Source organism: Cyprinodon tularosa, unplaced genomic scaffold (genome assembly GCF_016077235.1).
Source record: "Cyprinodon tularosa strain WSP-4 unplaced genomic scaffold, ASM1607723v1 ctg172, whole genome shotgun sequence".
NCBI classification, from domain to species: Eukaryota; Metazoa; Chordata; class Actinopteri; order Cyprinodontiformes; family Cyprinodontidae; genus Cyprinodon; species Cyprinodon tularosa.
Window position 1 is genome coordinate 495836 of NW_024038551.1, and position 142238 is coordinate 638073.

The following is a 142238-nucleotide window of genomic DNA, read 5'->3' on the forward strand; positions in this document are numbered from 1 at the left end:
AGAAGCGGAAACACGACGAGAATAAACGCAAGCGTGACAAGAAACGACAAAAAACACGGATCAACATTGGCACGGCATTTACACGATGGAAGTCACTGATGGAGGAAAAAGGTTTTCAAAGTGATGCTCAAGTTGCCAGTTTTCTCTTGGACAGGTAGTGAATCCTACACACACAATTGTCTAATATCACTGCAGTTTTTGGAGTACAGGATGCTCAGACCTGTCTAAAACAATAACATGCTGCGTGATGATGCTGTTACTCCCCAGTATACTTATTCAGCAACGTCCCCGACGTTTCACAGGTAATGATTCAGTAATTTTCTGTAAAATAATTTTCTGGATATATACCTGGTTACTTCTCTCCGGCTCCTTTGGAGATCTTCAAGCCTTTCCTCCTCTGCTCTATTCACCCCACTGGCCCTAGCTGCACGCTCACCCCGGCCTCTCTGCCCTCTTCCTCTCCCTCTTCCTCGCCTTGTAACCCCCGTGCCACAAACAAGACTTGGACTCTGTAAACGGGGAATATATATTCTTCCAGCGAACACAATCTCGCTGTTAAACTAATGACTACAATTACTTCGTCTGTTTATATCACCATGCAAAGCAGCTCACCAAAACGTCACAACGACGTTTTGGTGAGCTGCTTATAACGGGTATATTTATTATCTAAAGTCTACATGAAATCTATACCCTACACAGACTAATGAAATACTATCTGTAAAATTATCTATGTAAACAAACCTCATCACTTGAGAAGGTAGGTGATGCGGACGTCGTGGAAGACATTTTGTCCCGTAACGCTCGCCGTACTGTTGGGGGGGAGAAGCGGTGGGGGGAGACGTTCATGTTGCTGCAGTCTGCAGTCTGGACGTTAGATGTCGCTGAAAATTACACACTGTAGCTTTAAATAAATGAACAGTTGACTGGTTCTGGTCTGGGACTGGTTCACCGGAGTCTGTGAGAGAGACAGTTCTGTTAGCGAAGGCTTGGTTGGGATTGATCTTGGTTGAGTTCAGGTTTGTACATTGAAGTGCGTAGAAGAGGCTTTGGGAGCGGAACTGTTGGGTCCGGAGATGATTTGGTTCTGCAGAGTCCGTAAGCTGTTTCAGCGTCTTACTTCTAGAGACGAGTTTGACCTTGGCTTGAGTTTCCAGCTCAGTATTCAGAGCTGCTTGGAAATCCAGAGAGTAAGTCTTCAGGTTTGGCTCGGAGGGCAGGCTCGGCTGGTTAAGCTCTTCCAGAGCTTCACAGGAGAAAAGCAGGTAACCTGGAAGCAGAGACAAAAAGGGTTAGAACCCAAACAGGACTCAGGAGTAACAAGGTTCTCAGAGGATCTATGGCTTAGGTGCTAACCAACTGATTAAGACACTGCGGCGTCGAGGCAAGGTCTGAAGACAGCTTATGTAGTCTGGTCCTCCAGATGAGATGATCAGAAGCAGGTGCGTCGACAGCTCAGCTGAGAGGAACCAGGGCGGACTATGCTGGAGAAAGTAGGCATTTCTCTAGCTCCCAACACTCCCAGCTTGATGGTGGGCTGCATATTTAGCAGCCTTCCCTGGAAATGCCTTTCATAATCACTCTTTTTATTATTTATCATTTCAAAGCAAACATGCAGGCAATCCTTCCTCATTGGTAATGAAAGCAAATGATTTCCTCCATTCTTTGAATCCTCTGTTCTCATCAGCTACATTCCTTTTTTTCCTATGTTACCCATGCCCTGAGAAACATCCGCTGCTTTGATTGCCTGGCACCATGCAGGCTATAACCACTGATTTCTATGACTATGACACACATTTTCATTGAAAGAAATTTCTACATTTATTGTTTAAATTTATTAATTATACACATGTATACAGCACTGGAAAACATAATGAATGTTTGCTTGACCTCCTGCACGCCATATTCAAATAAACAAAAACAAAAAAAAAAAATGTTCATAAATTTGCCGCATGGGGCTCCGGAGCCACATGCAACCAAGTTGTGGGTACGTTTTGTAAACTTATCATCACGCTCATAAATATTAGTGCTGAAGCACACTGGCACACATCAACATATGCCTGTGTATGCTTATACGTGGGCCATAAGTTATTTGATCGTTGACATACGTTAATTGTAAGTTACTCATAAAACCAATTTTCACAAAATATGGCACTTAAAATGATACAAACTAGACATCAACCCTGCATCCATAATCGCCAGCGCCTGCTGGAGCTACGGTCATAAGAATGTTTTAAATTCAGACATTTTTGACCGTTTAAAAAGCTGCGGAGTGCTACAGATGGATGTAAACAAACAACAGCGGAACTTAACTGCCGAAAGAAGAGATGCGCAAGACGGAGAAAGCGAGGATGCAGAAGGGGGCTTACTGCGAAGCTAAAGAGAGATCCCCACAGACCTCCGCTTCCATCCATCCTGCTCTCAAACGTCCACTCGCTGGAAAACATAATGGATCATCTTCGCCTGGAACTCTCATCAAAGAAGGAGATTGGTTACTGCTGCACCATCATTCTGATGGAGTCATAGCTGCATATAGCAATACCGGACAATGCTGTTAGCCTGGGGGAGTTAACTGTCATACTCCTAGGCTTGGGCGCAGGCCGGTTTTTTTCTTTCTCTCTCCTCAGCAGGGCTAGACGGGCAGGTGCTCTTCATCTAGCTGATTACCACCCTTCTTAAGGAGCTGGAACCAGGAGGATTGGGTCAGTTTGTTAATGCTTCTGCGTGGTACTAACTGATCCTTAACCAAGCGTTGTTCTAAAATTTAACCAGATTCTAACCCCTCTCTCTGTTTGCTCTAGAGACTGACTTTTTTTGGGAATCCCACGGGTCACGGGATTCCCGTGGGATTCCTGTGGGATGGGAGTCAGTATTAGTAACGATCACGTGATTGGGATGGTACAGGATTAAACATTAACGGGAGCAGACGGGAGCAGGAGCAAACCAATAGTAACTAAAAAAAACTAGGATCGATGCCATAAAATAAAATAAAATAGAAAGAAAAAAAATCCAGTACTGGCGCCGCCATTTTGTAGTTTTTTTCCTTGAAACCTACACTATAATGTGAGTCAAAAAAACTACACGACCCAAAAACCAACAGTGCTTCCGCTCTGAGTTTTTCACCTGCACTCAAAAAAAAAAAAACAAGAATGGGAGTGGTGCAGGAGCGGGTGTCATTCTGAATAGGAGTGGGAGTAATTTCACCAGGAGTGGGACGGGACAGGATTTAGATTTCTACTCTGGCCTGGGATCGGGACGGGACACAATTTTTTTCTGTGGGAGTGGGACGAGACAGGAGTGAAAATCCACTCCTGTGTCAGTCTCTAGTTTGCTCCTTCTCAGAACCCTGGATCCCAAGCCCGAAACCACTCCAGAAAAACCTCTTCACTTTGGACTCCTGCCAGAAACATTTCCAGTCAGCCACCAGGAACCAGTGAGGCTACGGGCCTCTGAACTGCTTAAAGCCCTCCTGCCTGAGCTGACCTGCCTCTCCACCCTCTGACACCACCAGCGGATCTCACCAACCAGATGTGGCACCCGAGAGGTGCGATCGTCTTAAAAAAAAACCCATAAAACCAAACAGACTGCGGCAATTGTGAGCAGAGCTTTAAAAAGTTTAATCGATTAAAGTCCAATAAAAAAGATAAAAAGATAAGTTAAAATCGATTAAAGTCCAATAAAAAAGATAAAAAGATAAGTTAAAAGGAAAAAGATTAAAAAGAAAGATAAAAATACAGACGATGAAGAGCAGCAGAGTCAATGGGCCAGTCTGTTAAAAGATGCGCACTTGGCGAGTACAATGGAGGGCACCGTCCACCCCAGCGCTGGATCCTAGTTCCGGCACGCTGCGCGTGTGGGCCTCTCCAGCATAGCTGGCCTGCGAGGTCACCTCCAACACGCGCCTCCCGCCAGCGTGCCCCTGCGCCTCGCTCCATGACGGGCCTCTTCACCTCGCTCCGGCGTGCGTCTCTGCACCTCGCTCCGGCGCGCGTCTCTGCACCTCGCTCCGGCGCGCGTCTCTGCACCTCGCTCCGGCGTGCGTCTCTGCACCTCTCTCCAGCGGGCCTCCGGCCGTCAGTCCCCAAACCTCTCCCGCTGCTTCTCTCTCACCCGCTCTGTCCGACTCCCTCCGTGATCGGCTTTCCCATGTCTGGTGTGTCTCTCCAACCAAACAGCTGCCTTTTTAATCAGCGTCCCAGTCGGCACGCTGTTTGGGTGATGGGGAACACCTGTGCCGTTGCTGTGGGCGTGTCCAGGTGCGAGTGGTAATGTGGCCTCCAAACAAAATCAGAAAAAACATGCAACACACAAAATTGAAAACAAGCAAACAAGTTCAAAAATAAAGAAAATCCAAAATTAGAATACATGCAATAAACTTAACAAAAAGGCCACATTACCACACAGACCTGCACCATCCGCCTGGACCACTGGTCACCATTCTCCCCAAACTGACACCAAGCCTCCCTCTCTGTGAGTTACAATCACCCCTCATCTTTCAAACCAGCACCAACCGGTTGCTCACCTGTCACCTCACCTCTTCCAGCAGAACCCAGAAAACCCTGCCAGCCAGACTCCTCTCTGTACAGACCTCAACCTCCAATAAAAACTCTTAAATGATCATTGTCTCTCATTCAGAGTCTGTCAATTTAAATCATGACACTAACGCTATACCGCGTCGATAGGAACAAAGAACTAAGCGGTAAGACTCAGGTGGTGGGCTCTGTGTTTACATCAGCAACAGCTGGTGCAAAAATGCTAAATCGGTCACCAGCTTCTGCTCTCCAGACATCAAGTTTCTGACTCCATACGTTCACACCCACAATTGAAAAACTTCCTAGCAGACATGATGTTGAATCTGCTGCTACTGCAAACCTTTTTTCTTTCTTTTTTTTTTCTTTTTATATATTCTTTTTTTTTTTTTTTTTTTGGCGGGCGGTAAACAGCAGCTAGGTTAATACGGTGATCAAAGAATCTTTTTATGCGGGCTGGGTGCCTCCGGGCACATCGCTGTCCCCGAAGGACACCGGCTTTTGCATCATATCATGGGCATTACGCTGCGGTGGGTTATGCATAAGTAAAGCTGTCATCGGACATGTTCAGAGTGGCTGTGCTTTGCAACATGCATACATCCTATCAGAATATTCTATTACTCTCAACCCCACTAAAAATATTTAAACACACTGAACCGTTTAGTTTTTGTTTTTTCAGTTAAAAAAATAACTATATAATATAGATATATAATATTAGAATATTAGTTCAACATTCAGCAAGTTCAATGTAATTAAAATTGATTCTTTTGCCTGCCCAACCCATTACACTGGACGGAGCTGTCGACCAAAGATGGCGCCAACAAATCACGTCATAGCCCATAGAAGGCCATCGATGCTGGGTCTACTGTTGTATCATGTCAGTTATATCAGTCGCCTGTGTGCAGGAAGAACACCTGTGAAATATCCGCCACTCAACCAACCATAGATACAGGTGGCCTCTGGTGGAGAGAAACAGGTAGTGCAGACAAAAACCTCAAAACCCAATAATGATCCATTAATGATCATATTATGCAAAACTGAAGAGACATGCTTTTTATATGATTTGTATTTACATAAAAAGAACACGATTTATTCAACATATTTCTGAGACCTGATGTATTCAGTGGTCCAATCATTTATTGTCTCATATAAGCATTAATGAGCATTTCCACTGGCTTGATTGCAGCAAGCATTTACTTTTAGGATGAAGTGTGTTCATTTGATTTTATCTTTTACATAAAAAGTTTGGCTCAGGTTGTCACACACCTGCAATATCACAACATGGGAACTTTTAGTCATCTATCTGTTGTCTTTAACTTGTTTGATTAAAACCTTCACAGCTCTTTGCACAACTTTCAGATAGAAAACTTTGCCTAAAGCAGAACAGGTCAGATCATTGGAGCTGTGATGATTATCTTGTTCCCCACTTTGCAAAGACAAATAAAGAGCCGACTGAGTGACGACCACTGACCTTCCTTTATTAACTTTGGTTGCATGGTTGAATAATGTTTTTCTATAACAGATTCCTGGTTCACTCTCGGTCCTTCAGCTCTACTTCTTTGTTGTGCTTCAGATGCTCTGCAGCCTTAGCCTCGTGAGAACATTCTGATCTCGCGAGCTTTCAAGGTTTCACTCGCAGATCACTCTGGAGACTCTCCGTTAAAGAACATTTGGAGCCGTTCACCAAACGAACGTCCAATCAGCGTTGGCTTTGAGGCGGGTTGAGGTGTGACGCAACGAGAAGCGCGACAGTTCAGTCTAAAGAACATGGCGGCTTCAGCCGATGAAACTAGCGTTAGCGTGGCTATCGAGCAAGTTTTATCGGAATTACAGAGTATTTCTTCACTGAAAGAAAAGCAAAACACTGCTCTGGAGGCTTTTCTCAGAGGAAAAGATGTTTTTGCTCTTCTCCCGACTGGTTTCGGCAAGAGTAGCCTGGCTTGTGGTTGTGTTTTCGTCGTCGCTCTGTTGGTACGTCATATGCTTCGTTGATCTGATTGGTTTATTTGGCCCGTCTATCACCAACATAGGCCAATCAGCTAACCAGTATTTTCACCCCTTCCCAAAATTACTTCAACGGAAGGTTTCCAGATGTATATGCGGAGCAAATCCATCTGGCGGAGTCAGGTTACTGCAGCCTGTCTTACTATACAGGCTTCTGTCACTGTGGCATTACCGATCATAATGTCTTCTGGATTTTTAGTAAAACAAACTAATGATTTGCAAAGATAATCTGGAAAAAGCACCAAAATGTGTTTTGTAGGGGCATGTGGATGTCATCGACCGATGTACCCAAAATAGACATGATCTGCACTTCCATCAGACGTCTGCTGTATCCGATGTTTTCAGTGATGTGTTACAGGTTTTTTCTTTTTTTTTTTTACTTGAATATTTCAGATCATCAAGAAGGTTTTGGTATCAGACAAAGAAAACGTCTTTATTTATGTAAGGAAAAATGTTCTCCAAACCAACTTCCTGTTCAATAGCAAAAAATAATGTCCTGAAATAGAACCTGTCTGACACCAGGAAGTAGACTTAAAGCTTGCATATAATACCCTAAAGTCGTTAATCACTAGGGGTATAAATAATAATCGTTTTGTATCGATGCATCGATCCAAAAGCCGACGATCCGATGCATCGACACGTCCGCAAGATAATCGATTCATGTTTCTTTTTTTCCTCGGGTCTATTTTTATCCATTTGCTCCTGGCCGTAATTCTCCCTCCCGTGCTGCGGTGCCGCTAAACCTATTTTGCCCTGGTTATACTCTTACAGCAGTGTGTTGCAGTAAGCTTGACACAGACATTTTTAAATTATGCTCAGTATTGTAGCGTGGTCTGAGCTACACGCTGTGGGTCTAGATACGGCCGAGGCGATGAGGAAGTGGGGGCGAGTTTAGTCCAACGACGGAGGGACATGAGGGCCAAAAAGAGCGGAGATCCAGCTGGAAAAAGGGTCCCAGCGTTCTCGCCCACCTCGCTCTTCTAGCGGGTCAAACTTCACGAGTTGTTTTCCGCAATTTCGGTCATAAAAACAATACAAGCCGGCCTCCTGTCTGCAGCACTGTTTGCGGTCAGCTACAATCTGGGAGAGGTGCAGCGGAGCGTCTCTCAAGGGGGCGGTGACGCAACACTCTGGAGCCTTCTTCTTCTTCTTCCATACTCCTTCCAGAATGGAGTATGGACCAGACAAACTATTATATTCTCCCTAAAATACCTGTTCTTCTTAGAAAATTAAAAATACTCCCAAAAACTACATCCCCAGATGACCTTTGAAACAATTCCCTTATATCTAGTTTATTTTTATTCCTGTCTAACTCTCTACACAACATCTCTCTTTCCTGAGTATATTTATTACATTCTAAAAAAATATGTTGGACAGTATCTTTGGAGCCGAGGTATTGCATTGAACTCATTACACTGATATTGTGCAGTATTTTTGCAGTATTTTTTGATGCAACTTTTCTACTTCTGTTATTTGCAATTATCTTATTTCTCCTTATTCTTATTTCTTCATGAAAAATTGTCTTGATCTTTAAAAGTTGTCTGAAAGGGGTAACCCTAACCCTAACCTTAGGGGGTGGCAGCCTAGTGGATAGGGCATAGAGCTTGAAATCCTGAGGTTGTGAGTTCAAAACCCACAGACTGCCACTCTGGCTCCCTAAGCAAGACCCCTAATCCCCTATTGATCCTGGGTGCCACATGATGGCAGTCCACTGCACCCCAAGGGGATGGGTTCAATGCAGAGGGAAATTTCTCCAAAGTGAGGTTTAATAACATTAGATTTTATTTTCCCAAAAAACAGCTACAAGCCAATTTCTAAGATTTTGGAAATTAATTGCATGTCAAATTTATCTAACTAGAAAGATAGATTGGTGCAAAGATAAACATTGTTCAAGCAGAAATCAAATCTATAAAAATATTGACATAGCTGAAATAACATGTAGTGAAGCTTTTCCACAAAAAAGGCCAACAAGCAGAATCCACTTATGGAGTTTAAATGGTAAACAGCCAGAACTAATCCGAGCATGTGAGCGGAGCGTGGAGGGAGCGGTGGAGCGTTGTTACGTTCACAGCTGGGAAACACTGCGATAATTAAACAGCCAGTTAAATTATCGCTAAATCATTACATCATTAAATCAAACGGCGTGTGTCTCTTCATGTAATGATTACTGGCATCATTACATGAAGGAAAAATATCAGAAAATGCCTTCTGCTCTACATTTGAGCGAGCGTGGAGCAGAAACATTAAGGCGGGCGCAGAGCGGATTTTGAGCGGAGCATCCTAGCGTTACTTTGAGCGGTGGAGCGAATGAACAAACATCCTTCTAAGCGGGGTGTGCTCCGCTCCCTTCACATGCTCTGGTTCTTACATAGAACCTTTTTCACTCAGTGGACTCCACGTTCCACTGCATTCAGTCGCTCACACACTCTTGGGGGGCAAGCTACAACGTAGCCATAGCTACTATGGGGCTCACTATCAGAAGTGAGGCTGTCTCTGCCCACATTATTAGGCAATGCATGTGAGGTATTCTATCCAGGGACTTAACAGAGACAGACAGAGCTGGGTTTCAAACCAGCAACCCTCTGGTTGCAGGCAAGTCATGTGTCTTCGTTACCACATCTGTTAACAAGGATACATTGTTCCTTTTACTGCACTCTGTGTGACACATGCAAATATAGGCTTCTTTATATGTTTTATAATGGAGAGTGTAAGGCATGTTTTTCCTCAGCCTAATTGTGAGATGAAACATTTTAAGTGTGCCTTTATTCCGCCTAAATAGGAGCGATTGTAGAGAAGTCTTGTCCCAGTCTCTGTGCTGGAATGTTTAAGGTGACAGAAAGCAGTGGCCTCCTCACTCTAGACAAGGGTGAAGGGAGGGTCATGAGAGATAAAGAATGAGTTCACACGGCCTCCCTCATGCCGTGAACAGAAGACAACTGTTCTGAAATGTTTATCTGGCCATTGAAAGATATATTAACCTGACAGGGAATGTCCTTGATGAGCTGAAGTTGTTTTCCTCCAAATGTTTGTGTGTGAGGAAGTTTTCTGTATGTAGGGGTGGGTTAGTTCCCCTGGGAGGGTGTGTGTGTATTGGGTGTTGTTGTAAAAATATATGTACTAAGCTTGCACCAGACAGAGCTTTTTCCTCACCGTCTGCAAACGTAAAATAAATCTGTGTTTTTGCTAAATTTGCCTCTGCCTCAACTTCCAAACTCCACAACAGCTTCAGTTGTTCGCTACATTGTGTTGCTATTGGGTTTTTGTAGCTCTTTTCCTGAAGGTTGTAGTCCTAATCTGATTAGCATCATACATGTGCCTTTGCATCATGTAATGATGTCCATTAGGCTGAGGGCTGCCTGGATTCAACACAGCAACCTGGAGCTCCTTTTCTACCCCAGATAGAGCTCTACTGTGGAGCCTTTGTTTTGTAAATCTCATAAAACTTTAAAGTCTTCATCTTCAACTCCCATGTCCAATCTCAAGCAAATACACTAAAGTCAGAGTTGGGTCTAAAGTCAAGTCATGCAACTCTCAAATAAAGTGCCAAATTTAAATCCATTGAAGTATTTTTTTAACAAAGTTGAATCATATGTTAAATGTAAGCAATTGAAGGCTTGCCAGTTTGTAGGTCTGTTACCTCACATCAGGAAGGTCCTGGGTTTGATTCCCTGCCTAGGTTCTTTCTGCATATATTTCAAAAGTCTCCCTGTGCATCAGCAGATTCTCTCCAGATACTCCAGCTTCCTCCCACAATTTGAAAACAGGATTCTCAGATTAATTGGTGTCTGTAATTTGCCTTTAGTTGCAAGTGTGCATGCATGGTTGTATCTCTTTGTGTTGCCCTGTGATGAACAGGCGACCTGTCCAGGTTATTCCCCACATTTGGGAAATAGAATACTGGAGATAGGAACCAGCCCATGACCCTGAACCCATGACCCTCACAGGTAAACGGCAGGATGTAAATAATCCACCATCTTTGATTTTTGCTTTGCTCAACATGTAATGAAACCACCTAAATGAATATTTTGTTATTACACAAATTTGACAAAAGTCAACTGTCTCCTCACAGTAGGTGAAAAGTCCCTCCTTCTGTTCACTATGCAAATGTTAAACACATTTAAAAGTTGCTTCATCTCTTTGTACCCCAAAAATGTACTCTTTGAAGTGTATTTGTATTATTTTTATTTAATCTTGGCAATTTGATTGGATGTGCTGCAGCTCACACACATAGCAAATCAGAGAGGCAGTGAAATTAATGCTTTGATTGGTTCAAGTCAAATTCAGGTCTCAAATCATTGGTGTAAAAGTCAGAGTCAAGTCAAAAGTCTCTGAGCATTTTTTTAAGTCACATCTAAAGTCATTGCACTAAACCTCTGCTGTGAATTCTACTTTATACTCCTCATTTCTCATTAGACACTGCAAAAGAAAATTCCAAAAAAGTTGGGGGAAAAAAGCAATCCACTGGAAGTTGTCTCCAAGTTTGAAGACGTTTCTTCTTCCACTCAGGAAGCTTTTTCAATTCAAAATGTCAGAAATTACATTAAGTTTGAGGCTTTATAGAGTTTTTGGCTTAGAAAACATGCAAATTGAACCGGACAAACAGGTCTGTCCCTTTGGAATCAGGGATGTTTGGGTTCTTTGTTAGTCAGCAATACCCAATACCTGTCTCTGTCTCTGGTTGTTTTTGCCAAAGAAAATACATTCAGGTGAAACCTCGCTGCTGCTCTGTTTTTTTTCATGCTACCTGTACTCCTTTCAGGCCTCGCCTGCCAGTATTTGGTTTCATTTTGGTTTCTTATTTAATCAACTCCTTTTCTGCTTCTACCTTCCTGTCTGAATATTAGATCCATTTTAGATTATATAAAGAAGGGCCTGATTGATAATGGCTTCTCCAACTGTTGTAAAGAATCAGCTAAGTTTGCTGTTGTTTATTAACCTTTAAGATGTATTTGCTAAGTCCCTCACACGTAGCCGACCAGGTATATAAAGGTACTGCAGCACATTACTGGTTGAGTAATGTGGTTGCTCTGGTTTCTAAAGGCAGGAAATGGGCTGGATGTAGAAGCTCTGGTTCTACCGGTTCTTCTATATGACAGGAATGATCTGTATCCAGAACACATAAGGCTTCACCTGCCTGGTTCTTCTCAGTCAAACACACAATCCACGTGGACCTTACCAAGCAGCATCAATGCAGGATGTGATGCATGTATCTCCAACCCATGTGATCAATCTGCAAATCTGTTGTTAAATAGTGTAGGGAAAAAATACTCTTATTTGTATGTTAAATAATAAAGGTGAACACAGCTGACTGAAGTAATTACTTAAAAGGAAAAAGAAAACTTCCTAAAGTATGAAATTATTACATACTTTTCATTAAATGATGTGTTTTTTGATTAAGAGTAATTTCCATTTGAATGATCTTTACCGGAGACATCCATGTGTGTCAAAGATCACTACTGCCACATACCGGTTTGTGACGTCACGTTGCGGTATCGGCTGTTGAGCAAGTCCCAGTGCTGTATCTGGTGTTTGTCACAACGCACTATTATCCATGATGCCGACGACCAGCGCACTATGTGAAGCAGAGAGTAATGGATAAATTATGTTTTTTCTCTGGCCAGAAGTTTGATGGAAAATCCTCCTTCTTCAAGTTGCCAATCCAATGATGCACCCATAGAGAATCATTAATCGAAAAGGTGAAATAACTTTTTTTTCACTTTTACCCAATGTATTCTAACATCCGACTGCCATGCACGTGGGCATTGTCAGTTTAACTCTAGCTCTGGTGAATTTCAATGGTGAAGTCCTCTGGAAATCTTCAATAATTGTTGTTGATTGCAGATGTGTCTAGTAGTTCCCATTTATTTTGCTTGTAAAGCGGGGAGAATGGGGCTAGGCTTACCACACTGTGATGTCACTGCTGGAAGATGACAGGAAGGAGGTGTTACTGTATTTGGGCAAAATTGATCATAATGAAAAACATTCTTTTTATTTTTTTAACTGATTAATGCTAAATTCATGAAATCACAGCGTACATATTAGTTTTCGGTATAAATAATGATCCATTGGTTTTTCCTTGCTTGAGTCAGATTCAGCAACGGGGGGTGGGCGGGCAGGTGGGTTACATCACTCATTAGTGGTTGATGACATGTTTCCACGTGATGCTTCAGGTGAGACTGAAATGAACTCGGCACATAAATCAAAAGTGAGGGAAAGAAACCTCTTCAGACGAGCTGTGAACAGATGGGAAGGACGAAGCATCTCTCAGCTGCTTGGCTGAAGGAAGAAATGCTGTAACAGCTGAAGGGTTTCAGGAATATGAACAGTTCCTGTTTCTGTGACACTATATTTCTGCACTCAATGTGAAATGTCTGCCGCCTCTCGGTCTAACAGCTCTGCTGCTCTGCAGGATGGTGATATTGTGGAAAGAATGACCATCTTCAGTCTGTGCACAGCATCAGCCGCCGTCTTCCTCTTCATTAATGGAACCCTCATGTTCACTCTGAGGAGCAGATCAGTTTTCAGAGACACCTGTCGTTATATTCTGTTGTATAACCTCCTGCTGGCAGATACTGCACAGTTAGTAGTATGTCAGCTTCTCTTCCTACTGTCTGTTTGCAGAATTACTCTAACGTATCCCGTTTGTGGCACGCTGACTGTTTTTGCCAATCTGACTAATGTGAGCTCTCCTCTCACGCTGGTGGTGATGTCTGTGGAGCGCTGCATCGCCGTGTGCATGCCTCTAAGACACGCTGCAATCGTCACCATCAGAAACACAGGACTGACACTTCTTCTAGTTTGGACCATCAGTTCTTTGCATAACATGTGTCGTGTTTTTTTGCTCTTAGACTTTCCTTTTGAAGACCTGGAGAGTTTACAGATGAGAGATTTGTGCTCCGATCTCACAATGCTGCTGGGATCCAAGTCTAAAGCCTATGATAATGCTTTTAATGGTTTCCTGTTTGTTTCAGCGGCTCTAGTGATCGTTTCTTCCTATATTGGAGTGATAATAGCAGCCAGGTCAGCATCCACAGGGAAGACTTCAGCCCTGAAGGCTCGCAACACACTGATGCTGCATTTGGTGCAGTTATGCCTTAGTCTGTCCTCAACTATTTACAACCCTATGCTCATAGCGCTTTTGAGGATTCTTCAATATGCAGTGTTTATACGATTACATAAATTTCTTTATGTATTGATCATTTTGTTCCCTAGATGCTTGAGTTCTCTAATTTATGGCCTCAGAGATCAGACAATCAGGCCTGTTCTTCTAGGCTATCTATGCTGCCGACTAAATCCTAAAATTGCTGCAGTCAGTGGCTAAAGAGTTTGCTTTTGTTTAAGATTTAATCTGTCTGCTAGAAATTAAGACAGTTTCGAGATTTATGTCTGTAATATAGTTGATTCTAAAATTCTTTTTTTTTTTTTTTTGCATTAACAAAAGGTTTTTCTTTGTAATGATTTGCTGTTATGACAACCTGGAAAACAGGCAGCAGACAGGAGGCAGAACTAGATAAATAAAAAAATGTCAATATGCTTAAAGGGTGGAAAAGTAAGCAGTGAGGATTCTGTGTCAGCAGAGTCTGAGTGAAGCTGGGAGGAAACCAGGAGACGAGCAGGTAGAAATTATCAGGAAATTTATTCAACACATGTCATCTGATCCAAACTTTATAATAATCTTTGCATTGCTTAAAGAAATAGTTATACAATAATGCTTGTATATTTTATATGTATTTTAATAACTTTTTGAAAACGACTCACTTTTAAGAGTAGGCTTACTATATCATACTTGAGAAAAAATATGATGAAATATCAGTACTGTCACTAGCATTGTGAGAAATTTAACTCAGAGGAAAAAACAGCCTGTTTTAAACAGAGACAGACATCTACAGCTTACATTTACGTCAGACTGCTTTTTATTCTCATCCTCACTGATTAAAAGCTACTTTCCATCTACTGATCCTCTTCTTTAAAGCTGCAGTCTGTAACATTGAGGAGAGAGCAGACTTCGATTGAAAATTTGAAGAAAAACAGGTTTCACGCCACTCCCCCACCCTCTCTGCTTCACTCATGCCCCACCTCCAAGCTCCACCCCTCTCACAGCATCTGCGCGGCTACCGCATGCGACCAGAAGGGGGGGGGGGGGGGGGGGGGGGGGGGGGCTGTGATTGACACTCCATCAGACGCTCTTCTGGCTGTGATTGGTTGTTTTGACTCGTCCCGAATTATTCTTTCCAGATTGAAATACAGGCAGTAGGCGGGACCAATTGAAGCAGTTTTTTTCACAGGTTACATATCACATGTACTGCTGTCTGGGCATAGGGACAGTTTTAGCCAATATGACAAATAAGTGATTTTTAAAAACTTACAGACTTCAGCTTTAATTTAAGTCAAGTAAAAACACAGCAACCATTTTACTAAATCTTGTTACTGGAAGTAACTTACCCTACTCTAACTGATATACAAAATTTCTATTGATTTGTCATTTTATAACCACAAATGAACACATTTTGCATGAATGGTTTTACTTCCGCTTGAAATTGTTATTGTGCAATAACTGTTATATATTTGTTCTCTCTTTATTTCATTCTTTGAACACCATGATGTAAATATAACTTTATAAGATGGGTAATTCATCTCATTTCACTTTAAACCAGATGTTATGATCATGTGTAGTAAGTAGGACAGTTTTCTTAGTGCCTCATTTCAATTCCCTATACAGCTCCAATTCACAACATTAATCTCAAGGCACTTTACAGTTCACCAGATCATACAGTCAGATTGGTTCAAAGTTTTCTATCAAAGGACAACCAGTTGATTGCATCGGCACACACTAAGCATGCTTGTAGTAACAGTGGAGAGGAAAACTCCCTTTTAACGTGAAGAAACCTCCAACAGAAACAGGCTCAATGTGAGTGGCTCTCTGCCGACTGGGGTTCAAGGAGACAGAAGCAGAGATAAAAAAGGCAACTGTAAACCAGCTCCACAGGCGTTCCTGTCCAGGAAACACACAGCCAGGCAGACGACCTCCAAGCCAGCTCCTATGTCAGAAGATGAAAGAGAGCACATGCAGTGAAACACAGTCGGAGAAACAGGACTACACTGAAAAACAGGCCAAGCTTCAACATCTCGTTATGATTATTTTTATTGATGATGTGTGAGTCTATTAAACCCTAATATTACTAAACGAATCAACGAGTCTAAACGAATGTCTTCCCAAGCAGTTTATCTCATTAGGACAGTTCTTCTGTCAGTATATGCAGTCATCATGTTCATTATGTACATGACAGAGATTTGAAAATGAAATAGGGGCACATATAGAGTGGATGACGTTTATCTCTTACAGGGCATTCGGAATTGCCTTGATCTAAGAACATGTTGTTATTTTGATATGGTTGGAGCCATGGATGTCACTACATTTAGAAACATGTATGATGCAATGATGTGATGAGGTGGCATACTGGTGTGCATACTGGAGTGCTTCTTGGAGTGGTAAGCGCTGCCTTTTGTAACCTAAGTTATTTCTATGGTCTGAGTAAGATTACAAATTCTGTCAAAATCTGTTGTCATGTCTCATGGTTATTTAATACATATACTTTATGAAGTGTTATTTAAAGAGTTTGTCCCGAGAAGCACTGAGCCATGGCTACCGCCACCGGGTCAGGTTTGGTCACTCTTTCCCAGGCTGGCTCCTCCCCACGGACCCGAACCAGTCCCTGAGCTGATGACTCGATTTGAATGCCCGATCCGGTCCAGTCAGCGGCCCAGCAGCCGTTGTTGTGACTGTAGCCGGTGGCTGCTAACCAATCAATGGAGAGAAGTTGAGCCCTTAAGACACACCCCTCCTCATTTGCATAATGAGGCAGAAATGCATACAGAAATGTTAATACGACAGGCAGAAATAAATAGCATGGAAGAATTAAATAGGGTAAAAAAAAATACAAAGGAAGAATAAACCAGACAAAAATATTATAACATGCACATAAATAAATACTTAAAGAAATAAGTAATAAATAAATAAAGTTGAAGAATATAATGGTCAATAAATAAATAAGTTAATTACTACAAAGGGAAATAAACAAAGAAGCTAATTAAAAGAGATATATATTCCAGTCTCACTGTATAATTTAATTTATTTGTTTATTGTATTTTGGGGGACAAATTAATTGTATGCTTATTTATTTTTGGAGCATTTACTTATTTATGTATTTATTTTGAATTATGGCAAGATTGGTCCTCCATATAAACCTAGTTATTACACTATTATATTTACATGAATGCTAACAACAACAAAAAATATAAAAACACTAAAAACATAATTTCATGTACATGTTTACTGTTTGTTCATGAATTTTGCCCTTCTGAGGATTTGTGAAGATAAATCTGTGTTTTGCATGGTCACAAATCTAAAAAAAATATCTACCAGTTTAATAATGGAGAAGCTATTAGTAAGCTTTATATTTTTTAATATAAAAACAATTTATTTTCCGAGAATGTGTTTATTTAAGAGAAACTATGCTTATTAACATCTAGAAAAAATACACTATATAATATTATTTCCCATGTGAATCCCAGATTGTTCATGCTTCTTCGCCTTTTCTTAAAAGTGCTTTAAATCGGTCCTGCCTGCCTTTATCCATGCTGCCTTAGCCTCGCTGCATGCAGTTAGCCAAGCCCTTTAGCTAAACCAGGTCCTGGAAAAACATTGTACCGTCTCCATCTGTCTTTTGGACTGCTGATTAATTTTGATGTTTGGCTGATCAGGTCCAAGCAGTTTCACCTCCAGCTTCTGGAGGTTTGCAGAGCTTTCTGCTCTGACCTCGCCATGCTGCTCGGCCCCAGGTCTAAAGATTACAATCAAGGTTTTACAATCTTTCTGTTCCTTTCCTCCGGTGTAGTGATCATTTCCTCCTATCTCGGGGTGATAAAAGCTGCCAGGTTGGCCTCCACGGATAAATCTTCAGCTCTGAAAGCTCGTAACACTTTGCTGCTACACTTGGTGCAGTTGTGCCTCAGTCTGTCCTCGACCATCTTTAACCCACTGCTTCTGCCTATTCTAAAAGCTGTATCAAGGGAAGTGTTTGTCCGATTGCATAAGTTTCTTTATGTCTTGATTATTTTATTCCCAACCTGTTTAAGTTCTCTGATCTACGGCCTCAGAGATCAGACTATCAGACCGGTTCTCCTGCACAATCTAGGCTGTCGAATTCATGTCAAAGTTGTTCCATCAAAAAGCTGAGATGTTTCTTTTTATTTTCAGAACATTTTATAGATCTTAAAATTATGATTTATTTTATTAAATTCCTTTCTTTTTCTCATTAATGTCCTCTCTTTACCAGAACTGGAATAAAATAAGACATTTACAGATTTTTGGGGGTTTTTTTAAGTTACATGTTTATATAGCAGGTTGATGATAACATTAGCACAGTGTTGTTCAGCTCTTTTGCAGCTCATCATCTCGAAAAGTCAGATAAGTTTGAAACTCTGCCGTGTCAAGAATCAGAACTGGAATAAGACCAGTTGGTTTATCTAACTCTCCATATTTGTTACATTTATAACTCTATATATAACTTTGCATATTTGTTACATTTATAACTCTATATATAACTTTGCATATTTGTTACATTTATAACTCTATATATAACTCTGCATATTTGTTGATTTTAACAAGGAAAATTAATATTAGACTCCATCATTTTCTTCAGTGTAATCTCCTTTTAATTTTACCTGGAATTTTTATTTATTCATATATTATCTCCATAGTTTGTGCTAAACAGAATTAAATGGCTGATTTAGGGCCTGGTTCTGCTCTGACTGTCCGGTGTTCATCTGAGGGACAGACTGGGGACGATCTGCCTCAGTGGAGCTTATCATGCTGGGAAACTTCATCAGAGAGGTTTGACCTGCTTAATTTGCAGAGAATTAATCAGAAACAGAGAATCTGGGAGTTTTTCTCCAGTCTGGTTCCAGTTCAGGGAGCTGTTTTTCAGTCTCTGATGTCCAGGCCTGCATGCAGCAGCTTAGATTAGAAAGAGAAGCTTCAGAAACCTGAAGCTGGTTTGTGCATAAAGTGTGTCACTATACAGTGGGGCAAAAAAGTATTTAGTCAGCCACCAATAGTGCAAGTTCTCCCACTCAAAAAGATGAGAGAGGCCGGTAATTTTCATCATAGATATACCTCAACTATGAGAAACAAAATGAGAAAAAGAAATCCAGAAAATCACATTGTCTGATTTTTAAAGAATTTATTTGCAAAATATGGTGGAAAATAAGTATTTGGTCAGTTACAAACAAGCAAGATTTCTGGCTCTCACAGACCTGTAACTTCTTCTGTAAGAGGCTCCTCTGTCCTCCACTCGTTACCTTCATTAATGGCACCTGTTTGAACCCGTTATCAGTATAAAAGACACCTGTCCACAACCTCAAACAGTCACACTCTAAACTCCACCATGGCCAAAACTAGAGAGCTGTCAAAGGACACCCGAAACAAAATTATAGACCTGCACCAGGCTGGGAAGTCTGAATCTGCAATAGGTAAACAGCTTGGTGTGAAGAAATCAACTGTGGGATCAATTATTAGAAAATGGAAAACATACAAGACCACTGATAATCTTCCTCGATCTGGGGCTCCACGCAAGATCTCACCCCGTGGGGTCAAAATGATCACAAGAACGGTGAGTAAAAATCCCAGAACCACACGGGGGGACCTAGTGAATGACCTGCAGAGAGCTGGGACCAAAGTAAGAAAGGCTACCATCAGTAACACACTACGCCGCCAGGGACTCAAATCCTGCAGTGCCAGACGTGTCCCCCTGCTTAAGCCAGTACATGTCAAGGCCCGTCTCAAGTTTGCTAGAGAGCATTTGGATGATCCAGACGATGACTGGGAGAATATCATATGGTCAGATGAAACCAAAATAGAACTTTTTGGTAAAAACTCTACTCGTCGTGTTTGGAGGAGAGAGAATGCTGAGTTGCATCCAAAGAACACCATACCTACAGTGAAGCATGGGGGTGGAAACATCATGCTTTGGGGCTGTTTTTCTTCTAAGGGACAAGGACGACTGATCCGTGTGAAGGAAAGAATGAATGGGGCCATGTATCGTCAAATTTTGAGTGAAAACCTCCTTCCATCAGCAAGGGCATTGAAGATGAAACGTGGCTGGGTCTTTCAGCATGACAATGATCCCAAACACACCGCCCGGGTAACGAAGGAGTGGCTTCGTAAGAAGAATTTCAAGGTCCTGGAGTGGCCTAGCCAGTCTCCAGATCTCAACCCCATAGAAAATCTTTGGAGGGAGTTGAAAGTCCGTGTTGCCCAGCGACAGCCCCAGAACATCACTGCTCTAGAGGAGATCTGCATGGAGGAATGGGCCAAAATACCAGCAACAGTGTGTGAAAACCTTGTGAAGACTTACAGAAAACGTTTGATCTCTGTCATTGCCAACAAAGGGTATATAACAAAGTATTGAGATGAACTTTTGTTATTGACCAAATACTTATTTTCCACCATATTTTGCAAATAAATTCTTTAAAAATCAGACAATGTGATTTTCTGGATTTTTTTTTTTTCTCATTTTGTCTCTCATAGTTGAGGTATATCTATGATGAACATTACCGGCCTCTCTCATCTTTTTGAGTGGGAGAACTTGCACTATTGGTGGCTGACTAAATACTTTTTTGCCCCACTGTAAGTTCACCTTGTTAAACGTGTAAAGATGAGAAAATCCTAATGAAAAATAATGCACCTGCTGTGCAGCAAAATGGCCCTGATTTCATTTCCAACCTCCTCTAACTCTTTGTAAGTTGCTTCCTTGCATGGTTGGGCTCCCCACAGATAATCTTGTTGCCTTCTGTAGTCCAAAAACATGGCTGATGGGTCAACTGTTCTTTGTAAATTGACCTTAGACATGAGTGTGTAACTGCTTTTTAGTCCTGTGTGTCTCTGCGATGGATAGTGAGGGAAAGGAGACCTGTCCAAATTTTCAAGGATCTAAAGACCTTAAAGGATTTTAATAAATTAAGAGGATTTATATCCAAAATGATAAAAAAGAGCCTGACATTCAGAGCAGGTAGAAATAAAATGAATGGGGAAAACTGGGAAATCTGTGTGACTGTGAAGCAGATTGTTTGTTATTTACAGCTGGATCTTTGTTTCTGTGGAGAATATTCTCTATAACTGCTGTTTGTTCAGATTAGTTTAATGTGTAAATTATGTTAGGATTGCCTTTCTGCTCCAGTTTAAATGAGAGAAACTAAGCAACAGTTTTTTAATATGTATTCATTTATTAAATGGAAAGAAAATGTCTAAACCAATGTCTTTATGGGAGAAAAAAACAAACCAAAAAACAATTCCTTTCTCTCTCTGTTCTCCTCTTCGTCACACAGGTTCAGCTCTCACCCATGCTCATCATTAAACACATGTTAAACATTTCCCCCGGTTGGATTAGATGAAAAAAAAAAAAAAAAAAACCTAGATGCTGATGCAGTGAGTAATTCAATTCAATAGAATTCTATTTTAAACTCAACTTTTAATAATAATCTTTGTTTATCAAAGATTATAAACTCCTTACTGATCTCCATTAAACCACAAACCCGCTGACTGTTTCACAGTTTTACAGATGAATTTCAGCAGTTTAGTTTTTATAAATAAAGTTTTATAGGTAAAATATTTTGTGGTGAACTCAAAGTAAATAAATAACTCACAGAGCAGATTAAAATTGATATAAATTCAGTTATAAATTAAATGTCTATAGTCTGGTTATAGTCTGATTCTAATCAGACTATGTTTCCCCATACTGTGATTTTTCCTTCACATTAAAACCAAACAGTTAAAAGAATATATAGACATTATAAAGTCTGCAATCACCCCACTAATAACTAAAACTCAATCATATTAACATATTATATAAATGAAGAGTAATTATTTCATGAATGCAACTTAGAATGTTTAGATAGAGTATTTTTTTTATTTTTATAATTCTATTTCAACCCTCAGACCTGGTAATTTAGGAGGGGATAATAATCCAGACATATTCGACTCTGTTTCTGCTCTCAGGTTTTAATCTGAGCTGCTCCATCAGTGTCACCTGGCATGGAAGGAATCTGCCTGTGGTTCTGCTGGAGCGTTCAAGAAGCTTTAACCTGACCTGCAGCCTGTCTGCATTGTTGGTTCCTGACTTCCTCTCACAAACATCCCATAAGGTCTCTGTAAAGTGTTAGTGAAGCCTGTTTGCTGGTGTTACCATTGTGATTAACGCAGATATCAGTACTTTAAGACAGTGATTCCCAACATTGTTTGGCTTATGTATGTATGCCTTTGGACATTTTGTCTTACCACGAGTCCCCCTCTCAGTAAGAAATTTTGATGATTGTTCAAAAGTGGAGCATACAATAACTGATTACAAAAGAAGAAAATATTTTATATATTTAATTTGAGCATTTAATTCATTATGCTTTCCATCTCAAATAAAAAACAACATAAATATGCTGCCAGAAAGTTAGCAAAGAATTTAAATAAATACAAAAAAGAATCATATCATAAACCTGTATTTATAAAACTGGAGCTCCTCTGAGCAACTCTCTTATAATCACATTTAAACTTGATGAATTGGTAACAAAATACAGAACAAAACTTATAGTCAGACTAATTTAATTTAAACACCTGAGCTGCTTTGATAAGCTCTGATAGCTTAGTGTGAAAAACAGCTGATCCCAGGCTGTTCTCTAGTCTGTTCCTCTCCTTGGTTTGGATGTTTGTCAAAGCTGAAGGTGAACTCAAAAAGTAAGAAAAACTTACTTGTTGGTTGCTTGTTTATTTTTTCACAAATCCAGACAGATCACAGTCCTATTTTATTTTACTACCTAAGAAAAAAATATTTTCCTCTACACCTTGCAATGCACTCACGGAACACTAGGGGTACACATACCCCTGGTTGGGCATCGCTGCTTTATGAGTTGGCTCTAAAATGATATTGCAGCTGCAATAATAAAGCATGAGGGGCTCTAAAATCCTCTGGAAAAAGGTTATATTGACTAGACTTAGTAAAAGTCAATAGACAAACACCAGCGACTGTCAGGGAATCCAAACCATGTGACTAACTGGATGTGCTCTCTTTCATCCTCTGACATGGGAGCTGTTTCAAGGTTGTCTGCTTCGCTCTGTGTTTCCTGTGGAGCTGGTTTACAGTTGCTTATTTCTCTGTCTGCTTCTGTGTCTTTGAACCCCAGACGGACTCGGTAGATGTGCCACTCACACTGAGCCTAGTTTTGCTGGAGGTTTCTTACTGTTAAAACTGACTTTTTCCTCTCCACTATCGCTACAAGCATGCTTGCTGTGAGGGATTGCCTTCGAGTCAATGAGTCCATGCAATCAACTGGTTTTCCTTAGATAGAAGACTTTGTATGATCTGGTTGAACTGTAAAGTGCCTCATGAAGAGTGTTGTGAATTGGCCCTATATAAATAAACTGAATTCATAATTCAAAAATTTGAAATATATTTTCATTTGAAAATAATCAACAGTCTCATTTTATTATTATTATTTTTTTAACTGAGATGTCCTTTTCAAAACATTCAGAATCCAAAATACCTATGACTTCACTGAGATGTCCTTTTCCAAACATTCAGAATCCAAAATACCTATGACTTCACTTTTTTCCTTTTACAAAAGTTCCAGAGGTAAATTCATCTCTGCTTCTTTTTTCTACCTAATATTTTCATTCCTTTAAACCTTCCAATAAAATGCTTATTGTTGTTTTCATGCGCAATTATATTCCGGATTTTATTCCAGGTGATGAGCATACAGTTACATAAAATCATGTATAAATAAATCATTTTAAAATGTGATCTAACAAGGTTTTCTAAGTGCGACAGCAGCGCTAAGATGAACTGAGAGATAAGCAGAACCCTGAGGATCACAGACAGGAAAATCAGAAATTATTCCAAACATCAAAAAGGAAATAATGAAGGAAAATTTATTTACTCTTTAACCAAATATCTAAAACTAATATTACAAAGGCGTCCATGTTCGAAATATTTTTGTTTTCATAATAATCTTGTATTTGCTCCGTTACGTCATCGTGTATGTAAGTGCGTAGTGACGCAGGGTTAGCTGTTTTCCCTCCTCTAACGGGGCGAAGCTTTTTGGCTGAGTTCATGTTCAGAAGCACCAAGTTGTGACGGTGAGCTCCACAGGGTCCATATCTTCATCTCTCTAGGTGGAGGTCCGGTTAACGGACCGAACACTCTCTTCGAAACCCGTAAAGGTAAACATTAGCTCAACTTCTCGCTCCTGTTTTCCACATTTAACCTCTCCTGTATTGCTAACGAAGTTAGCTCTGAGCTAGCAGAAGTTAGCATAGCGCCTTCAGTTAAAAAATGCTATGCAGCTTCAATAAAGCCCCCACTGTGACGTTGCTATGGCTAAAGCATTTATTATCTACCGTATTGATAACTGGTTATTTTAACGCTTCTCAACTTAACTCCGCTAGATGTGTATAGCAGTAGCGGAAATAACAAACGTGTTTATTAGCTTTAGCTACATTAGCCTTGGAGGGATCGGTCTCACTCTGTGGAAACTAGCTCACTAATTTGAAAAAGAGTTTGGAGCCATCTGCTGTTAAAATGTGAAGGGTTGTTTCGGCTTCAAGCAGCGGGCTGAAGCTGCTGAGTTGGCCGGGATAGATGCACATGGAGCTGGATCAACAAACGGCCCATTAGGCTAACCTCAGTCAGCCCCGGAGAAACGTCATTAACCCTGATAGACCCCACGGCGCCTCCGGATGAAGTTAGAAAAACGTTATTTTTATATAAATGTCTATATACGTTTTCTGGTATCTGCTTTAAGGCTTCGTTTTAAACATGAACTTCTATATTCTTGCAGTAATTTTGGGATGAAGCGCGACTGTTTACACAGTTGTTTCACTAACATAAAACAAGATTTAAATGAAATCGTATTGCTGTTTGACAAAAATACTGGGTTCCTAACAGGTCTGGTTAAATCTAGAAAGAAGCCAGGATGAAGGCCTGGCCTACAGGAATGTTATTTTTGTCTAACAGGCTGATTTCTGATCAGCTGCTGGTTACAGCATGTCTCCAATATTTTATTAAGGTCATAAGGAAATCATATTTGAATGTCAAATCATTCTGGCTTAAACGTGTATATAAATGTACACTTTATCAGATGATACAAAATTTAGAATATTTCAAAATCCTGCCTTAAATTCTATTTTTTTCTTTTCTATTATCTTGTGCAGGCCAGTTACTTATATGTCAGCCTGTACACCTAAAAGTGGCCAATCATATATCCATGGTCACGGGGATGGACGTCTGTGTCTTCGGCAGGCGTAGAGCTAACAGAACTGGCAGTGTTGCGAGGCGAGGGCTCAAACATGTACGGCTGTAAGCCTTCTACACCAAACCAAGCTTCTGCCGCCCTGCATCCTCTTCCACAACATCTTCATCCCCGCTTTCTTCCTTTAAATAAAAAATGTATGACAGAGGAGACTCATCCACGACCTGCAACACTAAACTCTCATCCTCTAGCATGTTTCCGCTGTCCATAGCGTTCCTTGACAGTGTCGTTGCTAAGTCACCAATTTAGTGTGACTTGGTCCTAATGGAATTTCCCATTGGGGACCTACTAGCAATAAGTTGCTAACTGGTTAGCAAGAGGCTTCCGATTAACCGGCCACAATCAAACTTGCTTTTGAACTTTCCACCACAACAATGCCGCCCCCTTGATAAATGACCAACCACATTCACTTTATTTACTCGTGTAAAGTCGTGCACCACTCTGGAGAATTCGGAAATGCGACGTTTGGAACAGCCATTTCCCTACGACTTTAAGATTAGGAAACTGAACCAACTGAAGTCAGACCTTGGCGAAAAAAGGCTTTGCAAGATTGTCAGTAATGAAAACTCAATGTTCTAGATCTTCTTGACTGGACTTATTATTTCTGAAGACTTCTAGGTTTATTTTATTTCTGTGAGCTCTCTAACATCAGGCTCTTTTTTATGAAGATGTTCTGTGAATAGAAATGTTAGTTGATCATAATTGATGGAGATAACTTTTTGAAGCTGTTTGTCTCTCCACAGGAGATCTATGAGGTTCTGTTGACCCATCAGGATGTTCAACAGTTCATTTAACACTCCCTTCGGCGGGACGACAGGGGGCTTCGGCACCACGTCAACCTTCGGTCAGCAAAGTGAGTTGGTTTTCTCATAGTATGTGTGTCTCTGTGAACATTTAATGAACATTTAGTGAGATTTTTTTTTCCTTTGGCTGCAGATCAGGCTAATTATTAGATTTTCGGTGCTATCGTTACTGTCAGACCAGCAGCTCTAAGACCTACCAGGGGTTGCCAGATCATTAGTGGTACCTGTTTATCTGGCTGTAGTATGGCTACATGGTGCCTGTTTTTAAAGCAAACGTGTCACTTTTGACCCAAATATTAGCACAATCTGAGACATTTTTTAGCTCCATCTTCATCGCCTGCTGCGTGTCGATGTTCCTTCTGTGCTGCTCTGTGACATCAGAGGGTCGATTTGTCTCTGAATGGGTCATGTGACCCAGAGCACCACTTTGCATCAGTCTGAGCTCCCCTTAAACACCAGAGCTAACTAAGCAAACAGCTGTTGGTTCTGACCTTGTGCTGATCAGACATGTTTCTGGTTCTCTGATGGAGGATTTCATCCTGAGGAGAATGTTTCCTCGTTTTTACCTGGAACTCCAGGACTGCTGGTCCAAACTGGTCTGATACCAATTTATTTTACTTCAGTTACAAACAAACACTAATCAAACAGAGCTTGGCTCGAATGAAAAATACAAATAAACTTTAAGGCAAAGAGCACAAAACTAAGGTCGATTTTTTTTTTTTTTTTTTTTTTTTTTTTTTTTTTTTTATATTCAGGTATTAACATTGGACTGCATGTCCACAAAGAACACATCACAATTTGGGAAGGACCCAAAAAACTTCGACCAGTGTATGAAAAGTTTACCCAACAGGAGCAATAAGTTTTATAATTAAACTTTAATTTAATTATAACATCTTTAAAGTACAGAGAAATTTAGAGTGTTCATTTAGAGCCAGTTTCAGTTTACCTGCAAGTTACGGCACCAGCTCCCCCTAGTGGCTAAAAGCTAGTGTTGCATTAAAACTGTAACGAATATAGAAAGGGTGATTTAAAATTCAAATGTCATAATTTGCACTGTTTACTGTGAATAACAAAGTATTTATATTTTCTTTTCATTCTAAAGCTGTGATTGTAACAGAGGAGAAAACACAAATATCAACTTTGAAAAAAATATATTGATATCGATAATGAAACAGGGCCCTAGAGAAATAAAGTGTTGTGAGAAAGTATTGAACTGCAACTTATGATTATTTTGAAAACGTATTAATCTGTCAATTATTTTTCAGTTAATCAATTTATCAGATAGCAAAAGGTTCCTTAAAGAAGAATTTTTACTAAATTAAACCAGGTAAAATTAAAACGATTCAACTCAAGGAGATCTGGATAGAGCATTTTGACAGACAAAAAAGCTTTATCTTAAATGCAAAATTACAATTTTGGTTTGACCGTTTCTTAAGGGTTGGTTGATCTGTTATCTAAAGGCATATTTTACAGTCTTTAAAATCCAGGAAACAAACTATTACTATTATTTAATAATAATTATTATTAATTGTCAATATATTTGACAATTATTACAGTAATCAATTATCACAATTAATCTGATTGTTTCAGCACTAAAAAAGTTTTTGACTAAACTGACAGTAGCTGCATTTAATTATATATCATAATTTAAGGCTGTTTATTTTCTTATGCATTTAAAAAAAAATAGTTTGAGGCTTTTTCAAATTAATCAAGATTTCACGTCAAGCTTCTCATCAGCGTGATTCTATTTACACCATAAATGTCCTTTACAGTTAGTTAAAAGCATTTTAATTGGTAGGAATTAGAGGTGATGCTGAACATTTGGTACGGCCCTGCTGGTTGTCTTCAGAGCTGAACCAAGCCAGCACAGCCCAGATCTATCATCAGGTCTTCATTTCCTTTATTTGTAACCAGACACAGGTTTTGGGACGACGGGAGGTTTTGGAACGTCTGCGTTTGGGGCGACCACCAACACCGGCGGACTGTTTGGCTCCACGCAGAACAAACCCGGTTTGTTAGCCCAACTTCGTCCTGTTTCGGTTCTGATCCGCAGACAAATTTTGAGTTTAAAAAGAAAACTTATGAGCCATTTCATGTTGTTGTTTCTGTTCTGTGGTTCTTCCGACCAGGCGGCTTATTTGGATCCAGCACCTTCAGCCAGCCGGCCACCTCCTCCACCAGCACTGGTTTTGGCTTTGGTGCCGCCAGCGGAACGTCCACCAGCCTGTTTGGAAACACAGCAACCAACACCGGTGGCGGGCTTTTCTCCCAGCAGAACAATGCATTCGGCGCCAACAAACCAAATTCTTTTGGAAGTGAGTCCAGAACCGTCACCTTCCGAGCCTCCAGCGCCATGAGCCAGGAGCTAATGTTGACCCTAAACTCTGCTTCCTGTGCTGTCCTCCAGGCTTTGGGACCAGTACCAGCAGTGGTGGCCTGTTTGGGTCGACCAACACCACCACCAACCCTTTCGGTGGTACCGCCCTGTTTGGAGGCTCTGGCTTTTCAGCCAATCAGCAGCCAGGGACAACAGTGAAATTCGCTGTGAGTGTTTAGGAGGAAGCTGCTCTGAGAGCGGGATGTGTTCTGATCCGACGGCATGTTTAACCAGAATTCTGCTCCCTCCTCAGCCTCCAACAGGAAGTGACACCATGGTCAAAGCTGGTGTGACCACAAGCATAAACACCAAACATCAGTGCATCACAGCCATGAAGGAGTACGAGAACAAGTCTCTGGAGGTGAGTTTGATTGGCCGACTTGAAGGTGGAGGAGCTCAATGGGCCTCGATCAGTCTGAAAGCCTGGGCGCCCAATTTCAGAACCTGACAGACTCTGTGTCCAATGTCTGCCCTAATGACTATATAGTGGTTACGCCATTTTAGATCAGTGTCCCAACATCTAGTGGATGAAAAAGTAATGGACTCGAAATTTCCCACAATACCCCATGAAAAGAAGTGATCATCCATGGTCACTAGACGTGCAGATATATCCCGGAATGCTCTGTGCGGAGAGCTTTCCTCGCAAAGCATTATGGGATTTGCTATCACAGCGGCCTGCTGTCGCCACCCAATAACGTCAACAAATAACAAAGATGGCACAGGCAGAGCGCGTTAGAGGCAGTGTTACGTGACCAACGGGGAGAGAAAAGTAGTTGACTTATTGTTTGGACAGATGATCACTTGAGTTCACTACAAACTCCACTATATAGTCATAACAATAAATTAACTTTATTGATCTCACATTGGAGAAATTTTCCTCTACATTTAACCCATCCCCTTGGGGAGTATTGGGCTGCCATTGTGCGGCGCCTAGGTAGGAGTTTGTTAAGAGTCTTGCTCAGAGACCAGAGTGGCAACAGTGGGAGTGGGAATCAAACTCAGAACCTCAGGATTCCAAGCTCTATGCCCTACCCACTAGGCCTCCACTCCCCAAGGTGGTTCCCGCTCTATATAGAGATCAAAGGATCTTTGAGTTAGGACAGACGTTCAAACACAGTCCTCTGTAGAGGAAGTTCAGGCGCTGGAGGATCTGGGAATAAACTGCTTTCAGCTGAGGTCATCATCAGCATGAGCTTCTAGATATTAAGTGACCTGCTGGATGTGGTTCCCATTGATGACCACCGGGTGGCATCTTCCAGCTGATCAAAGGGTGGTGAGCAGGATTTCATGTTTCTGCTTAGTGATTTTGGGAAAACTTGAGTGACCATCTTTGGTTCCTGAGTAATATTTTATCGACTTGGATTCATCTTAGTCCGTCCAACCAGAACCTGTTGGACAGAAATTTAGAAGTGACCCAGGAGACGTGCCTTATGCTCCTTCCCAGCACAAGGCGGTAAGGTGCGGTGGGTAGATCAGTCTTCATATTATCATATCTCTGCAGGAACTGAGGCTGGAGGACTACCAGGCGGGCAGGAAGGGCCCCACAAACCCGATGGCCCCGGGGACGGGCGGCCTGTTTGGTGGAGCCACACCCACTTCCAGCGCCTCAACGGGACTGTTCGGTGCCTCGGCCTCAAACACCAACTTTAACTTTGGGGCAAACAAGTCCACATTTGGTGCCAGTAAGTTCTCATCCGGGTTAAAGGGGTTCAGAAATCAGGAATGTTTCATGTTGAAGATGTGTGACGGTTCTGGTTCTGTGCTCCGGCAGCTACAGGCTCCTTCGGAACCAACGCAGGGAATCTGTTTGCACAGCCCAACCAGCAGGCGGCCGGCAGTCTCTTCAAGCCCTTTGGAGCAACCACCACCACCCAGAGTGCCGGCTTCAACTTCGCCAACACCAACACAATAGGCCAGCCCAACACCAGCAGCATGGTGAGAGGTTCTATTGGGGCCACACTCCCCTTCAGGTCCAGGGGGAAATGGTCCCTCTTTCCTGTTTTTATTTGGATTTTTATGTCTCCTCAGGGTTTGTTTGGAAGCACGGCGGCTTCTCAACCCGGCGGCCTGTTCGGAAACACCCAGACCAGCACCACCACTGGGTTTGGAACGGGAACCGGGCTTTTTGCACAACCAAACGCTGGCTTTGGAAACGTCGGCACACAGGTAGAAATCAGAGCTTCTATTTTTTACTGTTGCAGCGATTTTCTTCAAACTCTGAACATTTGGGTCAGAGGCTCTGCTGAAGTTACGGTCCCGAATAAGAACCTGAATCCTTTCCTGGCCTATGAGGCCATCAGGGTCCAGAAGCGGTTCCTTTAACTCATCCTGTTGGTTCTGCTGCCCCAGTAAACCCAGCGGTTCTGTCTGTCCTTTTCCAGCCCAGTTTGTTCGGGAACAAAGCCTCTGGCTTTGGAACCACGACAACAAATGCTCAGTCTTTTGGCACCGGTACTCTCTTTGGGAACAAGCCCGCCCTGACTCTGGGAACCGGAACCAACACCTCCAACTTCGGTAAGCCTGGATGGTTCTGCTGGTCCGGTCTCGTCGTGGGCTTGTTTTTTGCATAAATGTTTGTCTCTGGTCTTTAGGGTTTGGTACCAACCAAGCTGGAGGAGGACTCTTTGGGAACAAGACGGCCACTGGTGGACTCGGCGCTGGGCTTGGAACCGGCTTTGGGACAGGTAATGCTGGATTAAGTAGAAAGTGTTCATTTTTCATGGTTAAACATGTTAGAACTTTTATTAGAACCCAAATATTTTAACTAGAACACATTAAAGCTTCTGAATATATTGGTTCGGAACGACCCGTCAGAATGTTCCAGAACTGTAATTAAATCTGGCGGCTGATCAGAACAGCAACCCATTTCTAAGCCTCAAACTGGCCTCTCTGTCATCAGTTGGTACCGGAACCACTCTGTTTGGAAACAACCAGAACAAACTGGGCACCACGCTGGGAACCATGGGAGCGTTTGGAACCACAGGCTTCAACAGCGGAGGAACGGGTCTGGGCTTTGGGGCACCACAGCAGCCCGTTGGTGAGTTGTTGGTACTTGTTCCTTCAGGACCATGAGTCATTCAAACGTCTTCCGACCCGCTGCCGTTAAGTGTTCTGACCAGGCAGCATTTTGCGCTTCCCCTTTTCAGCGCTGACCGACCCGAACGCCAACGCCGCCCAGCAGGCCATGCTGCAGCAACAGCTCAACGTTCTGGCCTACTCTCCGTACGGCGACTCGCCGCTCTTCAGGAACCCGCTGTCTGATCCGAAGAAGAAGGAGGAGGTGAGCTGACCCGCCGTTGGTTCTGGTTACCGTCATCCAAAGAAAAGGATCATAACCTGGAACTGTAGGTCTTCAGGAAGGACCAGAACCTTTGTTCTGAATAGTTTTTCTTTTTTTATTATCATGTTCTGTCAGCGTCTGAAGCCGACCAATCCAACGGCCCAGAAGGCTCTGACCACGCCCACCCACTACAAGCTCACCCCCCGACCTGCCACCAAGGTTCGGCCCAAAGCGCTCACGTCCTCCGGCGCCTCCAAGTCACAGCTGTTTGACGGTCTGGATGACGACGAGCCGTCGCTCACCAACGGAGCTTTCGTCCCCAGGTACTGCCTCATCGCCATGGTAATGGATTTAAACCATGTCTGATGGACTGGATAAGGCAGATTCTGCCACGGTTCTGTTCAGGTGGAACATCTGCTCCTGATCTCCTCTGATCCGTTTGAACCGGTCCAAATGTGTGACCCGTTTTGACCGGTGCCTCATGCCACCTGGTTGTTTTTCTCTACAGGAAGAGCATCAAGAAGCTGGTTCTGAAGAACCTAAACAGCAGTCAGTACAGCAACAGCAGCCTGAACAAGGAGAACGATGACCTGGCCTCGCCATCGGACTACCCCCAGAACGGACACAGGTACCATTTGTGGGCCGAAACCTGCTGAGGCAGAACCAAAACCCACCTGAGCCAGTTTCTCGGTAGAAACTAGCTCAGATCTTTTTTGTGTGTGGAAAAAGATCAGTTTTCTTACAACTTGAATGGTTCTATTTGTTGTTTCAGCCAAGTAGAGGAGGAGGACATTCGGGAGGTTCCAGGTGTGAGCAACCGGACCGACGATGACCCAGAAGTCACCCAGTTCTATGTGAACCCCATCGCCAAACCCATCCCACAGGGCCGGGTCCAGAGCAGCCTGCAGGACACCATCAGTGACCTGAACATGCACAAGCAGCCGAGGAACGGCCTGGAGGTCAGCAGCCCACTTACCAGAACAGGAGATCCAATAGAAACCAGCTTCTCTGGGAGGTTCTAGTTATTGTATCAGATCAAGGACCTCAGAACAGAACCTGTTAATTATCAGACCCACTTCTTCCTCAGAGGTTCTGGCGTCGTTGGTTTCATTCTGCTGCCGATTGGTTAGTTAGGATCTGTGAGCAAACCCAGAACATGGAGGAAAGTTTCCAGATTTGAAAGATAAATCAATTCATTTTATTTTATTATAGCTTCTATGCACAATACATCATCTCAAGGCACTTTACAGAGGCAATTCAACCAGATCCTACAGGCAAATCATTTCAAAGTTTTCTATTTAAGGAAACCAGCTGATTGCATTAGCTCATTGATTCAAAAGCAATCCCTCAATCAAAGCATGCTTGTAGCGACAGTGGAGAGGAAAAAACTCCCTTTTAACTGGAAGAAACCTCCAGCAGAACCAGGCTTAGTGTGAGCGGCCATCTGCCGAGGCCGACTGGGGTTCAAGGAGACAGAAGCAGAGATACAAAAGGCATTAAACCAGCACCATAGGCAGCCCCGACCAGGAAACACACAGACGAGCTCCAAGCCAGCTCCCATGTCTGGATGAAGAGAGCACATCCAGTTAGTGACAGTAGGGGAAACATTCTTTAATTTTTCAGCCATGATCTCCTTTATCTTCAACTACATGGAAGAAAATGTGACGTTTGCTATGAAGATCCAGAGCATCTAGCTGTGCCTTTTTCTAATTCCTTTAGGGAAAAAAAAAATCTTTTCACTGTTCAGCATAGAAATATAGAGGAAGACGAGCAGAACAGATACCGTTTAAAACATTAGGAGCTTTGATGGTAGGAAGTTGGTCCACGAACCTGCTGTAGGTTTGCAAACTGATGGAGCGTTATCCTGTTTAAATGTGAAGAGAATTGGTTCTGTCCGGTGCAAACCAAAGCAGCAAATTGACCCCTTCTTCTTTTTTACTCTCAGCTGAGCAGTGATGATGTGTCAGCGTCCTTCGGGGAGGATTCTCTGCAGGAGGAAGTGGAGGAGGAGCAGCAGCAGGAGCCTAAGCAGTCTCCTCATCCTGCAGGTCAGAACCGTCTGTCTGGTTGAACCCGTGAATCAGTCTGTATTTGGTGTGAGAATGAACAGACTGACACAGCTGCATGGCTGCACAGATGTTCTGATTTCAGCTGAACTAAAAGCGTTGGTTCTGTTTGCAGGCATCGTTCTGAACAAAATGGGTTACTACACCATCCCCTCCCTGGACGATCTGGCCGAGATGGTGGATGAAAATGGAGAGTGTGTGGTGGAGAACTTCACCATCGGCAGGAAAGGTAAGTCTTTGTGTCTGAAAACCTCCCAGCATGAATGTGATTGGATGGCTGTCTGAGAGCTCTCTGCTGATTGGTCCTCACAGGTTATGGCTCGATCTTCTTCCCCGGCGAGGTGAACCTGACTGGACTCAACCTGGATGAGATCGTCCACTTCAGACGCAAAGAGGTCATCGTCTACCCGGACGACAAGAACAAGCCGCCGGAGGGGGAGGGGCTTAACAGGTGAAGTGACCACCCTGTTAAAACTAGCCCGCTGAAACCGATCTATGCCAAGTTTGGACCGAGCTTGCATCAGTTATCCGCGCCGAGTTTGGTTCTTACGACCATTTACTCATCGCGCTAGCATGGTTCCTCACCTCCTATCGGCGGTCCATGATACTACAGCTCTCAAGGCAGGAATTACACAAATAAAAATGGTGGCGCCCATAACATTCAGGAGCCATCATCCCAGGTTGGCCTTTCTTAGCTCTTTTGATTTAATTTATTCTTAATAGGCTGAGAAGAAGTTTGTGTTGTGAACAGGTGAGGAGATCTGTGATTGGCAAAGCCGGACACTCTGGAAAACCCTCAAAATGAGTCAGTTGAATGTAAACCGATGTGGCGATCTGCTCATGTGCTCCTTATCAGAGAACCGAGCCACAAGTGAAGTGTGCCGAGCCCTACTTTTGAACTATTACTAGATTTATCGCGCTTCCATTTTGTCGGCACAGTCCAGTTCAGCTGCATTCTGTTTACACTAAACGGTTATCTTGTTCACCGTATTCTGACTATTTTGGGCATGGTTTCAAAAGGTTAATGTAAATGGGGCATTTGACAATCTGGACATCAGCTAATGAAATGCTAATAAAATAATGTTCTGTTATCTTATGCAGGCCAGTTAGTTATACGTCAGCCTGAACAACTAAATTCGGCCAATCATATATCAACGGTCATCTGTCATTCAAATTTTTTTCAGCTATGGCATCTTTATTCATATGTCGAAGCTAATATACGCAACGGTTGAAATAAGAATCATTTCCTTTCCCATTGAGTTGCGTCCCAGTGTTCACGGGGATGGACGTCTGTGTCTTCAGCAGGCGTAGAGCTAACAGAACTGGCAGCGTTGCGAGGCAAGGGCTCAGACATGTACGGCTGGAAGCCTTCTACACCAAACCAAGCATCTGGCGTCCTCTTGCACAACATCTTTGTCTCCACTTTCCTCCTTTAAATAAAAAATGTATGACAGAAGAGACTCATCCACGACCTCCGACACAAAACTCTCCTCCTCTTGCATGTTTCCTCTGTCCATAGCGTTCCTTGACAGTGTCGTTTCTAAGTCATAAAATTTAGTGCTACTTGAACCCAATGGAATTTCCCATTGGGAACCTACTAGCACCAAGTTGCTAATTGGTTAGCAAGAGGCTTCCGATAATCTAAGCACAACCAAACTTGCTTGCAAACATTCCGCCACAACAATCCTGCCCTCTTATTAAATGACCAATCGCATCCATATTATTCACTCAGGTAAAGTTGGGCACCACTCGGGAGAATTCGGAAATGCAACGGTTGGAACAGCCGCTTCCCTATGACATAAAGCTCCAGAACATCATCTTCTGTCCGGCCAAAATGGTTCCGGGTTAATAAAACTAGTTCTTGTTTAGAGATGTTAAACCTGGCGAAGTTGGACCTAAATGGAGACGAGCGTCTCATCAGGCCCGATGGTTCTGTTCTATATCTGGTTTACCTCTGATTTGTTTTACGGTTCTGAGTGTTCTGGTTCTGTGTGCAGACGGGCCGAGGTGACTCTGGACGGTGTCTGGCCAAACGATAAGACGACCTGTGCTCAGATCCGCAGCCCAGAGCGTCTGACCGACATGAACTACGAAGGGCGGCTGGAGAAGGCCTCCAGGAGGCAGGGAGCCCGCTTCCTGGAGTACCGGCCAGAGACCGGCTCCTGGGTCTTTGAGGTGAGTCCAGGATTGGATCTTGGTTCTGTTGAACAAGAAACCTGAGCTCTGTAGTGTTCTGACTCTGACCCCTCTCTCCTTTTCAGGTCACCCATTTCTCCAAATATGGACTTCAGGACTCCGACGAAGACGACGACGTCCCGCCTAAAACTGACCCCAAGAAGCTGAAGACGATGATGTCACTGCCTGCCTCCAGGCTGAAGCAGCTGCTTCCTCCATCTCAGCAGCAGGTGGCGCCACAGGCTCAGGTAGAGCCTCATCCTCGCTGACAGCCACATCCTTTCCACTGATGAAGAGCAGCGGCTCCAGTTCTGATCCAGACCCAGTCTGGCCCTGCTTTAGCTTCTATTGTTACATTTCTGGTTGTATCCTAGTTACGGGAAACCAGCCTGAACTGGTCTCTGATGGGCTGGAGCATCTCTCTGTTCTGGTTCTGTTTAGTCTCAGATTTAAGGAGGAAAACGTTAAAGTCGGATCAGAGATTCTTCTGTTGCTCCTCTTCCTCCTCCAGATTTAACTTGTTCTTGGGTTTCTAGCCCAGATTTATGAACCCGCTTTCATAGAACTGGTTTATCTGCTGGTTCTGAGCTTTTTGTCTACGTTAGATGATGAAGAACTGCAGGTTCTGATCGGATATAAAGTTCTGTAGTCAGAAGTTCAGTCGATTTTAATCTGGTCCAAACCAGAAGGATGTGGTGGTGGTTCTGACTGACCCATTCTAACTCTGCATCGTTACCCATTAGTAGTGCTGGGTACCGAACTTCGGTACTTTTATGGTACCGACCGAAATGCTTCGGTTCTACAGAGTATCGAAACATGCATTGTCTTTCGGTACCAAGTTTCGGTGATTGGCTGTAACACTTAACATGATTGCGTCATCCAGGAAAAATACACAGGTGGTCACGCCTACAGCCAGGGTTCATGTGTATCTTTTGTGAACTGGTTGCAGCGTCGAGGAACCCCTTTAAAATGCCCCCCAGGTCAAAAGTGCGGCTTCACTTTATTAAGACTGATGCCAATAGTGCGCAATGCAATACATCGTGCACGGAAATAATTTAAGAGCAGAAAGTCGCTCGGTGTTTGACTGCAAGAAGAGCGGACCGCAGCCAGCGCGACCATCCTCCTCTCAGCAGCCCGTGGGCAGAGCAAAGACAGAGCGGAGTGAATAATGCGAGACACTCATGGAGAATGCTGCTTTCAAACTGAACGCAGCAAGAGCAGCAAAATCACGTCTGCTGCTTCTTTTTTGCTGCTTGTACCAGCTTCTGACGCGCAGCTGAATAAGCTTTGCTGCTCTGGCTGCGCGGTAGAAAAGTGGCTCTGACGCGCGTGGGGCGGAGCATCTCTATCCTTTATTTGCCTTGCAGCTATATTTGCTGCGATCAGTGGGAATAAAGTAGTTTTATTATGTTTTTAAGTGGGAAAATCCACCTGAAAACTTAATCAGTGCAGTCAGTTCATCCTGCCTTCCAATATTTCTGTCGGAGCCACTCAGACCCCCACATACCAGCGGAGCGCTGTCAGTAGGATCCCATTCAACGGGCTTGTTTGTCAGACATGGTAATTTTTCTAAAGGAAAACTGCTAAGTAAAAAGGTCCTCACAATGTAACAGTGAATATTAGACACTGAATTTCTTTTTTTATGTAAGAGGAAAAATGTAAATGGAAAAACAGAGCTTAAAATAAAACTCAAGATTTGTACTTTTTTATGTTGTGTAATTTTCTTTTTTTTCGAATTGATATTATAAAACTGGTATCGAAAAAAGTATCGTTCAGGAACCGGTATCGAAGTGAAGGTATCGGTATCGGTACCGGAACCGAAAATTTTTGAACAATACCCAGCCCTACCCATTAGTTTGTTTAAGAAATGATGAGGTTCTGGTTCCTTTACTAGAACGTGATGATGATCCACCAAACACAGCTTTGATGTTTCTGCTCTTTGAACTTCTGGGTTTTTATGCTTTTAATCATGTTTATGCAAAAATGAAATTATCTCTGGGGATCGTAGCAAAAACAGCCGATTGATCCACAGTGGGTGGTGTTCTGTGAGTTCCCATCAGAACCAGAGCTGTTCCACTGTCTATCTGCAGGAAACGCTTCTTGAACTTTAAAGATCTGATTATGGATGAAATGTTTTGACCCATTTGGGTTTTTGCTGATAAAATGTTTGATTTTTTTCTGTTTTAGTAAAATTTGTTTATGAAGATCCTTTTAGTTTGAGACTGATTTTATTTTGGGTTCTGGAAGGAACTGATGGATCTCTGAGCTCACAGCAGAACCAGGATGTTCTGTCTCACCCTCTGGACGCTCTCTCTCTGTCTTCAGTCCACCACTGTGGATCTGGCGAGCGGCATGGCGGAGCTGGACAGCGACATGGCCGACATCACGCAGAGCGTCCCGATGGAGAGCATCCTGGGAGCCGAAGACGGCGAGCTGCCGCTGGACGACACGGAGCTGAGCAAGCTGGGGGGGGAGGTTCTGGCGGACCATGAGCTGACTGGGTCCAGCCACATCCCCTCCTCTCTGGGCATCAACCCGCACACCCTGCAGGTAGAACCGCCGTCCAGAGGAAGAACTTTATCCGACCTCAAGGTTCTGCTTTAACAAAGAGCGGATTCCTTATGACCCCTAGAAACTCTGACCAGCATCATGGTACCAATGATCCAGTCTTGGTTCTGACTAAGCTTTTCACTGAGGTCTGATGCAGGAAGTCTGTATCGTTCTCAGGTGTTTGGTCCAGAAGGACCGGCTTCCTGCTCAGAACTGGTTCTGGTTCCTACATGTCAGACCTGCTTCCTGCAAGTAAACTGGGTCTTACTGAAACTGGGTTTCAGTAAGACCCAGTTTAGTAAGACTACCAGTTTGAGTAGAGAAGAACCCGAATCTCGGACAGTTTTCCTTTATTGCAGCCAATAAATCGGATCAGAACCTAATCGGGTCACTTCCTGTTCAGATCATGAAGGCGTCGCTCTTCACTGAGGAAGAGGAAGATGACATGTTCCAGAACAGAACCAGGGGGTCCACTGACACCTCGTCTCCTCGAGTCGTCCTGTCGGGACCTCTGGGTCGACCTCCAGGTACAGACCCCCAGAACCAGCACCGATGATGATGACGATGTTTGTGTCTAACTGATCTTCCTCCTCCTGCAGTCGGGGGCCTCCTTCAGGCCCGTTTCAGTACCTCTCAGCGTTTGGACTCCCCCCGGCCGTCGGCGCTGGCCGACCCTCCACGGCCCATGCAGTGGAAGAGTCCAGGCCCCGCCTCCTTCCTGCTGCCGCCCAGAGTTCCAGAACCAGCGATTCGAACAGTGGGAGTCCGCAGGCTGGGCGGCCCGGTCCCCCTCACAGAATCAGTCACTCAGGGCAAGGTCGGTTCTGATTATTGTAACATTTAACGACTTGTACCGCTGGAACCAGAACCAACGTGTCCTTCCTTTGCTGTCCTGCAGGGGGCGCTGTTGATGGACACAGGCCTCTTCGCCACCCGCTCATTCAGGGTGGGCTGGGGGCCCGGCTGGACCTTGGCCCACTGCGGTAGCCGGCTCAGCTCTCAGAACCAGCACCAAGAGGTCGGCTCCAAGATGGACTTCAGCTTCATGCCCAAACCGTCCAGGAACAAACCGTAAGCAGAACCTCTGAACCCGCAGCACAGGAAGGTTCTGTTCTGGTCCATCAGAGCCCTGAGGAGCTTTAGGAGAAGTTGGCTGCTAGTTGGAGAGGATCCCGCAGGATGTTAATAACAGAACCTTTACAGAACTTCAGAAGGAAACCCAGTCAGCCTGCGGAGTCAACAAAGAATTTAGTAATAAAACCTCAAAGCAAGCGGTTCCAGAACCGAAGAGAAAACGTGTTTTATTTTGGAATAAGGAAATGAGTCAGAGCCTGACATCTGGAGCTGGTTTGGTTCCTAGTTTAGGGATGAAGACTGAAAAGACGGGTCAGAGTCACAGTGGGCCCAGAGAAACCGGTGCCTCTCAGTGGACCTCAGTTCTGAATGATCCACAGAAAGATTCTTCGATTAAAACATAAAAACAAACAGCAGGTTGAGTTTAAGCGTCTTCATGAAGATAAAGAAGTTTGATGTTCTGATGGAGTTTAAAACCAGATCTTCTTTTCAACCCGATGCTTTAAAGGCTCCTGCAGGGCTCTGCTGGTTCCGCTCCTCCTGTGTAGGTACCAGATCTGCTCAGGCTCTGGGCATATCAGTGGTGTTAAGCTACATGATGTAAAACAATGTGGTTGCCCTGACAACAATAACATCATGCAGTGTCTGTGTGCAGAGTTGGGAGCATCTGTAGCGTTAGCGTGTCTAATGATCGATGAAGTTTTACCTGATCGATAACAAAACTGAAAAAATCTGTCAATGCTGAATAAATTAACTGCAAGACCGTAATATAAAGGGAAGAGCTGTGTAGCTCTGTGGCTAGCTGTGCTCGGTAGCTAATAGGTTAGCTGGTTTTAGCTCGGTCAGTTATTAAGCCACACTATTATCTTTGTGTCAACCGTTAGTTTTCTAATAACTGTTGTTTTGTTTAAAATCTCTATGAAATTCATTCATTAGGATTTTCTATTTTTCCTTCCCTTCCTCAGAGCTTAATAAAAATAATTTAGGATAAGCTGGGACTTTTTTCCTCACCTTGGCAAACGGCAGAGTTCATTCTGTCTTAGAGGGCAGTGCTTTCTTTCAAGACTGACAATGATTGTTTTCTACACTCGGCTACTTTAGATTACATGAAATGTAAAATAATATAGTAGGTAATGATATGTTAAGACTCCAAAAGAGATTTGATCCTTAAGAAACGGGTGCAATACAGTTTGTCCAAGTGGAGTTGCCATATGATGACATCATAAGAAGGGGCGGGCCCACGAGCAGATCTGGTTCCTACAGCGGACCTCGATCTGCTGGGATTCTGCATTGCTCCTCTACTGATTCATGTTCTTCAGAACCGATCTTCTGTCTGAATGTTTGTGTTCAGGCTCGCTGAGAGCCCCTTCAAGGTGGTTCTGGAGCAGCTGGTGGGACTGGAGCCTCTGCAGAGGAAGACCAGTGAGGAAGAGGAGGAGGAGGACAGCAATGCGGTGCTGCAGCGCCCCCTGGAGATCTGCCTGAAGAACAGCACCGTCAGCATCCCAGAGGGAGGCGCCTGTCCTCTGGTGGAGCCTCAGAGCGGCGTGGCGGCGCTGCACGAGTATGCCGAGTGGATCACGGAGCTGAGGGAGCGGCGGGACGACGCAGAGCGTGAGTTTTAGACCCAACCTGGTGAAGGGCGGAGTCTGCTTTGACCTCAGAAATGAACGTCCTCCTCTGTCCCCCACAGCCGTCCTGGCTCACTGGGCCGAGGTCTGGACCCTGTGTGAGGCCCTGTGGGGCCGCCTGGGCCCCTCCCATCAGGACTCGGAACCAGAACCGCTGGGCGAATACGAGCAGCAGCTGCAGAGGCGGCGCGCCTTCTCCGCCTGGCTATCCCACGGCGCCTCCTGCAGGGTGGAGAAGGAGGTGGCGCTGGTTGGGAGGAGTCGTCACACAGAGGCAGTTTTCAGCTATCTGACAGGAAGCCGCATCAGCGAGGCGTGTCGGGTGGCCCAGAAGGAAGGTGAGCGGAACCAGGAGCTGAAAGTGGATGTTCTGAGGTTAGAGGAGATGATGGTGATGAAGACGAGCTGTCTGTCTGCAGGAGACCACCGGCTGGCGCTGCTGCTCTCTCAGGCCGTCGGCTCCCAGTTCTGCCGCGACCTGCTGGGCCTGCAGCTCGCCGACTGGAACCGGATGCAGACGGACCACTACATGACGGAGGACAGACTTCGGATCTTTGTCCTGCTGGCCGGGAAGGCTGTGAGTCTGCCGACTCGGTTTGTTTCTATGGTTCCCTGCTGGGCGACCCGTCCTCAGACTTTTTCCTGTCGCTGCAGGTGTGGCAGTCGTCTGAGTCGGCGGTGAACGTTTGCTCTGAGCTCGACTGGAAGCGCTGCCTGGCGCTGCACCTGTGGTACATGCTGCCTCCCACCGCCTCCGTGGCCGACGCCCTCGCTAAATATGAAGCCGCGTTCCAGGTGAGCCTCAGTCACCCTGCTCGCCGCTGCCGGGTCAGAACTTTCCTCACAAAGTTTGGTTCTTGTCCTGCAGGGCTCCACTGAGGCTGGCCGGTACGCCTGTGCCCCCCTGCCCCCCTACCAGGAGGCGGAGCTACCAGATGAGGAGGAGGAGGAGTCTGAGCGGCCGCTGTACGATCTGTGTTTCCACCTGCTGAAACTCTACAGCGACAGGTAAAAACACCAGAACCAGTTTTTATTCTGTGGTTCTGAAGCATCTAAAGATTCTAATGGGTCCAGTTAGCCGCTGAAGGAGCCAGAAAAGTTCTGAGACCTTAAAATGTTTCAAACAGCAGAGATTGATGAACAAATCGAGTTCTAAGTAGAGACGAACCAAATCCATACTATGATCCGACAATAACTGATTGTCTGGATCAGATATTGGAGAAATAGAAATCAGTTCTATGACAGCAGCTCTGGAGGTTTTATATCTATGTTTGTTAGTTTCTAATGCTAATGTGAAGCGTGATGCCTTCACTGACATGCTGACAGAAACCGCTCATTCTCTCAGCTGTAGCATTGGATATCATATCAGCTCATGGATCCGTAGTTGATTGGATCGCTGGTTCTAACGTTGTTCTGGATTGATCCGGTTCCCCTAATGTCCTGTTCTGATGGGGATCAAACATGTTAATCAGGTTTAATAATCAGAACATTTTTAGCTTGATGATGATCGGCATTAAGGTTTCAGATCTGTTTCCTCATGCAGACACTACAGCCTGCAGCCGCTGCTCGACCCGCTCACCGTCACCTGGCGACGCCTGGATTACCGCCTCAGCTGGCACCTGTGGGGCGTCCTGCAGGCGCTGAACTACAGCCACCTGAGCGTCTGTAGGCAAGGCCTGGTCCACGCCAGCTACGCCGCCCAGCTGGAGAGCGCCGGTCTCTGGCACATGGCCGTCTTCATCCTTCTGCACATCCCAGACCACAGGTAGGCGGGCATCGCCCATCACGGATCACAGCTCGGCTGTCCACATCAGGGTGCTGATCTTCCTGTTTCTCCTCAGCCAGCGAGAGCGAGCCGTCAGGGAGATGCTGACGCTACACTGCCCCCTACTGGAGACGGAGGAATCTGTCTGCAGGGAGCGCTTCCTGACGGAGCGGCTGCTCATCCCCGAGAGCTGGATCCACGAAGCCAAGGCCATCCGGGCCCACAGGGACGGAGACCGGCGCCAGCAGGCGCTGCACCTGTACCGGGCCGGATACTGGAACCAGTGCCACCGGCTGCTGATCCAGCACCTGGCCTCAGGTACCAGAGGGAGGGGGGGGGGGGTCAGGGATGCTTAGTAGGTCCGATCAGGTCAGAGGTTCTGTTCTGTAGGAGTTTGTTGAAATGGGTCTGAAAGGCGGCAGTGTTGCGGCTTAGACCAAGTAAAGGAGCACTGGAGAGAACTGGAGCAGAACCAAATCACAACGGGTCAAATTCGGTTTTATTCAAGATTTTTTTTATGACAAGGTGACGCGACAGGCCTTAATGTTCAATTTCTATTTTTCTGTGATATCTGATTTTTTTTCTATTTTTTGGGTTGCTGTCCACATTTCCAAATATGTGCAACTTGTATGTCATTTTCTGTGTAAACTTTATTCATACAACTCTAGTGTCCCGCATGCACAGTAGAGGACGCAATAACGTCAGCAAGCAAGTGTGCTCTGTGTTACAGAAGTAAACATGGATGTTAGAGCTGAAGCGCATCTAGCGATCTTTCCCAAACATAAAACTCAATCTTTTATAGATGGTTAAAAAAAATCGTTCTCCATGGTTGTTTTACTTCCCACTTCTGCGTAGCAAGATGCTGACTAGTGACCTTTGTTGAGGATTAATGACGTTCAGGTCGAATGAATGCGACCTGGTCGCATATGAAAAGATCATCTCCCTCTGGATTCAGGACCACATACCAAAGCAGTTTGGGTTACATTGGAGGAAATCAGATCTGTGTTTTTCTGACTGTCTTGAGAAGATCGGATACAGGTCGCATATTGGCAAAAAAAAAATCTGATCTTGGTCTCTTCAGGCTGCAGTGTGAATGTAGCCTAAGTTTCCGGCTGAAGCAGATTTTCTGAGTCTGATTTCACTGTGGCCTACTGCAGATTGCATCATCAACGACGACCACGACTACCTGCTGGAGTTCCTGGAAGGCCTGGCAGTACCTGAACACAGCGCCAGCATCCAGGACTGGGACACGGCAGGGAGAGTCTACCTGGACTACATCCGAGTCATCAAGTGTCTGCAGGACATCCAGCAGGTACGTTCACACATGGCTTCTGTTCTGGGTGGGACCTGATCCGGTTAGAGGATGGTTCGACAGAACCAGATTTCTGCTTAGAATGACCCGGATCCACATTTTAACATTAATCTGGTCTGAAGAGGTTTTGACTGCAGATGGTTCAGATGCAAACAGAAAAGATCTGGTTTAAATCCAGAACCATAATGATCCATGTGTGGAAGTGAACCAGGAAAACCAGCTGAGCTCCTGGGAGGTTTGGACCTCTCTCACTGAGGTTCTTTTTTCCCAGATGGAGAACACCGGATACGAGCTGGAGCGTCTCTATGCCGACGTGACGTCGCTCTGCAGCCGGATCGAGCTGCTGCCCTGCAGGACGGCCAAGGACCGCCTCGCCCAATCAGGTGACAGCTTCACACACTGAGAGGAGGGAACCAATCACAGCGCAGCTCTGATTCAATGTTCAATGATGGCAGCTTCTCTTTAGAATTAATCAGTTCTAAAAAAAAATTAAAATAAATGTTTGGATCATTGAAGGTTCTGGACGAAACAGTAAATTCTCTCTGAATTAGATGAAAGCTGCAGTAAGGTTCTGTAGAACTTTTTTTATACACATAATGTTTCATCTGAACTAAGCCCCGCCCCCTCTCCCTTCCCTACAGAAATGGCGAAACGTGTGGCGAACATACTACGGGTGGTGTTAAGCCTGCAGCAGGGTGACGGTGCCGCCGACCCGCTCAGCATCCCACTGGCTCAGTTGGCGCCGCACATCAGCCGCCTGCCGATGCCGGAGGACTACACCCTGGAGGAGCTGCGGGGCCTGACGCAGTCGTACCTGCGGCAGCTGGTCGTCAGCCAATGAGAGCGAAGGACTCTCTGAGAGACGCCAGAAAACAGAGGTTCTGATCGGTGGGTCCAACAGAACTGTCTGAGACTGAAAACCAGCTGTTGATTAATCCCCAGATTTAACGAGTAGACTGACTCCAACCAGAGTTTAACCCAGATGGACAGGTTCTGAGTCTGATCAGAACTTTTCGACTGATACGGGAGTTTTGCAAAGATCCGACGGGTTTCCTTCCTGGTTTTATCTGAAAGTTTCCTCCAAACGGGTCAGAACCAGAAATGTTTCTTTCTCATCATTTGTATGCTGACCTCAGCGACCCTCTCTGTTAGGTATCAAAGGATTATGGGTTTTGATCAGCTGTTGATATGTGAATAAGACGGATCTATAACAGAACCGGAACCGTCTGTTGTTCAGATTGGACTCTTGAAAACTGAACTCAGATGTTCTATTTTTTTAGGTTTTTCTGTTTGTTTTGGATAGAAATGAGAATTTAAACCTTGTTCTGATCCGATGATCCAGGTGAGGATTTTCTGCACAGTGACATCAGAACCATTAAGGGAGCGGCAGAGCTTTCTGTTTTCTTCACGCTTGCAGAACCAAGCTTCTTTAGAGTGTTGTTGTCATTTAACAGACTGGTGTACATGGATGGACCCGGGTCTGTGTGGAGTCCTGAGTGTCTGAGTGTGTGCGCATGTGTTTCTGTTGCTTATATTTTTAATAAAGTTGAATTGGAAATAAAAATCTGTTGGCTTCATTTTGTCTCACTTTGCATATGAGATACTGAATCATAAGTATGATTCAAGTTAATTTTTTCTATCGGAGATGTACCTTTTATACATGCCTACAAATGAGTAGGTATAATAGTCAAAATAACCAGAAGGTTGTATCCCGTATCGAAATCACCATGGCAACAGTTTGACAGAGAGACACCTCAACACTTGTTAGGGGATGAATTAAAAAATGTGCTGCTCCGTTGAGCTCAATTATTGCTTAAAGTTGTAGGAAAGTCGTATTAAAATTTTAAATAATTCTGGTTTAAACATGTATATAAATATACTCTCAGACTAGATTGGCCCAAAAGAGAGAGGGGAGACTCATCCACGACCTCCGACACTAAACTCTCCTCTTTCATGTTTCCTCTGTCCATAGCGTTCCTTGACAGTGTCGTTGCTAAGTCACCAAGTTAGTGCTAGTAGGTTCACAATTTAATTTCCCATTGGGAACCTACTAGCACTAAGTTGCTAACTGGTCGGCGAGATGCTCCCGACAAACCAGCCACAACCAAACTGGCTTTTGAACGTTCTGCCACAATAATCCCGCCCCCTTGATAATCGACCAATCACATTCACTTTATTCACTCCTGTAAAGTTGGGCACCACTCAGGAGAATTCAGAACTGCAACGGTTGGAACAGCCACTTCCCTACGACTTTAATGCTGATAACTAATGTTTAACAATTAAGATGTTAACGTGACCCCCATGTTTCTATTAGTACAGCCGTCACCACACTAACATGGAGTAGGCATCATGTTTAAAACGATTTAGGACTTTGACCAAAAAAAAGAATTATTCCATGTACAAAAATATACATAAAGTCTGGCTAGAGTCTATTATCAATACAACAATTATCATGCAGGCAGGGGCGGAGCTAGATGTAGGCCAGGGGTGAAAATGGCCCAACGTTGGCCACCACCGTCTTTTTACACTCTTTTCATAACAAGAAGGATGTTTAACTCTGGTTAAAAAAGGTGGAACCTGGAAAGCTGCTGGACCAGAATCTGTCTCTCCATCCACCTGGAAGATCTGTGCTGATCAGCTTTCTTCAGGGTTCAGACATTTTTTGAACCTCACTGGCGAAATGTCACGTGCCAACCTGCTTTAAATCACTGCATGAAAAGTGGGATTTTCGTCAATATGCGGCACTGTAGATTGTCGTGGATCTTCAGGTTAGCGGCAGTTTACGGCAGTTTGCAGGCTTCGCCGAAAACTCCCGTAAATTGTCAGAAATTGACGTGGAATTTCTTAGGCAGTGTTCCCCCCATGCCTCGCCCCCATGGAATTCTAGGGAAGGCTTTAACATGTAAATGAACATGCTGTGAGCTATACAAATGCAAATCAGGGTTGCAGGGGGGGTTTTACCCCAAGTGACATTTTTCTAAAAGATAAGAAAATCTCTGATACAAAGAGATCAGGTATAGCCTCTTACATTTTAGCTTGAATTGATTTATTTAATTAAAGTATAGAGACCAAAACAGATCTTTAGCTGACAGAGCAATACATTTAGAGCAGTAATTATTTAAAAAAGAATTGCATTTAAGATAAAAAATAAAATGTTGTCTGTCAATATGCTCAATTCACAATTACTTAAGTGGAAAAGTTTCAAGAAATGAGTCTGAGATGATTCACTTTATAACATGGCGCATTATCCTGTTGGAAGTAGCCATCAGAAGATTGGTACACTGTGGTCATAAGGTCCGGCCAGGTCAAGATCCGCAATTGCAATCGCACCAAACAGGAAAAAGAACATCGACAAATTCCGGTTCGTCAAATTAAGATATAGTAGCAACAGATCGGTGACTAGAAATTATAGCCCGATTCTTATATATATATATTAAAAAAAACCTAACACCGTTTATTTAAATGATTGGATCCAAACTATTGGTTATTCACCAACGAGGAAGCACATTTCTCATCTCCATCAAAATATTAATTTTATACCGAGGGACTTAAACTTTAATCAAATCCATTCAAAAGAAACTTCTTATTACAGGAATGAAAAGAGATGCAGAGTTTGGGAGCATGAGTGTTGTTAGACCTATTTAAGGGTGGCTTCAGTCATCCTTTCTTTGGCATTAGCCACCCTATAATTATTTTGCGATTTAAAAAAAAATATTTTTTTTTCTGTATTTATTTTTTCCTCATATTTTCCCAAAAAACATTTGTATACTGCATATACAAATGCAGTAAAGCACCAAATAAAAGCCATAAAGAAGACAAGTTAATCTGAACGCCTTAGCAGTTGTCTGAGACGCGCAATATCTTCTAGGGGCTGAGCCACCCTTGTCTCTTAAACCTAGAGACGCCCCTGTTTGGGAGTAGTGAACAAGTTCATTGTTTTTATAAGCATTTTTTATTAAACAATTATAAATACTTCGATAAACATATTTAAATAATTTTAGTGCCAATTAAGGCCTTGATTTAAAAAAAAAAAGAATGATTTTTTAATTCTTTTTATTGATCCGCGGAAACCCTGGTTCATCTCGCGCATGCTCTTTACGATCTCCAAGAAACTCCGAGCGGCGCGGTGATTTTTAGAATTATGGTTTGATGAAAAATTAAAATGGCATATACATATACAAAAAGTTGTTGATAAATGTAAGAAAATCTTGAATATTTTGAGATGTTTGGCTGGCAGTGACTGGGGAGCAGATAGGAAATCACTAAAACAGATTTACACAAGTATGATTAGATCCAACATAGACTTTGGTTGTTTAGTGTACGGTTCAGCAGCTAAAACACATCTAACCAAATTAGACATTATCCAACATCAGGCACTAAGATTATGTACTGGAGCATTTAAAACCACACCAACAACAGCATTAGAAATAGAAATGGGAGAAATGCCATTAGATTTAAGAAGAACAAAATTTACAAGGAAATAATGGGGATCACCCAACTTTGGACATTTTAAATCCATGCTGGGAAAAAGAAAAGAAAGAAATGAGGAGTTTTGGATGGACAATTGAAAATAAAATAAAAAAAATTAAAATGAATAGTTTAGAAATGAGTCAAACAACACCAATATCAATTATACCTCCCTGGATTCTACCAGAAGCAACAGTAGATATGGCACTAATGGAAAAGAAACAAGATAAATCGTACACGGTAGATATTAATTTAGTACAGTTACATTTAGACAGTTATTATCAATATATTCAAATTTATACTGATGCATCAAAAATAACTGAGAAACTAGGAATAGCATTTGTAGTACCAGAATTCAATATAAAAATAGGAAAACGAATTACAGATGGATTATCAGTATACACAGGAGAAATGTTGGCAATATTATTAGCGTTACAATGGGTAGAAGACATAAAACCATTAAAAACAATAATATGTTCAGATTCAAGCTCTGCATTGTTAAGTTTAAAAAATAACCAAACAGATAGTAGGATGGACATTTTATTAGAAATAAATCATACACTGTTCAGAATACGAAACATGGGGCTGATAGTTACATTTGTGTGGGTTCCAGCACATATTGGGGTAGAAGGAAACGAGAGGGCAGATAAAATGGCAAAAAGGGCAATTAAACATTCTATTAGTTTTATAGTTAAAATAAGTAAATCAGAAGGAAAGAGTATTATTAAAGAGAAACTTATGGAAATTTGGCAAAAAAGGTGGGATGAAGATAAAACAGGAAGATGGTTTTATAAAATTCAGAAGATGGTAGGAGAAAGAAGAAATGGAAGAAGAAATAGAAAGGAGGAAAGAGTGATAACAAGGTTAAGATTTGGTCATACAGGACTTAATTATACACTTTTTAAAATACAAAAACATAAAACGGGCAAATGTGATTTCTGTGATAAATATGAAACCATAGAACATGTTATATTAGAATGTCATAAATATGAAAGAGAGAAAAGATATATGAGAAGAGAGTTTGAAGACATTAAGGAGAAGGTTAATTTATTAGATATACTGAGGAAAAATTTAGGGAGTAAACACATACAAATAATTATTCGATTTCTAAAGAAAACAAAATTATTCCATAGAATTTAATTATAGTAAGTGTGTTTGTGAGTGAAGGAATGATATACAAAGCTGTGCACAAATATGTATATATTTTTAAGTGTGAATGTGTGAATGTATGTTTAGAAGAAGTTAGGGTAGAATGTATCAGGATCAATATTTAAACCATCACGAACCACACTCCATACCAGTAAGTGGCGGTAATGCTACTAACAGTTTGTTGCCAACCGCCATAAAACTCGACAAGAAGAAGAAGAAGTAGAGCGGTGCGGTGTGCAGCCACAGTGGAGGATGTATGCTTTGCTTTGTGCAGGCGGTCTGGAGCGTCTGGATTTCGGGGTAAAACTCCTCTTGGACGCGATGGCGACTCTGCATCGAACAAGACGAACTCAAAGAAGAGATGCTAGCGGTAAATATATGTTCGATTACTGCCTATGCTACGGCGAAAAGCAGCCTAGCCAGAAGCTACCGCTAATAGTAGCCTTGCAAGAACAAGCTTTATTAAAGTGTATTTTTTGTGATTCACAGGAAGCAGTACGCCGTCTTCACAACTCGGAGACTAATTGCAGGCGCTATGAACCGGAGCAAGGGTAAGATTTAAAGAATATGCTTTCATTCTGCGGTAAAAGGCAATGGATACGGATAGATACCGATCATAGCTTTACATTTTGTTTTCACAGACTACTGTCGCCTCACAATGAGGCGGTGACCTATTTGCTCGGAGCCATACAGTATCAGCAAGTCCAAATTTGCACGATGTTGATAAAGACGACATTGTGTGTAAGTGACTTGTTTTAATGTTTTCTCCTTCCTTGTTACTGTGACTTGCGTTTGATTTTTTATTTATACCACTCTCATTTAATTGTTTTCCAGCTGCCTGTAAGACGTATTTTCAGACGGTACGCAGGAGCTTCAGATATACGCAGCCAGCCAACACGCTGCGTGCGGAGGCTATCTGCTCGGAGTCGGGCCAGAAGAAAGAGGGTAAGACTTTATTTGGTGACTATTTTTCAGGTGCATTGATAGATGTGTTGTGTCCATACGCAGTGCGCTGATTCATTGTTTTTTTTTTTTCAGCTGCTGAAAGCGAGGCAGAGAGTGCTAACAGATGAGGAAGTGGAACTCTGGAAGTCCGCCGTCGTCGGCGGCGTCTCTGGATGGATTGTACGGTCGCCGCCATTTCGTAGGCCGGATCTCACTGAACTATGTGTTAAGCTGCAGTCCCGGTTAGAAGCGATGCCGAAGTACAGAGCCACGCACAGTAGGCGTCTGCACATCGGACCTGCCTCGGAGGGAATGCTGCCAGTTACCTCCAACCCCGAGGAAGCAAACGGACCGTTCACTGACACATGTGTTTGGATACGCGTTGTATATAGTTGTGTGTGTGTTTCAATAAAGATCTTTCTTTGCATAAACAGCTTCCTGGCAAATGTTCATTTCCTGTATAAATTCATTCATGTCCTTGATGTTAGCATAATAATTGTGTAGTAGTGTAGGATAACATAAATACACAGCATATGAATGAATAAATATATGAATGAATAAATATATATATATATATATGAATAAATATATATATGTAAATTTATATGTAAATATATATATATGCCAACCAATCACGAGCGACTTTACTTGTTTAAAAAGAAGTGGTTCCGTCCAATACTCAGTAAGAAAATTAAAGCCTGGCGTGGCCACGTGTGGTTTTGCTGCCAATCACGAGCGATTTCACTTGTTTGAGAATAGTGGTTTCAGCCAATACTGAGAAGTTTATTCAAGCCAGACCTGGCCAGCCGCGCGGGTTTGCTGCATTCATATGCTAATTAGGGCCATTAGTACAGCTGATCGCTCTCCACATACGTCAGAGTCCGTTTTCGACAATTTGTGGCACGACAAACGCGGACCAGCACGTGTTGCAAATTGTCGGAAACTGACGAAAATCAGGCAGATCTGCGGGAGTTTACGGGGGTTTACGGGGACGAAAATCTCACTTTTCATGCAGTGAATCCTCCACTATTATCCCTGTTCCCAACAAGCCAAGGTCCAGAGGACTTAATGACTTTAGACCCGTTGCCCTGACCTCTGTAGTTATGAAGTCCTTTGAGCTTATTGATCTTTCACACCTGAAAGAGATCTCTGACCCCCTACAGTTTGCCTACAGAGCCAATAGGTCTGCAGATGACGCTGTCTATTTGGCCCTTCACTACATCCTCCAGCACCTGGGTTTTGCAGGTAGCTACGCCAGGATCCTGTTTGTTGATTTCAGCTCTTCCTTCAATACAATCATCCCAGCTCTGCTCCAGAAGAAGCTCTCCCAGCTGAGTGCGCCTGACTCCACCTGCAGGAGGATTACAGACTTCCTGTCTGAGAGGAAGCAGCACGTGAAGCTGGGAAAAAATGTCTCCGACTCACAGCTGATCAGCATTTTTTCCCCCCCAGGGCTGTGTTCTTTCTCCTTTGCTCTTCTGCCTGTACACCAACAGCTGCACCTCCAGTCATCCGTCTGTCAAGCTTCTGAAGTACATGGACCACGCCACTCTCATCGTACTCTGATGGTGACGAGTTCGCCTACAGGTGGTTGATGGACCATCTGGGGACCTGGAGCAGGAAGAACAACCTGGAGCTAGATGTTCTGGACTTCAGGAAGAACTCAGCCCCAGTTATCTCCATCACTCTCTGTTACTCCACTACTGACACTGTGGAGTCTTTCTGCTTCCAGGGAACTATCATCTCATAGGACCTAAAGGGGGAGCTGAACATCAACTCCCTCACCACGAAAGCCCAGCAGAGGATGTACGTACTCCCTGCAGCAGCTGAAAAAAAATCAACATCTCAGGTTGGGACGACTCAGAATACAGACAGTGGACCCAGAACGTTGTGGTCTGGTGCCAGCAGAACCACCTCCTGAAACAAAACTACCCTAACATCTGTTGGATAATGTCTCCCACCCCATGCATGAAGCTGTTGCAGAACTGGAGAGCTCCTTCAATGACAGACTGCTGAACCCATGGAGCGTTATCACAGATCCTTCCTCCCAGCAGCTGGAAGACTTTATAACTATAACTGTTTCCAACAACCTCAATAATTGTTACAGTCAGGCTGATTTTTGCACAGTTTCTGTCTTGGTTAAATAACATGATGTTGCCTTTTTGTTTTTTGCACATCTCTGGTGTTGCTGCTATTTTTCTCATTTCCATTACTGTAAAAAATATCCACAGCTGTAATTTTTTTATTCTCCAGATGCAGAGTATTATATTGTAAAAACGCTGTACTGTACAATATTCTATTTGTCTTATTTCCTTATCTGTTATTTTTATACACTTTTCTACAGTGCACATTATGTGATCACTTTCACTATAACCTTTTGCTGCTGTCACGCCACAATTTCCCCATTATGGGACAATAAAGGGATTTTCTATTCTATCTATTCTATTTCTACATTTCTGAAGCTTCTCTACTTTGCTCTCTGGGTCCAGATATTTAAATCAATATCAGATATGCTTGAGACTTCCTGGAACCAGATCCGATTTTGGTGATGCTAGGCGTGTCAGAAAACTTTAATCCACTCCCAGTACCCCCACAAAACTTGCTATCATACATGTACATTCCGGTAAATTTTTTTGTTATTTTGAAAACAGACAAACTCACACCAATGAAAATGTAAACTCATTCGGAGGTAAATATATTATATTTATGTTTATATCAACCTATAAAAATCACAAAAAGAAGGAAGGTGATTAGATAAGTTTTACTGAAACAATAGTTTCAAGTAAGAGTTCGGCACTCCAGCCATGGCAGGTTACATTAACAATGAATGAATTTCACTTGATTACATATATGAGTTGCTGAATGAGAACAGGGATCTCATTCAGCCCCACCCCCAGAGACGGTTAAATAAATGTTGCAATACCAGATGTAGAGATAAGCGGAGGCGGTTCTACTCAAAGGGCAGACAATCTGATGACGGCCTCTAATTGCTTGTGGGTAAGTGATTCATTTGATTCAGTTGAATATCTGCCTAGGTGGGAGTTAGCAAACAGGCTGCAACAAGAGGAGAGGGGAAGGAGGGCATAGTAACCATTTACAGTGCCACTTCTTTATAATTCATCACATATCATCCCAAATCAGCTTAAACATACAGAAATAGAGAAATTATTGACCAGGAATGCCCCATATAAGTCATACAAAAACAGACAAACACAATCCCTGGTTGCAACCGTTCCATGGTTCTCCCCCTGCAGCCTGATACACAAAACCACAGCTTCCTCATTTAAAAGAATAGCTGCTTTGTTCTTTATTAAATGTCTCCTCAGTGTCTTTGTTTTAATAGAAAAAATAATAAATATTGCTGTTTTTATTAATAGTGAGTGAAAATTAACTATATTAGAATTTTTAAAAATGGCACAAACACTCCAACGTTTATAGATACCTAGCCTCATTTTAACAGAACGGTTAAAGCTGTTTAGACTGTAAATAACAATAAACGCATTTCATAGAAAAAAAAATGTATTTATCCATCTCTTCTGTATTCTGATGTTTTATGGCCAACAGTTTGTTTAGTTAAATGACATTCAGTCAATATAATCCAGTTTGAATGATCAATTCTTTTGCTTTTATGCATCTGCAAGATTGCAGTAATATATTAATCCAAGCTGAAATCATAACAAAATCAATCTGTAACTTATTTCAGGACATTGATTTGAAACAAAAAGATTTCTGTGAACTAAGTTTATGTTTAAGCTACTGGGCTCCTGCCTGCAGCACTGAATTGCTCTTCCAGAGAAGTCTGACTTGCAGCAGCTGCTGAGCTCTCATCTCTCTGCCTCATCAGAGATGAGAATACAGAAACTGAGGGAGGACTTGATGAATGAAGAACACTTTAGTAACGTGAAAAAATAACACGTGTGGCTGTCAGAGTTACACATAAAGGCACTCTTCCTCATTGTTTGGAGCTCCTCTGCTTTCTTAAAAGACCTGATAGACATGTCCACTCTGTCCTCCACCTCTTATCGACCCGAGGAGCGCACAGTGCTGACCAGATGTGTCTTATTTACCTTTCTCCTCTTCTCCCCTTTAAAGGCTTTGTTCTGCATGTTTGCCCTGAAGCAAATGTGCCAATTCTAAACAGACTTTGGCAATAAAAGTAAACAGATTTCCAGTAAGTTTGATTCGATTTAAAAATATAATATAAATATACAGTGCTGTGATGATGGATATAACTCAATAATTTAAAATAAAAAATGTTGTCATATTTTGTTTTTCATTGAGGATATTATTAATTTAGAAAACTTTAGGAACAGGAAAGTGAAAAAAGTGATTCACGCATATTTGTTAGAATATTTGTTTGTTGACCTGTAAAATGAATTTTCTGCATGAAATTGATTTTTTCAGTTCTAAGGCATAATATGTAATAAATCTTACAAAACTCACCACCTTCAAAACTGAAATAATTGACAAAATAAACAAAATATTATAAAAAAAAATTATTGCTTTTTTATAACCTTATCCTATCACACATTTGAAAATGTATCTTCATCTATCAAAATATATCTGTCTGTTCAAATAAAAAATGTAAACAGCTTTAAAAATTCAAATTAGGAAAGAAAACTTATTGATCTATTATTATCATCCAATGTAGTCACATTTTGTGTATTTGTCATGATGGGTTCTCTTAGAGTAAAGCCCAAGATGCAGAACACACACAGAGGCACTGGTAAAAAGTCCAAAGAGTTTATTTAAGGCACAAGCACGAGAATAACAGTTCAGGCAGGGGGCTGGTTCACTGGGGTCTGAGCAGGGAAGGGGAGATGGCTGGTAGCTGAGCTTCCAGCTCACTGCAGGGAAACAACAGGGGAAATCCACATGGGAACCTCTTGGGGAAACTCCACAGGGAAGTCGACAGGTATCATCCACGTAGGATTCTTGGGTTGGCTCACCAGGGCAGATTAGCTGGTTAACTCTCCTAGAGCTGCAGGCCAGAGACAGGTTGCCAGAGAGACAATTCTTCCAGAGCTTCACAAGGAGACAGGAGGTTAAGCTCAACCAGAGCTTTCACGAGGAGACAGGTGGTTAAGCTCATCCAGAGCTTTCACGAGGAGACAGGTGGTTAAGCTCAACCAGAGCTTTCACGAGGAGACAGGTGGTTAAGCTCATCCAGAGCTTTCACGAGGAGACAGGTGGTTAAGCTCATCCAGAGCTTTCACGAGGAGACAGGTGGTTAAGCTCATCCAGAGCTTTCACGAGGAGACAGGTGGTTAAGCTCATCCAGAGCTTTCACGAGGAGACAGGTGGTTAAGCTCATCCAGAGCTTTCACGAGGAGACAGGTGGTTAAGCTCATCCAGAGCTTTCACGAGGAGACAGGTGGTTAAGCTCATCCAGAGCTTTCACGAGGAGACAGGAGGTTAAGCTCATCCAGAGCTTTCACGAGGAGACAGGTGGTTAAGCTCATCCAGAGCTTTCATGAGGAGACAGGAGGTTAAGCTCATCCAGAGCTTTCACGAGGAGACAGGTGGTTAAGCTCATCCAGAGCTTTCACGAGGAGACAGGTGGTTAAGCTCATCCAGAGCTTTCACGAGGAGACAGGTGGTTAAGCTCATCCAGAGCTTTCACGAGGAGACAGGTGGTTAAGCTCATCCAGAGCTTTCACGAGGAGACAGGAGGTTAAGCTCATCCAGAGCTTTCACGAAGAGACAGGATTCCTGTGAGGCAGAAACAAGGAAGAATTAGAATCTGATCTCACACGAGAGATAACAAAGATTCATCTGTGACAGAGGCTCAGGAAGCTAACCAACTAAGATCAACACTGCGGCGTGGGATCAAGGTCAGGCAGGAGTTTATAAAGGAGAGGTCTTCTAATGAGAGGATTAGGAACAGGTGTGCAGGAAGGTTCCAGCTCCAGAAGACCCACAGCGCATCCTGCTGGAGACAGAGGGTAATCTCCAGATCCCCACAGTAACTCCAAACCTAAGGGAAAAACAAAGAGAGCAGAAGAGGATCCTCTGCGCCCTCTAGTGGGCAAGCCTGAGGATCCCAACAGAGCCCCCCCCTCAAGGGCGGATTCCAGACGCCCCCTGAAAAAAAAAGTCCAAAAAACAACCCACTCAGGGTGGGCGGAGGGGGCACTAGGGTGAGGAGGGCCAGAAACAACAAAAAACAGAGTCCAGAAAACAAAAACAACCCACCCAGGGCGGGCGGAGGGGGCACTAGGGCGAGGAGGGCCAGAAACAACAAAAAACAGAGTCCAGAAAACAAAAACAACCCACCCAGGGCGGGCGGAGGGGGCACTAGGGTGAGGAGGGCCAGAAACAACAAAAAACAGAGTCCAACAAACAAAAAACAACCCACCCAGGGTGGGCGAAGGTGGATACAGGCCAGGAGGGCAGAAAACAAAACCAGAGTCCAGAACAAAAAACAATCCACTTATAGTGGACGAAAACAAAAGAAAACCCAAAAACCTTCTTGGGCAAAGTCTCTGGTGGCCGGCCAAGGGACCGGCAGCGGGACACAGTTTCAGGTGGCCGGCCGGGGGACCGGCAGCGGGACACAGTCCCAGGTGGGCTGCCGTGGGGCCGGCAGCAGGACACAGTCCCAGGTGGGCTGCCGTGGGGCCGGCAGCAGGACACAGTCCCAGGTGGGCTGCCGTGGGGCCGGCTGCAGGACACAGTCCCAGGTGGGCTGCCGTGGGGCCGGCAGCAGGACACAGTCTCAGGTGGGCTGCCGTGGGGCCGGCAGCAGGACACAGTCCCAGGTGGGCTGCCGTGGGGCCGGCAGCAGGACACAGTCCCAGGTGGGCTGCCGTGGGGCCGGCTGCAGGACACAGTCTCAGGTGACCTGCCATGGGGCCGGCAGCAGGACACAGTCTCAGGTGACCTGCCGTGGGGCCGGCAGCAGGACACAGTCTCAGGTGGCCTGCCGTGGGGCCGGCAGCAGGACACAGTCTCAGGTGACCTGCCGTGGGGCCGACGGCGGAGGCGTAGTTGCTGCTCAGGAGGTCGACCGTTGTGATGAAGGTGGAGCAGCGTCTTAGGGGGACCACCGCCGAGCCGGAGACAAGGTTGAAGTTCAGGAGGCCGGCAGCGGGGTCGAACGCGAAGCTGACACTCTGGGGGTCTGCCACGGGGTCGACGGTGAAGATGATGCTCCGGGGGTCCGCCGCGGGGCCGGAGGCGAAGCTGACGCTCTGGAGAGCTGCCGCGGGGCCGGAGGCGAAGCTGACGCTCTGGAGGTCTGCCGCGGGGCCGGAGGCGAAGCAGCTTATCAGGAGGATGATGCCCAAGCTTCAACAGGTACCCCCACGGGGTACCCCGTCCCCTCCTCGGCAGCTCAGGAACAGTCTCAGAAACAGCCGCCAACTGCGGCTCAGGAGGAGGCTCTGAGGAGACCATCGAGTGCGGCACTGAAGGAGGCTCTGGGGAGGCCGCCAACTGCGGCTCCGGAGGAGGCTCTGAAGAGGCCGCCGACTGCGGCTCCGGAGGAGGCTCTGAAGAGGCCGCCGACTGCGGCTCCGGAGGAGGCTCTGAAGAGGCCGCCGACTGCGGCTCCGGAGGAGGCTCTGAAGAGGCCGCCGACTGCGGCTCCGGAGGAGGCTCTGAAGAGGCCGCCGACTGCGGCTCTGGAGGAGGCTCTGAAGAGGCCGCCGACTGCGGTTCAGGAGCAGGGGAGCCCGCCGATTGCGGCTCCCGATCAGGAAAAGGGGAGCCCGCCGATTGCGGCTCCCGGTTTGGAACAGGGGAGACCAACGACAGTGGCTCCCAATCAGGGACAGGGGAGACCAACGACAGTGGCTCCAACTCAGGAACATGTGAACCCAATGACAGTGGATCCGTCTCAGGAGCAGGTGAAACCACCGACTGTGGTTCACCCTCAGGAGCAGGAGGGACCTCTGATTGCGGTACAGCCTCGGGAGCAGGTGGGACCACCGACTGTGGTTCCACCTCTGGAAACGAAGGGATCACCCATGGAGGCTCAAGTTCAGTCTCTGAGGTGGCTTGGGGCGTCGGTGGAGGGTCCCTGGTGATTAGAGGCCTTCGCTGAGGGACTCTTGGAGGCACACTTTCACCAACACAAAATCCTGAAGTTCTCTTAAATGTATGCTCTAGGGTCTCAGGACGGCACAGGGCTAACTCAGAGGTCTCTGGACGGCACAGGGCTAACTCAGAGGTCTCTGGACGGCACAGGGCTAACTCAGAGGTCTCTGGACGGCACAGGGCTAACTCAGAGGTCTCTGGACGGCACAGGGCTAACTCAGAGGTCACTGGACGGCACAGGGCTAACTTAGGGGTCTCTGGACGGCACAGGGCTAACTCAGGGGTTTCTAGCCGGCTCAGAGCGTGCTTACGGCGACTCCGTCTCTTACATCGGGGGGTCTTAGAAGTTAAACTGACGGGTTCACTGATTGGATCTGGCGATAAATAAACCGGTTGAAACGTGAGGGTACCAGAATGAATAACATGATCAGAAGCTAAGGGATCAGGCACGGGGTCAGGTTTAAAACTATCCGGGTTAATTACTAGTTCAGGATCAGAATCTGGCTGGTGTGGAACTCTGACTGATGGACGTGAAACTGGTGGACTAATTTTGAGGTTTTTAACGGAAGAACTTAAATGGTGGTCAAGAACATGGGAACTAAGGCTAAACCGGCGCGGAGAGGAGTTGAAACTGGTTTGAGATGCTAGATCTAATCCTATGGCTAGTTCAATGAGGTCTTCGAGGCTAGGTGGCTCGACGTAAAAGGAAAGCTCGGTTCTGACAGATTCATTTAAAGCTACGAGGAAAGCTGACTTGAGTGCAGACTCGTTCCACCCGGAAACGGCTGCTCTACTCAGGAACTCGGAAGAAAATTCAGCTATGGACCTATTACCCTGTTTTGAATTCAGAAGGCAACTAGAAACAGAGAAACTAGAGGACTGAGTAAAGGTTTTTTCTAACTCTCGGATGAATCTTTCATATGTGCAGTTTGTTCTGGTTTTAAGCTGAAATTTGGTCTCCGCCCATTCGAGGGCTTCACCAGACAGAAAGGAAATAATAAAGGCTAACCTATCCTTATCAGAACGAAAATTAGAAGCGTGAAAACTAAAAAATAACCGACACTGAAATAAAAATCCCTTGAGCTTACGTGGGTCGCCAGAAAATCTCTCAGGTAGAGGAGGACCGGGTGACGAAAACGATGGGATGAGTTCAGACCAGAAAGGAGGGTTATCATCTTGACTCGGAGGTGACGGACGGAATTCCGGAAGTGATGAATCCGGAACCGGAAGTTGAACTGGCGCCATCTTGTGATTCCCACGAAGCTTGTGGGATCTTGAAACGAGTGTTTTCTTTGAGTCAAACGGGGATTTTAACTCACGGAGGGACAGAGTGTGATCAGGAGTAGGAGCGTCCTGTTTCTCAGAGCTACGACGGAGGTGATCTGCTGGGCTTTGTGTTTGGCCGCAGTGTTCTGTCATGATGGGTTCTCTTAGAGTAAAGCCCAAGATGCAGAACACATACAGAGGCACTGGTAAAAAGTCCAAAGAGTTTATTTAAGGCACAAGCACGAGAATAACAGTTCAGGCAGGGGGCTGGTTCACTGGGGTCTGAGCAGGGAAGGGGAGATGGCTGGTAGCTGAGCTTCCAGCTCACTGCAGGGAAACAACAGGGGAAATCCACATGGGAACCTCTTGGGGAAACTCCACAGGGAAGTTGACAGGTATCATCCACGTAGGATTCTTGGGGTGGCTCACCAGAGTTGAGTAGTAGATTAGCTGGTTAACTCTCCTAGAGCTGCAGGCCAGAGACAGGTTGCCAGAGAGACAATTCTTCCAGAGCTTCACAAGGAGACAGGAGGTTAAGCATATCCAGAGCTTTCACGAGGAGACAGGTGGTTAAGCTCAACCAGAGCTTTCACGAGGAGACAGGTGGTTAAGCTCATCCAGAGCTTTCACGAGGAGACAGGTGGTTAAGCTCAACCAGAGCTTTCACGAGGAGACAGGTGGTTAAGCTCATCCAGAGCTTTCATGAGGAGACAGGTGGTTAAGCTCATCCAGAGCTTTCACGAGGAGACAGGTGGTTAAGCTCAACCAGAGCTTTCACGAGGAGACAGGTGGTTAAGCTCATCCAGAGCTTTCACGAGGAGACAGGTGGTTAAGCTCATCCAGAGCTTTCACGAGGAGACAGGTGGTTAAGCTCATCCAGAGCTTTCACGAGGAGACAGGAGGTTAAGCTCATCCAGAGCTTTCACGAGGAGACAGGTGGTTAAGCTCATCCAGAGCTTTCACGAGGAGACAGGTGGTTAAGCTCATCCAGAGCTTTCACGAGGAGACAGGTGGTTAAGCTCATCCAGAGCTTTCACGAGGAGACAGGAGGTTAAGCTCATCCAGAGCTTTCACGAAGAGACAGGAGGTTAAGCTCATCCAGAGCTTTCACGAAGAGACAGGATTCCTGTGAGGCAGAAACAAGGAAGAATTAGAATCTGATCTCACACGAGAGATAACAAAGATTCATCTGTGACAGAGGCTCAGGAAGCTAACCAACTAAGATCAACACTGCGGCGTGGGATCAAGGTCAGGCAGGAGTTTATAAAGGAGAGGTCTTCTAATGAGAGGATTAGGAACAGGTGTGCAGGAAGGTTCCAGCTCCAGAAGACCCACAGCGCATCCTGCTGGAGACAGAGGGTAATCTCCAGATCCCCACAGTAACTCCAAACCTAAGGGAAAAACAAAGAGAGCAGAAGAGGATCCTCGGCGCCCTCTAGTGGGCAAGCCTGAGGATCCCAACAGTATTATTTAAATGACTGTGAGTTTAATAATATGACATATTATGCCTTAGTTAAAAAAAAAGCAATTTCATTCACAAATTACATTTTACAGGTCAAAAATAAGCATGAATCACTTTTTGGCAAGTAAAATATTCTTTTTGTAGTTGTTTTAAAATTGGGGGGGTCAGCAAGATCTATTTAATATATATCTTAGACTGACTTAAGGAAAGAATTCTAATAATTCATAATCACTCTTTGGCCAGTTAAAGTGTCCTATTTTCTCTATTTAATAAATGTATTTAGTATGGGAAGTTTAAATCACGATTAATAAACTGAATCTTCCTTAAAATCTTACTTACAGTTTTTAAAATCAATCAATAATAATTGACCAGTAACAGAAATTCATCTTTAGACATCTAGAATGTTTATTTCAGATATGAGTAATGTCATTTCAGATATCTGAAAATACACATGAATAGGGAAAAGTGACGTCATTTGTCCTAGTAAGAATAACATTATAGATGTCTGAAATGTTTATTTTAGAGAGGAGGAATACTATTAAAGATATCTAAAATAAAAACAAATATATGTTAAATACGGCCATTTAAAATAAGTAAAGATTTGTAGATATCTGAAACGTAGATCTTAAAAGTACAAATTTGATTCCAGAGTACTTCAAATTTAATTTCTACCGGTAGAAATGAAATTAGTGATATCTAAAAATACATTTCTGACTTGGAGTATTGTAATTGTAACTAGGCAGAATACTTTAGTTCAATCTATAATAGATATGCCATAGTCAGCCTGCCTATTTTATGTTCAAATGGCGCCTCATTTCTTTTTTGAAATGTTAGTCGAAATAATGTTTTTAAGTTTCTAAAACTGCATTTAATATTTAGATATCTGAAAATCCAATATATCTAGTGATATATCAATAGTTGATATCTGTAATTATATTTCTACTAGTAGAAAAATATTTTAGATGTCAAGAATTGTATTTCTGGATATCAAGAATATTATATTCATTTTTCATATCTGAAATGGTAATTATGACAAACAGTAACTCTATTATTCAGGTCTGAAATTAGAATTCATCCTCATCAGAATTCATTTTGGATAGGAAGAATCTTTATCTTAGATAGGAAGAATGGTATTTTAGATATCTGGAATTTAAAACCCAATACACGTGAATGGGATATGTGACATCATTTGTACTTTTAAGAATTACATTTCAGCTATCTGAAATTTTTATTTTAGATTGGAAGAATGTTATTTTAGATATCTGAATTGTTCATTTTGACTAGGAAGTAATACATTTGAGACATCTGAAATATATATTCAGTCAAGCTAACAAATGTCAAAAAGGCCATTTAAAATTTGTAAAGTTTAATCTTACTAGTAAAATTATATTTTTGGCAGCCTGAAATTTTATTTTTGCTGTCAAAATGTAATTTAGGATATCTATATGTACATTTCTGGCTAGTAGGAATGTCGTTTTGACTAGGAAGAATCTTATTTTTAGAGATCAACAAATGGAACAATAGAGAGGACAGAGCTTCGAATAAATGTTCAAACAGCTTGCCATAGCCCTCGTCTGCTCCACCGTAGTGCTAAGGTAGGTATCCCTGCGAAAATGTGTATCCCCTCGTCCAGAGCACGCCCGGAGAAGGAAGAGCTGACCGGGTTCACTCCGCCTCAATTCCAGTGCACTGAAGGTGAAAAACATAAACTGTTGTCAACCATATACTTGCAGGCCACTTGTTTTAATCTGACCCCATTGCAACTTCGCAAAACAAAGGTCTATCATCTTCAAAGTTTCAGGAGTGAGTTGTCATCATAAAAGATGTTTATAAACTGAAAATGAGAACGGTGGGACTCTTTGTGTCTAGTTTAGACAGAGGGGGTGGACAGATTAAAGCAGAGACAGGAAGCCCTATAGAATCTACTGTAAACACTATAGTTGATTAAGTTCAAGCCTAGTGTCAAATCCTAATCTTAAGAATGTGTATATTCCTATGCTGGATGTGTAGAGTTGATGGAGATACCAAATCTGGCAATATGGCAGACATCCCAAGTTCCACCAACTCATTTCAGGGAAATGCTAAAACCCTTGCACCTAATTGAATATAAATTCCCTTCATGCAGCTCTCTTAATATATTTGAATCCCTTGCCCTGTTTTTTATTTCATGCTTTTCTGGGCCCCCATGAAAACAAGCTGGCCCCATCCTGGCCCCCTGGTACATTTGGTCTAGATCCGCCACTGTTCCTCAGCTTCATTAGACTTACTTTAGTATATTCTGCTGTAAAATTAGTCCTATATTTTAGTTTTTACTTCAGGATTCAACCTCTGCCTTTTCACAGGATGCACAGCTTAAACTTATCTGACTGATCCAATCAGCTCTCTGACAACCAGCAGCAGGGGCGCCTCTAGAAATGTTTCATAGGGTAAAAACTGTCTGTGGAAAACTATCATAAAGATCTAAGTAAACACCTACTCATACCTTTTGGCTTATTGTGCGATTATTAATCTACTACTGATCTAATGTGCATACAGACGTAGACCAGTTAACATTTTGAGCTGGTCAATAGTTGGGTTTTATTTATATTTAAAATAAGTTGTACATTTATTCATTTTTTGAAAACAAAAAACTACTGCTGGTCCAGGAACAGGTGGAACACCTGCTTTCACTGAGTTCTGCCGCTTCTGTCATTAAAGGAGCTGACTGTCCCTGGTCTGCTGCTGGTTGATGCTTTTCCTCATCTCTGTTCTGCTGGATCTGTTTCTCTCCTCCATCCTCCTTCTCTCTCTTCTTCTCCTCCTCCATCCTCCTCCTTCTTCTCTTACCATCTATTCTTCTCCTCCTCTTCTCTCTTCTCCTGCTTTCTCTCCTTCTTCTCCTCATCCTCCTCCTCCCTCTTCTTCTCCTTCTCTCTCTCCTCCTCCTTCTCTCTCTTCTCCTCATTCTCCTGCTCCTCCTACTCTCTCTTCTCCTCATTCTCCTGCTCCTCCTACTCTCTCTTCTCCTCATCCTCCTACTCTTCCTCCTTCTCCTCCTCTCTCTTCTCCTCATTCTCCTGCTCCTCCTCCTCTCTCTTCTCCTCATCCTCCTACTCTTCCTCCTTCTTCTCCTCTCTCTTCTCCTCATTCTCCTGCTCCTCCTCCTCTCTCTTCTCCTCATCCTCCTACTCTTCCTCCTTCTCCTCCTCTCTCTTCTCCTCATTCTCCTGCTCCTCCTCCCCTCTCTTCTCCTCATCCTCCTACTCTTCCTCCTTCTCCTCCTCTCTTCTCCTCCTCCTCCTCCTCAATGGTTATCTGTTGCTCCCCTGTCATCTCTGTTTCTGCTGTAATTCTTTTCTAAAAATAAAAACAGATTTCTGTGAACTTTCTCTTCATGTCTGTAAATTGACCAGCCATACACAACCACCAACTCATTCAGTTAGCTACATAACTATGTCAAAAACACACTAAAAGCTGCTTTAACAGTATAATGTTATAGTTCACATATCCCCCTTTTCTTTCACAAACAAATGATTTGACTTATTTACTTACCGTTAGTTTTATACGCTTTCTCACCGTTAAAGTGGGCACGGGCTTGGCCGTAGTTCTCTGAGCTCTCAAGAGCGGTGTACCTGTACCGGCAGCTCATTTGCGCATGCGCAAGCAAACATAGGGTAGGGGAGGGGGAGAGCAGGAGGAGGACAGGGAGAGCGGATGCTTTGCTGGCTGCATAATGGGGTGAAACGCTACACCGATGCTACTACAGTTTACACTGGCCAGTGGAGGGGCCGTGGTGGCGCCCTTGACCAGTAACCTGGATCTCTGGTTGAACAGAGCATCGCTTTAAACAGATACACGAGGTTTCACAGTAACCTCCTCCTCACTACGACGGAGTATTAGGGCCACACATGAAGAGAAAAAATATTTTTGCCATGACGAGATTAAACTCGACATGTCGACTTTAAACTCGCCCTGTCGACTTTAAACTCGCCATTTCGAGAATAAAGTTGAAATGACTGACATGTTCTCAAATTCAGAACTGCGAGCCTGGGTAAGTATAGGGAAAGACGTTACGTTATTATTGGTAGGCCACCGCTTCCTGTGATGATTATACAGTTGCAGCACGTCAAAGACTACCTTCACTCTTAAAACGCAGACTGCAGCTGTGGAGCGCGGTTGCTCTTTTCTCCAAACTTTGGAATGTCGAGATTGAAGTCGCCACGATATATCAACTTTATTCTCGAAATGGCGAGTTTAAAGTCGACAGGGCGAGTTTAAAGTCGACACGTAGAGATTAAACTCAACATGACATTTCAACTTTATTCTCGAAATGTTGAGTTTAATGTCGACATGTCGACTTTAAAGTTGACATGTCGAGTTTAATCTCGTCATGGCAAAAATATTTTTTCTCTTCATGTGTGGCCCTAATACTCCGTCGTATCCTCACACCCCGCACTCTCTTGTATCTGGTGCACAATTTATTGTACTGCCTGCCCGCTCTCACTTGCAGTAAACAAAAACAAAACAAAAAAACAAAAAACACCACCTTACAAAGTCTAAAATCCGGGATAATTTATCCGACTAGCGGGCAGTGGCGGATCTAGTCTTTTATCCTTGGGGTAGCAAGGGGGTGGCCAAGTGTATTTTAGGGGGGCAATTGTTTATACTTTAAAATAACAAAGTTTATGCACTAGCGTTAATGTCGCAGCAGAAAACACCAACCGTCTGTAAGCAATCGAGTGCTGTATACCTGTTCATGTCACGTTTAAATTATTATTCACTATCATTTATTTCTACATGGACTTACAGATGTTGGTCCTGTCTTTTGTTCTTCTTTGACATGTCATGAGTAATGACTTATCATTCTTGTGTTATACTCTATATGTACACACACACACACACACACACACACACACACACACACACACACACACACACACACACACACACACACTTCTTTTAACATCAAACTTCCAGGGGCTAAAGATGAAAGCCAACTAGTCTGTGGTTATCTTTGGTGCATAATTTACAAGTTGATTAAGGCTTATTGACCTTTCTTATATAAACCTTGTAAGCAGCAATTTGCAATCATATTTAAGTAGCCACATACTAAGCAGACGAAAGGTGCAATTTTGAGTAAAATTTGTAGTTTATTTATGCACAAAATGAATATGGTGCGTTCTTCAACTCTCTGATAACAGAAACACAGATCAAAGATCCCACTCACCCAGCATACAAACTGTTTTCCCTACTACAATCAGGGAAGCACATCTTCAGGCTCTGGTTGCTCTGGGTCTGGGTCGTCGTCCTGCTCAGAAGCCTCAGAGCCTTCCTCAGAAGGAACTATATTGTGAAACAATAATAACAATAAAAATAATATAAATAAATAATGTTAAAAGCAACACATACTATAAATTACATATTATAGAACAATCTCACACTGACTGAACTTGGCATGTCTGACTTGCTCTGACCTGATGATGGTGGGCTGTGTTGTGCCTGACACTCCTCGGTAATGGTTCCAGCTTGGGACCTGTCATCGTCTCGGTCCACTCTCACACCTACATAGTAGAAAAATATTTATTTAATAGTATGATCAAAATAAACAACCATTGTCTAAAACTGAACATACAACAATAACCAACATTCAAAATAATGTTTAACATAACTTAAAATGACTGAACTGAACATCTGAAATAATGTTAAATATATTTTGAAATAACTGAACATGTGACTGCTTCTGTATGTTCAAACCTGGCGATGATGACAGGCTGGATCCAGCCGGACTTTCCTGACTAGTCCCAGGATGAGGGCTGCCGGGGCTGCTGATCTGTTCTAAGCCTGATCTGTTTCTCTTAAAGTAGTTATAAATCGTGCCTCCCTGTCTTTTCATTCTCAACCGGAAAACAAACGTTTTGTTACTTATCAAAGCAAAATGCAACATTTCATGTCCAAAATGATGCACAAGGAAATTAATGAATACAGACTACATTATTACAGCCTAGAAATATCAGAACACAACAATAAGAAATGTCTAGTGACTGCAATCTATCCATTCAATTAAGGTTTCAGCCTGCCATAACTTTACTGGCTAACTACAACGGTCGTGAATTATCTACGACTAGTAATGCCTTTCATGACATGGGCAAACGGTTCTGATCAAAGATTTTGCTGGTTTCATAATTCAGAAGGTTCTAGACACGGACATTTAAAAAAATGAAATAGTTTCCGTTCTCGTCAGCAGTATTTTTAGCAGACGTGGGCATGAAATCACAGAAATTGACACTGAAACGCATCAATATCACCCACCTGCACCTGTCTGTTTACAGCCAGGCTAGCTTCTAGCGGCCCTTCGTGAAAAGCAAGGGCTTGTCCTTATCATTCTGATTTATGAAACGGACATCAATTGAACAGAGGATGATCCTCATTGACTGAACACTGAATCTTTATGAAATGTATTTTCGATTCTCAATTCAAAATGTCTGCAGAAGCATTGCTGCAGACATTTCCACTGCTTTTGTTTGAACTTTTTTGTGTGGAATATTTGTAAATTGTTAGACAAACATTTAAACAAAAAATACATTTCATAAAGATCATCAAAGGGGGATCGGATTATATCAGGTGGCTAAAATATATGATTTCCCTTTATAACTCTGGCAAAAAATTATAAAATGTCACCAAATCCACAGAGTTTGTTGTGAATGAAGAGAGGAATAAACACAGTTAAAGACTTGCAGGTGAATTTATTTCTTCCCATGTAATGGAGGGGGAACAGACCATTTCAGGCAGCTGAAATATCAATTCTCTCTCTCATATTTTTGAGCAATAAACAGCAACTGTCCAGATTCTCAAAATGTGTTATGAGTGATAGCATGTAGTATACTAGAAATGTCCTTAATCCAGTAATCTGTCATATTGAACGGGATTTACCAGAAAGTCTACACTCTCATCTTTTCAGGAAGTTTTCATTTTTGTGTCCTATATCAGCCAGTTTCCATGCTCTTGTATCAGTAATGAATAATTATAAATAGACAGTACGAGTTGGAAAACTGTGTTTGGTGACTGACTTTTATTTCTGTCAGTCTGAAGTGACAGAAGTTGGAAAAAGACCGATTCTCTTGGCGTTTAAAAAAACAACACAAACCAGCTTAAAAGGAGCTGGTCTACTTACTTATTTTACAATTTTGTAAACAACAGCCGCTCATTAAACTGGATGTTACAACCAGCTGTTTGAGCTGTTTTTTTAACCGAGAAATCGATCACAAGCGCTGTGAAAACGGTCACATCTGCCAAGATTCGGGGCTCTCTGGCAAACATCCTGGGCTGTAGCCAAAGTAGCCACACCCTAGATCCGCCTCGGATTGTAGCTCAGGTGCGCAGCAGCCAATCGCTGCAGCTGCAGGTGGATGAGTCTGACAATTTGAAAATTGGCTCTGTTAGAAATCCTGGGCTGCATCCTCCAAGGACGCGGCCTACCTAGACTGGATCCTTCGAAGTCCGTGAAAATAAGGAGACCGGGAGAGTTTAGGCTGTGAATTCGAACAGGTACCCATCGGCGGGTTTTATCGCCGTATGTTCTGTTGCTTAGCAACCGTGAAAGTTGACACACAAAGCAGGAAAATAATGAAAACCAAAGTTTTAAAAACTGTTTGTCTATTTATTTATGTCTTATCATAAAGTGCACAAAGACTCACAAGAATTCAGAGTGGAATAAAGATTCCAACCACCGGGAGCAAATGTAATGATAGAAACCTTAGTCAGTTAAATAACCTGCTGCTGTCATTCTGCACATCTCTGATGTTGCTGCTATTTTCGAATTTCCATTACTGTAAAAATAAATGTCCATAGCTGCATATTGGTTATTTATTCTCCAGTTTTATATTGTTAAAACAGTTTTGTATTGTTTGTATTTTAACTCTTCCCTATTATGTTATTCTTAGACATTTTTCTAAGGTCCACATTTGTGTGACAAATTTCAATAATCTTTCTGCTGCTGTAAATCTGCCCATTGTGGGACAATTGAGGGATTTTCTATTCTATAAAAGGGGTAGAAAGATATAAGTAAATCTAAACAATGTATGTATAAAAAATATATCTGCAGAGTCTGCAGATATATTAGAATCTGTCCTTAAATTACAGCCAAAAACCATTTACACAGTAACAGATTAAAACCTTTAGATAAACCAAACATTACCGCCACATATCTGCCTCTATAACCATTAAAACAACTACAGGTGCTGGTCATAAAATTAGAATATCATGAAAAAGTAGATTGATTTCAGTAATTCCATTTAAAAAGTGAAACTTGTATATTATATTCATACATTACATACAAACTCATATATTTCAGATGTTTATTTTGTTTAATTTTGATGATTACAAATGACAACAAATGAAAATCTCAAATTCATCATATCAGAAAATTAGAATATTACTGAAGACCAATAAAAACAAAGGATTTATAGAAATGTTGGCCAACTGAAAAGTATGAACATGAAAAGTATGAGCATGTACAGCACTCAGTATTTAGTTGGGCCTCCTTTGGCCTGTAATACTGCAGCAATGCGGCGTGGCATGGAGTCGATCAGTCTGTGGCACTGCTCAGGTGTTATGATAGCCCAGGTTGCTCTAATAGTGGCTTTTAGCTCTTCTGAATTGTTGGGTCTGGTGTATTGCATCTTCTTCTTCACAATACCCCATAGATTTTCTATGGGGTTAAGGTCAGGAGAGTTTGCTGGCCAATTAAGAACAGGGATACCATGGTCCTTCAACCAGGTACTGGTAGCTTTGGCACTGTGTGCAGGTGCCAAGTCCTGTTGGAAAATGAAATCTGCATCTCCAAAAAGTTGGTCAGCTGCAGGAAGCATGAAGTGCTCTAAAACTTCCTGGTATGTGGCTGCGTTGACCCTGGACCTCAGAAAACACAATGGACCAACACCAGCAGATGACATGGCACCCCAAACCATCACTGACTGTGGAAACTTTACACTGGACTTCAAGCAACGTGGATGAAGTGCCTCTCTTCTTTTCCTCCAGACTCTGGGACCTTGATTTCCAAAGGAAATGCAAAATTTACTTTCATCAGAGAACATGACTTTGGACCACTCACCAGCAGTCCAGTCCTGTTTCTCTTTAGCCCAGGCAAGACGCTTCTGACGCTGTCTGTGGTTCAAGAGTGGCTTGACACAAGGAATGCGACAGCAGAAACCCATGTCTTTCATACGTCTGTGTGTGGTGGTTCTTGAAGCACTCACTCCAGCTGCAGTCCACTCTTTGTGAATCTCCCCCACATTTTTGAATGGGTTTTGTTTCACAATCCTCTCCAGGGTGCGGTTATCTCTCTTGCTTGTACACTTTTTTCGACCACAGCTTTTCCTTCCATTCGCCTCTCTATTAATGTGCTTGGACACTGAGCTCTGTGAACAGCCAGCCTCTTTAGCGATGACCTTTTGTGTCTTGCCCTCCTTGTGCAAGGTGTCGATGGTCGTCTTTTGGACAACTGTCAAGTCAGCAGTCTTCCCCATGATTGTGTAGCCTATAGAACTAGACTGAAAGACCATTTAAAGGCTTTTGCAGGTGGTTTGAGTTAATTAGCTGATTAGAGTGTGGCACCAGGGGCCATCAATTTTGAACCTTTTCACAATATTCTAATTTTCTGATATGATGAATTTGAGATTTTCATTTGTTGTCATTTGTAATCATCAAAATTAAACAAAATAAACATCTGAAATATATGAGTTTGTATGTAATGTATGAATATAATATACAAGTTTCACTTTTTAAATGGAATTACTGAAATCAATCTACTTTTTCATGATATTCTAATTTTATGACCAGCACCTGTATTTTCATTCATTTCAGACGGAACTATTCACAGAGTTGTATTATATTAAACTGAACTTCCAAATTTCACCACTGTTCGGCGCCAAGTAACCTTTCCTCTGATCACGGCTTGCTTGGTCTGGCAATGAATCCTGGGATATCCAAGAACACTGAGGAGACATCAGACCCGTCCTTCAAATCGGGCAAAAAGAAGGACGCATTTTAAGGTCGCATAACGAGGCCTCTTGGAATCCGGCCAGACCTCGGCGCTGCTCTATGACATAATCATCCTTCGAATCTGGCCTTCTAAGGACGCGTCCCAGGTTTTCGAACAGAGCAATTAACTGTAAATCAACAGCTATCGCCTGTATACGGAAGAGGATTAGGGCCACAGAAAAAAAAAAAAAGTTGACTGATTTTTAAATTTTATTTCAGTTTAATATGGGGAAAAAAAGTCAGAATCCTGACTTTAATCTCAGAATTCTGTCTTTTTTCCTATATGAAACTGAAATAAAATTTAAAAATCAGTTAGCTTATTCTTTTTTCAGTGGCCCTAATCCTCTTCCATACCTATCAGTATGAAAAAGGAGAAAGATAAGAAATAGGAGAGGGATTAATGACAAAAGAAAAGCAGAAGGAGGAAGATATGGATGCAGCAGCAAACCTTAAAGAAAAAAAAAAAAACGTTTTTATTTGGGCTACCTCCGTTATGCTCATTAATGTGACATACAGATCATTCATTGGATCTCCTTTTCAAGAACAATTTTCTAAACAGCTTCCCAATATATGATATTTATAGGTGAGGCATACTTTTCAGTGTATCAGGGGAATTAGTTGTGATTTGTCTTGTATTTAAAACCCGATAAAGGATAAAGGACCTTATTCTGAAATTGTATTTCTTTGACATTAATGATTGAAAAAAAAAGTAATTAAATCTATGAAACAAGAACCAGAAATAAGGCAGTTACACTGTAATGCATTTAGTAAGCAATGTGCATACCAAATGTAAAAGTTATAAATCACACAATAACAAAAGAAAAAGGTATTCAATTTTTTAATTGAATTAATACACACTGTAGATTAAAATCAGTTTGTCAATCAAAAATAATTATTTTTAGATTATTTCAATAAATCCTTAAATAGAAGAAAATAATTGTGTATTACACTGTGATCATTAACAAAAGGCCTGAATGATTTAGTTTATGCTCCATATTTGTGGTTAGAATTGTGCCGTTGGTCCAGCTAAACCAAAATAAAAGAAACCTTTCAAGGAACTACAAAGTCCTTTGGTACTGGAAGGTTCTGTTGTTTGAAGAAATCAATAGGAAAAAAAAAAAAGAAATCAATAGGATCGTGATCCGCACACATGGTGGGCTGGTTTCTACATGCTTTTCAGGAGCAGCTCCAGAATCACATATTTGACGGAATCTGTAGGAGTTTGTATAAATGAATCTGATTCAGTAGGAACTATCTCATAAACGTGACATATGGACCCAGTATTCAAGGTGAGACAGCTAGTAGGAAAGTTCAAAACGTTTATTTAAACAAAAACAGGTGGAACAGACACACACTGCTGTGGTACAGCGACTGCAGGTGCCATCTCTGATTTTGTAGAGAGAACGCAGGTAAGTGACCACGATCATCTGAACAGATGATAATTATAGCGAATCACTTACCTGTTTCTACAGTTCAGTCCACCACAGAACGGACAGATCCGGCTTCCAGGAATCCATCAGAGCGAGAAGGCATCCAGCTCAGACTGAAAATGCACAGATGGTCAGAATCCAGCAGGAGTCCAACTGAGGTTCAGGCAGGCAGATCAGGCAGAGGCAAACAGAGCCGGTGGGTGAGAGGGAACAGAATCAGGAAAACCGAATCACTTGGGACACACTGAAACGCTCTCACCACTGGGGAATAACTCGCCTGAGGACACTGGCTAAAGAATAAAGTCCTCACTGGAACAGGGACAAGAAACTTAGAACTAACTAAACTTACTAACAAAACTGACTGAGCGGAGAAACAGAAATCAAACTGGGAACAAACAGAAAGTTAACAGAAATCAAACAATAATCTGGCCCCAAATGCTCCGTCTGAACTGAATATAAAGCAAAGGAAACAGGTGAGAGGGATAAATGATAATTGCAGCAGGGAGGAAAACGACAGGTGAAAGAAATAAAACATTAAGGTGGAGGAATCAGGCCAGATCATGACAAACTATATAAATTAAATAAATTCAAAAGTTTTTCTCAGCTATTGTTTCAAAGTTGAGTTTGAAAATATTAGGGCTTTTGTTTCCCTAAATTCCAGAGAGATTAAATATTCAAGATTGAAAAGTTAATGTCTCAGAACAAACATCTGACTGGTAAAAGTGTGGACCTAAATATACTAAGCACGTATCGCTGTAAGAAAAGAATAACTGAGAATATAAAAAAATTTAAGCAACCTTATGCAGTAAGAATTTTGCGTTCTCTCAACGATTTGCCACCGGATTGTTTGAAGTTGAAATTCATCGCTGTACCAATTGCTTTTAGTTTGTTTGGCTAATTCGCTAAACTCTAAATTCTTCATTTTGCCAACATGAATGGTGTTATTCACAAAAGTACATAAAACTAATTATCTACACCGTAAATGTTAACTTTGGTCAATTACTTTTTATTAGCCAAAGTACGTACATTATTTGATAAATTCATAATACTCGATTCCATGTTTTTCTTACTTTATTGAACTTTTATCAAATTGAAATTTCACAGTTTATAATGGAGAAAAACATTAAATCACACCATAGGTATGGCTAAATACCTACATTATATAATTTAACAGCCTAAAATAAGTTAACAGTGTAGTTCAGAGTATTAACTCAACTTTAACAAAAAACTCTCTCTATATATATATAGTTTGTAAAAAAATTACACATACTGATATTTATAAAAGCTTTTAAACAACGTTTCTATGAGCATCTATCAAGCATTCCAGATTTTGTTTAGCTCACCCTCAATAAAGCCAATAAAACAATGAGAACATGTAGGCTTTCTTATACAAGAACTCTAGCTACAATCGGCAGAACAATATCAAACCAGTTTTAAAAAACTGATCTGCTGTTTAAACTGTTACACAAACTGTAAAAACAGCCATCGTAGCCAAACATATCTAGTTTACTGTTAAGGATATGTCATTTACTCAAGTGCAGATTACCAGAGTTTAGAGCGAGAGCTTGTTCTTCAGAGATCGCACAGGCTGTATGCTATCAGAGCCAATATCCATGAACTTGTTTTGAAATGTGTAGAGTGTACTTAAGAGTCTTTAGGTAGGAAATATTGAGAGCATAGAGAAGGCCAAAAAGATATGCCAATGCAGTTGGATGATCCGGGAGGTCCTCAAGAACTACTATTTCCTCCAAAATAACAGCAATGTTCTGCACCACTGGAGAAGTCACTGCTGCAGCAGAGTCCTCAAAGACCAAGAGTATGCCGACAGCCACTCCCTTAGCAGAGATGGCAAAAGTACTCACTTTCCGTACTTGAGTAAAAGTACAGATATTTGTGTTAAGAAATACTCTGGTAAAAGTGGAAGTACTGATTAAACTTCTTTACTCAAGTAAAAGTAACAAAGTACAGGCTTGTAAATTTACTTAAAGTATAAAAGTAAAAGTAGAAACCACTTTTTTCATGCCGTTGCCTACATTTTAAATGGATGTCTGCCAATAGGACTAGATCTCCGTTGTGTTCATTTTCAATCATCTCGTTGTCCATGCTACTATGCTAACGCCACCGCCACCAAGCTGCAATGATTTGCCGCAAATGAATACCGCCGAATCTGTCGATTCATCTTGTAGTGGTGCGTCAAATGCAACGTAGATTCCCATCCAATTAGATTGAATTTGGTATTGATGACGTGAAAAATAATAACGGTAACTCCATTGAAATGATTCAAAACTAAAGTAACGAGACAATTTTTTAAAATGTAAGGAGTAGAAAGTACAGATATTTGTGTAAAAATGTAAGGAGTAGAAGTAAAAAGTCACCATAAAAATACATAGTAAAATAAAGTAAAAATATCAGAAAAATGTACTTGAGTACAGTAATGAAGTATTTTTACTTCGTTACTTCCCATCTCTGTCCCTTAGTAGCTTCTCTTCAGGATCAATTCTCTTGTAGACCACAGATCAGCGTTAAAAAATGCATTACAAATAATCTACTATACTATGCCTCACAAGCCATAGTTTACCCTTTAGGCCAGGGGTGTCAAAGTGGTTCCAGAAAGGGCCGTATGGCTGCTGGTTTTCTTTCCACCCATGCAGTAGCACATCAGACTCCATTCATCCCATCAAGTCATCATTTTAAGACTAGACTCACCTTGATCAGATGAATGGAGTCCGGTGTGCTACTGCTTGGGTGGAAAGAAAACCAGCAGCCTTTTATGGTTCATGGTTCAATCATATCATCTAGAATATCTCATCAGGGTGTGAACTTTTAGGTCCAGTAGGATAATCCCTCAGATTGTTCTGCTGCAGTCAGAATGGAAAGCAGATTATTTCCTTAGTTGAAGAAATTATCTCAATCTGTTCATTTTATTAAAAGGTTTCTTTTTCCTCAGCAACAGAGATGGCAAACATCTCAGAATCTAAATGGAAAAAAGCCTTGACTGCGATCTTTGAGAAGCTGGAGAGGCCTCAGTACAAGAAGATGGTGGAATTCTATGAGAAAAATCAAGGTCCTGCACAGAAAAGGCTCACTGCCAAGTTTAAGGAGGAGCTTCCTGAGAAGCTCATTCAGATGTTTGGCATGGATGGATCCATCTCTTTGGTCAATTAAGCAATGAAGGAGATACCAAGGAACGACCCTGGTGTCCAGAACCTGCTGCGTCCATTTGTGGACAAACTGGGAAAGAATGAAGAAAACCAGGCAGAGGGTGAGTTCACAGTTATTGGAGCTGTAGGGTGTATCATGGTAAGGGCTGATAATTTACCATGTTGGTGGTGAAGATTCTCAGTCGTCCACGTCATAGTCATTCCAAAAGAATGTTAAAAACAAACCACTGGACTTCGTTTTCCACGTTTGAAGACATTTCGCCTTCCACCCAGAGAGCTTTCTCAATTCAAAACGTCTGGAGTAGTGTAGAGCTCCAGGCTTTAAAGAGTAGCCCAACAACAGCCTTTCTATGGCTTAGAAAACATGTCACCATGTTGGTTGAAATGTTTCTATGAATGCCTGACTTCCTGGTTCTGAGAGGAACAATGAGAAGATCCATGGTTGGTGGAGGTTTCTGGGTCTGTGTCAGAATTTGTTGATGGTGTTTTTTACACCAGCTGAGCTTCATGATCAGGTTAAGATCCTCCATCTTTCATGTTGGTCAGTCGGTGGTTTTTCACTAAAACTATTTGTATTTAGTAGCTTCAGGGTGACGTGTGATCTCAGGTTTAATTCTCCATTATTGTTGAAAGTTCTTGTCCTCAGCGCCACCTTCATGGTAACATGCTACTATTGCTAAAAAAAAAAAAAACGCTTCAGCAGAACCTCACCTGATGCCCCTGCTGGCAGCATGGTGGTGGTGCCCCACGCTGTATTCTTTGGTTAGGGTCACTGGGGAAGGTTCTGTTGATGTTATGAGCTTAGTGAAGAGAACATCTCTGGAACTGCACAGATAGCAGGAAGAGAACCAGAATCCAAATCCAGTTTATTGCTATGTAGGTTTGCACTGGAAGGAATTTGACTTTGTGTTGATGGTGAAGAAAAAAAAAAAAAAAAAAAAATATATATATATATATATATATATATATATATATATATATATATATATATATATATATATATATATATATATATACAGAATCTATAGCCATATACAAGTGTCTGAAATAGTTTGTGGCTGGGGTGCGAAGGATCAGCCACAATCTTCCCTGCACGCCTCAGAGTCCTGGAGGTGTACAGATGTTGGAGAGACGGAAGATTGCAGCCAGTCACTTTCTCTGCAGACCGGATGACATGCTGCAGTCGCAGTTGGCAGTGGCACCAGCATAGCAGATGGTGATGGAGGAGGTGATGGAGGCGTAAAAGTGCACCATCATTCTCCTTGGCAGGTGGAATTTATTCAGCTGCCGCAAGAAGTAGATCCTCTGCTGGGCTTTATTTGCTCCCACTTTAGGTTCTTTGATATGATGGTTCCCTGGAAGCAGGGAGACTCCACTGTGTCAATTGTGGAGTCACAGAGGGTGATGGAGATAGCTGGGGCTGAGTTCTTCCTGAAGTCCACAATCATCTCCACTGTTTTTAGAGCGTTGAGCTCCAGGTTGTTCTCCCTGCACCAGGAAACAGAGAATGCTATTTATCAGCTTCATACATGTTCTAACGGGTCACTGTGGGTCGGGGTTCATCCTGACTGACAGAGACACAGCAGTGCTGAGAGGAACTCTGATAAATGCTGCATTTTTTTTTACCTGAAGATCCATGACATATCTCACCATATTTTATTTCATTTACAGGTCCAAAGACCAGGTGCCGACCTGAGCAGGTGAGAGCTTGTTCTGTTTAGATCAGTTCTAATTAGATCATCATTATTGACTCCTTGAGGATGTTTTTTCTAATTTATGTGGTTTTGGTTGTGGGGAAGACGCTATCTGGATGGAGTCATGGGTGGGTAACAGTAGAGAAGGCGTGTTAAACTATGACTCTGCTTCCTGGTCTGCACCTTTATGTACATATAAACATATATAAATTCACAGGTGCCAACAAACATCTTCATTCATATAATTATTGCCCATTGTCCAAACAATTACCGCCATTGAAAAAAATATGTATGAACCCTTCTATAGTAATTAAGCAAAGCAATGATGTTCACCACGCTTCTTCCATCTCACATATTTTCAAGAAAACTAATTTGAGTTTTTTCCTAAATGTTCTCAGGATTGGACATCGTTTTAATTAATCATTTTTTTTACCAGACGTTCACATCATTTAATGATATGCTTATTCTTGTCACGTTTGTTCATAAATGAAAGGTCTGGAAATGTATATTATATCTCTAATTTCACCCTCACTTTCTCAACAAATGATCTTTGTATGCTGTCTGTCAGCTGTTTATTTCTAGCTTTATACATTCATTTTGAGGTTTGTAACTCTAGCAGCTCAGAAAACTTCAACAGCAGCAATAAATGACTTATGGCTAAGTGTGGCTTGATATCCAACTTTATGAATTATCCTGATGGCTCCTTTCTGCAGTGTGCAAAGCGGTTTCAGTGATGTCTGGTAGGTGTTACCCAGACTTCAAGACAGTAGCCGAAGTATTATAACATCAATGAATGGTAAATAATGTATAATGCTCTGTAGTTCAGACAATGTTTTGCTTCACTAAGAATTATCACATAAATACTCATGCAATGATCACATTTTCTTTACTCGTTCCACCTATACTCCATCTATTTTCCTATTCACATCCATATTTCTAAATTGTTCACAGAACTTAGTGTTTTCCAGGTTCAAGGACAACATGTAGACCTTATTGTTGTTTTTTGTCAAACCAGTTTTTTAGTTCTCCCTTGTTAAGAACATATTTGTGCCTGTGCAAACAAAACAAACTTGAATACTTGTGAAACTAGAATGTAATTTAATTATAGAATAAAACGCATCAGTCCCAATACTGAACCCTAGGGGAAACCACAAGCTATGTTCCAGCATGACAACTGATAATCACCTATATTCGCAGATTTTGATTGCTACTTTAAAATACCTAAATTGAAGTTGATAAAACCTGCAGAAACCCAGATAAGGTGGCTTGAGATGAAAACCTGTTGTAAACTGAAGTTAAATGAATAAAGTTGGATGGATGTAGAGTGTGTACGGAAAGAATTCAGACCCCTTTAAGTTTTCCCCTCTTTGTTTCATTGCAGCCATGTGCTAAAATCAATAAAGTTCATTTTATTTCTAATGAATGCTCACTCAGCACCCCATCTCGACAGAACAAACAAACCAAAAATGAATGAGAATGAGGTTTTCTTCCATGATACCTCTGTATTTAGCCACATTCATCTTTCCTTAAATTGTAACCAGTCGTCCTGTCCCTGCAGCTGAAAACCACCCCCATAGCATGTTGCTGCCACCATCTGTTTCACTGTTGGAATTGTATTGGGGAGGGAATGAGCAGTGCCTGGTTTTCTCCACATGTTAACCTTAGAATTAATGCTGAATAGTTCAATCTTGGGCTGCTCAGTGGTGCAGTGGGTGGCCAACCCAGTCTCATGGGAAAATGTACCCCCACTACGTTGGTCCACACTGCAAAACGTAGTGGAGGTACATTAATGGCCATTTTTTTGTGGTACTGTTACGTTTCTTCTGCCTATACGCTTTCTATTGTTTTACGTCCTAGTCACGTGACTTTCAAGATTCCAGCTGGGAGAAGAAAAAAAACATATATATGGCCGACATTCGCTCATTTTTTTGTGGAAAGATTAATGACTTGAGTTTGTTTTTGCATTAAAATGAGTTTTGATTACATTTCTAGTGAGAAATGTATAGTTTGTTGCCAGAATATTTACTCAGGGAATGTACATATTCACTTGCTTGTTCGTTTCTTGCAAAGATTTTTCAAGATAATGTGAAACTGTAACATTTTAGTATAAACATGGCTGAGATTTCTCTAACTTTTAGTGGGAAAATCAATAATTTCAATCAGTTTCTGCATTTAAATGGGTTTTGATTACATTTATAGCGAGAAGTGTAGGGTTTATTTACATAATATTTACTTAGTGAACATACATAATCACCCGCTTGCTAGTTTTTGCTACGGTTTTTCGGATCTCGTCAGGATTATGTGAAATTGCAACGTTTTGGCTGCTACCTATAGCCTAGCATTTAGCTGCCGCCCCGATTCAACATTGAATTATTTTTGATTTAACTCCATCTGACGGATCAAACCCTCGCCACTGCGTGCGTTGCGTCTGAGGTTGATTTTCAGATCAATGCATTACGTCGTGGCATACGGGAGAAACTAATTAAACTAGTTAAAAAAAGGATCATGGGTTAAGATCGGATGTGTTTTATTTGGAAATCTACTGGATCCTTTGTGCATTTCACTTCCTGTTTGGTGCGATCTCATTGATGGGGTTTGACCAGATTTTGACCAAAGAGGAACTAAAAAAAACAAAAAACAATTTGAATACACAACCAGCATATCTGGAATCAGTGACAGAGAGCGACTGGGACCAGAAGTTTATTAATTTCTCCCCACTGATTTCCATTCAAAATGTTTTCGATCCCACCGGGCTCTAGGGAAGGGGCGGGCATACCGCCACCTACTGTTCATGAGTGTGTAGCAACATTGTTTTACATCTATTAAATTCTATTTTTTAATTTTGTATTCTGAACATAAATAAATAATGCTTTCCTTAATCTATAAATATCTTTTATATTTCCTTTATTTTCCAATAATCCTTTAAGACTCCATTCTTGGCCTGTCCTTTCAACTCTTTTCAATTTCTTCCTTTCAGGTCCAGATGTTTTACAGTTCATCAATACGTGTTATACATTTTCTATCTCTCCACATCCTTCACATTTATCATTATTTTTCCTCCCTATTAAGTATAAATTGTCATTTAAATAAGTATGACCTACTCTTAATCTGATCATTATTATTTCTTCCCTTCGGTTTCTCTCATTAATATTTCTATTTAATACTGACTTTTGTACTTTATATAACCTTCTTCCTTTTTTATCTTCATTCCACCTTTTTTGCCATTTTTCAATTTCTTTCCTCTTAATAAATGATTTTCCTTCCCCTTTCCCTAAAGGAATTGTAATTGTTATTGCCTCCTCTAATTGCTAATTTGTCTACTACTACTACATTTTCCCACTTTGACCTTTTAAGGTTAGCATATTGACCAAAAGCTGACACCAAAAATAAAGCAATCGATTATGTAAAACAATATGCTACGTTTAATGAAGACTAATACAGATTTTACTCTCTTATAAGAATTAGTTTAGGTTTTATAGGGGAGAGTTTGCATCGGCAGTCATCTGGGAATCTTTTATGTATTTACTGGTAAAGAACAACCTCTCAACCCATTTAATGTAAATGTTGCGTCGAACCAGAAAGTTATTTGAAGAGCATAGATGCATAAATATATGCATAGCTTTAACAAGGGCCTCATGAAGGTCTGTTCTGTTATTCTCTTTTGGAGAATATAGACATTGTGGGCATTCATTTCCCTGATAAGCTGGTGAAGATTCTTAGACATCCAGGTCATAATCATTCCAAAAAAAAAAAAAAAAAAACTTTGGACTTTGTTTTTCAAGTTTGAAGACTTCCCATTCAGGACGTTTTTCAATTCAAAATTACAATAGCCCAACAAATCCTTGTTTTGGCTAAGAAAATATGCAAATTGAACCTGATGCCTGATACCAATAGCTTGACTCTGAACCGAATTTGATCCCTATTACTTTTTGGCCACATGCACATTATTGTGCTGCCTGGTCAACCCTATGAAAATGTTCTGGAACTGCCACTGAACTGACACCCAATGCATGGAGGGTAACCCAAAAAGGGCCATTGTTAGAGAAACTGGGTGCCTACAAAGTGCTGTTTTCAAGCTAATTAATGGAAAGTTAGGTGGAATGAAAAGTAGACAAATAACAATTACAATTCCTTTAGGGAAAGGGGAAGGAAAATCATTTATTAAGAGGAAAGAAATTGAAAAATGGCACACAAAAAAAGGTGGAATGAAGATAAAAAGGAAGAAGGTTATATAAAGTACAAAAGTCAGTATTAAATAGAAATATTAATGAGAGAACCCGAAGGGAAGAAATAATAATGATCAGATTAAGAGTAGGTCATACTTATTTAAATGACAATTTATACTTAATAGGGAGGAAAAATAATGATAAATGTGAAGGATGTGGAGAGATGGAAAATGTATAACACGTATTGATGAACTGTAAAACATCTGGACCTGAAAGGAAGAAATTGAAAAGAGTTGAAAGGACAGGCCAAGAATGGAGTCTTAAAGGATTATTGGGAAATAAAGGAAATATAAAAGATATTTATAGATTAAGGAAAGCATTATTTATTTATCTTCAGAATACAAAATTAAAAAATAGAATTTAATAGATGTAAAACAATGTTGCTACACACTCATGAACAGTAGGTGGCGGTATGCCCGCCACTTCCCTAGAGCCCGGTGGGATCGAAAACATTTTGAATGGAAATCAGTGGGGAGAAATTAATAAACTTCTGGTCCCAGTCGCTCTCTGTCACTGATTCCAGATATGCTGGTTGTGTATTCAAATTGTTTTTTTTAGTTCCTCTTTGGTCAAAATCTGGTCAAAACCCATCAATGAGATCGCACCAAACAGGAAGTGAAATGCACAAAGGATCCAGTAGATTTCCAAATAAAACACATCCGATCTTAACCCATGATCCTTTTTTTAACTAGTTTAATTAGTTTCTCCCGTATGCCACGACGTAATGCATTGATCTGAAAATCAACCTCAGACGCAACGCACGCAGTGGCGAGGGTTTGATCCGTCAGATGGAGTTAAATCACAAAGAATTCAATGTTGAATCGGGGCGGCAGCTAAATGCTAGGCGATGGGTAGCAGCCAAAACGTTGCAATTTCACATAATCCTGACGAGATCCGAAAAACGTAGCAAAAACTAGCAAGCGGGTGATTATGTATGTTCACGAAGTAAATATTATGTAAATAAACCCTACACTTCTCGCTATAAATGTAATCAAAACCCATTTAAATGCAGAAACTGATTGAAATTATTGATTTTCCCACTAAAAGTTAGAGAAATCTCAGCCATGTTTATACCAAAATGTTAGAGTTTCACATTATCTTGAAAAATCTTTGCAAGAAACGAACAAGCAAGTGAATATGTACATTCCCTGAGTAAATATTCTGGCAACAAACTATACATTTCTCACTAGAAATGTAATCAAAACTCATTTTAATGCAAAAACAAACTCAAGTCATTAATCTTTCCACAAAAAAATGAGCGAATGTCGGCCATATATATGTTTTTTTTCTTCTCCCAGCTGGAATCTTGAAAGTCACGTGACTAGGACGTAAAACAATAGAAAGCGTATAGGCAGAAGAAACGTAACAGTACCACAAAAAAATGGCCATTAATGTACCTCCACTACGTTTTGCAGTGTGGACCAACGTAGTGGGGGTACATTTTCCCATGAGACTGGGTTGGGGTAGCACTGCTGTTTCGCAGCAAGAAGGTTTTGGATTTGATTCCTGGGTCTTTCTTCATGGAGTTTGCATGTTCTCCCTGAGCATGCATCGGTTCTCTCTGGGTACTCCGGCTTCCTCCCACTGATCAAAAACATGACTGTTAGGTTAATTGGCTTCTCTAAATTCTCCTTAGGTGTGAGCGTGAATGGTTGTTTGTCTCTGTGTTACCCTGTGATTGACTGGCGACCTGTCCAGGGTGGACCCCGCCTCTCGCCCATTGACTGCTGGAAATAGGCACCAGCACCCCTCATACCCCCACTTGGGATTAAGCGTGTTAGAAGATAGATGGATGAATAGTTCAATCTTGGTCTCATCAGACCAGAGAATCTTCTTTCTCATAATCTGGGAGTCCTTCAGTTGTTTTTTGGCAAACTCTATGCGGGCTTTCATATGTATTGCACTGAGGAGAGGCTTCCGTCGGGACACTCTGCCATAAAGCCCTGACCGCTGTAGGGCTGCAGTGATAGTTGACTTGCTCCCATAACCGTACTAAATCTCTGGAGCTCAGTCACAGTGATCTTTGGGTTCTTCTTTACCTCTCTCATCAAGGCTCTTCACCCACCATTGCTCAGTTTTTCTGGACAGCCAGGTGTAGGGAGAGTTCTGGTCATCCCAAACTTCTTCCATTTAAGGAAAATGGAGGCCACCGTGCTCTTAGGAACCTTGAGTGCTGCAGAAATTCTTTTGTAAGCGTGGCAAGACTTATGACAATTTGATATTTCAGTTTTTCTTTTTTAATGACATGCAAAAAAATCTACATTTATTTTTTTTTCTGTCAATATGGGCTGCTGATTGTACATTAATGAGAAATAAAATTTCCTTTTTTTTATTTTAGCTAATGGCTGCAATGAAACAAGGAGTGAAAAATTGAAAGGGTTCTGGATATTTTCCGTACACACTGTATTTTGTGGTGATTCCATAATTTCCCTCTTAATCTCGTTTTTTGTGACTTTTATGTCCAACAAAAAAATCATTCAGCTGGTTCTGCTGTAGTGAGGCAAATCATTTCCTAGTTGATGAATTTATTTGAATCTGTTCCTTTTTGTGACATTTTTATTCTTCACCACAGATGTCAAACATCTCAGAAGATGTGTGGAAACACAACATGACCACGATCTTCAGAAAGCTGGAGAGATCTCAGTACAAGAAGATGGTGGAATTCTATGAGAAAAATCCAGGTCCCTCACAGAAAAGGCTCACTGCCAAGTTTAAGGAGGAGCTTCCTGAGAAACTCATTCAGACATTTGGCATTGATGGATCCATGTCTTTGGTCAATGAAGCAATGAAGGAGATACCAAGGAACGACCCTGGTGTCCAGAACCTGCTGCGTCCATTTGTGGACAAACTGGGAAAGAACCAAGAAAACCAGGCAGAGGGTGAGTTCACACTTATTGGAGCTGTAGGATGTATCATAGTCAGGGGTGATAATTTACCAAGTTAGTTAAATGTTTCATTCGCGACTTCCTGGTTCTAAGAACAATGAGAAGATCCATGGATGATGGAGGTCCATATCAGAAACTGTTGATGGTGTTTTTTACACCAGCTGAGCTTCATGATCAGGTTTAGATCCTCCATCCTTCATGTTGGTCAGTCAGTGTTTTTTTTTCTAAAACTGTATTTAGTAGCTTCAGTGTGACGAGTGATCTCAGGTTTTATTCTCTATCATGGTTGAACATTCTAGTCCTCAGCAACACCTTCATGGTCACACACTACTATTGCTCAAAGAAACCGCTTCAGCAGAACCTCACCTGATGCCCCTGCTGGCAGCATGGTGGTGGTGCCCCACGCTGTATTGTTTTGTTAGGGTCACTGGGGAAGAGAAGCTTATTTATCAGCTTCACACGTTTTATTGGGTCACTGTGGGTCTTATTCATCCTGACTGATGGAGACACAGCAGTGCTGACATGAACTATGATGAAAGTTGTATGTTTTTACCTGAAGATCCATGACAGAAATATTTTCCTTTATTCACAGGTCCAAAGATCAGGGGCCGACCTGAGCAGGTGAGAGCTGGTTCTGTTTAGATCAGTTCTATTCTGATACAATTTCATTACATTAACGTAAATGTAGCTGCTGTAAGTCTAACCTACTCTGAATGTCTGCTCCTCGTGTTAATGTCTGTCAAATTTATCAGGAAAAAAAATATTGAATTTGACTGAAGTTTACTTTAAGTAGCTGAAAAATAACTGAAATATTTAATTCAGTGGTTTCCAAACTTTCTCTACTGTTAGTAAATACTGTGTTATGAAAGAAGGGGTCAAAATGAGGAGGAACTCCATTTGATGATGCAAAGGTCCTACCTGTTACCCTACAGCCATCCTAGATTTATTATTAGTCTATGTCTTCAGGACGATAATCTCTATTAGTTTTAGTCACATTTTTGTCATTACTATATGTGATAGTTTTAGAAGGTTTTAGTTGACTAAAACTCAAAAAGGTTTTGGTCGAGTTTTAGTCAGTTTAATATTGCACTTAAAAAATCCGTTAACCTTTAAAATTTCGAATAACAACCATATTCTTTACCAGACTGACAGCTTTTGCCTAAATACTACAATAGTTGGAGATACAATGCTGCAGTGCGGTTCCTCATTGCTGTTTTGCAGAAAACTTTGATTTATAAAAAAAAAGCATGAATTAAAGCTCTACTTTATACAGAAGTGTCTCACAAAAGGTGTGAAAAAAGCAGGTCTAGTTCAAGACATCATATTGGTTAATATAGCACACAAGTTAACAAAATTATAATAAAGGAATGGTTTAAGGCAAACAAGCTTTCCATCCAAAAGCAAACACTTCCTGATCTATGCCTTACACATAGATCAGTCAATCATCACTCCAAAAATTAATATATGTCTTTGTCAAAAACCCAGTATGCAATGAAATATTTGAATATGATTTAGGGATTCCTTTTTTGTACAAATTAAAGAAGATTATCACCTCTTGTGAGCTGGAAGAAATAAAATATTAATAGTTAGCCAAAAGGATTTTATTGTGCTTGACAGAGGATGATCAGCCAAATATATTGTAGCGAGGGCAGGAAGAGCCATACGGCTGTGAGCAAACCATAAATGTGAGGCATAAAGTGCAGACTCTTAGCTAAGCTGCACAGACGCATTTCTGCACAGGTACAGCTGAAGTAGCAGTTTGTCAAAGTTGAGCACACAGTACCGGACCATTCCAGTCTACTTTTAACCCCTCCACTGCTGCCATCGTCCATCTGTGGTCATGCAGAATCTGCACCGCTGCATGGCAGGTGGGGGGCGTGGCTGAAAAGGACACAGCAGCACCACCGATACTGCTTAGCTTGACAGAGCCTGAAAGAACCATCACAACCATGAGTCGTTATGCTTTTGTCATCAAAGATCCATGTTTAGCTCATCACTTTTCGTTTGTCATTGTCATTCTATCACTGAAAGAACAATGTTTTTATCCTTCATTTTCACCTGCTGACAGGTGGGTGGGCCTAAATTGAATACATTGATCCACTACCAATTAACCAGTAAACTAGTTTTACCCTGGAATTTTATCGTGATTACAGAACCTATGGCAGGCTGTTTTGACATTGATTAGCTTGACTGAATATGTGTTTCTGATATCTGAAATATATTTCTTCCTAGTCAAAATGAATATTTATGTCAGGGCTCAGACAACTGGATGCAGAATTCAGGCAGAACAGATTAGTTCAAAGGAATGCTGCTTTGTTAAAAAGCTCTGGATTTGCAAGGTATCAGCTGGGACCGGCTTGCTGGATTCTCTGCAGAAACAGACACTTCGGGTTAGTGATCACTAGGCTCAGATGGGGAACTATAAAAAGCATGTGAATAACTAACCGATAAATACTCGATTTAGTGTATTTTATTTTAGTACACATAGTGTCTGCCTCGTGACCATCTGCCGAGGCCGACTGGGGTTCAAGGAAACAGATGCAGAGATACAAAAAGCAGCTGTAAAAGGCGTCCCGGTCCAGGAAACACACAGCCAGGCAGACGAGCTCCGAGCCAGCTCCCATATCAGAGGATGAAGAGAGCACATCCAGCCAGTCACAGTCAGAGAAACAGGACTACACTGAAAAATAAATAAAAGTGTTGATGGCAGCAGCACAGCTGATATTTCTCTCCAGGATGGAGTCACAGCCAAACAGGAACAGACGAGGCGAGGCTACTATGAGAAAAAGCAGAGAGAGCAGAATGATAGAGATTGAACTAATAGATTCTGCAGAGTGGGAGAATAGAGATAGAATGAAGCAGAATGATGAAAAGGGGTCCCTATGTCCTCCAGAGGTCTAAGCCTATAGCAGCATAACTATAGAGATAGCTCAGGATAACCTGAGCCACTCTAACTAGAAGCTTTATCAAAAAGGAAAGTTTTAAGCCTAGCCTTAAAAGTAGACAGGGTGTCTGCCTCACGGACTAAAACTGGTAGTTGGTTCCACAGGAGAGGAGCCTGATAACTAAAAGATCTGCCTCCCATTCTACTTTTAGAAATTCTAGGAACCACTAGTAAACCTGCAGATTGAGAGCGAAGTGCTCTGTTTGGAACATAAGGAACAATCAGATCTCTGATATCAGATGGAGCTTGGCCATTTAAGGATTTATAGGTGAGAAGGAGGATTTTAAATTCTATTCTGGATTTAACAGGAAGCCAATGAAGAGATTTAAATTTACTAGTCTGCTGCCGCGAGCAGGATACCTTGCTCTCGCTTGCTTGACGTTGCCATGACAATGTAACTTCCAATAACTTTTTTTGATTATGCTTCAAAATAATTACATTAAAAATCCAAATACACGTAATAGTAAACGGAATAAGAGGCAAAATCATTTTCCAAAATATTCATAAGAAATGTATAAATTGTGCAAAGTAATTTTAATCCATTTAAAAAAAATCTCCCTCTCACCACTAGGGGTTGCTGCAGCACCGCCAGGACCCCTTCTTCACCTGGCCAGGGATGATTTCCTTATTTGATGAATTTATCTTAATCTGTCCATTTTAGTGGCATTTTCTGCTTTCTCCACAGATGTCAAACATCTCAGAAGATGTGTGGAAACACAACATGACCACGATCTTCAGAAAGCTGGAGAGATCTCAGTACAAGAAGATGGTGGAATTCTATGAGAAAAATCAAGGTCCCTCACAGAAAAGAATAACTGCTAAGTTTAAGAGGGAACTTCCTGAGGAACTCTTTCAGAGATTTGGCGTAGAGGGATCCATTTCCTTGGTCAATGAAGCAATGAAGGAGATACCAAGGAACGACCCTGGTGTCCAGAACCTGCTGCGTCCATTTGTGGACAAACTGGAAAAGAACCAAGAAAACCAGGCAGAGGGTGAGTTAACAGTTTTCAGAGCTATACGGTGTATAACTATCAGGGACGATTCTTTATCATGTTGGTTAAAATGTTTCTATTAACTCCTGACTTCCTTGATCTCAGGAGAACAATGTGAAGATCCATGGTTGGTGGAGGTTTCTGGGTCTGTATCAGAAACTGTTAAGGGTGTTTTTTACATCAGCTGAGCTTCATGATCAGGTTAAGATCCTCAATCCTTCATATTGGTCTGTTGGTGGTTTTGTATACACGAGTGTATAAAAAAAGAAATTCCGCTTAAAACAGCTCTAGACAATTTCATTTTTTAAAGTGCAGCTTGAAAACAGTAATAAATACATGAAAAAATAATAATATACACATATGGCTGTATATTTACAGTTTTAAAATTCATTTCTTTTTTTTTATAAAGAAAATAACCCATTTTACACAACATTAAGCAGTCTAATGGCAGTGGGGAAGAAACTGTTGTGGAATCTGCTGGACCTGCCTCGGATGCTTTGAAGCATCCGAGGCAGGTCCAGCAGGTCCCAGAGTGCAGCAGGGAGAACAGTCCATGGTGGGGGTGTGAGGGGTCATTGATGATGTTACGGGCTTTGGACACGCAGCGCAGGGATGAAATGTCATTAATGGATGGAAGAGGAGCCCCGATGATCCTCTCTGCTGTTCTCACCACTTTTCTCACTTTCTTCCAGTCTGAGGCGCTGCAGCCTCCACACCACACAGTAAGACAGCTGGTCAGAAAGCTCTCTATGGTGCTTCTGTAGAAGGTGGTGAGGATGGGTGGGGGCAGGTGGCTTTCCTCATCCTCCGCAAGAAGTACATGCCCTTCCTGAAGTCCAAGATGATCTCCTTCATCTTCTTCAGGATCAGGCTGTTATCTTTGCACCAGTCCACCAGCTGCTCCACCTCCTCTCTGTAGTCCAGGTTGTTGTCATCACTGATGAGGCCCACTACCGTGGTGTCGTCTGCAAACTTCACCATGTGATTAGTGGTGAACCTGGGGACGCAGTCATGTGTCATCAGGGTGAACAGAAGGGGGGTCAGGACGCAGCCCTGAGGGGAGCCTGTGCTTAGGGTGATGACATCAGAGGTGTTCTCTGTATTGAATCCCTGCTGTTTCAGTTTGCCCATCAGATGCTGTTGGTTGATGGTGTTGAAAGCTGAACTGAAGTCCAGGAACAGCATCGGCACGTGAGTGTTCTTCTCCTCCAGGTGTGCCAGGCTCAGGTGGAGAGCAGCAGAGATGGCGTCCTCAGTGGAGCGGTTTCGTCGGTAGGCGAACTGGAACGGCTCGAATGTTGGTGGCAGACTGGAGACGATGTGTTCTTTAACCAGCCTTTTAAAGCACTTAATCATGATTGGAGTCAGTGCTACAGGCTGGTAATCATTGAGTAAGACGACCTGTGGCTTCTTTGGGACTGGAATAATGGTGACAGACTTGAAGCATGCTGGCACTATGGATTGGTCCAGCGAGGTGTTAAATATGTCTGTGAGGACACCAGCCAGCTGATCTACACACTCCTTATACACCTGCCCAGGTATATTATCAGGCCCTGGGGCCTTCCTTGGATTGACTCTCCTCAGAGTTTTCCTTACTTCAGCTACGTCCAGGTTTAGTGCCTCCTCCCCCTGGTGTAGAATAGCTTTCACTGCTGGAGTGCTGTTTAGAGCCTCAAACCTTCCAAAGAAGTTGTTCAGTTCATTTAGAAAGTCAGTGTTTGCTGCATCTACTGGGGGGTGTTGTAGTCCGTGATCATCCGAATGCCTTTCCACATTCTTCTGGTGTAACTGTTGTTGTGGAAAAGATCCTGGATCTTCTGGCTGTGGTTCTGCTTCGCTGATCTGACGGCACGGTTTAAGTTAGCACGCGCTGTTCTCAGTGCCCCCTTATCACCAGACTTGAAAGCTGAGATGTGTGCTTTTAGTGATTTCTGAACCTCTCCATTTATCCAGGGTTGGGTGGTTGGCCCGGGTGCTGATGTTCTTTTTGATGCTGACGTCCTCAATGCATTTGTTGATGTAGGCTGACACATTCATGGCATACTCATCAATATGCTGCAGCCATGAAGATGTTCCAGTCAGAGCATTCAAAACAGTCTTGGAGTTTCTCCTGGTGCCCTTAGACCACACTCTGACCTCTTTATCTGTCGTTTTAGCCCTGATCAGCTAGGGCTTATACATAGGGATAAGCATGAGAGATGATCTGATGACCCGAGGTGGGGGCGGGGGGCTGCTCTGAATGCATCTTTGATGTTAGAGTAAACCAGGTCTAAAATGTTTTCACCCTGAGTTGCAAAGTCCACGTTAGTAAAAAGGAGGGAGAATCCCCAGTAATTATGAAAACACCCTTCTTGTGTGCAGGTCGGAGAGCTCAGAGATAGGCTGGTAAAGAACATTCACGGCCTCTTTAGTGTTAGCACTGGGGGTCAATAAACAGCAGTGATGCTAACCACACTGAAATCTCTGGGCATATAGAACGGTCTGCAGTTAACAGTCAGAAACTCGATGTCTGAGAGCAGAAGCTGGCGACTGGTCTAGCGTTCTCGCAACAGCTGTCGTTGATGCAAACACAGAGCCCACCACATTGAGTCTTACCTCAGAGTTCTTTGTTCCTATCGGCGCGGTATAGCGTTAGCCCCTCCAGGCTAATAGCATTGTCCGGTATTGCTGGATGCAGCCTCGCTTCCTGCGTCTCTCTTTCTGCGTCTCCTGCAACTCTTCCTTCGGCAGTTGCGTTCCACTGTTTCATCCGTAGAAGTCTGTAGCTTATTTTCCTCGAAATATTGAGACTTCCACCTTAAGTTAACACCACTAATCACAGGTTTGAAAAGAAATCATGGATTTGGATCATGACTAAAATGTTAGAATTTCTTGCCTTTCACAATACGTACCTTCTTTGAAGATTTCAGATAAATCCGTCTATAGCTTTTTTGTTATTTTAAAAAAAGATCAACAGACCAACCAACACAGATGAAAACAAAACCCCTTCAGCAGAACCTCCTCTGATGCCCCTGCTGGTAGCATGGTGATGGTGCCCCAGACTGTGGGGTGTGGATAGGGTTACTGTAAGAAGGTTCTGCATATGTTATGAGCTTATAATCTCTGGAACTCCACATATATCAGGAAGACAAGCTATTTATCACCTTCACACATGTTCTAAAGGGTCACTGTGAGTCGGGTTCATCCTGACTGATGGAGACAGAGCGTCGCTGACATGAGCTATGATGAAAGCTGCATGTTTTTACCTGAAGATCCATGAAATATCTCAACATATTTTTCTTCTCTTACAGGTCGGCAAACCAGGATCCAACCCGAGCAGGTAAGAGTTGGTTTTGAGTAGATCAGTTGTTTTGATAGCATTTCATTCTGGCATGTCCCAATATAATATTGGAATTTGGCACAAAATCAGCTAAATCACAAATATGTTAATGATGTCGGCTTGCATCTAACTTTCCCCATATACGCAACCTGATATAAACACCTTGTTTCTACCGGCCTTTGTTTCAAGTTTATGTGAGCCACTGGTTAATAAATAATGGTTCAGTCGTTTTCTACCAATTGTTGTTTACATTGTTGTTAGTTCAAATAAGATTACTTGATCAAGGTGTTTCTAAAATTCCACAATACAAGAAAAGTAATAAAACTATGTATAATTTTTATCGGGTCAATATAGGTATCAATAATTACAAAAGTGAATCAGGACATCCCTAATTTCTGTACATAAACTTCAGATTCTGGTACTTATACTTGATGCCTTTCACTTTCCTGGAACTGTGTTGAGGGCGCCGCAGTCTAAGCAGAGACTCCCAGGCTTCCTCTTCCCAGAAACGTCCTCCTACTTCCAGTATGTCCATGTAAAAAATAACATTAATGTATACCAAGTGAATATAGGATAGGAGTGAAGTAAAGAGTCGCCCATTGACTGCACCAGCACCCCTCGCGACCCCACTCGGGACAAGCGTGTAAGAAAATGGATGGCATTGATCAATAATAGGGAAGCCAATTGTCAGTCATTGTTTTCTTAATGGTTTGTTGATAGAAGGTGCTTCATGAGATTAAAGTTGCTTGTAACAGACATAGTTAAATCTTTGTTCCCAGATTCACACAGAACATCGCAGGAACATTTAGCCTCTGATTTTAGAGAAGCATTAAGTCTGAGTGGTCCTTGCTCTCTGCCTACATTGTCGATGCAGCCGCCCATAGCTTTGTCTGTAAGGTCAGCAGTGCCTGTTGTCGCGGCGATCCCTAAACCTGTTGGTGGACACCGACACTAAAGGATGCCGTCAAGCTGAAAAGGGAGTCTTATCTAGCCTTGCCTGGATCCCTTAAAACAGCTAGCAGTTGTTATGAGGTCAAGCATGTTACTGCCTGGGTGGCTGCCTTGGCTTAAACTCCTTAGACAAATGGTTTGGTGTCTCTGGAGGGGGAAGCACTGCTGTGCTAACACTGTTTTTAGTGGGAGTCAAGAGCTACTGATCTTGAAAGAGGATATTTTTGGATGAGGGAAGGGATACTTTAAGGATCTCTTCAATCTGGCTGACGTGCTCAGGCCTGGATTCGTTCATCAACAAGGCTGTGTTTGCAAAACTCCATGGTGGCAGAGCATTGGGGGTGAATGAGATCTGACTTAAGTCCTGGGACAGTACCCCTGGATATGCAGACAGGGGTGGTGGGTCCCCTGCATAAGACGGGGAACCAGAGGGTGCGTTCCAACTATAGGTGGATAACACCTTTCAGCCTCCCTGGGAAGACCTATGCCAGGGTCCCGAAAAGAGGGGAGTCCGGCTGATTGTCGAACCTCTGCTTCAGGAGGAGCAGAGCGTTTTTTCTCCTGGCCATGAAACAGTGGACCAGCTATATACTCTGTGCAGGATGCTCGAAGGTGCTTGGGAGTTTGCCCAACTAGCTCAAATGTGTTTTGTGGAAACTGAAAATGCTTTTGACTGTGTCCCTAATGATGCCTTGTGGGGGATGCGTCAGGAGTACGGAGTCGGGGGCCCTTTACTAGGGGCTATCAGGTCTCTGTATAAGCAGAGCAGGGGTTTAATCTGATTGGCATTAAGTATGATTCTTTCCCTGTTCATGTTGGACGCTGACAGGGCTACCCTCTGTCACTGATCCTGTTGATAACCTTTATGGCCGGGTTTTGAGGCACAGCCAAGGGCTGGAGGGGGTCTGGTTAGGGCACCAGCAGATCTCATCCCTCCTTTTTGCAGAAGACATGGTTCTGCTAGCTCCCTTCTGGCAAGACCTACAGCATGCACTGGGGCGGTTTGCAGGTGCCTGTGAAGCAACCGGGATGAGTCAGTTACTTCAATTTCAAAGCCATGGTTCTCCACCGGAAAAAGCTGGTTTTCCCCTTCTGGTGGGAGAAGTGTGACTGCTGAAGTGGAGGAGCTCAAGTATCTTGGGGTCCTTTTCCTTGTGAGGGAAGAATGGAGCAGATCGTTTGATGGGTCTTTGCAGGTATTGTTATAATGCAGACCCTGCACCTGTCTGTCAAGGTGAAGAGAGAGCTGAGTGAAAAGGCAGAGCTCTTGATTTACTGGTTGGTCTGTTTTCCTACCCTCACTTATGGTCATGAATTCTGGATTATGACCTGAAAGAACAAGATCAGGGATACAAGAGGCAGAAATTAGCTTTCTTCACAGGGGGGGCTGGGCTCTCCCTTAGAGATGGGGTGAGGAGCTTGATCATTTGGCATAAACTCAGAGTAGTACCTCTTCTGCTCCACACTGTAAAAAGTCAGCTGACATGGCACAGATATCTTTTGAGGATGCCCTCTGGAAGCCTCCCACTGTCATGTTGGGGTCTAAGCGTCTAACCCACACGCAGAAACACTCTTCAGACTCGTCAGACTGGTCACGGGAGGTAAACCACTAGAGGAGGACAGATCAGTTAGAGTGGATCCAGGAAAATTGCAGTAAAACGGCAGCTTGGATTAATACCTGCTCAGAGGGAATTCAGATCAGCAGGGGGGGAACCTTGTGGGTCCAGAGGCTGGTCGGCAGGCTGAGGGCAGAGGCAGAGACGGAGGCTGAGGCGGAGGGCAGACAGGCAGGTTCCAGGCAGCGATTGTTTTTCTCCAGGATTATACAGATATCCAGATAAGTCAGGATCTGAGAGGCAGAAGAACACAGGGTCAGACTAGTTCACAAAATATCAGAGAAACTGATCTGAAAGGCTGGCTCAGGTTTTGCTGGTACCATTACTGGCAAACACTCTGGCAGGGAAGTGTCAGCCTCTTCCTCCTTAAGAAGGCTTCCTGATCAGCAGATGGGAAACAGGTGTGTAGAAGTCAGCTCATGACCTCAGAAGGAAGATCTCAGGTGCCCTCTGGTGGAGAAAGTTAGACAAGCCTCCAGATCCCAACACAACGGGCTGTGTTCCAGGTACATTCCAGTGGGAGTAGGCCCAGGGGACAACCCGAGACAACCCAACACAAGGAGAGATGATGTCTCTCCACTGGCTTGGCAGGTATCTGGGGAGAGGTTAGTCTGGGAGTCTGTACTGAGAGTGTTTTCCCCGTCACCCGGTCCCAGATAAAGAGAAAGAAGCGGAGTATGAGTACAAGTAAATCAATTTACAAACTATTTTCTACAAACATGGATGTTAAACAACCTCGAACCTAAAGGAGTTTGGCTCCCTTTTCAAAGCATTTCACACTCAATAGCAAACAGCTTCTCTTCTCTACCATTGGTAAGATAAGCCTCATGCATAGCCTATTCCACCAGCTGTGCAGCATTAGTAAATACTTTTGTGTAATAAAGAAAAATAAATGAGCTCACATTTTTAAATGGACGAAAAGAGGAACAGTTGGGAAAATATTTTCTCAAACATGTATTACATGCTGAAACAACATGCTTCTTTGCATAACACCTGCCCACATTATGTCCCCTCAGCCAAACAGCATTATATGTCTCATTTCTTCCCCCGCTTCGCTGCACTAAAACCCTTATCTACTAGCAGCAAAAGTGTGCTTATAAAAAGTTGTTTTGAACGATCGAGTGGTAGTAGATTGAACGTAATATAAGGGCATTAGCAGTATGTGAAAATGTGTTAGTTGAACTACTTTGTTGTCAAAAGGTTATACTTTTATTGATGCTGTTATTACATAATGCTGGTACTCTCAACATCATGCAAGTCTGTACACCAATATTTTAGTAACAAGTAAGCATTTGAAACAATGAGATGTTTTGTGCTTTTTCTTGTGAATCTGTAGGCCACAACATCACATGAGAGGCTTTTGAGTGTGATAGAGGATCTGAATCAAAAGGAAGTTAGAACTTTCAAATGGCACCTGAAGAGCCTACATAGGAGTCCAGGCCCCCTGAGTATCCCAGCAAGTCGAGTGGAAATGGCAGAATCTACAGACCTGGTGGATCTGATTTTACAAGTCTACACCACATCTGCTTTGGAAATTGCCAAGGAAATTCTTAAGAAAATGAAGAGGAATGATTTGGTGCAGACGATTTCATGCGCCTGCTCATGACCAGATTGGGTTGTATTTTTTTTAAAGGGGCTGATATGGCAAAATGCCTTTCCTCTAGGTCCTATCAGAAAATTTAGATTTCTCTAATTTTATATATTCATTTATCCTATTTACTCACTATAAAGTTTTCAACCAGTCTGTTTCACCTGCAAGGCCACGCCATTCTCTGTGGGATGGTGTTTCTAGACTAGACATAGCTTCTTCCAATAACAAACCAGATTCTTTCTCAAGGTTTATTCATAACATGTTACTGTTAACCAAAGTGTCTGTAATTTGTTTTGACTCTGACTACCTTTCCATTGTTGTAAGTAAAGGGGAACGGACGCTGCTCGGGTTGAACAGGGCTGAATGCTGTGCCATAAGGGCTGTATGATGAACTGTTCTCTCTTTGCAAAGATATGAATAAATGCTGACTGAGTGAAATCCATCGATCTCTGTTTATTTAACCTGGGTGAAGAGTTTAATACTTTTTCCCCACTACAATTTAGCGTTGTCATGGCAGGATTCTCCTTGACTGATTTTTTTTCTGAGGACAGCGATTGTCAAAAGTGTCAGGTACCACCTGGAGGAAGCAGCCTTCCAGCCTCAATACCCCGGTTAGAAGGTTAAGGGAGTGAGGACTTCTGGCATTGATGTCCCTGGAAGTCAGCAAGAGGATAGAAATGAACCATTCTTTTTGAGACGGTGAGATGAATATTTTGTCTGTTTAACGTAAATTTCAAAAACTAAATTACAAAAAACAGGTTGTTAACAGATTTAATCATTATTAGAAATCAAATAAAATAATAAAAATAATCAAATAAATATAATCTATTTAGCCTTGGGCAAGATACTTCACCTGCATTGCCTACTGATGGTGGTCAGAGGGCCCGGTGGCGCCAGTGTACGGCAGCCCTGCTTCTGTCAGTGAGCCCCAGGGCAGCTGTGGCTACAATGTAACTTGCCACCATCAGTGTGTGAGTGGGTGAATGACTGAATGTAGTGTAAAGCCCTTTGGTCAAGTCTCCTGACTTGAAAAAAAGTATTTATACATTTACTGTAAATAAATATAATTGCATTTGATATAAATAATGTATTTATCCATCTCTTCTGTATTCTGATGTTTTATGGCCAATGTTTGTTTATTTAAATGACATTAAGTCCATGTAATCCAGTTTGATCAATTCTTTTGCTTTTATGCATCTGCAAGATTGCAGTAATATATTAATCCGCCTCAATTCCAGCTTACTGAAGGTGAAATTTGAAAGGTTTTATGTTCATGAAAGATGAGTTTCTCTATTCTATTCTTCCCTTCACATGTTTTAGCAAAATATCGCCAGTTATACTGTTTTAAAAATAAATAAAACACAAGCGTTTGCTTGAAAGCATGTCGCTGACAGCAGTGTCTACTCCTTTCTCTGAAAGCAAACAGCTCCTTGCTCGTTTCAACACGTTCAAAGTCATAGGTTTGATTTCAGATTTGGTAGGGACACAGTTTGTCTTCAGTTTCATTGGTCTGATGTCATTGGTCCTTTGCAAAAATGTGCATGCTGTTTTTACGCTTAATGTGAGCATCAGGACACATTTTGTTTAAAGAGAACAACAGCATTTCTTGCTACATTAATACAAATCTAATAAGCACTACATGCACTAGATGCTGTTTATCAATGCTTAAAGCTTCACTGGCCAATGTGGACTTAGGACTTTTTTCCACTTTGAAAAGGTTTGCATTTAAACCTACCAGCGACTAAGACAGTAGGTAAATACGTGCCTAATTAACCAAATAAAGTCTAAATATGTCTGTTATATGTGGATTGTTTTCTTTTGAAGATATAGAATTGTGCAGAGGAAAACCCCAATCTTATTTTTTTTTTATCTAATATGCTCTCTCTGTATCAAGAGAAATAATACATTCAAGGGATGAAAAATAAATGTATTGTATTTACATTTGCACTGGAAGTATAAGAGAAACTGACACTGAGCATTTAAAATATTAACTTCACCCTAAAAGTTGTACATATGGGCTGTAGTTGCTCTGTGTTGCCCATTACATGTATTTTATCTAGGGCTGAAACAATCCTATTAATCAATTATTGAAATAATCAACTACTTCAGTAATTGATTAATCAGTAACTGGAGTATAGGGCCACTAAAATGTGCCTTTAGCCGACAGAGCGACCCACTTAGAGCAGGAATTATAACAAGATTGTAAAAAATATGTAAAGATTTTGCATTTAAGATCAGAAAAAGTTTTTGTCAATATTCTCCATCCAAAACTCCTCAAGAGGAAACGTTTTTGTTTCACCTGGTTTAATACCTGAACCGCCTTCAAACATGAAAACAATAGCAAAGCAATATTGGTAAAAGGGAATCAGAAATCTTTATAGCTTAAAGTCTTTGCTTTTTCATTTTAACAGCAGTTTTCTGAACTCCAGTCTGACTCAGAATATTTAGTTTTATAAAAGAAATCCTAACGTTGGTTACTTTCATTTCTCAAGTTCCACAAATCCAAACTCTCTCCTGCTTGTTTACAGAACTGCAATCAGAAGCTTTCGCCTGTTTTCGCCTAGAAAATATTTAGTTTTTTAATTGGGACTAGTTTCGTAGCCTAATATTAATTTTAGTAAACGCCTTGTTCTAGTGTCATTTTTTTTTTTCGTGCTCCAAGCATGCACGCGCACACAGACTAGAAAACAAGGAATCAGAAAGAGATTGCTGCTATGTGAAAGGTAGAGGAAAGACTAGACAGCTGTGTTGCGCCCTCTGCTCCGATATCTTGGGAGAGGTACATGGTTGCTTTTGAGTTAAAATGAATAATGGAGATGCTGCCGACGTCTTTACTCACTTTATCTTTATTCAAAGAACACCAAAACCTTTCTGCGCAAGCCCAAAACACAGTTCTCTGCTGGACAGAAGCAATCAATCTACAAACCATGGAACTCTTAAGAAATTGTAAATAGTGTACATAGTATGAATACTCTTAGTACTGTATTACCACTACTTTTTAACAATCATAACAAAATGATAATTATGAAATATGAATTATTTTTAACTCTTGTTTTTAACTGAGATATCAGTCTTTTAAATCTGTCTATTTTAATTTGTGTATGGTTAACTTTAAAAATATTTTAATAATTTTAACCTGTCACAGCTGCGGCTACCAGGCATGGAGGACTGATCCTCCCATAATTAAAAATACGTACAGAAATAAATGAAGCACTTAATAATATAAAATTGCTTGAAAAAGAAGCTAATAATATGAATTTGTGTTCCATAAAATGTGACAAAATAATAAAAAGAAGATATTTCTTCAACAATTGATCAATTATTTATCAAAAAATATATATTTTAACTTACACTTTTATTTTTACTTTTCTTCTAGCTTTTATGCTGACTTATTTTTAACTCACTTCTTTTCTGTTATACATTTTTATTGAAGTCTATTTTGTCTCTGTGTATTTATTGCAAGTAGGTTTTTTGTTCCGTATTTCCACTGCAACCTTTTTTATTGTTTCATATTTATTCACGCCAACATTTTTAAAAGTTGTTTCTATTTTTGTCTCATAATGATTTACACCTCAACATTTTTTAACCATGTTTTTTACTTCACTGTAAATATTCCTTTTCATTTTGTTTTAACATCCCTGTGTTTCTGAAACGATGATTTATTTCTGCCTCTAACTTTTCTGTTTTTTTTTGTTAGTTTTTTTTTACCCAAAGGATTTACACCTGCCCTTTTATTTCCTTCTCTTTTTCCACTTCATTTTTTACTTCGTGTTTTTTTACTTGCTGTATTTCCACTTGGTCGTCAGCAGCCCTTAATGTTTAAACAATGCCGGGAAGGGAGGGGAGGGGAGCGACGTCACCGGCAAAGCTTCACAACTATTGGCCAAGGCCTGGCTCCCCGGAAATGGTTACTGGGCTGGAGTGCGCGTGCCTGGATTCTAACTCATCCAATCTGTTGGCAGCTTATGGCAAGCCTTTCTAACATAAATTCGGTTTCGTCTGACCATCCACAATTACGTTCCAGATATCTTAAAATACATTTTGACTATCTGGAATGGTAATTTAAGATAGGCCTATCTGTATTTACATTCTGATTAGGAAGAATAATATTTCAAGATATCTTAAATTACATTTTACCAAGTCAAAATTAATTTTAAGATATACGTCACTGGATTTGCCATACACACGCTGATTTAACTCCTTTGAATTAAACTGACAGTAAGGAATTTTTTTTAGGATTAAGCCTCCTGGAAGCCCATTAAAAAGATCATTACATTCATAAAAAAGCTGAATAATTCAAGATATCTTTAATTAATTTAGAGGTATCTTAAAAGGAATTTCGAATAGTCGAAGTTACAATTCAAGATATCTTTAAATTTGTTTTGTATTGCAAGCCGTAAAACATAAATTCAGTTGTACCGCCTTTACATTCAAGATATCTCAAATTCAGAGATGGGAAGTAACGAAGTACAAATACTTCGTTACTGTACTCAAGTACATTTTTCTGATATTTTTACTTTACTTTACTACTTATTTTTATGGCGACTTTTTACTTCTACTCCTTACATTTTTACACAAATATCTGTACTTTCTACTCCTTACATTTTAAAAAATTGGCTCGTTAGTTTAGTTTTGAATCATTTCAATGGAGTTACCGTTATTATTTTTCACGTCATCAATACCAAATTCAATCTAATTGGATGGGAATCTACGTTGCATTTGACGCACCACTACAAGATGATTCGACAGATTTGGTGGTATTCATTGGCGGCAAATCATTGCAGCTTGGTGGCGGTGGCGTTAGCATAGTAGCATGGACGACGAGATGATTGAAAATGAACACAACGGAGATCTAGTCCTATTGGCAGACATCCAGTAAATTTACAAGCCTGTACTTTGTTACTTTTACTTGAGTAAAGAAGTTTAATCAGTACTTCCACTTTTACCAGAGTATTTTTTAACACAAGTATCTGTACTTTTACTCAAGTACGGAAAGTTAGTACTTTTGCCATCTCTGCTCAAATTGTTTTATGACTAGACATTTTAGCGATTTAAGATATCTCTAATTACATTCTGACTAGTCAAAATGACGTCAGATTTACCATTAAGTTGTATGGAGACAACAATTTAAGATATCTAGAATGAATTACTGACTATCTGAAATACACATTTCAGATATGTATGATTAAATTACGACTAGTCATAAAATAATTTTAAGATATCTCGATTTTAGTTTTTGTCTAGTCATAATTCTGTTTGGATCTGGAGGCTTTGTCCACTTTCTCCACCAGAGGGCGCACGAGATCTCCTGGGGACATGAACTGACTGCAACACCTGTCTTCCATCTGCTCATCAGGAAGCCCTATTTAAGGAGGAGGAGGCTAACGCTTCCCTGCCAGAGTGTTTGCCAGTAATGGTAGAGCTAGACCTGAGCCAAACAACCAGATCTGAATCTCTGACTTTTTTTAACCTGCCTGACCCTGTTTCTCTCTGCCTCACAGATAGAGTCCTGCCTGATGATCTGAAATCCTGGAGAGTGATCTCTGTCTGAAATCCGCCTGCCTGCACTCAGTGAAATCCTGGAGAGTTTCTCTGTCTGGAATCTGCCTGCCTGCACTCAGTTAAGCCTCTGCCCTCAGCCTTCAGCCCTCTGCCTGCCGACTAGCCTCTGGACCCTCAAGGTTCCCCCCCCCTGCAGCTCTGTTCCACCCTTGAGCAAGTATATACTCCAACATCAGAAAACCTGCAGTTAACCCAGATCAACACTAACCTCTGTGTCCTCCTCAGTGGTGTTCCCCTCGTGACCAGTCTGCCAAACCAAGGAACAGTTCATATTCATTGTACATTTTGTAAATAAACCTTTGAACTTTTTTCTTGCCTCTAGAGTGTTTTCTGCATGTGGGTTGGACGCCTTGAACCCAACATGACAAATTCTAATTAAAGATATCCCAAATACCACCATGATTCACGATATCTTAAATGTATTTTAGGATAGGAGATATGCAGTGAATATCTAGAGAAAACTAAATTATAGATATAAAGATATCTTAATATCTGCATACATAAGGTCCTGGTTCCGTTTACTAATGGAGGGAAAATCCAGGCACACACACCCCTGCCCAGTAACCATTTCTGGGGAGCCAGGCCTTGGCCAATAGTTGTAAAAGCTTTGCCGGTGACGCCGCTCCCCTCCCCTCCCTTCCCGGCATTAAGGGCTGCAGAAAAAAACATACTTTAAAAATGTTGCGTTAAAAATAAGAAGTAGAAATACACGTAGTGGAAAAAGGGGAGAAGGAAATAAAAGGGCAGGTAAAAATCCTTTGGGTAAAAAAAAACAGAAAAGTTAGAGGCAGAAATAAATCATTGTTTCAGAAATACAAGGATGGTTACGGAAGAGGATTAGGGCCACTGAAAAAAAAAAAAAAAAGTTAACAGATTTTTTTTAATTTTATTTCAGTATAGTATGGGAAAAAAGTCAGAATTCTGACTTTTTTCTCAAAATTCTGACTTTAATCTCAGAATTCTGACTTTTTTCTCAGAATTCTGACTTTAATCTCAGAATTCTGACTTTTTTCTCGGAATTCTGACTTTTTAATTTTATTTTAATCTCAGAATTCTGAGATTAAAGTCTTTTTTCCCATGTTAAACTGAAATAAAATTTAAAAATCAGTTAACTTTTTTTTTTTTTCAGTGGCCCTAATCCTCTTCCGTAGGATGTTAAAACAAAAATGAAAGCAATATTTATGGTGAAGAAAGAACGTAATTTAAAAATGTTGTGGCTTAAATCATTATGAGAAAAAAAATAAAAACATCATTTAAAAAATGTAGGTGTGAGTAAATATGAAAAAATAAAAAAGGTTGCAGTTGCAGGTTGGCTCAGAATAATGTAAAATTGGCACAACTTAACACTTTGAAAAGGGTAACATTTGAACTTACCAGTGACTAAGACAGTAGGTAAATACGTGACTTTTTATGCAAATATAGTCAAATATGTCTGTTGTATGTAGTTTTATCCTGTGTTTATTTTTGAAGAAATAGAATTGTGCAGAGGTAAACAGAGGTAAACCCCAGTCTTATTTTTATCTGACATTCTGATATTCTCTATATTGTAAAACAAAGCAAAATAACATATTCAATGGACTGCAAATAGATGTATTGTATTTACAAGGGTGCGGGAACCATAAGAGGAACTTACACTGAGCATTTAAAATATTAACTTCAATATACAAGTTGTGAGAAAAGAAGCGACTGCTGCAATAAAACTGTATTGTAAACTATAAACATGTTATTCGAATACAATTATTGGTAGGGACAAGTAAGTCAGGCCAAAATTATTGTTAGGGACATGTCCCTATGGTCCCTATGCAAACCTACGCCCATGCTAACAGCTTCTGTTGAGGGGGTTGGGGCTGCTGTGTTGCTGGAGGTGAGCTCTATTGATCTAATAGTTTAGACACTAAAAAGAGAATGGGAGAGATAATAGCTGATTAAACAAGAGGTATGTATTCATGCAAAATGGCTCCCTGTGACAGACCTGCCACACTGCTGATAGTTTGGAGGAGACTATTGTTGAGATATGGGGGTCTGTAATTCTGCCTGTGTCTGTTTTTATCATTGTCTGTCTGTGCCTGAGTTGATTGTGCACATCACTGTGTAATTTTTCTTTTTTGCAGTTATAAAAGCAACTTCCTGTTGGCCATGATCTTAAAAATGTCCCTAACTTGTGACTTCTTGTGCCCTTTGTCATTCAGCTGGTGAGTGATCCACTGCCTTTTGCAGCCTTACACAGCGCCTTTTGTTTTGGACTTAAAGGAATAGTACACCCAAAACATGATTAGCCTTCATTTTCTACTCACCCCCATGCTGAACAACACTCTGGAGTACTTTTTTGATATCTCAAATGCATCTGGAGATCTGGGAGGCTTCTTGCTGTCTGCTGACATTCAAATAATGGAGGTCTATGGCGCCCGAGGCAGAAAGGTCCATAAAAGTCCACAAAAAACGTGTCAATATTCCTCCATACTGCTTGTCCAATGTATTCCAAGTGTACTGAGTGGGTAGCATCCAGAATTTACTCGAAACGAAGTCATTTAGAATGTTTTTAGAGCATAAACAGTAGTGTATAGGATTTCCTGAAAGCGCGTTCACGACGCTACGGAAACCGCGGCAGACCAAACCAGATGAAAGTGCGCATTCAGCGTCTGCTCTGCCGATAATGCAAGCGTAGAAGAAGAAATGTGCTGTTTACCTGTGCAAAGAAAGAAACAACGAAAGAAAAATGTCTGAGGACTTCAGTGTTGAGGAAGAGCATGAGTTTTTGCCGAGCTAAATGCGCACTTTCGTCTGGTTTGGTCTGCCGCGGTTTCCGTAGCGTCTTGAACGCGCTTTTAGGAAATCCTATACACTACTGTTTATGCTCTAAAAACATTTTAAATGACTTAGTTTCGAGTAAATTCTGGACGCTACCCACTCAGGACACTTGGAATACATTAGACGAGCAGTATGGAGGAATATTGACACGTTTTTTGTGGACTTTTATGGACCTTTCTGCCTCGGGCACCATAGACCTCCATTATTTGAATGTCAGCAGACAGCAAGAAGCCTCCCAGATCTCCAGATGCATTTGAGATATCAAAAAAGTACTCCAGAGTGTTGTTCAGCATGGGGGTGGGTAGAAAATGAAGGCTAATCATGTTTTGGGTGTACTATTCCATTAACCTCCTCTACTTACGAGGCATCTTTGCAAAATGAAACATGATCCTTAAACTACAATCTGATGCATTTAAAACACACACACAAATTTACATTTCATACCTTTTACAAAATGTACTGTATAGCCACAAATTTAATCCATTAATAATCTGCTCTTTTTTATTCTTAGTGCTATAAAGTAAAATATCAAATATATATATATATATATATATATATATATATATATATATATATATATATATATATATATATTTCTTTTTTTTTTCTTTTTTTTGTTGCTTTTATTTAGTTTGACTATTGACTTTGGGCATGACATCAAGGGTCTAAAGGTTATATGATTTGTGTGCATATTAGCCTCTATGGGCCTATTTAATTTCTGCATATATTAGAGGTTTAGAAAACTCAGATTCTACTATGATGCATAATGCATAGTTTTAGTGAAATAAAATAGGACAAAACAGCTTGACAGTAAGATAACACATCATATCTCTCTAATGCGCTTTGCTCATGGCAGGAGAAGCAGACAGTAGAAACCTGACGTACTTCGTACCATAACATGCTCTGTGTGGTCAACCAGCTAGCGGCACGGATGCAACAACTGAAATATAAATTATTTTACTGTGACTGGATCTGCGCGGCCTCCAGTTCAGCCAGGCCGGCATACTATAGTGCATACCCACTTTTTGCACCACTGACAAGCGGCTTTAACTTGTGAGAGGTTGGTGTGCAAATTTGAACAGCACAGAGGGTTTTCATTGCTCACTTGACTTGGTCAGTCTACACATCTTGCAACAATACACCGTGCACAAACTAGCACTGCTGCAGAACTATAGTTACCGGACCAGTTGTTTACTTTTTCTGGAATTGGGAGTCTTAACGGTTGTCTGATGCAGCACTTTTAGCAGAAGCATAGGCGTAGGTTTGCATAGGGACCATAGGGACATGTCCCTACCAAAATTTTGGATCGACCTACTTGTCTCTACCAATAATTCTATGTGAACAACATGTTTATAATTTACAATACAGCGTTGGGGCATAATTAGCTATTTAAACAGTCAGACAGTAAGCATGTTAAAAGGTTGTGTTATATTTAATCTTTTACTATTAAAAATGCACTTGTATAATAGAAACATTATATGATTGTAGGAAACCCAGATATAATGCTGCAGGGCAGCCTCAGGATGAAACAGCTGCCCTTCAGTGCTGCATTATGTTTGGAATGTTACCATAAAATTAGGGCAGCAACTATTGATTATTTTGCAAATTTATTAATCTGTCGAGTATTTTTTCGATTAATCGATTAATATTCAGATAGCCAAAGGTTCCTTAAAGAAGATTTTTTACTAAAGGAAACCAGGTGAAACAGAAACTTTTCATCTTGAGGAGTTCTGGATGGAGAATATTGACAGACAAAAACTTGTTTTTAATCTTAAATGCAAAATGTTTACATATTTTTTTTACAATCTACAATTCCTGCTCTAAGTGGGTCGCTCTGTTAGCTAAAGGCACATTTTAGTGGCCCTATACTCCATCTAACGATTAATCAATTACTAAATTAGTTGATGAATATTTAAATAATCCATTAATATGATTAATTGTTTCAGCCCGAGATAAAATACATTAAATGGGAGACAAAGAGTAACTACAGCCCAGATGTACAGTGTCAGTTCCTCCTATAGTTCCAGTGCACGTAAATACAATATATTTATTTGCCGTCCCTTTAATGTATTATTTTGCATGATACAGAAAGAGCATATTAGATTAAAAAAATAAGAGAGGGGTTTTCCTTTGCTAAATTCTATATCTTCAGAAGAAAACACAGGATAAATCCACATAATAACAGACATTTTTAGACTGTATTTGGACAAATAGGCACTGTCTTAGTCGCTGGTAAGTTTAAATGCAAACCTTTTAAAAGTGAAAAAAAGTCCTAATTCCAGATTCATCAGAGCCAGTGATGCTTTAAACAGTGATAAACAGCATCTAGTGCATGTAATGCTTATAAGATTAGTATTAATGTAGCAAGAAATGCTGCTGTTCTCTTTAAACAAAATGTGCCCTGAAGCTCACATTAAGCATAAAAAATAGAGCATGTGTATTTTCATAGGACCAATGACATCAGACCAATGAAACTGAAGAGCATTAGTATCCCTAACAAAGTTGAAATCAAACCTATGCCCTTGAGCAGAAGGGCAGGTCAGTGCAGTGAAGGCAGAGTGAGGGAGGGCACGTTGAGTTGATCATGTGACCAGCCATGGTTACCATGGCATGGTAGATCTAAATTATTATTATTTTGGGTATCCAAACATAAACACACACATACACATAGATACAAGCACAAAGTAAAGAAAAAAAAAAACACTGGCAAAAGTGCACTTTGGGCATCAAGGGGCAGGTGCTCAAGCACCCTCAGCCCCTCCCTCTGCACGTCCCAACAGACACCACCAACAGACACCGTGCCAAGGTAGGTATCACACCTACCTTGGCACGGTGTCTGTCGGTGTCAGATCTCCTTCATATTATAGTGGTTGGATTTGAAAAGAAACAATAAACCAAGTAGTCTATTCTGGAAGTTGTACCAGCGACTCTTGTTCCTGCTCTTATCTAATTCTTTGTTTCTATCGTGGGTAAGTGAGTTCAAATATGTAGTTATTTTTTAATATTTTGTTTAATGCTGATATTTATTATATAGAAAGTTGCTGAGAAGAGGATAAAGCCAACTATAAAAAAAACAAAACTCATTTTATGTGGAACATTTTGACCTCATTTCACCCAATATCAGGGTTCTTGCAGCTGAATGTCAGTGAGCACAAGTTGAAGTTAGAAAGGTAATACCTGCTTACCTGTCTCGAGGCGGAGAAACAGCTAGAGAATAGGAAAATGCTAATATCAACAAAAGTGTCTGGAAAACGAGCAATTTGGGACATGGCTGCAGCCTGTCGACAGTAAAGATGGTGGATTTTGCCATCATCTATATATATATATATATATATATATATATATATATATATATATATATATATATATATATATATATATATATATATATATATATATATATATATATATATATATATATATATATATATATATACAAAAGTCATGGAACAGTGCACAGCTTCTTCATATTTCATGTACACTAATAACTTGATGGTATTTGCATTATTTCTAATAGCATTAAAAGTGTCATGATGGACCCATCATGACAGAAAGAGCATTATAAGCATTAAATTAGAGTTCCTCATTCCTGTATAAAACCTGGGAACGCTTAATTTAATATGACATTTTAAAAAAAATCCCATCAGCATCCAGCATATGTTCAGTTTCTGCACAAATATTTTCTTTTTGTTGTGGATTTTTCTGACAGGAATAATTATGATCATACATGTTTTGTATGAACTTTGTTTGTTCTCTACTTCCAAACTTATTATCTTTCATCCAGGCCTGGAATAAGAAGTTTCTTTTGAAGTTGTGAGATGCGCTCCTAAAAGTTTTGAATGGATTTGCTTAAACTTTTAAGCCTCTTGGTATAAAATAGATATTTTGATGGAGATTAGAAATCTGCTTCCTGGTATGTTAAAGTAACAATATTCTGCATCCAATCATTTAATTAAACGCTCTTAGTTTTGGGGAATATATAAGAATTATGCTCTAATTTATAGTTACCGATCTACGGAAGCGTGTTGCATTCACCAAAGAAAAAAAAAATCTGACAGCTTATCTCATAATTACGAGATATTATCTCGTAATTACGAGATCGTATCTATATATTTGGTTACGCTTACTTGAGCCTGTAATGTAGAATCTCTCACAAAACTGGTCTTCATGATTACTTATTATTAAGAATATCTGCATCTGTTCCACTGAACAGTTCTCTGCAGGTCTAACATGATATGCATTGGAGTTCCGCTCCTGTTTTCGCTTCATCAATAAAGTATCCATCTATAACCCTGGGATTACTACTTGTGGAGTAAGCATGCAGCGATATATCCGTCAACAGCTCTATTAATACAGATTCTGTTTGGTTTTAGTTTTTCATATGAATTATAGGGTTCCGTTAGTGCCAAAAATATGTTTATGTGTCTTCTGGTGTGTCCATGTATTGTGCTTATATAATGGAAGTTGTATATGTAGTGGTTTAAAGTGTATATGTCAGATTCATATGTTGTGTCTATATGCTGTGAGCATATGTATTGTGTCTACATGAGGGATAACGTGCATTGCATTATTCTTCACCTTATGTTGTTTGACCATGTTGTTGAACCCGTCAGCATGTGATCTCGCCAGGTTGTACCAGCAGAGGGAGATGACGGGACAACAACAGGTATAACAGCAGAGGGAGACGACAGGGGAGAACGACAGGCTGTAACAGCAAAGGAAACAACAGCAAAACGAGATCACATGCTGACAGGTTCAACAACATGGTCAAACAACATAAAAAACGATACATGCACACCTTACATAGACACATGGACACACCAGAAGACACATAAACATATTTTTGGCACTAACGGAACGGAACCCCATAATGAATTGACATGCTGCATGAAGTTGGGACCTGGTCGTTTTAAATGATTCTGAAGCTGTCATGAACTCGGTGCTGATTGTTCGGTTTTTCTCTTTCCTCCTTGCTCCCCTGTCTAATTGGTCCTGCGGCTGATTAGACCCGATTATTTCCACCTGGTTATTCAACTATTTATATTGCGTGCTTGCCTTCCGTCAGCGCCAGGTTATTCGAGCAGTTTGATGAGATTAACTAGTGATCTGTATCTTGTTATTATCCTGATTGTGACCCGTTTCTGCCCTGTGGATCCCGAGTTTTGCTTTCTCCATCTGCTCTGTTAGTCTGATCTGTTCTGGACTGATTCCTGGATTCTACCGGCTTCTCTACCTGGACCTGTCCACAGCCGAGGAGCAGCTCTGCGCTCCTGTTTGGTTTAATAAACGCTTTGAACTTTCCCACTGCCTGTCTCGCCTTCAATTATAGATCCAACATTCTGAGGTCATTAAAGAAGCCTCAGCTCTCCTTGTGGATTTAGGATTTTGAGAAAGTATCGATGGACAGTTCTATGTGACACCACCAAGCAGCTTAAATGCCTTACAAACACATTCATTTACAACCATAAAGCAGCCCGTGATGGTTTAATTGCTCCTGCAGTCAGAGTGGGCTTCTTCGCCTAAAAACATTCTAAGGACTTACCTTACAATGCTGACAAATTAAAATAAATTCAGTCCAGATTAAGTAAACTCAGCATTTCCCAGCGTCACATAGGCTACTAGAGCCCTGCTCTCCCGCGGGAACACCGTTATGCAAAGCAGTGCGGCGCGGGACAAATGTTGAAAGTTGATCTATATCAGGGAGACTCCCGGAACTTCAGGGGAATTGGGATGTCTGTTTGCACAGGTGCGCAGCAGCCAACCGCCGTAGCTGCAGGTGGATCAGACACTGAATATGAAAGAGGAGAAAGATAAGAAATAAGAGAGGGATTAATGACAAAAGAAAAGCGGAAGGAGGAAGATATGGATGCAGCAGAGAAGAAAGAAAAAAAACGTTTTTATTTAGGCTACCTCCGTTATGCTCATTAATGTAACATAAATCATTCATTGGATCTCCTTTTCAAGAACAGTTTTCTAAACAGCTTCCCAATATATGATATTTATAGGTGAGGCATACTTTCCATCAGTGTACAGGGTGATTAGTTGTCATTTCTTGTCTTGTATTTAAAACGCGATAAAGGAACCTTATTCTGGAAAAAAAGTGTTTCTTTGACAATAATGATTTTCAAAGAAATATATATATATATATATATATATATATATATATATATATATATATATATATATATATATATATATATATATATATATATATATATATATACATATATATATATATAAAACGTAATTTCAATCTATAAAACGAGAACCAGAAATTATAAGGCAGTTACACTGTAATGGATTTAGTATGCACCAAATGAAAAAGTTCTAAGTCATGCAATAAAAAATAAATAGATAAAAAAACGTATTCACAATTTTAACTTCATGTAAAATACACACTGATTAAAATCAGTTTCAGTCAATCGAAAATAATTCGTTTCAGATGATTTCAATAAATCCCAAAATAGAAGAAAATAATTGGATTTTAGCAGAGTGATCAATAATAACAAAAAGTCCTGAATAATTTAGTTTATGCTCCATAAATCTGTTCCCCCTCTCAGCCCCCCACCCCAATGTATGTGATGTATTATGATGAACAGTTTGTACTCAAACTGACATTTCGTTTGCAATGTAAATTTTAGCTAAAAGTAAAGATTGATTGATTGAAGATTGATTGATTTGATATTTGTGGTTAGAATTGTGCCGGTGGTCCAGCTAAACCGAGATGGAAGAAACCTGTTAAGGAACCAATGAGGCCCTTATAGGTAATGGAAGGTTCTGTTGTTTGGTTGCAGTGATCCACACACAGTGGTCTCTTCATGCTTTTCAGGAGCAGCTCCGGAATCATAATTTTTGACTGAACTTGTAGGAGTATGTATAAATGAATCTGATTCAGTTTGAAGCAGAGAAGATCCAAAATAAATTCAAAAGTTTTTCAAAGTTGAGTTTGAAAATATTAGGGCTTTTGTTTCCCTAAATTCCAGATAGATTAAATATTCCAGATTGAAAAGTTAATGTCTCAGAACAAACATCTGACTGGAAAAAGTGTGGACCTTTAGAAATAAACTAAGCATGTACTTTTTATGGTTCCTGGTTCCATCATATAATCTAGAATATCTCATCAGGATGTGAACTTTTAGGTCCAGTAGAATAATCCCTCAGATGGTTCTGCTGCAGTCAGAATGGAAAGCAGATTATTTCCTTAGTTGAAAAAATTATCTGAATCTGTTCCTTTTATGAAAAGATTTTTTTTTCCCTCAGCATCACAGATGGCAAACATCTCAGAAGCTAAATGGAAAAAAGCCTTGACTGCGATCTTTGAGAAGCTGGAGAGGCCTCAGTACAAGAAGATGGTGGAATTCTATGAGAAAAATCAAGGTCCTGCACAGAAAAGGCTCACTGCCAAGTTTAAGGAGGAGCTTCCTGAGAAGCTCATTCAGATGTTTGGCATGGATGGATCCATCTCCTTGGTCAATAAAGCAATGAAGGAGATACCAAGGAACGGCCCTGGTGTCCAGAACCTGCTGCGTCCATTTGTGGACAAACTGACAAACTGGAGCTGTAGGGAGTATTATGATCAGGGCTGATAATTCACCATGTTGGTGGTGAAGTTTCTCAATCATCCACGTCATAGTCATTCCAAAAAAAGTTAAAACCGAACTACAGGACTTTGTTTTCCAAGTTTAAAGACATCCAGGCTTTATAGAGTAGCCCAACAGAAGCCTTTCTGCGGATTACAAAACATGTCACCTTGTTGGTTAAAATGTTTCTATGAACTCTTTACTTCCTGGTTCTGAGGAGAGCAATGAGAAGATTCATGGTTAGTGGAGGTTTCTGGGTCCGTATGAGAAAGCTATGAGTATGAGCTCAATGATCAGGTTGGGATCCTCCATCCTTTCATGTTGGTCAGTGGGTGGTTTTGTACTAGAAATGTTTGTATTTAGTAGCTTAAGCGTACCGGTAAGTCAAGTTTAAGTCAAGGTGATCTCAAGTTTTATTCTTTGTTATTGTAGAAAGTTCTGGTCCTCAGCACCATCTTTATGGTCACACATTACTATTGCTAAAAAAAGAAAAATGCTTCAGCAGAACCTCACCTGATGCCCCTGCTGGCAGCATGGTGGTGATGCCCCACGCTGTATTGTTTGGTTAGGGTCACTGGGGGAGCTTCTGTTAATGTTATGAGCTTAGTGAAGAGAACATCTCTGGAACTCCACAGATAGCAGGAAGAGAACCAGAATCCAAATCAAGTTTATTGCCATGTAGGTTTGCACTGGAAGGAATTTGACTTTGTGTTGATGGTGCAGAAAAAAAAATATATAAATACAGAATCTACTGTACAATATATAGTACATAGCTATATACTATGTACACAGTAGACTTTGTGTTAAGTTACGCAGGAGGTCTGGAGATGCTATGTTGGTGTAGCTTGTAGGTCCTGAGAGGGAGAGAGGCTGTGTCAGTGTCACATGATCTCTGGGCCTTGTTGATAAGGCTGGCAGCGGGTGGGAAGAAACTGTTCTTGTGGCGTTTTTGTCCTGATGGACCTCAGCCTCCTGCCAGAGGGAAGTGTCTGTTAGGTTTGTTCTTTTATATATCATGTGCATTGTTACTTTGTTAGCCAGATAGAGAGAGTAGATGGCCTTCCTTCACATTGTGGATGTCACTTTGTGTAAGTAGGTAATCTGAATAGGACAGCCTTATTGTCTTTTAAAGATACACAGGATATGGGCACATCTTGGAGCCAGACTGATAGAGGAGATGTATCGGAAATCTTGGGCATAGAGGCAAGATGCATACAGACCAGGGCATGGATGGCGTGTCAGTGTCTGATATGGACAGCTAAACATCCACATGATCCAACACATAGACTCATGAGCTATAAGAAGGAGAAGATGACCTTGTTTGGGAGTGTTTGCCGGACGCTCGCGGACGTGATTTTTTGAGCCCACAGCTGTGCAAGCTCCAAGCATTTTCTCTGTCCTGTTACTACCTGATCTGGAATAAACTGTGTTAATTTTTTACTCCTGTTTTTATATTTCTTTTTTATATGGGTTTACCCAGTTTGAGTTAAGAGTAGTAAGTAACTTTCTCCCAGGAAAAGAACCGTGGGGAAGCCCCGAGGTGCAACTGCCTTTTTAGGGGACATAACTTCCTCATTTAACATGTCTGAAATAGTTTGCAGCTGGGGTGCGAAGGATCAGCCACAATCTTCCCTGCATGCCTCAGAGTCCTGGAGGCGTACAGATGCTGGAGAGATGGAAGATTGCAGCCAGTCACCTACTCTGCAGACCAGATGACACACTGCAGTCGCAGTTGGCAGTGGCACCAGCATACCAGATGGTGATGGAGGAGGTGATGGAGGCGTAAAAGTGCACCATCATTCTCTTTGGCAGGTGGAATTTATTCAGCTGCTGCCGGAGCTCCTCTGGATGTACTTCCAGTTCAGCTCCCACTTTAGGTCCTTTGAGATGATGGTTCCTAGGAAGCAGAAAGAGTCTCTGTATCAATTGTGGAGTATCAGAGGATGATGGGGATAGCTGGAGCTGAGTTCTTCCTGAAGTCCACAATCATCTACACTGTTTTTAGAGCGTTGAGCTCCGGGTTGTTCTCCCTGCACCAGGAACCAGGAACAGAGAAACCTATTTATCAGCTTCACACATGTTCTAACGGGTCACTGTGGGTCGGGGTTCATCCTGACTGACAGAGACACAGCAGTGCTGAGAGGAACTCTGATGAAAGCTGCATGTTTTTACCTGAAGATCCATGAAATATCTCAACATATTTTATTTCATTTACAGGTCCAAAGACCAGGTCCCGACCTGAGCAGGTGAGAGCTTGTTCTGTTTAGATCAGTTCTATTTTGATATAAGTTTTACATTAACATCAGATTCTACATAAACTAAATGTACCTGCTGTTAGTCTAAATCACTCTGACCTACTGACTGAAAAGGTTCTGATTGTCTGCTCCTTGTTTTAATGTTTATCAAACTTATCAGAAAGAAAATATTGAATTTTGCTGAAATTTACTTAAATTAGCTGAAATTAACTGAAATATTTTATCCAGTAGTTCCAAAATTTACTGTTAGTAAATACTGTCTGATAAAAGACCAGATCAACCCCTTGAGATGATGCAATGGTCCTACCTGTCACCTGCTGACAGGTGAGTGGACCTAGATGGAATACATTGATCCACTACCATTAAACCAGTAAACTAGTTTTATCTTGGAATTTTATCACTATTACACAGGCTATGGCAGGCCAATTTGACATTTATTAATTATGTATTTATTATGTAACTTATCTTGAAATTACAGACATATTTCTTGGATCATACACTTAAAACATAAAAAAAATACCTTGAACCCAAATTGATTTCCACAAATATAAACTGTGCTGTAAATACTTAATTCAGGGTATTTTATATCATCTAAACCTTCCAAAGTTCATCTTCTAGAACTGGAATTAAACCAGCATATGGCACAGGATGGGAAAGACATCGGAGCTCGTCTGCCTGGCTTTGTGTTTCCAGGACGGGGCCGCCTTTAGCAGTTCCCTTTTGTATCTCTGCTTCTGTCTCCTTGAACCCCAGTCTGCCTCAGCAGATGGCCGCTCACACTGAGCCTGGTTCTGCTGGAGGTTTCTTCCTGTTAAAAGGGAGTTTTTCCTCTCCACTGTCGCTAAAAGCACACTTAGTTTGAGAGAGTGCCTTCCAGTCAATGAGTCAATGCTATCAACTGGTTTTCCTTAGATGGAAAACTTTGAATCAATTTGACTGTATGATCTAGTGAACTGTAAAGTACCTTGAGATGACATGTGTTGTGAATTGGCGCTATAGAAATAAACTGATATGAATATTAACATATATACATTCACAGGTGCCTACTAGGGGTGTAAATCACACCCATCATGGCGATTCGATTCAGTATCGATTTCCTGATCCAACGATTCGATTATTTTCGATACTCAAGAATACACCATGATTCGATGCGATTAATCGATTAGTTTTTAAAAAATATATTTTTTTAGACCTTACAGGCTAAACAAAGTTTCAAGTTTGAAATAAATCAATGAAAGCTGTAATATCGTTATGCATTTTTGTTTTTAGAAACAACAGCAAATAACAGAAGTAGAAAAGTTGCTTAAAAAATACAGCAGAAATACTGCACATAATCAGGGCAATGAGTTCAATGCAATACCTCGGCTCCAGACGTCACCGCCCCCCTTGAGAGACGCTCCGCTGCTCCTCTCCCAAATTGTAGCTGACCGCAAACAGTGCCGCAGACAGGAGGCCGGCTTGTTTTGTTTTTATGACCGAAATTGCAGAAAACAACTCGTGAAGTTGTATCTAGACCCACAGTGTGTAGCACAGACCACGCTTCAATATTGAGCATACTTTAAAAATGTCTGTGTCAAGCTCACTGCAACACACTGCTGTAAGAGTATAATCAGGCAGGAGGGCAAAATAGGTTTAGCGCCACCGCAGCATGGGAGGGGGAATTACGCCAAGGAGCAAATGGATAAAAATAGACAATAGACCGGAGGGAAAAAAAAACATGAATCGATTATCTTGCGGACGTGTTAATGAATCGGATCGTCGGCTGTTGGATCGATGCATCGATACAAAACGATTATTATTTACACCCCGAGTGCCTACAAATGTCTTCATTCAAATATTTATTGCTCATAGACCAAAACAAGATGCAAAAATATGTATGAATCCCTCTACAGTGATTTAACAAACCAGTGATGTTCACCATAATTTTTCCATCTCACATCTTATCAAGAAAACCAATTTGAGTGTTTTGCTAAATGGTCTTAGGATTGGATTTTGCTTCAATTAAACACTAAGCTTTTTCCAGACTTTCTCATAATTTACGGATATTATTCTTATTGCGTTTGTTAAAAAATGAAAGGTTTGGAAATATATATCTCTAACTTTGCCCTGTTTCTCAACAAATTATCTTTGTTTTGGGTCTGTTACATGTGTATTTCTGTCTTTATACATTAATTGTGAGCTTTGAAACTCTACCAGCTCAGACAACTTCAGCAGCAGCAATAAATGACTATGGCTAAGTGTGGTCATTATATTCAACTTTTTTAATTATCCTGATGGCTCTTTTCTGCAGCTTGCATAGCGGTTTGAGTAATGTCTTGAAGGTGTTATCCATACTTCTCTAGTTTTTTGTTTCAAAACTATTTGTGTATTGTAAGTGTGAATTTGAAGTTCTAGAGAGAGTTACATTGTAAAAAAAAAAAAAAAAATTCAAGTACAGATTTTTTTTTAAACTGTCACAATTATGAAAAAAGTTCTTATTGAGTACAAGTACACAAATTGTGTTCTGTGAGTTGCACATGAAAAATGTCTTCCATTCAGTTTTGCTACAGTTGATCTTAAACAAATGGTGCAAAACAAATTCACACACATGTATTAAAATCTTCCAAAAAAAAATTATATATTTCTTTCTTAACACAAATACAAATCAATGATTTCAACTGCATGAATCTGTTGCTGTAAGTCACAAATTCAAATTTAAAAGTTACCCCTTCATTTTCACTTTTTTAAACAAATGTCAAATCAGTAAAAATGGACTCTGTTTGAATTCATGGGCTGCATCCTCAGAAGGCCAGATTCGAAGGACGATTACATCATAGCGTGGCGCCGAGGTCTGTTTGGATTCCAAGACTCCTCGTTATGCGGCCTTAAAATGCTTCCTTCTTTTAGCCCTATTTGAAGGATGGGTCCGATGTATCCTCAGTATCGTTGGGATAACCAAGCAAGCTGCTCCGTGATCAGAGGCTATGGTGCTTGCCTCCAAACAGTGGAGAGTATTGGAAGTTCAGTTTAATATAATATAAGTATGTGAGTAGTTCCATCTAAAATTAATAAATATAGTTGTTTTAATGGTTATTTAGTTAGATAAGTGGCAGTAATGTTTGGTTTATTTCAAGCTTTTTATCTGTTACTGTGTAAATGAGTTTGGCTGTAATTTAAGGACAGATTCTAATATATCTGCAGTGTTGGGACTATAAATCTGATAGAGTTTTATTTTTTATAGCTGTTTTGCACAATATGCTCAGATAAGTATTTTTTGTTGTTGAATATTAGAGATTTTATAGATATATTTTTTATACATAAATTGTTTAGATTTACTTATATTTTTCTACCCCTTTTATAGAATAGAATAGAAAATCTCTTTATTGTCCCACAAGGGGCAAATTTACAGCAGCAGAAAGATAGTTGAAAATGGTCACACAAATGAGAACCTTAGATAAAGGTCTAAGAATAACATAATAGGGAAGAGTTAAAATATCCATCCATCCATTCATTATCTGACACGCTTGTCCCAAGTGGGGCCGCGATGGGTACTGATGCCTATCTCCAGCTGTCTACGGGCGAGAGGAGGGGTCCACCCTGGACAGGTTGCCAGTCCATCGCAGGGACTGATGAATATAAACAATAAAATACTGTAAAGTATTTTAACAATATTTAACTGTCCATCTGGAGAATATATAACCAATATAAAGCTATGGACATTTTTACAGTAATGGATATTTGAAAATATCAGCAACATCAGAGATGTGCAAAATGATAGCAGCATGTTATTTAACAAATTTAAATTCTATTTAAAGGGATTGAAAATTCGTCATGTAACCCAAGTATGATGTTTTCAGTGTGATGCTGACTGTTGATTAGTGACATGATTAGAATTTTAAACAGTTCAACAGTCGAATGGCAGCGGGGGAATAGCTGTTGCAGAATCTGCTGGTCCTGCATCGAATCCTGCGAAGTCTCTTCCCAGAGGGCATCAGGGAGAACAGTCCATGGTGTGGGTGTGAGGGGTCGCTGATGATGTTACTGGCACGGTAACGCAGTGCTGGGATGAAAAGTCTTTTACGGAGGGGAGCGGAGCCCCAATGATTCTCTCTGCTGTTGTCACCACTCTTCTCATTTTCTTCAAGTCTGAGGTAATGCAGCCTCCATACCACACAGTGAGACAGCTGGTCAGAACGCTCTCTATAGTGCTTCTGTAGAAAGACATGAAGTCTCTGGGCCCTTTTGACCAGTGAGGTGGCGTTCACAGACCAGGTGAGGGTGTCTGTGATGTGCAGCCCCAGGAATTTGGTGCTGCTGAGCTGTTAATGAGCAGTGGAGCGTGGTTAGGCCGGTTCTTCCTGAAATCGAGGAAGATCTCATTCATTTCTTCACGTTCAGAATAAAGGCTCTGGAGGTTATCTCTGCACCAGTCCTCGAGCTGCTCCACCTCTTCTCTGTAGTTCTGATCGTTGTCGTCTCTGAAAAGACCCACCACCGTAGTGTCATCTACAAACTTCACGATGTGATTAGTGGTGAACCTGGGGATGCAGTCGTGTGTCATCAGAGTGAACTGTATGGGCCTCAGGACGCAGCCCTGAGGGGAGCCTGTGCTTAAGATGATGACATCAAAGGTGTTCTGTCCAACCCGGACTGACTGAGGTCTGTTGGTGAGGAAGTCTAGCAGCCAATTGCAGAGGGGTGTATTAAATCCCAGCTGTTCCAGTTTTCCTATCAGAAGCTGTGGGATGATGGTGTTGAAAGCTGAACTAAAGTCCACGAACAGCATCCGCACGTTTTGTTCTTCTTCTACAGGTGTGCCAGGCTCAGGTTAAGAGCTGAGGAGATGGTGTCCTTATTGGAGCAGTTCCGTTGGTAGGGGAAATGGAATTCGTTGAAGTTTGGGGGGAAACTGGTGATGATGTGTTCTTCTGCCAGCCTTAAGAAGCACTTGATCATGATGGGAGTCAGTGCGACAGGCCGGTAGTCAATGAATGAGGTGACCTGAGGCTTCTTTGGGACCGGAATAATGGAGGCAGACTTGAAGCATGCTGATACAATGGCTTAGTCCAGTGAGGTCTTAAAAAAGTCTGTGAGGACACCAGCCAGCTGACCTGCACACTCCTTATACACCTGCCCAGGTATGTTATCAGGCCCTGGTGCCTTCCTCGGGTTCACTCTCCTTAGAGTCTTCCACGTCAGCTGTGTCAAGATAGAATGCCTCCTCTCCCTGACGGGGATCAGACATTCATTGTTGGAGTGCTGTTTAGTGTCTCAAACCTTCCAAAGAATTTTAGTCTATTCAGGAAGTCAGCATCAGCTACAATCACCGGAGGGAGGGTGTTGTGGCGTTTACGTCTCAAGTAACGCTCGCTGGACGACAGCATTTTCTAGCGAAAAGGTTTATTGAACATAGACACGACCGACTGATGACGTGGCACGTACAGACTGCTTGACTGACTGACGTACATCACGCGCTGCGTGCATGAAACTCAAAGCTGCGTCAACTATGCGCAGTATGCAATATTATGCACTTAAACTTTTACTCTACATGACATCTCCCTCCATTTTCAAGTATAGTAGGCATTCACTATACAAACATGAACTGTTAGCCTAACTTTAAACTATATGCTTAATCTTGTACACCCACTTCACCTCAGCCATTATATAATAAACAAAATCTTCCATATGCCCAACAAAAAAAAACATCCTTACAAGGTTTCTTCTGTTTCGTTTTTTTTTTGTCTTTGTCTTTTTTTTTTTTTTGAACAGTAACTAAGGGTGTGGGTAGACTTACCACAGTCCCTTGAGATGAGAAGGGATTTATTCTGCCATTTTGTTCATCATCTCAACTAAATGGCATACCTGGGGTTTGGTTTAACGATCCGACCAAACCTGGTGATGACTGGAGTAGGGTGTTCAGGAGAACCAGGGGTGTCAGCAGGAGCGCCGGCGGTGGTTAAGCCCTGCTCTGCTGGCTCACGCTGTCCATCTTGATCAGTCGGCTGAGGAACATCCATCTGTCGTGGTGATGACAGCTCCTGGTTGATCAGCCTGATGTGGCACCGGTTCCGTCGTGGGGCGTCATCTCGCTCCGTCTCCAGTGTGAAGGAACGCGGCGCAGCCTCCTGCCGCTGCACGGTCGCTGGCGTTGTCCAAGCCTTTTCTCCATCGATCTTCAATCTGACTTTATCGCCGATGGAGAGTAGTGGTAGAGGCATTGTAGTACTTCTCATAGGACTGTTTTGCTTTTGCGTCATTTTCCTTGACAGTCTCTAGATTAGGCCACATTGGCCGCAGGATCTCTTTGAGTACGGGGAGCGTTGTGCGGATTTCTCGGCCCATTAGCAACTTGGCTGGACTTTGCCTAGTCGGCTCTGTTGGTGTTGAGCGATAACTCTGGAGAGCTAGGTGAGGGTTATCTTGTTTGATAATCCACTACATGCCGTTGGATTGTGGGAAGTGAGGGCTTGAAGTAACGTGCTGGAAGTCGTACTCAGCTGTAAAGTTTCTGAACTGCTTGGCTGAGAACTGAGGACCGTTATCTGTCATGAGCTCCTCTGGTATCCCGTAGCATGTGAAGATGCTTTTCAGCTTTTGTATGACGGTTTCTGAGTTTGTCTTTGCTAAGTCTAGGATCTTGAGCCATCTGGAAAAATAGTCTATCACAATCAAGTAGTGACGACCTTTGAACTCGCACAGGTCTGCTGCGAGCTTCTGCTATGGTAGGTCTGGCAATGGTGTGGGGATCAACGGTTCTCTACTTTGGCTCGGTCTGTTGATGTTGCCATGTTTACATGACGTCACAAGTTTCTTCACGTCACTGGTGATGCCCGGCCACCACACAGCGCCGTTGTACCGTTCTCGGCACTTGGTAAGGCCTTGTTGGCCCTCGTAAATCCTCTGCAACATAAAGTCTCTCATACTGCAAGGGATCACGATCTGCTTGCCACGTTGCAGCAGTCCATTGGCCTCACTGAGTGAGCCCCGGTCTTTGAAGTAGGCGCTTGCTCTGACAGCTACGCTCTTCGAGTGTTCCGACCACCCCTTTTGGACATACTTGAGGACACACTGGAGCTCGGCATCCGTTCTTGTCTGGTCTTTTATCTGCTCGATGATCGGCTTCCTCACTCTCAGGTCGTCTTCCACCGAGTCCACGTACACTTTCACCTCCGCTTCTAGGTCACCAAGATCGGTCTCCGCCATTGGCTGCCCTCAGTGGATTCACTTCACTGAGCTTGGGCTTGCTCCGTAGTGTTTCGTATGTGGCTTCAGACATAATTGAGGTGACTGCACCAGAATCAATTTTAAATTACACTGGCGTATCTGCTACATCTAGAGTGGTGCGCCATGGTGGCTCATCCTCTGCTAGTGGTGCATCCGTTTGTTTTAGCTCCACTGAGCCCAAGAACACTGTCTCATCATCACCAGCTTCGGTAACCTCTTGTACAGTTTTTGAGTAGCACACAGCTGCAAAGTGCCCAATTTTGTTACACTTCATGCACTTTTTGCCTTTTGCACTGCACTGCTCGGCCTCCGTATGATTACGCCCGCATCTCGTGCATGCTCCTCGCTTTGTCCTTTTGTTTCCCTTCGGCATGTTGTGGAATTTCTTATATTCGGTTTTCCTCACTGATTTTACATTGTCCACGTGCTCTGTGCCGTGCCCCCTGTCTGTATTCTGTTACTTAATCAACTCACAATGCCTGGCTGTTTCAATGATAGTCTTCAGTGTTAAATCACTTTTCATTTGCAGTCTTTGTGACACTTGTTTATCCTGAATTCCAATCACTATGCGATCCCGTATTTGTTCCTCTTTTAGTGCTCCAAAGTCACAGTTTACAGCTAGCTCATACAGTTGCCTTACGAATGCTTCCACGCTCTCGCCTGGTTGTTGAGCTCTTGAGTGGCTGTCCTCAGTGCCTCTCTGTCACCAGACTTGAAAGCTGAGGCCGGGCTTTTAGCGATTTTAGAACCTCTCTGTTCATCCAGGGTCGTTGGTAAGCCCGGGTAATGATGTTCTTTGTAATGTTGATGTCCTCAATACATTTATTAATATAGTTGATGAAACCTGCAGAAACCCTGATAAAGTGCCTTGAGATGCAAACCTGTTGGGAATTGAAGCTATATGAATAAAATGGGATGGATGCATTTTGTGGTTCAGGATTCCATAATTTCATTTGTAATCTCTTATCAGATTTGTTCTTTTATGTCCAGCAGAAAAAAACAATCTGTTAGCTAGCTGTGCTGTAGTTATTCAGATGTTTGCCTAATTTGATGAATTTATCAGAATCTATCCCTTAGTGTCATTTTTCTTCTTCTTCTTCACTACAGATGTCAATATCTCAGAAGATGTGTGGAAAGACACCATGACCACAATCTTTGAGAAGCTGGAAAGATCTGAGTACACAAAGATGGTTGAATTCTATGAGAAAAATCAAGGTCCCTCACAGAAAAGAATAACTGCCAAGTTTAAGAGGGAACTTCCTGAGAAACTCTTTCAGATGTTTGGCATGGATGGATCCATATCCTTGGTCAAAGAAGCAATGGAGGAGATACCAAGGAACGACGCTGGTGTCCAGAACCTGCTGCGTCCATTTGTGGAAAAACTGAGAAAGAACCAAGAAAACGAGGCAGAGGGTGAGTTCCCACTTATTGGAGCTGTATCAAGGTTAGGGCTAATAATTTACCATGTTGGTTAAAATATTTCTATTAACCTGACTTCCTTGTTCTGAGGAGAACAATGTGAAGATCCATGGTTGGTCGAGGTTTCTGTGTCTGTATCAGAAACTGTTTATAGTGTTTTTTTACACCAGCTGATCTTCTTGATCAGGTTAAGATCCTCCATCCTTCATGTTGGTCAGTCAGTCGTTCCTACTAAAACTGTTTGTATTTAGTAGCTTCAGCAAAGATGAGTCCTATCATGGTTGACTGTTCTGGTCCTCAGCACCACCTTTGTGGTCAGATGACACCATAGCTAGAACTAAAAAAGCGCTCAGAGTGCGCAATTTTTCTGCCAAGTAGCTTTTGAAGTTCACCTAAAGTTAACATCTGTATTCACAAAAGGTTTTAAAAAAAATTTGGATGAAAAATGGTGATTCAGCTCATGACCAAAATGTTTAAATTTCTTTCCTGTCACAATACATACCTTCTTTGAAGATTTCAGCTAAATCCGTCCATAAGTTTTTAATCAACAGACCTACAAATGCAGATGAAAACAACCCCTTTTAGCAGAACCTCCCTTAATGCCCCTGCTGGTAGCATGGTGATGGTGGATAGGGTCGCTGTAAGAAGGTTCTGCATATGGTTTGAGCTTAGTGAGGAGATACTATCTGGAACTCCACATATAGGAGGAAGACAAACCTATTAATCACCTTCACACATGTCCTAAAGGGTGACTGTGGGTTGGGTTAATCCTGACTGACAGAGACAGAGCGGTGCTGACATGAACTCTGATGAAAGCTGCATGTTTTTACCTGGAATCCATGAAATATCTCAACATATTTTTCTTCTCTTACAGGTCTGCAAACCCGGAGCCAACGCGAGCAGGTGAGAGTTGTTTCTGATTAGATCAGTTTTGTTCTGATTCCATTTCAATATTGGAATTTGGCACAAAATCAGGTAAAACACAAATATAGACTTATGTCTGCTTGCATATAAGCAACATGATATAAACACTTTGTATGTACCTGCCTTTTTTTCAAGTTTATGTGACCCACTGGTTGATAATTAATGGTTCAGTGTTTTTCTACCAATTGTTGTTGACGTTAATCTTAGTTTGATTAAGATTACTTGATAGAGGTGTTTCTAAAATTCCACAATACAAGAAAAGTAATACAACTATGTATGACTAGCATTGGTTCAATATCGGTATAAATAATGATAAAGTTGAATCAGGACATCCCTAATTTCTTTACATGAACTTTAGATTCTGGTACTTATACTTTTCCGGAACTGCATACTGTACCGTCCTCCAACCTTCAGTGTGTCCATTAGAAAAATAACATTAATATATACCAACTGAATAAAGGATAGGAGTGAAGTAAAGGGCAATGCATTGATCGAACATAGGGCAGCCAATAGTCAGTCAGTGTTCTTAATGGTTTGTTGATAAAGGGTGCTTCATTAGATTATAGCTGCTTGTAACAGACGTAGTTAAATCTTGGTTCCCAGATTCACAGAGAAAATCACAGGAACATTTAGCCACTGATTTTAGAGAGTGCTTCCAGTTTAGAAACGTCAACTCTGGTTCTGCAGATCTCTTCACCATTGCCAAATCCACCATTCACCAAATCCAGTTGTCTTTCAACAATTTAGTAATTTAGGCTATGGCCCGTAGCAACGTTATTAATCACCAACCAAATAAATGTGTCTCTGTTCATTCAGATGCTATTGAAAGAAGAGTGAATCCAACCTGAGTGATAAATCATTCACTGTGTAAAATGAACAAAGTCTGATTGATTTTAGAAGTTTATGGCTTAATGCATTTAAAAGTGTCCTTTGTAATAGCAGCAGATAAAATGTAAATAACCCTGACACAGAGATGTTAACTGCAGTCAAAACAGTAAAGTTTTATTCAGTGTATAATGAAACAATGAATGATGACTCAGGAATACATTAACACTAAAAGTCCCGGAGATATGAGAATTTTCATAAGCCTGCAATCACCCCGCAGTACTTATCAACTCATGAATCCCTTTTCAGCTGTAAATGCACCATTAGCGCTGTGACTGGAGAAACATTCCACCCTCTTCAGTTTCGGTTTTAGCTCAAGTTTCTCTCTTTCAGAGTGTTTTACCTGAGAGCAGGGGGTAAAAAAAATCATATTCGTAATAAAATATAACTAGGTCTACATCATCAGTGTCACCAACACCACAATGATTTCAGCGCAGCGATCAGATGATAACTGATCTAAACAATGAAAATAGCTGCATGAGCTGGAATGCTGTAGAGAGCAAGAATATTTATACAATAATGACCATTAATACGATAATGAGCATTATTTATTTGGGGGGAAATATAACTCAGGAGTTCTCTCCTCTCTCTCTCCTCTTTCCTCCGCTGGCAATATATGCACAGATACGGCTTTTCCGATTAATAACTCGTTGGCAAATTATTTATTCTACAAAACAGACACCGCAGCAAACCATACAGTGAGCTACGACCGTAGTTTCCTCAAAGCGAGTCTCCTGGGAGAATTACATTGGACCCTATGGGGAGCTCACTGCTCCAAAAATGTGCAGGAGGAGCGAGCTCTGCAAGTTGCAAAATAATCAGAGAGAAATATTCAAAAGCGTCACCAAGGAGAGGTGGATTATCATCACATTTATTGGATTCGAAAATAATACTATTGTGAGGAATTTCCAAAAGCCTAAATGACAAATGGCACCTCTATTCTATTATTAGAATAAATATAAAATGAGCAATGACTACACTTTAGATCATTGTACTGCCTTCAAACTTGTAGGATACACAGATAACCTCATCTGGATCACACTACAACTCTTACTTTGGGAAAATGTGCTAAACTCAATTTTGTTTTTTAGATTTTTCATTGTTATTATAAGTATATAAAAGCCAATAATCACTTATGACTTAGACAGATTTATTTTGTCATTGTGTACACAAGTGTAAACAAAAAGAAATTTTGTTTAGGACAGCTCTAGACAATTTCATATTTTAAAGTGTAGCTTTCAAAACAGTAATAAATACATTTAAAAAATAGTTATATAAACATATGACTGTATATTTACAATTCTAACATTCCTTTTTTTCTTACTTTGGGAAGATAGGCCAAACTGTATTTTTGGAGATTTATTCATTGTTATTATAGGCAATAGCCAATAATTACACTGTAGATCATTGTAGTGCCACCAAACTTGTAGCACACATAGATAACCTCATCCAGTTCATACAACTCAACTCAGAATATGTGATAAACTCTATTTTTTTTTTTTTTTTTTTTAGATTTTTTCATTGTTATTATAAGCAGGCCAGGTGTGCAATCTCTGCAACAGAAACCACAGCACTGAGTGTTGTGTGCACTGCACAAAGTATAACTGTCACAAATGCAGGAAGGACTCACCTTGGGTTTGTAAAAACTGCTAAATGGGACAATTGTAGCTTCATATCTAGTGCTTTTCCTTGGGTGAAATAAAAGTTACTCCAATACTGAAATCATACTGTTTGTCATTTCCTAAGCTGAAATGTTGAATGACATGAAGGGCGAGACAAGGCAAAATACAATTATTCTAATTTCTTTTACATAGTGAGCTTTGCAATATAAATGAGTCTGTTGGTGAATGGACAATATAAATAGGCTCTGCCTTGCCCTGTTGGAAAAGCATGGTTATGACCTGTTCTCAGCTCAGGAACTAGGACTATGGGTTTGCCTAAATAAAAGATTTAGATATGACTTATTAGGATATTCCTGCAAAAAGGTCTCATGTTGCAGGGAAAGGTAATTAAAAGTGCTTGGAGTATGCTCTTGTTCTGATGCCAGTTTGTTTCAGCCTTTGTCCAGTCTCATGTAGAAGGACTGGTCCTATCCAGGTTATTTACATTACAACAAGGACACTTAGCAAGGTAGAGTGAATACACAAATTGGAAGAGGGGAGGGGGGCTTGCAGAAAAACTGGAATTCTCCGGGACATCTAGTGTTAAACTATGGCCCCGTCCACACGAAGTCAAAACGAACATGAAACGCTGATATTTTCCAAAACGTTTGTCGTAAAGACGGAGACGTAAAATAAATGTGATCGTCCACACGAATGCATGAAAACGCTGCAAAATGTATGCCAGGCCTGTAAGTGGCGCTGTGGTGCCAAAGCAAAAATAAGCGACGAAATGTTGGGCATGCGCACTAATATTTATACATGGTTGCCCTGCGGGTCCATTTTCGTGGTTCAGTCAAATTCAGGTGCTGAACTATGTGGTCGATATTGCTCTGTTCTTCCTGGAGATATTCCAGAAGAAGAAGATTCTGTTGTAAGCCCGACAGCAGGGTGAGTAGCATGAGCAGCAACCATTCAACACAGTACGGCGCCATTGTTGTTGTGATACTGTGTCGCGCATGCGTGTTTAGAGGCGACGCTATGACGCATGCGTGCAAAAAAAAAATGCGGTTAGAGCTTAAAGATGGAAACGCGAAAACGGCGTTTCAGAATCTTCCCACTCTGAAGGCTGAATAAAAAAAAGATCGTTTACAGACCCCCGAAATGCCGGCTTCGTGTGGATGAGAGGCTGGTTTGGTTAAAAATTTGTGCGTTTAGGGCCAGGGTTCGGCTTCATGTGGACGGGGCCTTAGATGAGGCTGAAAAACCCGTTAGCTTAGCTGGCCCCAGGGTTTCTGGTTATGGTTATGTCCCACATTATGTCCCCTCAGCCAGGCAGCATTACATGTCTCATTTCTTCCCCTGCCTCACTGCACTAAAAAGTGTGTGTTACACCCCTGTAAAGGGGAATAATGAAAAAACTGACACGTACACGGTGTTACTTCTGTCGTTTCCAATGGCGTAATGTCATTTCAAAGAAACACAAATAAACAAGAAATACAAATAAAGAAGTGATAATGCATTAAGGAAAAATACAGCACATCAGTTACTCAAAATGTCCTTGTGCCTCACAGTTAGACTGGTATATATTTTTATAATAACACTAACTTATATAACAAAAATACCATATACAGGCTGTGTATATACATATATACTACGTTGGGAGAAATATATCAGCCATGTCTATCGAGACTGCTTTCTAACAAAAATTTGTCATTAAAATTTCTGTTTTAAGCAAAACAATCACTGCATGAAAAGTGAGATTTTCGTCCCCGTAAACCCCCGTAAACTCCCGCAGATCTGCCTGATTTTCGTCAGTTTCCGACAATTTGCAACCCGTGCTTGTCCGCGTTTGTCGTGCCACAAATTGTCGGAAACGGACCATGACGTATGTGGAGAGCGATCAGCTGTACTAATGGCCCTAATTAGCATATGAATGCAGCAAACCCGCGCGGCTGGCCAGGTCTGGCTTGAATAACCTTCTCAGTATTGGCTGAAACCACTATTCTCAAACAAATGAAATCGCTCGTGATTGGCAGCAAAACCACACGTGGCCACGCCAGGCTTTAATTTTCTTACTGAGTATTGGACGGAACCACTTCTTTTTAAACAAGTAAAGTCGCTCGTGATTGGTTGGCATATATATATATTTACATATAAATGTACATATATTTATTCATATATATATATTTATTCATTCATATATTTATTCATTCATATGGTGTGTATTTATGTTATCCTACACTACTACACAATTATTATGCTACCATCAAGGACATGAATGAATTTATACAGGAAATGAACATTTGCCAGGAAGCTGTTTATGCAAAGAAAGAGCTTTATTAAAACACACACAACTATATACAACGCGTATCCAAACACATGCGTATCTAAAAATTACAACTCCGTAAACGGTCCGTTTGCTTCCTCGGGGTTGGAGGTAACTGGCAGCATTCCCTCCGAGGCAGGTCCGATGTGCAGACGCCTACTGTGCGTGGCCCTGTACTTCGGCATCGCTTCTAACCGGGACTGCAGCTTAACACAGAGTTCAGTGAGATCCGGCCTACGAAATGGCGGCGACCGTACAATCCATCCAGAGACACGCCGACGACGCCGTCTTCTTCGTCGGACATGAGGTCGACGGTGGCGGACTTCCAGAGTTCCACTTCCTCATCTGCCAGCACACTCTGCCTCGCTTTCAGCAGCTGAAAAAAAAAAAATAAATGAATCAGCGCACTGCGTATGGACACAACACATCTATCAATACACCTGAAAAATAGTCACCAAATAAAGTCTTACCCTCTTTCTTCTGGCCCGACTCCGAGCAGATTGCCTGGCAGCCTCCGCACGCAGCGTGTTGGCTAGCTGCGTGTACCTGAAGCTCCTGCGTACCGTCTCATAAAACGTCTTACAGGCAGCTGGAAAACAAATGAGAGTGGTATGAATAAAAAAAAATCAAACGCAAGTCACAGTAACAAGGAAGGAGAAAACATTAAAACAAGTCACTTACACACAATGTCGTCTTTAACAACATCGTGCAAATCTGGACTTGCCGAGATGGCTCGGAGCAAATAGGAGGTCACCGCCTCATTGTGAGGCGACGGTAGTCTGTGAAAAAAAAAAAAAAGTACAGCTATGGCCGGTATTTATCCGTATCCATGTCCTTTTACCGCAGAATGAAAGCATATTCTTTAAACCTTACCCTTGCTCCGGTTCATAGCGCCTGCAATTAGTCTCCGAGTTGTGAAGACGGCGTACTGCTTCCTGTGAATCACAAAAAATACACTTTAATAAAGCTTTAGGCTAGGCTGCTTTTAGCTTACCTAGCTAGGCTAGGTTGTCTTTAGCTTGCCTAGCTAAGCTAGGCTGCTTTTAGCATAGCTACCAGTAATCGAACATATATTTACCGCTAGCGTGCCGTTGTGCACGCTATCGTCCTTCAAATGAGTTTTTAAGAGAGATTTAAGTTTAATGTTGAGAATTGTGGCTTTTGTACAACTCAATTGGAAACAACTAAACATCTTTTTTATGAATGTAAAGAAGTATTAAACTTATGGGATCAACTTCGAACCTTTCTGTCTTCTAAAACAATAAATTTAGATTTTATTTCCTGGCAAAACATTCAATTCGGTTTATCCATTAAAGAAAAAAAAATTGGAATTTTTAATCAATATTCTAATAATTGTAACAAAGTATTATATCCATAAATGTCCCTATGCAAAATGCTCCCTCTCAATCTCTGCTCTCAAAAATGAACTTTCCCTTTTCAAAAGATGTCTGAGAAAGATGCAAAATTTAAATGCAATTAAATTGTTTGAGTTAATTGAAGAATTTCAGTTGGTAGTCCCCACTGATTAATTTACTTTAACTACTATTATTATTTTATTTATTTTTATTTATTTTATTTTATTTTATACTTTGTTCCAGCCTGTGCATTTAATAGTATTTTTCAAAAGCAGGAGTTGTGATATTTCTTCTTGTATTGAAATATTTGTTATTGACTTGTTACTTGAGATTGTTATTGTTTTCTTATATATTCAAGAAAAAAAAAGTGGAAATCTAAAAAAAAAAAATTGTTTGCCAACCGCCATTACAGCCAACTGATTCTGATTAAAACTATTTTTTGAAATAAATTATTTTGTGTATTTTTTTTTACATAACATTTGCATACACAGTAATCTAGCGTACTTTAATTAAATAAATCAATTCAAGCTAAAATGTAAGAGTCTATAATTAGGCTATACTGAGCCTGATCTATTTCTACCATCTATTTGGGGGATATTTATTGCCACACTTTGGGCCACTTAAAACCAATTTAGCATGCTGACCTATGTCCTTATGACCACAGTGTACCAATCTTCTGATGGCTACTTCCAACAGGATAATGCGCCATGTTATAAAGTGAATCATCTCAGAATCATTTCTTGAAACTTTTCCACTTAAGTAATTGTGAATTGAGCATATTGACAGACAACATTTTATTTTTTATCTTAAATGCAAATATTTTTAAAAATAATTACTGCTCTTAATGTATTGCTCTGTCAGCTAAAGATCTGTTTTGGTCTCTATACTTTAATTAAATAAATCAATTCAAGCTAAAATGTAAGAGGCTATACTGAGCCTGATCTCTTTGTATCAGAGATTTTCTTACCTTTTAGAAAGATGTCACTTGGGGTAAAACCCCCCCTGCAACCCTGGTTTGCATTTGTACAGTTCATTTACATGTTAAAGCTTCCCCTAGAATTCCATGGGGGGGAGGCATGGGGGGAACACTGCCTAAGAAATTCCACGTCAATTTCTGACAATTTACGGGAGTTTTCGGCGAAGCCTGCAAATTGCCGTAAACTGCCGCTAACCTGAAGTTCCACGACAATCTACAGTGCCGTATATTGACGAAAATCCCACTTTTCATGCAGTGAATATAATGTGCTCATAAATCACAACATGCATCCTCCCTGAATGCCCCATATTGCACCCAAACATTTAAGTTTTAATAAGTTTTAATAACATTTAGTTATTAAAACTTACAACAGTCAGAACCTTTACCTGTAAAGGGGAATAATGAAAAAACCGACATGGACACGATGTTACTTCTGTCGTTTCCAATGCCGTAATGGATGAGCAGAAGTACCGCGCCTCCCCTGTTTCAATCCAGGATCGACCATTTGTGACAAGCTCAACAAATAAACACCTAAAACATAAAATCTGAAAAGGCATCACTCTCCAAATGCTGGATACAACCATGCTAGAAAGGTAACATTAAACAAAATGCATTTTAAAATGGTTTTAACCTATGCATGTTTTTTACTGCATCATTCAGTGTCTTTTGAGTTGCAAGACCAAAATATTCGATCACAAATCTCCAAATCACATATCCTAAAAGCATCAAAGATAAATGAATTTTTGCTAAATGACAATACAAAAATATGATTTTGCTCACATTTTCTTTATCTATTATAAATCCCTTTATAAACATTACATGTGCTTATAAAAAGTTGTTTTGAATTATCAAGTTGTAGTAGATTGAATGTAATAAAAGGGCATTAGCAGTATGTGAAAATTCATTAGTTGAACTTAGTTGTCAAAAAGTTATACTGTTATTGACGCTGTTATTACATAATGCTTTTACTTTCAACACTATGCATGTCTGTACATCAATATTCGTAGCAACAAGTAAACATTTAAAACAATGAGATGTTCTTTGTTTATTCTTGTAAATCTGTAGGCCCCAGCATCACATGAAAGACTTTTGACTGTGATGGAGGAGCTGAGTGAAGATGAAGTTAAAACTTTCAAATTCCACCTGAAGAACCTACGTGAGAGTTCAGATCCCCTGAGGATCTCAAAGAGACAACTGGAAAAGGCTGGAATTACGGACCTGGTGGATCTGATGTTACAGGTCTACCCCGATTCGGCTTTGGAAAATGCCAAGAAAATCCTTAAGAAAATGAAGAGGAATGATTTGGTGGAGATATGTGCCTGCTCATGAGCAGATTGGGTTTTTATTTATTTTAAAGGGGATGCTATGGTAAAAGGCATTTCCTCTAGGTCTAACATAAATACCTAGTAAACAATAGCTTATATGTTTATATTATTGGTAAAAATGTTTTTACACTATTTGTGTTAGATATACCTAACTTGTAAATAATTTAACTGTTCCTTATTTCTCAGACTTCGACTCAGTCTCTGCCTTCTGAGCATGCTATCGTATTAGCTTCATTCTCAGCAACTTTTTTGTGGGGGAAACAGCCCTGTTCTTTACTCCTGTTAATGCATATCATAGCAAAATTCAGTGCTAATGTTTCATGCCGAGGTCTGAGCACCAAAGACTAAATTAATTGTATCAATAAAATTCTTCTAATTGTCTTTTCTTTCTGTGTGAGTTTTTCAGATTGATGGAGCCTAAACAGAAGTTCAATTGAAGAAACTGATGACTTACCCTTAACCTCCTCCGACACAGGCCAATCAGCTTTGAACTGCACCTCCACGAAAGCCAATCAGCATCCAGAATTCATCTTAAAAGGGTCTCCAAATCCACATCTCAGTCTGCTACCAAAGTGCAGGCAGTGGTTGCTCTTTGTCTGACATTGATTCACATGACCCTGATTCAACCCACCTCCAGCCCCTCCTCCACCATCGTAGCTAAAGCTTCATTAGAGTGTCATTCCTCCCGGACTCTTACTGCTTTCCCTGTCTCATCTTAACCGGTCCGGCAGAAGACCGCCATGTTGAGCCTGGTTCTGCCAGAGGTTTCTTCCCAATGGGGAGTTTTTCCTCTCCACTGTTGCTTCATGCTTGCTCATCATGGACAGGTGCTCTCAACCTGTGTTATCCAAGCTGGGCCTCCATCTTCCAGTCCCATAGTCAAGCACTAGTGTCAGCTCACGCAGTCCTCTGGATCTCTCCATACAACAGTCATGGACTGACCAACTTCATGCCTCTCCACTCCACCATCAGTTTCAGGCCTGGGGGGAAATAGCCCTGTTCTTTACTCCTGTTCATGCATATGAGAGCAAAATTCAGTGCTACTGTTTTCTGCCGAGGTCTGCATGACAAAGACTAAAGTAATTTTATCAATAAAATTCTTCTAATTGTCTTTTCTTTTTGTGTGAGTTTTTCAGATTAAAATGTATTTTAGTGGAGAAATGCAGCAGGACATTCCAGGTGGTTCTGAGTTATTAGGAATCAAACAGGGTATTTTAAAACACAAATATCCTACATTTAGTAGCTCTATAGCAGAACTTTGATTAGCAGCCAGTAAAGTCCCATCACCCATCATGTGGGGATGTTAGAGGGAGACTGTTGGAGCTGTCATGATTGGTTCTCAAGGAGATCCCCAATTTTGCAGAACACCACTGGGGCGGAAACAGGAGGAAGGTTAAGCAGAGTTTATTAGCACAAGCACACAGAAAGCACTGGTTCAGGTTTGGGGGAGTCACTGTTGGTTCTGGAGGAGAGTCTTTCAGCAGAGTCCGTTTGCTGCTTCAGCGTCTCACGTCTAGCTTGAACAGACCTTGGCTTAGGTTTCCCAGCTCTAGTCCAGAGCTGCTTGGAGGTTCTCAGAGAATCTTCAGGGTTTGGCTCTGAGGGTCGGCTCGGCAGGTTAGCTCTTCCTGAGCTTTCACAGAGGAGGCACGGGTTTCCTGGAAACACAGAGACAGTGGTTAGAATCCAACCTGGATTCAAAGTCATGGAGATACAACAAAGATCTAGGCTTTAGCGCTGACCAACTGAAACAACACTGCGGCATTGAGGCAAGGTCTGAAGACAGCTTATATAGTGGATCCTCTGATGATGGTAATGAGCAGCAGCTGTGCAGGAGGCTCTGCTCAGGAGGATCCACGGCGGACTCTGCTGGAGAAAGATGGTACTACTCCAGCTCCCAACAGGAGCTAGCTCAGCATGCTAATTTCTGGGCCGGCCCTACTTAAATTATACCAGCCCCAACAATTACTTTCCAGCCGTAGCACCTATCTGTGAAAGTAAATAATTTAAGGAGCTCAAGAAGTAATACGATGTTAACTACCTAAATGAGGCATGCAGTATATATAGCCCTTCCTTGTCATGTACATAGTTGTGATGGTTGGCTTATGGTGCAATTTTCTATTTCTTAAAACTGAAATCCTTAGCAACAAATTAAATGATAATAAAACTAAAATGCTTTCTTTAAACCAAAGTACGATGTTCCTCTTATATCAGCCGAAATTATGTTCCAATATTTATCACAAATATGCTCCAGTGTGAAAATGTTTTATTTATTATTTATATTTACCGTATACTCCGTTTGTGTTTCATGGGTTGTGTACTAATTCAATTCAATTCAATTCAGTTTATTTATATAACGCCAAATTCACAACACATGTCATCTCAAGGCACTTTACAGTTCAACCAGATCATCCAGTCAAATTGATACAAAGTTTTCTATCTAAGGAAAACCAGTTGATTGCATCGACTCATTGACTCAAATACAATCCCTCACACTAAGCATGCTTGTAGCAACAGTGGAGAGGAAAAACTCCCTTTTAACAGGAAGAAACCTCCAGCAGAACCAGGCTCAGTGTGAACAGCCATCTGCCGAGGCCGACTGGGGTTCAAGGAGACAGAAGCAGAGATACAAAAAGCAGCTGTAAAAGGCGGCCCCGTCCAGGAAACACACAGCCAGGCAGACAAGCTCCAAGGCAGCTCCCATGCCAGAGGACGAAGAGAGCACATCCACTCAGTCACGGCCAGAGAAACAGGACCACACTGGAAAACAGGCCGATCTCCAACATCTATAAACAAGGGTGTTGATGGAAGCAGCACAGCTGATGTTTCTTTCCAGGATGACGTCACAGCCAAACAGGAACAGACGAGGCAAAGCTACTCTGAGGAAAAGCAGAGAGAGCAGAAGGTTAGAGATTGAACTAACAGATTCTGCAGAATAGGAGAACAGAGAGAGAATGAAGCAGAATGATGAAATGGGGGTCCCTATGTCCTCCAAAAGTCTAAGCCTATAGCAGCATAACTATAGAGATAGCTCAGGATAACCTGAGCCACTCTAACTATAAGCTTTATCAAAAAGGAAAGTTTTAAGCCTAGCCTTAAAAGTAGACAGGATGTCTGCCTCACGGACTAAAACTGGTAGTTGGTTCCACAGGAGAGGAGCCTGATAACTAAAAGATCATAATGAACTATTATGATGTATAATGTGTGATTTATCGATTATTAACTCTTGCTAAAGATCGTTTCAGATAAAGGTCATGCAACTGACGGGTTGTGAAAGAGGCCTGAACACCCTCTATAACATGTTTCTTCTAACCATGTGTTCTTGGAACAATTCAATTGTAAAACAACCACATGCTTTGTTTTAACCTATGTGCTGAGGTTAAAAGTAAGATCATTGTGTTTCCCTTAGTTAAACCTCAGCTTGTGTAATTAGGGACATCCCCTGACTTCAATAAATAGTGAGGAGAAAGCTGAAGACCCGCAAAGTGTGTTGGAGATTTGTAAACTCTGCAGTCTCTTCCTACTCTCCTTGGGAGTAAACTAAATTAATTGTCTCTGTGCCTTCTTTCTTTCCCTATATGTATGTATGATGTTTTAGGTGCTTAGACCTGACACAGTGCATGATGGGGTACTAACTAGCCAGCCACTTTTGGCAGCAGATTATATGAGGGTTCGACTTTCTGGACTGTCTGGATCTCTGGGTTTCCTGAACGAGGCTGCCTGTGGAACTTAGTTCCCTTTTGTATCTCTGCTTCTGTCTCCTTGAACCTGTGGCGTTTACGTCTCAAGTAACGCTCGCTGGACGACAGTATTTCTAGCGAAAATAGTTTATTGAACACAGACACGACCGACTGATGACGTAGCACGTACAGACTGCTTCAGTGACTGACGTACATCACGCGCTGCGTGCATAGAACTCAAAGCTGCGTCACATATGCGCAGTATGCAATATTATGCACTTAAACTTAGACTCTACATGACATCTCCCCCCCTTTCAAGTATAGTAGGCATTCACTACACAAACATAAACTGTTAGCCGAACTTTAAACTGTATGCTCAATCTTGTACACCCACTTCACCTTAGCCATTCTATAATAAACAAAAACCTTCCACAGGCCCAACAAAAAAAACACATTCTTATAAGGTTTCTTCTGTTTTTTTTTTTTTTTTGTCTTTGTCTTTTTTTTTTTCAGAACAGTAACTAAGGGTGTGGGTGGACTTACCACAGTCCCTTGAGATGAGAAGGGATTTATTCTGCCCTTTTGTTCATTATCTCAACTAAGTGGCATACCTGGGGTTTGGTTTAACGATCCGACCAAACCTGGTGACGACTGGCGTAGGGTGTTCAGGAGAACCAGGGATGTCAGCAGGAGCGTCGGCGGTGGTCAAGCCCTGCTCTGCTGGCTCACGCTGTCCATCTTGATCCGTCGGCTGATGAACATCCATCTGTCGTGGTGATGACAGCTCCTGGTTGATCGGCCTGATGTGGCGCCGGTTCCGTTGTGGGGTGTCGCCTCTCTCCGTCTCCAGTGTGAAGGAACGCGGCGCAGCCTCCTGCCGCTGCACGGTCGCTGCCGTTGTCCAAGCCTTTTCTCCGTCGATCTTCAATCTGACTTTATCGCCGATGGAGAGTGGTGGTAGAGGCTTGGCGGAGTACCTGCGGTTGTAGTACTTCTCATAGGACTGTTTCGCTTTTGCGTCATTTTCCTTGACAGTCTCTAGATTAGGCCACATTGGCCGCAGGCTCTCTTTGAGTACGGGGAGTGTTGTGCGGATTTCTCGGCCCATTAGCAACTTGGCTGGACTTTGCCTAGTCGGCTCTGTTGGTGTTGAGCGATAACTCAGGAGAGCTAGGTGAGGGTTATCTTGTTTGAGAATCCACTTCGCCGTCTTCACAGCTCGTTCGGCCATGCCGTTGGATTGTGGGAAGTGAGGGCTGGAAGTTACGTGCTGGAAGTCGTACTCAGCTGTAAAGTTTCTGAACTGCTCGGCTGAGAACTGAGGACCGTTATCTGTCATGAGCTCCTCTGGTATCCCGTAGCGTGTGAAGATGCTTTTCAGCTTTTGTATGACGGTTTCTGAGTTTGTCTTTGGTAAGTCTAGGATCTCGAGCCATCTGGAAAAATAGTCTATCACGATCAAGTAGTGACGACCTTTGAACTCGCACAGGTCTGCTGCGAGCTTCTGCCATGGTAGGTCTGGCAATGGTGTGGAGATCAACGGTTCTCTACTTTGGCTCGGTCTGTTGATGTTGCAATGCTTACATGACATCACAAGCTTCTTCACGTCACTGGCGATGCCCGGCCACCACACAGCGCCGTTGTACCGTTCTCGGCACTTGGTAAGGCCTTGGTGGCCCTCATGAATCCTCTGCAACATAAAGTCTCTCATACTGCAAGGGATCACAATCTGCTTACCACGTCGCAGCAATCCATTGGCCTCACTAAGTGAGCCCCGGTCTTTGAAGTAGGCACTTGCTCTGACAGCTATGCTCTTCGAGTGTTCCGGCCACCCCTTTTGGACATACTTAAGGACCCACTGGAGCTCAGCATCCGTTCTTGTCTGGTCCTTTATCTGCTGGATGATCGGCTTCCTCACCCTCAGGTCGTCTTCCACCGAGTCCACGTACGCTTTCACCTCCTCTTCTAGGTCACCTAGGTCGGTCTCCGCCATTGGCTGCCTAGATAGGGCGTCTGCGACGACTAGGTGTTTGCCTGGAACATATTCTGCGACTGGGTTAAACTTCATTAACCTGATAAGCAGGCGCTGACAGCGAATTGGTGTGGTGTCGAGGTCTTTCGAGTTGATTAGAGTCACCAGTGGCTTGTGGTCTGTAAGTAGCTTGTATCTTTCTAAGCCGCAAAGATACTGATAGAAACGCTCAGAGGCCCACACTCCTGCGAGACACTCCTTTTCTATCTGAGCGTATCTCTTCTCGGCATCAGTCAACGTACGCGAACAGAACGCAACAGGTTTCAGGGCCCCATCATGGCTCTGTAGGAGGACTCCTCCGAGCCCATAACTGCTTGCGTCTGCACTGACGACGGTTGGCTTTGCCGGATCAAAGAACTCCAAGACTGGTGCTGTTGAGATCAGCCGTTTCACTTCGGTGAACGCTCTGTCTTGCTGGGGGCCCCAGCACCAATCTCGCTCAGTCTTGAGTAGCTCGTTGAGCGGCTGTAACACTGTGGAGAGGTTTGGTAGGTAACGGCCTAAGTAGTTCACCATACCAAGTAGCCGTCTCAGCTCACTCACGTTCTGAGGTGGTTCCATGGATGTTATGGCTTTGACCCTCTCTTGGTTAGGGGCTATGCCATCCTTGGTCACGACTTGTCCCAGGAAGTTCAGCTCCGGTCGGCTAAGCCTGCATTTGTCCTTGTTTAGACGTAGACCTGCAGCGGTGATGGTCTCCATTACTCGCCGCTTAAAGCAGTATCTGCCTAGGGGCGTGATGAAGGTGGTTAGACGTGCACTGTCCTCTTCCAGAGGAATTTGCCAGAACCCGCTCTCGGCGTCTAAGCTGGAGAACACGGTACTCTTTGCTAGCTTGGGCATGATGTCATCCAAGGTAGGTAAAATAAACTTTTCACGTTTCACATTTTCATTAAGCTTTTTCAGGTCTACGCAAATTCTTATTTTTCCGTTCTTTTTCATGACAGGTACCATAGGCGCGCACCATTCAGTCGGATCAGTAACCTTTTCTATTATGCCCATAGATTCCATTCTTTTTAACTCCTCTTCGACTCTGGGGAGTAGTGGAATTGGTACTCGCCGTGGCGTGGGAATGCTGTATGGCTCTGCGCCTTCTTTAAGCGTGATTTTCACTGGCGCTCCTTTCAGTGTCCCTAAGCCACTGAATGTGCTGATCTCATCTATGCGCTTAATTAGGCCCAGTCTGGTTGCCACAGTTCTGCTCAGGAGATTGTCGCCGTTTGTTTTGACTACAATTACTCTGAAGCAGCAATTTCGCAGTTGCCCGCTGATATTAGCCTTTAATTTAGCTAAAAACTGGCCCCGTGTGGCCACCGTACCGCCTGGGCTCTGGAGGGTGTTCTTCACTTCACTGAGCTTGGGCTTGCTCCGTAGTGTTTCGTATGTGGCTTCAGACATAATTGAGGTGTCCGCTCCGGAATCAATTTTAAATGACACTGGCGTATCTGCTACATCTAGAGTGGTGCGCCATGGTGGCTCATCCTCTGCTAGTGGTGCATCCGTTTGTTTTAGCTCCACTGAGCCCAGGAACACTGTCTCATCCTCACCAGCTTCGGTAACCTCTTGTACAGTTTTTGAGTAACACACAGCTGCAAAGTGCCCAATTTTGTTACACTTCATGCACTTTTTGCCTTTTGCACTGCACTGCTCGGCCTCCGTATGATTACGCCCGCATCTCGTGCATGCTCCTCGCTTTGTCTTTTTGTTTCCCTTCGGCATGTTGTGGAATTTCTTATATTCGGTTTTCCTCACGGATTTTACATTGTCCACGTGCTCTGCGCCGTGCCCCCTGTCTGTATTCTGCAACTTAATCAACTCACAATGCCTGGCTGTTTCAATGGCAGTCTTCAGTGTTAAATCACTTTTCATTTGCAGTCTTTGTGACACTTGTTTATCCCGAATTCCAATCACTATGCGGTCCCGCATTTGTTCCTCTTTCAGTGCTCCAAAGTCACAGTTTTCAGCTAGCTCATACAGTTGCCTTACGAATGCTTCCACGCTCTCGCCTGGTTGTTGAGCTCTTGAGTGGAACTTGGCGCGTTCATAAATCACGTTTCGTTTCGGGATGAAATGTTCGTCGAATTTAGCCATTACAACGTCGTAAACGTCAGCATCTGCTGCATTAGTAAACGTGAAAGCCTTGAATATGTGCTCTGCCTCCGCTCCCATGGAATAGATCAATGCATTTACCTGCACATTTTCCTCCTCCTCCGCGAGCAGTGAAGCTATGCGGTACCTGCTGAATCGTAGCTTCCAGTCAGGCCACGCTTCGGGCTTAGAGAAGTCGAACTGCTCCGGTGGGTTAAACTTTGCCATGGCGATACACACTTCGTTATTTATTTATTTTTTTTCTTTTTCACGTCCGACGTTACACAGCTCCAATCCAGTTGTCTTCTGACACCATGTGGCGTTTACGTCTCAAGTAACGCTCGCTGGACGACAGTATTTCTAGCGAAAATAGTTTATTGAACACAGACACGACCGACTGATGACGTAGCACGTACAGACTGCTTCAGTGACTGACGTACATCACGCGCTGCGTGCATAGAACTCAAAGCTGCGTCACATATGCGCAGTATGCAATATTATGCACTTAAACTTAGACTCTACATGACAGAACCCAAGTCGGCCTCGGTAGAGGTGCCTCTCACACTCAGCCTGGATCTGCTTGAGGTTTCTTCCTGTTCAAAGGGGGTTTTTCCTCTCCATTGTCGCTTCAAGCAAGTTTGGTGTGAGGGGATTGTCTTCGAGTCAAATCCACTGGTTTTCCTTACATAAAAACCTTTCATCAATCTGACTGTATGAACTGGTTGAATTCTCTCTGTAAAGTGTCTTGAGATGGCATTGCATTGAAACGGAATTGAATCTTCATAGTGTTAATCTTTCTCAGTATGAGCATAATTTGGTGCAGCTGGAGGAAGAGAGGCCTTTGGTTAAAAAACAGCAGAAGTCTATGAATACATTTAGAGAGAAAATGCCCAAATATGAATGAAGTGAAAACCATGTCTCTACGATAATTATCTTTCTGCCATCATGGGTGAGTTGGATGTTTGTAGTTTTACTAGGGATATTCTAATTTGTTTTCAAGGAAATATTTGTTTTGTGAATGTCTGTCTTCACTCTAAACACATGACCAGAGGATCAGCATCAATTGCCTGATTGATGGTGGAGGCCCTAATAGAAAATGTGTCGAGGGAAAGGTTGTTCAGAAATCTGGTCTACGTACATATAAAACCAAAGAAAAGAAGAAGGTCTTCTTCTACCTGGGAGTCGCTGATGAGACCGACTGCATCAAAGTCATGGTGTATGGAAAGGAGCATTTCCAGAAGTTTCAAGAGGGATGCTCCTACAATTTCAGAAATGTCAGAGTGCAGTGTTTTTCAACCATGGTCATCAAGGCACACTGCCCTGCATGTTTTAGATGTTTCCCTGCTTTCATACACCTGTTATCAATTGATAGCAGAATATCAGACTTTGCTGAACTGCATTCATCTGAATCAGGTGTGCTGAAGCTCAGAAACATTCAAAACATGCAGAGCAGTGTGCCTTGAGGACCAGGGTTGAAAAACACTGTCCTAGTGGAGAATTTCAGGGATGCTGATTTACAGCCAGAGTCTGTTTTTCTGGAGAGAAAATCAGAAAGTGTTGCATGCCTTTAAATTTTGCTCAATCAGACAGAGTGAAGAGAGGTAGCTGTGATAATAAAAGAGGTAAAAGATGATAGTTTTTAGAAGTTAAACTACAATGAATCAATCATAAAAAGATATCTGATCCTCCACAGCTGACTCCTCTAGATGTGGAGGAGATGCGGCTCCACTCTGAGCCTCTCCCAGATTCCCAAGCTCTTTACCCTATCTCTAAGGGAGGGCTTACACTGTACGATATTTTCAATTGTGGTACTTTAAAAGTTCACAGCTCGTGATGTATGTTGTCTACACTGTACGGCCTGATGCTCTGATGCAATCTAACTGCTCACACTGTATGGCCAAAAACCAAATGTCGAACTAAGCACAGAGAGATGGCGCTGGTCAGATTCGTCAAGCTAGAAGCCAAACGTTGACAGTAGTAGAAGAAGAAGAATTCCATTGCTTGTTAATGTGCAGAGTATGAGGTTCAGATAAATCGTCTTGTAGCTCTGCTTCAGCAGCAGGATTTGCTCATGAACACAGAAGCACAGAAACTCGTACAGTAAATGCCCGGCCTAAGGCAGAGCCCAGCCACCCTGCAGAGGAAGCTCA

At 41.7% G+C, this 142238-nt stretch overlaps 3 protein-coding genes and 1 long non-coding RNA gene across 4 annotated transcripts; 3 read left to right on the forward strand and 1 right to left on the reverse strand.

Annotated features, from left to right (window-relative positions):
• The first annotated feature begins 12773 nt into the window (after positions 1 to 12773).
• LOC119781204 (odorant receptor 131-2-like) lies at positions 12774 to 13922 on the forward strand. The gene has a single exon (XM_038281605.1). The coding sequence runs from the start codon at positions 12898 to 12900 to the stop codon at positions 13849 to 13851; it is 954 nt and encodes a 317-aa protein (XP_038137533.1). The 5' UTR covers positions 12774 to 12897; the 3' UTR covers positions 13852 to 13922.
• A 9708-nt stretch (positions 13923 to 23630) lies between these two features.
• On the forward strand, positions 23631 to 45489 carry nup98 (nucleoporin 98 and 96 precursor). The gene is made up of 35 exons (XM_038281559.1): positions 23631 to 23793; positions 25625 to 25734; positions 27599 to 27694; positions 27814 to 27999; positions 28092 to 28228; positions 28315 to 28422; positions 29563 to 29743; positions 29833 to 29996; positions 30090 to 30227; positions 30443 to 30575; positions 30653 to 30745; positions 30961 to 31098; positions 31208 to 31341; positions 31477 to 31664; positions 31850 to 31969; positions 32114 to 32300; positions 33287 to 33389; positions 33523 to 33636; positions 33720 to 33858; positions 35405 to 35582; positions 35669 to 35830; positions 37908 to 38132; positions 38536 to 38659; positions 38732 to 38949; positions 39031 to 39203; positions 40558 to 40820; positions 40900 to 41175; positions 41257 to 41414; positions 41492 to 41632; positions 41706 to 41845; positions 42381 to 42602; positions 42679 to 42920; positions 43760 to 43914; positions 44186 to 44297; positions 44556 to 45489. The coding sequence occupies exons 2-35, from the start codon at positions 25656 to 25658 to the stop codon at positions 44753 to 44755; spliced, it is 5427 nt and encodes a 1808-aa protein (XP_038137487.1). The 5' UTR covers positions 23631 to 23793; positions 25625 to 25655; the 3' UTR covers positions 44756 to 45489.
• A 20913-nt stretch (positions 45490 to 66402) lies between these two features.
• Positions 66403 to 67550, reverse strand: LOC119781156. Its single transcript, XR_005280502.1, has 3 exons — positions 67532 to 67550; positions 66697 to 66783; positions 66403 to 66565 (listed from the first exon to the last, which is right to left on the reverse strand). It is a non-coding gene; the product is annotated as an uncharacterized LOC119781156 (long non-coding RNA).
• An 8120-nt stretch (positions 67551 to 75670) lies between these two features.
• Positions 75671 to 96451, forward strand: LOC119781214. Its single transcript, XM_038281614.1, has 7 exons — positions 75671 to 75952; positions 77523 to 77551; positions 84344 to 84650; positions 85249 to 85277; positions 88286 to 88592; positions 91883 to 91911; positions 95815 to 96451. Exons 1-7 carry the CDS (start codon positions 75859 to 75861, stop codon positions 96082 to 96084), a joined length of 1065 nt encoding a protein of 354 aa, XP_038137542.1. The 5' UTR covers positions 75671 to 75858; the 3' UTR covers positions 96085 to 96451.
• Positions 96452 to 142238: the final 45787 nt, after the last annotated feature.

Excerpts from the sequence above, each read along its gene's own strand:
- nup98 (XM_038281559.1), top strand. The coding sequence starts at position 25,656 with ATGTTCAACAGTTCATTTAACACTCCCTTCGGCGGGACGACAGGGGGC. Across the intron at positions 30,576-30,652 it reads AACCAACACCTCCAACTTCG|GGTTTGGTACCAACCAAGCT; the intron begins GTAAGCCTGGAT and ends TCTGGTCTTTAG. Across the intron at positions 41,633-41,705 it reads AATATGAAGCCGCGTTCCAG|GGCTCCACTGAGGCTGGCCG; the intron begins GTGAGCCTCAGT and ends CTTGTCCTGCAG.
- LOC119781204 (XM_038281605.1), top strand. The coding sequence starts at position 12,898 with ATGTCTGCCGCCTCTCGGTCTAACAGCTCTGCTGCTCTGCAGGATGGT.
- LOC119781214 (XM_038281614.1), top strand. The coding sequence starts at position 75,859 with ATGAAGGAGATACCAAGGAACGACCCTGGTGTCCAGAACCTGCTGCGT. Across the intron at positions 77,552-84,343 it reads CCAGGTGCCGACCTGAGCAG|ATGTCAAACATCTCAGAAGA; the intron begins GTGAGAGCTTGT and ends TCTTCACCACAG. Across the intron at positions 85,278-88,285 it reads TCAGGGGCCGACCTGAGCAG|ATGTCAAACATCTCAGAAGA; the intron begins GTGAGAGCTGGT and ends CTTTCTCCACAG.